Genomic DNA, 140,322 nt, shown 5'->3' with positions numbered 1-140,322 from the left:
ACCAGTCTTCCAGAGTGTAGCCTCAGGTTTTTATAGAACTCAAGGGCATTAAAGCCTCCCGCCAGCAAGAAGCTTTATGGTAGGAAAATAGAAAAGGGATAGAAGTTTTGGATCCCGCGAAGGGCATGAAGGAGCCAAGCTTTTGAGATGTCAATAATGAGTCAGTAATCAAATATTATTAATATTTGGGAGCCGCAGCCATGCTCCGATCAATGGACATCACTGAAAGGCTATTTTCCGCCCAGAGATCCCGTTTAACACTATACTGGTCAGAGGATGATATAGCTCAGCTGGGAGAATAAATAGAGACTGATAGAATTAGAGAATGCTAGGTATTAGCATTGGAAAAGAAAGAGAGAGACACCTGGCCGAAGGCTAGGCCTCAGGTGAAGATAGAGAGACGAGAGAAGAAGAGGAGGAGCTGTCCACAGCTTTCCAATTTATTGTCTTTGATATGCAAATGAACTCAATACATATTGATAAGTTACATGATGCCTCAATACATATAGATGAATTACATAGTGTATTGCCATTGGATTGCCATTGGATATTGTATTGCAAATCGCGACAAGGTGAAGGGTGGAGTTTTTATCCTCAGGTGAGTGAGACAAAAGGAAGCAGGGTTTCGCGCCCTAAGTTCAGCCCCGCTTGGAATCTAGTTCATTGCCATGCGCAGAATGACCATGTGCCCATTCACAAACCTTGTCTCTTTATAACACCTATGGGCTGGACTGCTACAGGCATAGCTCGTAAATGAATACAATGCTCATAAGTGTGGTTTTTTGAGTACCTCTATAACATTTTCAAGATCTATACATTCCTGGACTACTACAATATTCCAGAAGGTAAAGGAGCTAGCACTTCAAGAATCACTCAATAAAAGTGAGCATATCCTTATAGGGGAAAATGGGCATTCAGTGAAATAGAGGACCTTCAAACATTCCTGATGAAAAGACCAGGGCTGAATGGAAAATTTGACTCAAACACAAGACTCAAGGGAAGCATAAAAAGGTAAACAGGAAAGAAAAATCAAAAGATATTCAATATGGTTAAAACCATACTCATCCCTACATAGGAAGATAATTCGTGTAATCCTAAGAACTGTATCATTATTAGAGCAATTAGAAGTAGTATACATAGTGTGACAAGGAAATCACTTTAAAAGACTGATATATATTAATTTAAGGTCACCAAGGAATTCAGCTATGTAATTCCTAAATGAAAACTCAAGTCAGCAGTCAATCTTTTATGGAGTTTAATTACAAACAGGAGGAAGAAAGGAATTAGAGATAGAGAGAGAGGGGGGGAGAGAAAGGGGAGAGAAGGGAATAGGGCTTAAATACCCCTTCTGTTTAGGCTGGGCCAAAAGGCCCAAGCCCTTAGATAGCTGGGGCAAAGAAAAGAGATCAGTCCCTATTACTCACGTGACCAAAATGGAGAAACAGTCTCAGAGGCCCCCACCTTCAGCTTCCTTCAGAGCAAGCTTCTCAGAGCACACTCCAACCACCCAAACAAACTCCTCAACCACCACCCCTGAGTCTTCAGACCCCTCTCTCTTTAAGGAAACCATCCAAGTTCCCTCCCCTCAGTTCTCATATCTACCAATCACTGTCCATCAATTTCCCTGTGCCAATGGAGGCCGCCCAGAGGTCTCTGGCTTTGCACATGTCTGTTGAAGGTCATAATTTCAAATAATTAAATCTTTGATCCTTTGCTACAGCCCTTCCTAAATCCTGTTAACCTGAGTAGGGTAGAGATTGGAATAATTAAATTTTGATCTATGCTGCAGCCCTTCCTCAATCCTGTTAGGACTGAGTAGGGTGGAGATTGATTCCAAGTATCTCCATTGTATCAATTCTAAAATCAATCATGACTCAAAGAAATTCTTGTTCTATGCTTAAGCATAGGTCAAAGTCCTTTCCATTGTTCAGCAAAAGGTTTCTGTCCTAAAGTAATCTTAAGAAGGGAGGAGGAGGAAACTCTCATGCCAATGGGGTTCACATTCCAATAGCCAAGACCCACTATCAATAGGAAATTTTTCAAGTATGAAATTTCCCAATGGTGAAATTTCCAACATTTATAAGTCTAAGAAATTTTGAGGTTTACAATAGATAGAAGGCAAGCCTGTGAGTTGAATATAATGGGATGATTTTTTTTTTTTAATTGAAGCATGAGAAAGAAAAATGCATCAGGAAAGGGGGAAAGGGAAAATAGAATGGGGTAATTTATCTCACATAAAAGAGATGTGAAAGAACTTTTACAGTTTAGGGGAAGATGAGGAGAACATGTGAACCTGGCTCTCATCGGAATTGACTCAATAAAGGAAGAACTTACACAATCACTTGGATATGGGGGTCTATCTTATCCTTCAGGAAAGTAGGAAGGGAAGGGGATAAGAAAATAGGTGACGCAGCTAATAGAAAATAGGGCAAATTGGGGAAGGTAGGGGTCAGAAACTAAAAAGAGGGAAATAGGATGGAGAGTAATATATAGTAATCATAATGGTGCAAAACTTTTTACAATAGTAGTAGTCTCTCGGAAGCTGAGAATGACGATTGACTTTGTGCATTATCATCTATTGATGTACCCTCATGTGGCTTTGAAGTCCAAAGGCTGAGGCGCAAAGTTTGTGGCACATGGGGCATGCAAGGCCAGTTGTTACGGTAGGTGCAGTTGTGGCCTGGTGTTGGCATTCATGCACAGCGGCAAGACGTCGATGTCATTCATCTTCAAAGGTGGTGGCGGCATGGTTAATATGGATTCGCCAGCTCCTTCTGTCAGAGGCAGCGAGTTCTAGTTGCTTTGGTGTAATGCCAGCCCACTTCAAGTTAGACTTTAGCTGATCCTTGTATCTTTTCTTTGTTCGGCCTTGTTTCCTGAGTCCAGCTGACAGTTCACTATAGAATACCTGTCTTGGTATTCGCTGAGGGTCCAAACTTTTTACAATAAATCTCTAATAAAGACCTCATTTCTCAAATACATAGAGAAATGAGTCAAATGTATAATACAAGTCACTCCCTAAATGATAAATAGTCAAAGGATGTGAACAGGCAGTTCTCAAAGTAATTAAAGTTCTATAGTTGTGAAAAAAAAATGCTCTAAATCACTTAATTAGAGAAATTCAAATTTAAACTACTCTGAAGTACCACCCTACATCTATCAGATTGGCTAGATAGGAAAGAAAAATGACAAAACTTTGAAGGGATATGAGGAAATTGAGATACTGGTGTACAGTTTGGGGAGTTGTGAACTGATTCAGCCATTCTGGAGAGCAATTTGGACCTATGCCCAAAGGGCTATAAAATAGTACATACCCTTTGTCCCAGCAATATCATTACCAGGTTTGTATCCCAAAGAGTAAAAAAACAAAAAGTGGAAGGACCTATATGTACAAAAATATTTTAAGTAGCTCTTTTTGTGGGGGCAAAGAATTGGAAAGTGAGGGGATGCCCATCATCATTTGGGGAATGGCTAAGTGACTGTAATGGAATACCATTGTGCTATAAGAAACAATGAGCAGAAAGCTCAGAGAAACCTGGAAAGATAGACTAAAGCAGAGTGAAGTAAACAGAACCAGGAGAATATTGTGCACAGTGACAGGAATACTGTAAGATGAACAACTATGAATAAATTAGCTATTTTCAGCAATACAATGATCTAAAACAATTCCAAAAGACTCATGATAAAAAGTACCATCTGCTTCCAGAGAAATATTCTGATGGGGTCCAAACTTTTTTCACTTTTCTTTTTGTTCAAGTTTCCTTCCACAAAAGGAAAAATTTAGGGAAAATCTTTTACATGATTGCACATGTCAAATCTATATCCAGACTGCTTACCATTTGCAGGGCAGGGTGGAGAATTTAAGACTCAAAATTCTTTTTAAAATGTGAGAAACTTTTTACATTTAACTGGGGAAAATATTTTATTCAATTTTTAAAAAATGTTAAGAGTATTATTTCTTTAGGTTTTGAGCAATAATACATGTATAACCCACTGAAATTGCTTGTCAGCTCCGGGAAGGGGGAGGGAAGAGGGGTGGGAAAAATCATGAATCACGTAACCATTGAAAAATATTCTAAATAAATAATTTTTTTTAAATGAAAGAAGCAGAGCCAAGGGAAAGATGTTTTTTTTAAGTATTATTTCTTGAAATGCCCCTAAGATTTGTTTTGGTTTATTGATGCCTTTTGTTTTTCCACCGCTTTCATTTCAAAATATGTCTGGTATCCCTTCCTAGTGTGTCTGTGCTTGTAACAGAGAAAAAGAAAAAATTTATCAAAACCAACAGATATATTGACCTCATCTGATGGCTTATGCAACATATCACACCCAAATTCCCCACTTCTGCAAAGAAAGGAGGAAGCTTCATTTTCTCCACTGTCATCCAGTGCCAACTTTGGTCATTGTAACGACACGGCATTTTATTACATTTTGTTGTAGTTATTGTTTATATTGTTTTCTGGCTCTGCTTAGTTTTCTCTGCCATCCAACTGTCTCTTTTCTAGAGAGAGAGTTCATGAGGGACTCCTTCCACTGCCAGTCAAATTCCCAACTTTTTCCTTGTAAGGAAAGGATGGCTGTAAGAGTGTAAGACTTGGAGTGGCCCTTTTTTATCTTATAATGTGGTTAGACAATGAAGGATCTATTTGCATATGAAAGTCATGAAACTAGGCTGAGGTTTAAGAAAGACAATGGATTTACCTGGGAGTGTCTTCTGAACTGGAGAGGAGAGGAGAAAGAAAAGGAGAAGGAAGGGATTCTTAAATTTGCTCCTCTTTTCCCTTGAATAACTCAAATAGGCCATCTAAATTCTGATGCCCTTACAAAGTACAAATGAGCCACTCAAGATATCAAGCCCTTATATTTGCCTTTTTGTACTCAATTGATGAAGGATGCTGCATATATATAATTTCTTATGCCACAGTAATATTCCTAGTGTCATAATTTGCTAGCTAGTCCTTTGTTTCCAGTTTTTTGTGATCATAATGCCTCTTAATTCCAAAGCCTTCCATATTTATTGGATATATAGCTATTTTGTATATATTTGTTTGCATGTTATCTCCCCACTAGATTTTAAGCTCCTCCAGAGTATGGATTGTCTTTTGCTTCTTTTTGTATTCTTTGACTAGTGAGAGATGAAATAACTGAGGAAACAAAGGTTCAAGCTTCTGAACATTTCAATTTATTAAGCAATGATTGCTCAGGACTAGGACTCTTCCTCAGTTTAGGGATGGACTCATTACAAGGGGAGATAGACTTTTATACATTAAGAGCAATTAAATAAGACCAACTAATTAAAAGAAAACAATAAAATATTAGGTAATCTGATTTCTAATCCAAGTTGGGAGGGCAAGAATGAGCAAATGCAATTCCCTGAAATCAGAAAAAGAGCGGTTCCACTCCCTGCCCAAGTTTCTATACTGTAAAGATTAAAATTAGGGAATACTGGGGAGACTGAGGCAGGTAGAAATTTGTTTCTCTCTGCAAGGAGTATTATATTTTTTAGAGGCTTATTAAAGGTTAAAGAATATACAAGTAAGAAACATGTGCCTAGGCCAGAAGCCTAGACAAAATAAACTCACATGACGGAAGAGACGCGGTCTGCTCCAAAACGGAAGTCCAAAAGAGAGCTAAAAGCTTTTGCAATCAGGTTAAATACCTTCTCAATCTCGGCCCAGGTGAGATTACAAAGCATTCTGGGGAAGTGGAGCAAGAAATTGTGGGGATTGAAGTCCAGAGTTCAAGTCCAATTTTACAATACACAATCAAAGGAACATGAAAACAATAACTGATTGATCAGTATGGGACTGATATGGGGGTACAGGCTTCCCCTAGATACTTCAAAGGTGTCCCAGATCAGAGAGTACCTAAAGAATGCATTTACCCTTGCATTCCTGTAGTGCAGAGGGAAGGTGACTTTGAGGTGAGAGGAACATTCCCTCTGGCCTCTCCCCTCATTTTTGATGAGCACAAATAGTCACCTCCCAGCTTGCTTCTGATAAGCATCTGTTTTGAACTCAGATATATAATCATCCCTTGAACAGGACAATTCACCCCCTTTTGACTTTGAGGCATAGGATGTAACCAAATTGTGGGGTTTTCCTTAATGGACTTCCCTGACCAGCAGGGTCCCACCATGGAAGGGGCTCACCTTTGTGATGGGACTGAGGAGAGATAGGAAGCGAGAACCAGGGTGGAAATGAAAGACAAGGACAAGTCAATGGTTGGATAGGGCAGGCAATCCCTATGATACTCCCTTTGATAGGAGAGTATGAGTACAAAGGAACACAAGGTGGATGAGGAGATTAAGATAGGAAATGCAGGCTGAGATGGTTACAGCCTCGGGGAAGGAGAAGGTCAAGAGGAGAGAGAGATAGTCATTGAGGAGCCCAGTGGAGCTCCATGGAAGGGAGAAAGGCCAAGAGGAAGTTCATGGTTTGCCTCTGAATTTATTCCTGTCCTGCCTGGGCAGTACTCCCAAGCACGTAGTATCCACATCACAAAGTATAGACAATCAAGATTGGGTGGCAAGGTAGAGGGAACACCTTTGGGCGTGTAGATTGCAAACCTTGGTGCTTTCCAGGGGAATTGAGTCCAAGCATGTTAATGAGTTTGTCTTAGCCAAGGGCCGAATGGCCAGTTCAAGGTTACATTCACAAGCCTCATTGGTATAACCTTATGGTTGGAGACAGGGTAACCATACAGTCATTTATATTTCATAGATGTGAATATGCTTGGGATGCTACATATCCCCCCCCTTTTTTTTTTATAAAATGAAAGGTGGTTGATATAGAAATGTGACTAAAATTAAAAATATAAAAATCATGTAGCATCACCAATTGATGCTTCAAGTGATTAAAAATAGACATTCAATATATATTGTCAAAGCCTTGGCTGAAAAAAGTAAGTGTGATTATCAACAATAATAAAATCTTCCTCTTTGCTCATAAAGATTATTGCAAAGATAAAATGTGTTCTTAATACTAAACAATCAAAGATGAAAATTTTCATAAATGATTAAAAATAATGACAAAAGTAATGAGAAAATAGTTTTCACTCTGATTATCCTGAATTATTGAGGTAGTAGTCCCATAGAACATTGGATGGGTGCATTAGATTATTACCCACACACAGTTAGGATTACAAGAAGTTGCCAGTGCTTTTGTAGCAAGATAAAAGATGACTGTATCTGGATATGAATGGGGAATTTCCTTTTTCTCCCTTGTACTGATTATGCATTTTAGGGATATACCCGCCTAGATGCCTGCCACATGGCAATATGGTTGGACTTTGATACCCGAGCCACCTGTGAATGAGGGTGTCAAGCACCGTGTCCCAGGACCTCCAACCTCAGCAGCCCACATATATCCATCTCTTATGGAATATATGCCTATGTGTGTGGCTTTGGCTATCTGGCCCATTGAGGTGTCCTCTGCATTCCCTTTTTATGCAATCAGTGATGGTTTCCCAGGATAGTCACCTGCAACTTTAACAATTGCTGTCACGTTCTTGTAATCTGATGCTGTTGGGTACATATTAAGAGAAACATTTGCACCTTCATTGCTCAGGATTAGAGTGTTAAAAGTACTTGAAATATTTTTTCAAAATATAAGAGAAAAATGAAAACAACATAGTATAATCAAAATATTTAGGGAAAATAGTGAGAGCATCAAATCAAAATTGCTCAATAGGATTAAAATGATATAAAAATGGTATAAAAATGTTCTTATAAATATTTCTGTCTTATCCCCCTTTTTTTTGAATAGCATACCAAAGATATTAGCATCTTTTACATTTTTCAAACAGTAGTGCAAACATTAATACAAATATCAATTTTGCCATAAATATAACATTTTGATTTGTTGAAGACATAACAAAAATGAAGCTAATGAAATGACTTTGTACATTCTGGCTGCATATTTCTTATATGAGCCTTATTTAAATCTCTGCTATAAATGAATTAATCAATATAATAACCAAGAATATAATATAACCGTTGTTTGCAAAATTCATTCCACCAAACCAATGTTTGGACTGATAGAAGCTTGAGTTGCTTTCTATGTAGAAGCAATTTCTACAGTTACTTGATCATACAGAGTTTGATGTAACTTACTTTTCCTAGTTGTAAATGAATAATATTCAATGTGCTTTTTCTACAATCTTATTAGTGCCAAAATTTTTCTTATTTTCAATACATACTCCAAAAAAGAGAAACTTAGTGTATACTTTGCCCTTGCTCCATGTCCATCTAGGAAGTTCAACAACTGCGCGTCCACAGAGATTGTCCAACCTAGTCTTTACTTTCATGTACCAGAACGTCTTCCAGTACTTGAAGTGGAAGTTAATAGACCCCGAATCCAGCGGCCGTCTGAATTCTGGGACTGGTGTTAGAGAGCAAGAGTTTCCATAAAGATGGGGTTTCAGGAGTAGTGATCAACAATGATGTTATCATTTAACTATAGCAATGGCAGTTGGCACATAATGTCTACATAGTCATTGTCAGGAATATGATCTACACATGGATGTAGATGATCAATTTTCAATAACATTGGTTCCTAATTAAAAATTTCTAAAGTGCATTTTGCCTGATATCACATCCTTTTTTTTTAAGAGTGATATCGGTACCATCTGTGCATTGAACATTCCTGTTCAGCATCTCCTGCACTGAACATAATTTTTGTAGTCAGGGTTGCTAGGTTTATGTTATAAATGAAAAATTTCTATCTCCTTTCCTTTGGAGAGTCATACCAATGTCTATTTCCTTGTCAATAGGCCAATTTTTCACAATACAAGGAGTTTTACAATGCATACAAAATAAATTTCCTTTTGACATATATAACAGATATCCAAAATGAAAGGTATACATTAGTGTTTGAACAATTATAGCTGTTTCGATTTTGATCCCATAATAAAGTCTTTGGAGTGTGGGATCCATCTGGTGTCATATATACGAGTGGGGTTTAGTCCGTACAAGTTGACATGCTTGATATTGGTTTAGGTATAAAAGACCAATGGATGTCAGCATGACAATTGTCCATCAGTGGAATAGTAAATGTCATTAAAAGTAGTGTAATGTCAGTGTTTGGTTTTTATAGTCACCAATAATGGTTTCTTCCTGCGTGCTTGTTATGCAATCAGCTGGCATCATAGATGGTACTCGTCTGCTTCTCTTCCTGGTCCTGTGCCACATGGCATGACGTGCTTGGTGGGTGACCAGGTGTTTTCATTCTCTGTAAACATACAAACAAAACCTCGACCCAAAATTATCATCCTGTTGGGTCCCTGACAGTCTTAATCTCCTGGCAATATTCAGCCCAATCCATGTACAACATACAATGCAACGTTTATCATTACATGGGAATTGTGATTTAATAATATTAGCTTATATTCCTTCTGGGGTGTAGGAGAGATAGATGGTTAGTAATACCATTTCCACCCCGTTTTTCTTTTTAAAAGCTTCAATGCTTTTCCAAAAACTTATTGAATAAGATTGATTCTAATGAAGATCTATTTCGTTCTTACAAATTTAAAATGAACCCTATAATATAAATATTATACATACATTTTGGATGACAGCAACAATTTGTGTTACAATTGGACAGTATTCACTGTATTGTTATAACATTTCAATAGTATGATGTTCATTTGATCAAATTTGGGTAACATGGAACAATTCCACTAAAATAATTGCAGGTTACATATTGTACAAATACCCTTTGAAGTTTTCAGGTACATGATGAACTTAGATCTTACAACAAACACCCATATACTGGCATAATAGAATGCTAGTGAGTAACAATGATATTTTTCTCTAGGTATTGTCTTTCATACAAGTACATTTGTGTGGATATTGCATTAGACCTGCCTATAGGGCAGTGATGGTTTTTCCCGCTCATTGGCTGCTTTTCCTGTTGTCTGGCATCGGTGCCATGTTGTGGATGGTGCCAGGCACATCTGCATTGACTTTCTGGGCAGACTGTCTTTCAGCTGGATCATTTCAGTTTTCTTCCATGGACTTCTGGTATCTGAGAAAATAAACAGAAATCTCGACCCCAAAAGAAAGCCTTATTGGGTCTTGTTAAATTAGAAAGTGGCTAAAAATATCTCCTTCTTGTGTTTGGAGTTTGGGGCCTATCAATTCCTTTGAGCCCTTTTGAAATTGCTTGCATTTAGGCCATGGGTTATCCCATTCAGCCCATGTATTGCTGTTAAAAGCACTGTTACTTCACAATTGTTTTGGAATAGTTAGATATGCCCAATTATTTAAAAGATCTGTAATAACTTTGCATACTTTATCATTTTGAGCTTAATCCTATACATCAGTGTGGGGTTTTCCTTAATGGACTTCCCTGACCAGCAGGGTCCCACAAGGGAAGGGGCTCACCTTTGTGATGGGACTGAGAAGAGATAGGTAGCGAGAACCAGGGTGGAGAATGAAAGACACGGACAAGTCAGTGGTTGGATAGGGCAGGCAATCCCTATGATACTCCCTTTGATAGGAAAGTATGAGTACAAAGGAACACGAGGAGGAGGAGGAGGAGATTAAGGTAGGAAATGCAGGCTGAGATGGTTACAGCCTCGGGGAAGGAGAAGGTCAAGAGGAGAGAGAGACAGAGTCATTGAGGAGCCCAGTGGAGCTCCATGAAGGGGAGAAAGGCCAAGAGGAAGTTCATGGGTTTGCCTCTGAATTTATTCCTGTCCTGCCTGGGCAGTACTCCCAAGCACGTAGTATCCACATCACAAAGTATAGACAATCAAGATTGGGTGGCAAGGTAGAGGGAACACCTTTGGGCGTGTAGATTGCAAACCTTGGTGCTTTCCAGGGGAATTGAGTCCAAGCATGTTAATGAGTTTGTCTTAGCCAAGGGCCAAATGGCCAGTTCAAGGTTATATTCACAAGCCTCATTGGTATAACCTTATGGTTGGAGACAGGGTAACCATACAGTCATTTATATTTCATAGATGTGAATATGCTTGGGATGCTACACAAATGAGTCCCAAAAAACATCACACGATAGCCCCTCCCCTCTGTCTCATAACACATCATCCCACCTAGGCATGTAGGCCCTATTGTCAAGAGGGTATAAGTATCCCAAACTCCATCTCCTTGAGGAGTCTCCCGGCCACTCAATAATTCAACTTGCATTAAACTTAATACATTTTTCTATTTTTAAGCTAATTACTGGAGCTTTCTCAACCCAGATTTCCTGATCAGTTCTCCCACAACAGGATTAGTTATATAGATTGCTTGTGTTTTGTGTGAAAACTCCTTGCATCAATCTTTGGATCTGACTGGTTTTCTGATCAATATAATTTTGGTCCTTAATAGTTAAGGGTCTCTGAACAGCAGGTAGAGGTGATCCAGTTTCCCAGCTATGTGGGGCTAGGTTCAAACAACGCAATAAAATTTTCTCTCAGGTTTCACAATTGACAAAATTTTCCCATAGTACAGAAGTTGGACTAGATTTGTACTTGAATAGAAACTGAGCTAGCTCAGAACTGAGTCATAAGATGGAGTCAGTATGGTTCACTCAATTCCAACTACCAGTGTCTGTTCTAATCCCCACGATTCCCTCTATATCCTCAATCCCCTAGGTTTAGTATAATATATAGTAGGTGCTTAATAAATGTTCATTAATTGATTAATTATTACAAAGATGACCCTCCTATATAAGGGAACTTTTTTTTGTATGACTTTTGAGATATTATGTCTAAGCAATGGTATCTCTGAATAAAAAGCTAAACGGTTTTAATCTCTTAAAATATAAGTCCAAATGACTTTCCAGAATGATTTCATCAGGAGCAGCTAGGATAGAGAGCTGGATGTGGAGTTGGAAGCACCCAGATTCCAATCTGTTCTCAGATACATCCTAGCTGTGTGACCCTGGGCAAGTCATTTTACCCTGGTTGCCTAGTCCTTACTGCCAATACTTAATATTTAGTATCGATTCTAAGACAGAAGATAAGGATTAAAAAAATATTCCATCAAATACTCAAAGACTTGTGAACACTAGGATTGCTTTTCTCTGGCTATGTGGGTCAAATATGAGTATGGGCTCTTATAGCTTCACCAGCAAATAATTTACAATTACAGATTGCTTTAAGGTTAGTAAAACACTTTCTTCACAATCATCCTCAGAAGTAGATAGTATAAATATCATCTCTATTTCATAGATGAGGAAATTGAATTTGTGAGACTTGGGTTTTCAAAGTCTCTGCCAGCAAAATACTAGTTTTGCCAAGTCTTACCAGGCTGGAAAGTATAATTATCCATTGCTGTGATCTAAGGACAAACTGAGAGGTCCATTGACAATTTGTCCACACAGTGATAAAATTTCCAACTAACCACTCTCAAAGACCACCTACCAAGTCACAGAGGAGTTGTAAGTTGCATGTGTGTGAAATTGAATCTCAGATTATTGAAATATTGAAGGTGTTCAAAACAGCTCCAAAGGATAGTTTCCATCTTAGATTTAAATTCTTTCCTTAAAAGCAAAAATAAAGGGGGCATCCCCAATTGACAAATGGTCAAGGGACACAAATAGGCAGTTTTCACATGAAGAAATCAAAACTATTGATAAGCACATAAAGTATTCTAATTCCCTCCTGATTAAAAAAAATGCAAAGTAAAACAAGTCTAAGGTACCACCTTACACCTAGCAGACTGGCCAATATGGCAGCAAAGGAAAGTGATAAATGTTGGAGGGGATGTGGCAAAATTGGGACAATAATGCATTGCTGGTGGAGTTGTGAATTGATCCAACCATTCTGGAAAGCATTTTGGAACTATGTTCAAAGGGCTTAAAAGACTGGCTGCCCTTTGATTCAGCCATACCACTGCTGAGTTTGTATCCCAAAGACATAATAGGGAAAAATACTTGTACAAACATATTTATAGCCATGCTCTTTATGGTGGCAAAAAATTGGAAAATGAAGGAATGCCCTTCAATTGGGGAATGGCTGAACAAATTGTGGTATCTGATGGGGATGGAATACTATTGTGCTCAAAGGAATGATGAACTGGAGGAATTCCACATGAACTGGAAAGACCTCCAGGAACTGATGCAGATTGAAAGGAGCAGAACCAGGAAAACTACACAGAAAGTGAAATATTATGGCACAATTGAATGTAATGGATTTCTCTACTAGTAGCAATGCAACGACCCGGGACAATTCTGAAGGACTTATGAGAAGGAATGCTATCCACATCCAGAGAAAGAACTGTGGGAATAGAAACCCAGAAGAAAAACATGATTGATCACATGGTTCAATGGGGATATGATTAGGGTTTTGATGTTAAACAATCACTCTATTGCAAATGAGAATAATATGGAAATAGGTTTTGAACAATGATACATGTAAAACCCAGTGGAATTGCTTGTCAGCTCTGGGAGCAGGGAGGGAAGAAGGGTCAGAAAAATCATGAATCATGTAACCCTGGAAAATATTCTAAATTAAAAAAACAACAACAACAATAAAGGGGACAGGTAGATGGCTCAATCAATTGATAGCCAAGCCTAGATACAGTAGGTTCTGGGTTTAAATGTGACCTCAGACACTTCCTAGCTAGGTGACCTTGGGAAAGTCACTTAACCCCCATTGCCTAGCCCTTACTCCTCTTTTGTCTTAGAACCAGTACACAGTATTGATTCTAAGATGAAAGGTAAGAGTTTAATTTTTTTTAAAAGGTAAAATCAAATGAACCAAACAATCCACAGTATCATCATTAGTAATTACTTCTAACACATTACTATTACCTTTGAAACTAGAGAAAGTTATTTATATTCATTGCCTGTGCTTCTCTCACCCTTCAACCCTTTGCAATCACTCCACTAAACAGACTCAGCAGAATTAACAGTGATCTCTTAATTGCCAAATCTGAATGTCTTTTCTTTGTCCTCATTCTTCGTGACCCATCTACTGCATTTGACACTGTTGACAATGTCAGCATTTGATTCTTCACTTGCTGGATATTCTTTCCTCTCTGGGTTTTCATGACATTATTCCAGGGGTTTGCTAGAGCTACATGAAGGATACAGCCAATTGTTATGTTGTCAGTGTGAGCATTTACACCTCAGATCTTGGCAAATGCTACAAAGCAGGCCTTGTTTTGTTGGTTGTCTAGACTTAAGAAAGTGATGGAGAAAATGTTAATGATGCAGATTAAATTTAAAAGTGCATCTGAGCCTTTTCAGAGAGTTAAACATTTACCAACATAATTCTGCCTACTGGTTCTCTTCCTATCTATTCCCTCCATGTATCCTTTGCCAGCTCATCATCCGTGACAAGCCCCCTAACTGTAGCTAATGGACAGTTTCAGGAGAAATTGGGAAGACTTCTATAAACTGATATTAAAATGAGAAGAATTAGTAGGACAATAAGTACAATTACAATATTATTATAGAAAAAAACATATTTGAAAGTCTTCCAAATTCAGATCAGTGCAATGATAAATCCAAAATCCATAGGACTGAAGATAAAGGAAGAATGCGACATATCTACTACTTTAGAGGTGATGCATTTAAGCAGAATGAGATGTGCATTTTTAGACATGGCCAATGTGACCATGTTTTTCTGAACTATAAATATTTGTTATATGGGTTTGTGTGTGTGTGTGTGTGTGTGTGTGTCTGTGTGTGTGTGTGTGTGTGTTAAATATAGATTTAAGGGAAGCTAGGTAGCACAGAGTGCCAGTCCTAGAATTGGAAGAGACTTGGGTTCAAATCTAGTCTTAGATATTCACTAGCTATGTGACCCTGGATAAGTCACTTAACTTCAATTGCCTATTCCTTGCCATTCTTCTGTCTTAGAATTTGATACTAAGGCAGAAAGTAAGGGCTTAAAATTATATGTGTGTGTATGAATATGAATATATGTGAATGTGAATACATGAATATATATATATATATATATATATATATATATACTACATACACATATTCAATTGGGGAGAGATTGGGAAGGTGAAAAAATAAGTGCTTATAAAAACTTTTTTAATGTCTATAAAAGGAACAGCTAAGTGAGTCAGTAGATTGAAAGCCAGGTCTAAAGATGGGAGGTCTTCAGTTCAAATTTGGTCTTATATACTTCCTAGTTGTGTGACCTTGGACAAGTCACTTAACCCTTTATTGCCTAGCCCTTACCACTTTTCTGCCTTGGAACCAAAACACAGAATTGATTCAAAGGCAGAAGGGAAGGGTTTGTTTGTCTTTTCTAAAAATTTAATGTGTTCAAAAATGAAAAGGAAATGAAAAAAATTAACTTCTACAAGGAGTCACTCAGCCATCTCCCCCAATTGCTTCTTATTTGACCTCCCTTTTCTTCAGGTTGGATGGATTCTCAAATCACATACATCCAGAGATCCAAGAAAGAGAATAGAGGATAATATTGCATCTAAGATTTCAGTGCTGGATCATGGATGGTACTTGGGGGAATCAGGAGAAGCAATAAGCAAAGACATCTTCCCTTCAGTTTATTGGCCCTGCTGCTGGAGTAACCAAAGCTGTCAGTCTCAGGACTGATCTGATAGCCTCTTAGCACATGGCTCTGTCTTAATCCTATTGAATTATGGAACCTCTACAGGCTCAATTCATTGGCAAAAGCTGTTCCCTCCCCATAGGAAACTATGATCCCAGTCAGCTATTGCACCTGCCTGATCAACAGATGACTCTGAATTTCCAGGGAAGTAGAAGGAAAAGAAAGGCAGCCAATCCTGGACTCCAGCATCCAATTTCTGTGTCTTCTTCCCTGTCACACATTTTCCTGTCCACATACTTACCAGACTTCTAATGAAGCAAGGAGGAGATAGGTACCTGAGAGCCCTGTTACTGCTGAGCAGAAAGCAATCTGGAGTGCATTCACTTATCAGCCTCCCCTCCATCCTGCTGTAGTGATTAAAATAATGGGAGTTATAAAATGTGGCAGATAAAAGAGTGGTTTGGCTTAAAATGTGACCGCAAAAATATGTTTTAAAACAGTGTCTTGTTTTAAATCAAAATATAAGGTGGTCACCAGGGAAAAATTCCCAAATATGAAATATACCCAAGTCTACTGGGTTTTAATAGAGAGTTTAATTAATACAAATGAGGAATTTAAAGAAAGAGAGAGAGAGAGAGAGAGAGAGAGAGAGAGAGAAAGGGAATAATGAGGAAAAAGGCTATGCCAGCTGTGAATTTTAAAAGTCTCCATCTTGGTCTAGCACCCAAAAATTGTGCACACCCACACTACACGGGCATGTGCTAGTCAATGACAAATCAGAAATAACTAACTGCCCACCTGGGCTGTCCTAAGCTAAGCTAGAGCCAACCATTGGCACTTGTGAGACACAGGAAGTGAGGTAAGGAACAGCCTCTGGATTTCGCTCACTTCCTGTGGAGAGAGCTAGATGCCAGTTGGTGTTAGGAGCTTGGACAGGGAGGACGCCCGCAGACAGCTTTCCTTCAGATCACTCACGTGAGTTAAGGACTGATTCTTTCCACCTTGGCCCTTTGGGCCTAAAACTCCCTCTGCCTTGGTCAGAGGTTGAGTAGCCCTCTTCCCTTTTCTCTTCTCTCCTTCTCTCCCTCTCCTTTCCCTACTCCCAGTGTGATTAAACCTCCATAAACTCCATTCTGACTTGAGTGTTGCATTTTAGGAATTTCATAAGTAAATTCCTTGGCGGCCATTGTTCAATATTACAACAATCCATAAAGCTAAAATTTCCACCATAACACAGCTTAGGTCAGCCTTAAGAGAGAGAGATCAGTCAATCTTCAATCCACTCACCACAAGATTTGTCCTAAGCAAGATTCTAGTGTTCAGAGAGACACCAGTTCGGCCAGCTCCATCTCCAGAGAGAGAGAGATTCTTCTGACAGTCCTTTCTCTCAGCTTTTCATATCCTTTTAAAGGGAATTTTCTCCTATGTCACCTCCCCTAAGTTCTCACATCTACCAATCACAGTAGACGTTTTCCAAAGGACAGACCATTCTTAATTCACACCTAAGTAGGCTTAAACTTTTGATTAAGTTCACACCTGAAAAAACCTCTGAGTAAGTTCTCACCTCTTTGTTCCTTGCAAATTCACAAGTTGATTGACCTTTATAGGTACTTAGCACCCTTTTGTATTAGATCTAAAAATAGGCACAGCTTAAGAACTTTTGCCTTACTATAAGTATGGGTTTAAGTATTTTTCATTGTTCAGCAAGGAGTTTCTTCCCCTAAAGCATGCTTAAGTAGAGGTGGAGTAGAGGTCTCACATTCCTGATCTAAGTTCCTTCATTGTTTAAAATGGGGAATGGTCTTAACCAAATCTTATGAAGTAGGGTCTGAGAATTTTTAAGATTCACACTCCCTAGGATTTCCCCTTCCACCTAATCTTCCTGATCATGTTCCTTATTCCTTTCTACTTCCAGGTAGAAGTTTACCCCAAAGCACCTGCTCTATTCCTACTTTTGGGCCAACTTTCCATTCCAAAGGGGTCTATTTCACATCATCTAACCCTGCAGCTGCAGGACAGATATGACTGCTCACCCCATTTGGATGAGTAGGGAGGCACCAATTATAGTAAAATGGAGGACTATCAGACCTTTCCATCAGTCTTTTCACTCTACTTCCCAATGCACCTGAGCCTTGCTATCCATTCTCCTGATTCACAGGCATTAGCTTGAAGAATATAGCAGCCTTTTTTGTCCATTTTATTTTGTTTTGTTTTTACTCATTGGTTGGTTTTATGGATTTTTAAAAAATTCTTTTATCTTCTTGATTATAATGGGTGGAAGAAAGAAATATAGGTGATATAAAATAGAAGATAATAAAAATTTATTAAATAAAAATAACATATACTATTTCCCTCATCATGTTGTGAAAAAAGCACAGGGTCGGCAGCTCTCTCTAAGAGATCTTTATACTGAAGATCTTTATACCTTAGAAGAAAAAAGTTTCCTAAAGCACACAGCAATTAAAGTGAGTTGCCAGGACCACATAGCAAAATGTCTAGTCACAAAATTACACTGCTCCTTCTACCCCCAAGGGACAAAAATGTGAGTTGTTATTGTCTAGAGATAGCAGCTTGACTTCTATGAGTGTTTGGCTAAACTATTAAAGTTATTCAAGGGAAATAGTATGGAACCAATGGACATAACTTATACATGAGTAAATCAACGGAAATTATTTAGATCTTCAAAAGTTCCCACCAAAGGTCTTGTCATAAACAGGGAACAGGTTTATTGACCAAAAAAAAAAAATAGAGATGAGTCAGCCTGGAAAGAAGGCTAGATTTGGAGTCAGGAAAAACCTGGGTTTGAATCCTGCCTTCAATGTTTCCTATTTGTGCATCCTTGGGCAAGTCACCAAATAATATTCCTGAAATGTCAGATCCCTCATCTGTGAAGCAGCAGTAGTAATGTAGTATTCACACACACACCCGAATTGTGTGAGGATCAAATAAAGTAATAGATATAAAGCCCTTCATGAAGTACTGCATAAATGGAAGCTAAGAATAGATGGGTACCTCTGTCAGATGGCATTGAACTTTGAGGGGGCAGCAAATGTTTTTGTGGCATTTATTGTGTGTGTGTGTGTGTGTGTGTGTGCACTTTTTGAGTTGGGGTTTTGTTATAATGGCATTCTAGATTGCAATGACATTAGCACAGTGCCTGGCACAAATGTTCTGTATGCAAACACTCCCAAATCAGGTCCTGCTCTGCCCTACTTAATTTTATAGAAAGGTAGTGTCATTATGCTAATTATCCAGCAAGGGATGCAATACTTGAATTATCCAACTGCTGAAAGTTTCCTTAAAGCACCAGTTCAGTAGCCATCATAATTCCATTCTAGCACATCCAAGGTAAAGCCGCCCCAATAGCTACAGTATGATCACTCACTACTGGAAGATAATCAGCCTACTGCAAGATGACTAGGTTTGGAACTTAAACTAGGGAATGATATGAAAAAATTCATGTCAGGACACCTATAGTTATTACCCCAACCACCTATGAAGTATCTCCCTATCAAAAACCTCCTCTCCCTTCTGGAATAGTATGGCGTATTTGATAGAACCAAGATTGAAATGAGGAAAATCTGATTTCAAAAGCTACCTCAGACACTAGCTATGTGACCCTGAGCATGCTAGTTAACCGTTGTCTATAAAATGAGACGGTAGAAGCAATGACCTCCAAGGTCCCTTCCACCTCTCAACTTATGATCATATGAACCATGATATACACAAGTACAAATTCAATATACTGTGGCATCATAGTTTATTGGACACAATTAAAATGAAAGGAAAATATTAAACACTCCTATTTAGCACCCTCCTACACTCACAATCTCCCAAAACACCTGCTTATCCTCTCAGATCTTTGGAGGATGCTCAAGAAACAAACCTGAAACACTCCCTCAGATTAAAGAAAGGGTAGGAAAGGGAACCTTCTTGGGAAGCATGGTGGCAGTGCTCTTTCCCACCATTTCACAAACCAATGGGATTTTCAAGATCTGCTAGTCCCTGTTCCAGACTTGTCTCTGCTAGACTGATGCCTGCTGTCTCCAAGTCTTTGGGTGCTGTGGATTTGGGGAAAGCTGGTCCTACTCTTAGTTTTCTCCTCCAGTCCTAATCACCTGCAGTTTCAGGCTGAAGCAGTTTATTGCCACCTTCAAACCAGAACCAATACCAAAGTTAGTGGCTTCTTGCCCACAAGGTTATCAGTAGCCCTGGCTCCATCAGCAACTGCTGGGCACTTCAATTCTCCCCATGGTGAGAAAAGTCCTAAATCTTAAGAGCAAATGTACAAAAATAGTTTCAAACCTGTATGCCCATGTCTAGATCTCCTGCCCTTTCTTCTTTGTCTTTGAACACTGTGGAGTGATTTTATTTCCAAGGCACGGATGTCTCTCAAATTCTATTCTGCATGCCTCCTACATGGGAAACTTCCAGGACTCCTCAAATCTCCATGTTGAAATTCTGGGGAAAAGACTGACTATATCTTAAAAGTGTATTGGTATCTTCTCTTGGTAGAGCAGGGGAAAACATTATATACATTGTCACTGTGATGTTTGGTTTTGCTTTACTTTCTTTGCGATAGTGGGTTGGGGGTGGTGAAGAGGGAATGTTTAGAAATAGCTTTTAAAAAGCCCCATCAATACAATGCTCTCAAGTATGCATGTAGTTAAATACAGAAATGAAGACTGATTTCATAACCTTACCATGGATAATGCTTTCTTGCCAAGTTCTGGGTACATTTAGTGTCTCTCTCACACCTTCCTCTCAAGCACAAATTATACCTTGGCCCATATGGCAACTGGGACTACTTCTCTGGGCTAGTTCTCCCATCTATAAAATGGTAGGGATGCTTATTTCTCCTACTTTGTGGGACCTTTGGGAGAATCCCTGTAAACCTTACACTATAGACATGAATCATTACTCTCCTTGGTTATATGTGCAGTTACTGTTCCTAACTGGAGTATAGGTTCCTTATGGGCAAGAATGCTTTATCCTCTGTAGTGTCTTATAAGATATTGAATACCAGTGAACGAGTTAACACCTATCAGTTACAACTAGATCGGGGAAGGTATTTCACTCTACAGCATTAACCAAAAGTATCTGCAATTGGGTGCCAAACAAGAAATCAGTCATCTTCAAGAAGGTATATCAATGGCAAAATAGAAAGCTTCCTACTCTGACACAAAATTATTCATCTACATTTATAAGACCGTTTTGGTCTTGTCATAATTCAAAGCAAACAAGATGAAGCCAGGAAAGGCCTATGGGCCAGCTGAAGTACCAAGAAGTCACAAAGGTTTTCATAAAGTCTGAAAAGATTAGGCTCTTGCTGGAAAGTTAAAGACAGGGGCCAATCTCTTCACTGTGACAGGTGTGGCTAGGATAGATTTTTTTTTTAATCAAACCACTGAACCTTTAAAGTTTTTTAACTCCTGCAAGTATGAAAATTTTTAAGAGTAAAAACAAGAGTCACAGTCATAATGAGAAATATTTGCACCTGAGAAAACTACCATAAACCCTACCAGTGAAACTACACATGGTAAAACCTCAGTTGAGTTGCTTCACATAGGAAGTGGAAGGGAGAAAGGGAACCATTGGAGGAAATTGACCCCAACTTCCCTTGGCTAGTATTAAGCTCCGTGATTTCTATGTTGTTGAAGGTCAAGTGCCTCCTAAATTTGGCACCATGGGACAAAACTTCAGCTGCTCTGGCCCAGTTATGGCACCCTCCTTAATGATGGTAAAGGCTAAAAATGTAAATATAATCAAGAAAGGCTAATATGAGTGCATGGATAATAGATCCACTGCAAGATGTGGCTAGATTAAATATAGATATTAGGATGACATTCCTTTTTGTGGAAAATTGCCTTCCCACACATAGCATGTCTGATACAAAATGCTAGACTGGCCAGAATGCTGATTGGACCCAGTATGGCATTTCTTAAATCCTCTTATTTCTCCATTCAACTCCTCTTCTTTCTTCAGTGTAATGAGAAAGGGGCTAATAGTGACACATAAGACTTTGGTAAGGCGGGATGTTTGGACAGTGTAACTGTAAAGTGCTTTATAAAATCTAAGCTCTGTGATAACACAAAAGTACAAGTAGTTCTCAAAAGGTGTGCTGTAGCATTTGCATGGAGTTTCTGCTAAGTGTGCTATGAAATCCCCTGCCCTCAATCCCACTGTAGGACACTATTCTTGGCTTAGAATCATGAAGTTCACAATAGTAACTCTATCCAGAGGTACAGAGTCACCTCCTCCTCTTCTTCCATTAAGTCTTAAGGAGGTAAAGAAAGTGAAATATTTGAGGGGGAAAGTGGAAGGATCCCAAGGCCCAGCTAATGGGTGTGGAGGGGCCACTGCCAGGGAACACATCTTTGTTGCCAACTTATATGTTCAATGTGTTTGTGACTCATCATAGCAGATACTATGCTATGAGTAAAATAATTTTGAGAACCCCTGGCTGGGCTACATGCTTTAAGAGGAAGGGAAAGGCATGACCAAAGCAGTAATGGAAGGATAAAATACTTTTGTATTTCCTCCATAGAAGCCTTGCAATCTCCCAAGAACAAATGGGCAGGGAACAGGTCATTAAAATGTCCCTTTCCATCTACCCCACCACCATTACCCACACCCCCCCCCCAAAAACAAGCCAAACATCTTAGGTGTGTTCAGCCTGGGTCCAGAGATGGACAATACACACTCAAGACAAACTCTTCAGCAGGACCTTGTGGATTCTTAAGTCTTCTGTCCCTCCCATTCTCTTCCTCAGCCTGTTCCACAGCTCTTGCCTTGTGCCTCCCACATACACCATCACACCACCAATAATGAGCCACAGATCTCCCTGTTTGCTTCCTTTAATGCTTTTAATCCCACCATGCTGTGGGACCTCAACCAAACCTGGCATGCCCCTGACAATATATAGCAGAAGGCCTGCAGTAGGAGGGCAATCTTAGGACAGCCCCTTCCCCCTAACAAGGGAAACCCACCACAGACACTCTTTTGGGGAGGGAGTTTCATAATCCTCTCTTAGTGTCATTATACCTGCCCCACTGAAAGACAAAAACAAACACACACAACTGGCTACACAGCACCCCACTCTTAGCAGCATTTGGGGGGAGGCACAGCCTCGGGGCAACCTATCCCCCTTTCCTTCCCTTCCCTTTGGTTTACTCCTAGCAACCCTGCACTGTGCATTCTACTACTTTCTCCAACTCCTGGCCCAACCTGCTCAAGTCCCCCATCACCTACTCTACTGCTCTCATCTCTGTCCCTGCCTGTGCCAATAATCCTACATGTGGGGGAGCATCATCCCACATCTCTCCTCTCAGCAAGGGGTCCCATCAGGCCCTTCCTCACACTGCGGCCCCCTTTTCCTTGAGGTCAGGGGCTGAGCGCTGTCGTCTCATTCGAGGAGGTGTGGTATAGGGAGGATATCGGGGACCAGAGGGCCGTTGAGCTGGGTAAGGCTGAAGCTGCTGGGGATAATAATTGTGCTTCTTGGGTTGAAACTGTTGGGATTCTGATTGGCTAGGACCCCCACCCCGGGGACGACCCCCTCCATCCAAGGAGTTCCTCCGAGGCCTATGTGGCCGTCGAGGACTAGGGAGCCTTCTAGACACAGGGGCTGATACAAGAGTACCCTCCTCAGGGGGTTGGGGTATGGCCAAAGCCTCCCCACCTTCACCAACCCCAGGCCATGACTCCCGGTGCTGGGGGTTGCTCTTGAAAGGGAATCGCAACTTGCAATCATGGGGTGGAACAAATCGGGCAGGAGGCCTTCGAAGACCCCCACCTCGGCCTCCAGGAAGACTCTGTAGCCCCTGCAGGCGCTGCTGCTCCTGCTTGAGCCATCTAAGACGGCCACGGCGGAAAGCAGGATCCTCTTCCATCAACCTGGACACCCGCTCCCAGCTTGAAGGGGGAGGAGATGGGGGCTGGACAGTGGGGGTAATAGCTCCAGGGGTTGCCTCCTGTAGGCCTTCTATTCCTTCTGAGGCTGCCCAGGTCACCTCAGCATCATCTTCATCCTCATTATCCTGTGAAAAGCAGAGAAAAGTGAGAGGAAAAGGGACAGATGGGTGGGAAATGGGGATATTGGAGCCTTGGAAGACAGAGGAGTTAGTAGAAAAAAGTCCAGGGAAAGAATGGCCCATTCATTCATCTCTCACTTAGTGCCAACAGTTACTTGCTGTGCCTCTAACTTCCTCATATGGAAGGCAAGAACACTAATACTAAAGCTATCCAACACTTTTTTTCATTTTTAAATCTAACAAAACAAAACATGAAATCCCCTTACCTTCCATCTTAGAATTAATACTATGTATTGATTCCAAGACAGAAGAGTGGTAAGGATTGGGCAATGGGAGTGAAGTGGCTTGCCCAGGGTCACATAGCTAGGAAATGTCTGAGGGCAGAGTTGAACCCAGGACCAGGTCTCTAGGCCTGGCTCTCTATCTACTGTCCTATACCTATCACTTTAAAGAGTTATCATTCCTACCAAAGATTTAGAACTGGAAGGGATTGGTAGCCCAACCTCTTACAGAAGAAATTGAACCTTAGAATGATTAAGTGACTTGGCCAATGTCACAAAAGTGAATTAAGTAGAATTTCAGCATTCGATCCCAGGTCCCAGGCTCTAAATCCTTAACCCTACCCTGATATTGTAAAAATGGCATTTGGTAAACTGTAAGGAGACATATAAATATTAAGCTATGATTCTCAATGAAATAGTTCTTTTCAATTGATTCTAACTACACAGTACAGACTACATCACGGGCCTTACAACGAACAAATATAAAAAGAATAAGAGCTAAGGGCCATGTACCAAAGAGAGGAAGAACCCAGTGATGGATTGGATAACTAGGTGGAGATGGGCAATAGAGAAATTTTAGGAGGAAAGGTTCCTCAACGGAGAGGAAGAGGATGGGAAAGTAAGCAAAAGCTGGGCACAAGCCCAGTCTCGGGGTGCTTGCCAGGGTCTGGAGCAGCAAGGCCTGCTCACCTGGGCGAGTGGGATGACCCTTTCCATCCTCAGCATTCGGTCCCTCAGTGCCCGGAGCTCCCGGTCCTTGGTGCTGTTTTGCAGCTTCACCTCTTGCAGGATTCCAGTCAGCTTGTCAATATGTGCTCGGAGATCCTCCACCTCAGCCCCTCGGGCCCCATCCTCAGTAGACCCTCCTCCTCCACTTCCTTCTTCTTCCCCTACTGTATCCCAAACATCTCTAGCCACAGCCCTCCAGGCATCCCCAGGCCCTTCGGTCTTGCCATAGGTACGGCACAGCTCCTTCATCTTGACGGCAGCCAGGGCCTCGATCTCTGCCCTCCCATGTCGAAAGTCAGCCAGTGCCACCTCATAACAGATCTCTTTCACCGCCTGCATCTTCAGGTCTGCCATGGTGGCCCATCGGGGGTCCTTGCCCTGCAGCCGCCGCCTCTGGGGAATCTGGTAGACGCGCCGCGGGGCCCGGCGCTTGCCGCTACTTGGCAAACCACAGCGCTTGACGATGGACTGAACAGTGGTGGGTGGAAGCTGCTCCCGCAGAGATGAGATCAGCCGCCAGCTCTCTTCACAGGAGCGTTTGTCTGAGTCATCCCCGCTGTCTGAGTCTGCGTACTGGGGTCAGAGAGGCCTGGGGGTTAGGGTCACACTCCCAGGGCTAGCAGCCCCGTATGTCCGAGGAGAGCTAACACGAGGATGGCGCAGCGAGCGACAGTGACTGTTCCCTTAGTGTGGCATGAGGGAGAGAACACCAGGCAAGAAGGGAGAAGCCATGGGCTCTTCCCCTAACTCTGTGCACGACCCTGCGGTCACTTCCCTTTCCTGACCCTCCCCTTCCTCCATAAAAGGAGGGGGCAGGGCCAGCTCTCAGGAGTCCTTGACTGCTAACAAAGAGGTCTTGTGACAAAACCCACTGTCCCCACTGTTCCCCTCTAACATATCCCCCTGCCCCATTAAGTCTATTTACTGATATTATATCCCCAAAACTCTCTCTCTCTCTCTCTCTCTCTCTCTCTCTCTCTCTCTCTCTCTCTCACACACACACATACCTTCCCCATTCCACTCACCAAACGGTGCTGCTCCAACAGAAGGTCAGCCTCTTCCTTCTCCTTCCGGTACTGATTCTCCAGATCTTGCAGCCTGAGGGGAGGCAGACAGAGCTCAGAATGGCAGGACAGCTGGCTGACTCAGTGGATGGAGAGTCAGGTTCAGAAATGGAGCTCTTGGGTTCAGATCTGATCTCAGACACTTCCTAGCTGTGTGACCCTGGGCAAGTCACTTAACCCCCATTGCCTAGCCCTTACCTCTTTTCTGCTTTGGAACTGATACTTAGCAGTGATTCTAAGACAGAAGGTAAGGGTTAAAAAAAAAATCCAAGGCCAGGATCCCCTAAAAAAAGGAATGGGAGCAGATGAGGGAAGCAGGGAGGGCCTCCTCCAAGTATTCCTCCCCACCCACCCACTTTGCTCTACAGGAACCTTTTCTCCATCTCCAGCTTGATGTCAATGCCCTGCTGCTCTAGGAGCTCCTTTTGAGCAAAGTTCCAATCCACAGGTTCAGCAGGTGGCCCTGGAGGAGGGGGGACCCCTCGATCTCGTTCCAGTCGAGCCTGCTCAGGGTGATTAAAGCGGAAGACATGGTTCTTGCCCAGGACAATCCGGTTTCCTGGAGATGAAGGGGAAGGGAGAGAATGTAGATAATCTTCTGATGAATAATTCTCTACTCATGCCCAAAGTATCCTAGAGTCTTCCCAAAAGACACTGAGAGGCCATACCACCCTCTTTTCCCTCCATCCCAAGTTGGATGGTGCTTCCAGGTGGCAAAAAAACCCTTGCAGGCATCCATCCTTTCCTGTATGATCTTGCCTTTTTTAGGAGCCCCTGATAGCAAAGCAAGAGAAAGTTCATAGTACCTGACTTCCCTTTCCTGTTCTCTTGGATGAGTGAGCAAGATTTGACCCTGATGATCTAAGCCTTACTCCTTCATCCCTCGATGCCTGTCAGTCAATCCCTCTCATCTTAAGGTCCTTTCCTTCCACTACTTATTTTTGGCCAAGCATGTGTTTCTCAAGCTTGTGGATAAGCGCAAGAGAGAGAAAATAGTCAATAAACATTTATTAAACATCTACTATGTACCAGACACTGTGATAAGCAATGGGGGTACAAAGATAGTCCCTGCCCTCAAGGAGCTCCCAGTCTAATGGAGGAAAATATGTAAACGAACATGTATAAATAGGCTATCTAAATGATCAACAGAAAATAATTAACAAAAGGAAGACACCAGAATTTAAGAGGAATTGGGGGAAAGGCTTCCTATAGAAAACAAGATTTTAGTTGGGACTTAAAGGAAGCTGAAAAGCCAGGAGGCAGAGATGAGGGGAGAGCATTCTAGAACTAGGGAACAGCCAGAGAAAATGCCCAAGCTGAGAAATGACGTTTTTGTTCATGGAGCAGTGAGGAGGTCGGTGCCAGTGGAGGGAGGGAGGGAGGGAGGGAGAGAGAGAGATAGAGAGAGAGATAGAGAGAGAGAGAGAGAGAGAGAGAGAGAGAGAGAGAGAGAGAGAGAGAGAGAGAGAGAGAGAGAGAGAGAGAGAGATAGTGTGTGTGTAAAACACACAATGTGTGTTTTAAAAGTAAGATATGTGATGCCTGGAAAGGTATGGGAGAGGGAAGAAGAAGGGCTAAGTTAGGAAGGATTTTGAATATCAAACAGAGGATTGGGCATTTGATTTTAGAGGTGATATAAAGAGGCATCAGGATTTATTAAGTAGGTCAGGCTAGCACTTTACTGGCTGAATGGAGGAGGGAGTGGGGAGGTAAATATGGCATGTAAAGCCTCTAGCAGACTATTACAACAGTCTAAGTTTGAGGTGATGAGAAACCGTACCAGGAGGTGGCACTAACCAAGGAGAGAAAGCAGCTGCATTCAAGAGACATTAAAGGTTTTGGCACCAAATTAGATATATGGGGCGGGGGGGGGGGGGGGGTAGAGACAGTAAGGAGTATCAGATGACACCTACGCTGTGAGGCTGGGACATGGGGAGGTAGGAGGGACAGATAATATTTTGTGTTGTGTTTGGGGTATGTTCAGTATAAGATGTCTTACTGAACATCCACTCTGAGATTTCTGACAGGCAATTGAAGATTCGAGATGAGATCAACAAAGAGATTAGGGCTGGGTAAGTAGATGTGAGAACCACCAAGCATGGGAACTGATCTGCCAAGTGAAACAGTAGAGATGAGAGAAGAAGGCTAGGACAGAACTCTGGGAGACCCACAGCTAAGGAGTGACTTGAAAGAAGGAGCAATCAGATATGGAGGAGGAAAACCAGGAGAAAGTGATGCCCCAAGAGACTAGAGAGGGGAGCCTCAAAGAGAAGAAGGTGATTGACAGTCAAAGGCTTAAGAGGGTAAAGAAGGGTGAACACTGAGGAAAGACTAAAAGTATTGGCAACTAAGAGATCACTGGTAATTTTGGAGAGTGCACTCTCACTTAAACAATATGGTTAGAAGCCAGGTTGTAGGGAGTTAAGAAAAGACTGAGAATGGGGCAGCTGGGTGGCTCAGTGGATAGAGAATCAGGTCTAGACAAGAGGTCTGCCTTGGAACTGATACACAACATTGACCCTAAGACAGAAGGTAAGAGTTAAAAAAGAAAGAAGACAAAGAGGTAGGCAACTTTTTTAAGGAGTTTAGTCACAAAGGGAAGAAGAGATACTTAGCAGGAATGTAAGAATTAGGTGAGATTTTTTGGGGACAGAGGAAATATGGACATGTTTGTAGATGATAGGAGAGAAGCCAATGGAATAGGAGCTTTTCAGCTTTTGCTAAATTGTAATACTACCTTAGAATCCAGTCTAAAAGCAATTTAAGGGGGCAGTTAGGTGGCTCAGTGGATTGAGAGCCAAGCCCACAGATAGAGATCCTGGGTTCAAATTTGACCTCAGACACTTCCTAGCTATGAGACCCTGGGCAAGCCACTTCACTCCCATTGCCCAAATCCTTACCACTCTTCTGTCTTGGAATCAATACATAGTATTGTAAAATGGAGATTTGAACCCTGGACTTCAATCCCCAGAAGTCCTTGGTATTTCCCAGAATTCCCTATAATCTCACCTGAGTCCTCACCTGAGGGCGAGAACACAATTTAGTATTTAAAGGGCTCTCTGCCTCCCAAGACTCTCTTCTTCCGCTTCTAAGCACACACATCTCTCTACTCAGCATGCAAGATGTAGTAAGTGAATTGTGAATGGGCTAGTGCCCTAGGTATGTGCTGTTCTTATTTTGTATTTTCTTATTTCCTTGATTTCTAATAATCTTTAATAAACCTCATAAATTATAAAACTTTTAGTACAAGAGACTAATTTAACTGTTACAGTATTAATTCTAAGATGGAAAGTAAGGGTTAAAAAAAAAGGCAATTCAAGTGGGGCAGCCACACGTGGCACAGACTGTTCCCTTAAGAAACCACACAGACTAGGGACCAGGGCACATGGATTTCCCTACTGAATCTCCTTGATAGGTTTCTGTGTAAAAAATAGACTCGAACTCTGGACTTCAATCCCCAGAAGTCCTTGCTCCACTTCCCCAGAATGCTTTGAATTCTCACGTGGGCCGAGATCGAGAAGGTATTTAACCTGATTGCAAAGGTTTTTGAGCTCTTTTGGACTTCCGTTTTGGGGCAGATGTGGCTATTTCCATAATGTAGGTGAGGTCTTGTCTAGGCCTCTCTGGCTTAGGCACGTTTTCCTTATCCTGTATTTTCTTTAATCCTTAATCTTCAATAAACCTCTAAAAATATAATACTCCTTGCAGAGAGAAAATAATTTCTAACTGCCTCAGATGCCTCAGTCTCCCCTAAATTTTAACTGTTACAGTTTTTGGCGACCACGAAGGGATGAGAACTTCTCAAATTTTTTTAGCCTAGATAATGATTTTAAGCCACGCTTCCCCAAGATGCTTTTTTAGAAAACCATCTTGATCAGCTCCTGCCTGCAGCCCCCGATCCTGACCTGCTCCTGACCTCTCACCTGGTGCCCGATCTCCTGGCCCTGCCTGCCTGTTTCTGCACCCCAGACCCATGAGCGCGACCCCAGCCGGCTCATCACCCAGATCCTTGGAGCAGATTGCACAGGAACAGCTGGTAACTATTGGCCACGTGGGTGGATGGTAGCAGGGGAGAGAGAAAAAAGGGAGAGGAGAAGAAACAGATTTTTCAAGCAGGAACCTAAAAAGCAATGGGCTATTTAAAAGGATACCTTTTGACTGTTCTGGTGATTTCATTGATTTCACCTGTGTGCAACTTTAACTTTGAAGGGGCAAATGGGTGGCTCAGCAAACTGAGAGCCAGACCTAAAGACATGAGGTCCTGGGTTAAAATCTGCCCTCAGATACTCCCCAGCTGTGGGGTCCTTAACCCCCATTGCCTAGCCCTTACCACTCTGCCTTCGGACAATAGACATTTAAATGGATAATTAAAAACAAACAAACAAAAAAAAAACCCCAAGGAACTTTAAAGACTGGAGGTTATAAATTTTAAGGCATTTTAGACTCCAATGGTTTATAAAAATCTCTGTATTCTATTGCATTTTTTGTTTAAGGTTTAACTTTGTAATTTTAAGTTCATATATTACTGGATTCAATATATTCTGTTATACTGTTCATTTAATGTACTGAGTTTTAAAAATTCTGTTGTTTTTCCCCTATAACTGTGCTGAACAAATATTGTAATTAAGCCCATATGAAAAAAAAAAAAACCACCTTTCTATTTTGACTTTGTAAATTATCACATAGATGATAGATGGACATCAGGACTGGTTATAATTGTATAACAACCTTTGGAAAATTTAATGTGCTAAATATCTCAAATGATTTTAAGAGTTTTTTAAATATGATTTTTTGGAATTTTTTTAACAATCTCTGGTTATTTTGCCTGCCCCTACCACGAGGTAAGGCCCATTCTAGTAGCTGAAGTGAAATACATTTTATAACCCCCAACCTTCCCGCATTTCTAAATATGTGAATGGAAGTTGGGGCAGTTAATCTCAGGGCATTTGTACCCCTAAAAAGCCTCCAAAAAAGGAGCACCCCTTTATTTATACTCTTCAGCTCACTACTTTACTTGCACCAGAATGATATATAGATTTCTTGATTATGTTCTTAACCCAAGATGAGTTTTACTTTGTTTAAAAATATATGTTTAAATACCAAGGTTGAAAGATTGCTACATTTGTAAAAATTGTTACAAATATCCATCAATTCATAGGCTTTTAAATGCCATACAGCAATTTATGTGAAATATGATAGTGTGTTTGTTTGCTATTGTAATTAATTAGGCTATTGAGAATTTTGGGGATATTGATAACCACATATTTGTAATACTGTTCAATTCATTTGTCATACTCACAGTAGAGCATGGCCAGATATTAAGAGGAAATGGATCTCATTTTTGGTGAGAAAGCCTTGTATTCTATATTTTCTTAGCTGACACAGTGTGTCAATGATTATAAGCTACATTTTTGAATTTTTTAAAGACTTTTATTATATTTTTCTTGCATGTGCAATATACTATTTGTTTTTTGTTTTTAATTTTTTTCTCTCCTTTTATATTTGAAGCACATGTCACCAGCATTAAGATTTTCTTTAACTTTTTGATTTTTCAGTACTACAAGTTTAAGATACATTTGCTAATACATGCCCTAAAAAGCTTGTGACTATAAAAATGATGCCACTAATTATTTAAAAAATTATGGAACTTTGCTTAATGATTCTGTCTGATTCCAGGACAAGATATACACACAAGAGCCATTGCACAGAGCCAAAGAAAAGCCAATCCAGGATGGATTGATGCACTTCTAGGCCAATACAAAGGTCTTGAACCTAGTGTGAAGTATCGAGGTTACTGTGTTTAACATTGTTAGACATAGGCTTTCCTTGTGTCCACACTCAACTCTGAAAATACTCACAGACGAGTATCCCCAAAACCTTGGCTCCTATAATCTGGTCCCCTTTTCTGCCTTTCATAGTGCAGTAACTTTCTGTAGTCCTGGCCACTGACTGGGTAAATGCATCATTGCTTTGATCATTTTAATTGGGCCCTGATTCAAGGACCTATTATAGATTTATTTTCTTTTTACTTGGAATTGTACACATAAGACTTTGATAGTCTATATTTTCATCCAGAAATCTTTCTTTTTTTGGATTTTTCTGATATTCTTTTAATATCTCTTGCCAATTGATTCATATACCTCATACCTCAGCCATGCATCCCTAAGTGATCCTTTTTTTTCAATCACCCTCTTAACGGGGGGAATGTAAAAATATCATTATTTAAATTGCAAAGTTTAAATTCCTTTTGAGAAGAATTTTAGGTAAAGAAGATGCTACCTCTCTGAATCCAGAACTGAACTGTTGGAGAAGATACCATGAAGAAGCCTCCAAACCAGACAGCTGCACAAAAAATTGAACTTTGGGTGTAGTTGATTGAACATTTATTTGTATGTATACTTTTATGCCAAAGGGGACTGCCCCCTAACTGGCTTTTTGTCAATGCGTTCAGCAATTATTGCTTTTATTCTTTTTTTCTCTTATTCTCAAATTATTGTAATCTTTAAATTGATTATGTTTTCATGATCCTTTGGGGAAAAAAATTATTTTTTTCAAATGATCAAACGGGGAAGAATGTAAAAAATAGACTCGAACTCTGGACTTCAATCCCCAGAAGTCCTTGCTCCACTTCCCCAGAATGCTTTGAATTCTCACGTGGGCCGAGATCGAGAAGGTATTTAACCTGATTGCAAAGGTTTTTGAGCTCTTTTGGACTTCCGTTTTGGGGCAGATGTGGCTATTTCCATAATGTAGGTGAGGTCTTGTCTAAGCCTCTCTGGCCTAGACACGTTTTCCTTATCCTGTATTTTCTTTAATCCTTAATCTTCAATAAACCTCTAAAAATATAATACTCCTTGCAGAGAGAAACTCATTTCTACCTGCCTCAGATGCCTCAGTCTCCCCTAAATTTTAACTGTTACATCTGTAAGTATACCCACTCTTCCCTGTGGACATTGTATTAGTAGGAGAGTGAGACCCAGACTTATGAGTTTATATTCTGGTTATTCTTGTTTTACATTCTGTTTAGTGAATGACTCATTATTAAGAGTTAAAATGTCATCTTGGTGGATTGGTTTAAATGGGAAGTACACCTGTGAGGGTTCAGGAGGATGACCCCTAGGATCTTGAAAGTGAATTGTAGCCTGGCTGCCCACCTCAGGGAACTCCTGACCTGGTAGCATGAATGGAGACTTGGTAAGAGAGACATTCTGGAGAGAGAGAAGGGCATGAGGTGCCACTCCCATAGGACACACTGTACTACACAATGATTTGTTGTGGAGAAAAAGAAAATGTACAAGGGCCATGCCAACTCTTTTCAAGTAGTTTATGGAAGTGAAGGGTGGCTTAGATGTCCTCTAATGGACTCCAGGGAGTAGAAGGAGAAGTCACAGGGTAGACTGGCAATGCAGGACAGGCATTAAAACAAGTAATTCTAACTGCCCCAAAATGAAATTTGCTCCAGAAGTTATGGGTTCCTCTCACTAGAGGTTCTCAAGGTCCTTCCTAAGGTTCAGTTTCTGTGACTTTATATCCACACCCCAACCCCATCCAATACCAGAAGCCCACCTCTGAGACCCTCTACCTGATCTCAGCACCACAGGCTGCATCACAGGGTTCCCATTGACGTATGTCTCAGCTCCCTCACAGGGCTCCAAAGTTACCACAACTGGGAAGAAAAAGGAGAGTTAAATTCTGGGGAAAGCTCAAGGTGGCTGTGACCTGGGCTTGGATGTCCTAACTGCCCTGTTTACAACGACCCACCCTCCTCCCAGCTTGCCTGGAACTCCCAAACCATTGGCTCAAGTGCACACACACACACACACACACACACACACACACACACACACACACACACTCCTCACATGCTTAGACATGCTCACTCACACACACATGCTCACACACACCCTCACATGCTCAGACACGCTCATACTCACATGCAACACTCACACACTCTCTCTCACTCTCAATCTCTAGCTCACGATGTCCCTCCCCCTACCTGTGAGGGATGGCCTGGCCGGGCTGGTGGCAGCACAAGGAGGGAAGAGTAAAGGAGTGGTTAGTCCTAATTCAATTGCCAGTAGCCTTTGCTATGGACCTGCTCACCCATCACTAGTGGTGCCTGAAGCCTAGAAGGCCCAGGAGACAGATCTAGGAGTCATTCCTCCCTCCCCATTCCCACTGCCATCACAAACACAGTCCTGCCTAGATGACAACAGGCTCCTCGCTTTCTCCATCTAGGGCCTCTATCAGATTCCCTGACCAACAGCCTCCATCAGACTTGACTCTCCTTAGAACAAAGTCCAAAGCCTCTGGCCGGCTCACTTATCTTGATCTCCCCTGCTCTTCCTCATGGGCTTGGTTGTGCCCAGCTCTTCCCTGTTCCCTACATCATGCTCAGTTCTTCTCAGGGTCAGTTGTCTCTGGTTTCTCCCACTCCCACTCCCTCCTGAAATGCTTTTTTCCCCTGTTCTCTGCCCTTTGATGTTAAGGTAGTTTCACCTTTTCCATGAGTCCTTCCTGGTACTACTAAGTGCTGGAGTTCTGGGTATGTAGTGGAGGCTGAGGCTCTGGAATGCTGATAGTGAACAGGTACTGAGAAGGTAACCCCTCAGTAGGGGTAGGACACTGGGGGATGGGGGGGTCTAGAAAAAGCTAGACTGAGCAAAGATCTCAGGAAGTGTTACTGCTGGGGAGGGGGGGAAGGAGGGGAGAAATCCCTGATGTATAAGTAGGGGGCTCTTTAGACACCCCAGAGACAGGGTTCCCTCCTAGAGACATGGCCTGCACTGAAGGCTTATCTGACAACATAGGGGAAGAATTGGAATCACTTGATCCCATATTCCAAGATGAAGGACATCTATGCAGGGCTATTAGGGTCCCAGGTACCTCCAGGGCATGGGGTTGGTTTAGAAGATGCCCAGTGTTTTGGCTACAGTGTGGGGTAGTGAAAAGAGCATACATTAGATTTGAAGAAATCAGAAGGACCTGAGTTTGAATCTTGGCACTAACTGTGTCCCATCTATAAAATGCAGAGGTTGCCTAGATAGGAAGTGTCAAATTTTCCTGGGCCATAAGAACTCAGATTCCTGGGCCTCAGAACTCCAGATTGAGGTTTGAATTGGATTAAAATGAAATTGAGGAATGTTTAGCAAAAATAAAACATACAATTCAATATAGGTGATGTGAATTTGTGGTTCTCCACATCAGATCTGTTTCTATTTGAGTTGAACACCACCTGCCAAGATGACACTGTGAAATCCTGTGATCCATGCTGATTCCTTTTTCTGAATTCCCCTACTACCTAACCACACCACTCAATTCACTACTTAGATATAACTTTGCACTCTTGCTTGCCCGTCTTTCATGTATTCATATGCTGCCCCTGGGCCACACTTGTATCCTAGTCTCCTGACCCAGCATCTCAGTGCTATGCTGGGTAAACAGAACTCAGCAAGTGATCTGTTAAATTCCAGCTCCGGAACAAACCACTTTAACTTGCTGGAGTGACCAAGATGACTCCCTGAGGCTGGCCATGAAGTGACCCAAAATGCAGGGAGAGGCACATGCTTTTCAGATTCTGACATTGTGGGGGTCTGCTTGGTTCCACTGTACTTATTAAAGGGGATGGGCAGGGCAGGAAAATCACTAGAAAGAGACAATGAGTTATAGAAAAGAAAAACAAGCACTAAGAAAATAGTAAAAAGAAATGTATCAAGCTACTGAACCCAAGCATGAATTTTATATAATGAACTATGGTCCAAATCAATTCCAGAAAAAAAAAAAAACGGAAACCTGGGTGACCATGTGTGTCCATCTCCCTTTAGCCCAAGGGCAGGGACAGGTGTCCTAAGGTCTGTATAGTTCTGGCACCCTCTCTGCTCTACTTTTCAAATTCATAGAACCTTTCTTAACTGGGCCTAACTGCATGTGGACCCATTTTCCCCAAAATCTATGACTGGTACTAGATACAAAACAACATCTGAACCAAAATAACCTTTTCCTTGATTCGAGGGCCTGGATGCTACAGCAACTCCCCAGAGCCTGTTTCTACAGAGAACAGGCCGATAGGCCTTTCTGAAGACTCAGGAATCACTCATGTTCGTGCTCTTCAGGTCTACAATTCCCCAAAGTCCTCACTGCTTACAGCTGCTCCTGAAGACTAAAATTCCCAGAAGTCTTTGCTGAAAAAGCAGAGAAGCAGATACTTCTGCTAAAACAAATGCATATTCCCAGAATAAACTCTATTACAGCTCTAGCCTGCAGAGGAGACTGAGGAAGTGACGATGGCTGGATGGCCATTTGCTCAGTCTGCTCCCTTACACCATTATTATTCAGACTCAGAGGATGTCAGAGAAACTGAAGAGACCACCTCGTCTAGCCTGATAATTTTACAGGTGCTCAAAGTAATCCACAGGTTAGTTGCAGACCTTGTACCATCTGCCAGTGGTCTTACCAGCAATGACCTTTGTACTGTAATACACTGATGTGTATCTCCCAAAGCATGTATCTGTGTCTCCTTCCTCAAGCCACCTGAAGCCTATGTCTTCTCCATTAAACATTTACGCCCACAGCACTGGCAAAGCCTCTGTATTCCCCGGTGCTCAGTATTCAATCACTCAGCTCTCCACCCCAGTTACCTTCTCCATCAGGTTGAGTGAGGCTCCGAAACACACAGTGCTTCTCTAAGATGAACTGCCCTGTCAGTTTTATGTCCACATCAACCTGGCCCACTCTGGGGAGAGGAAGAGGGGAAAATAGTAGGCATGTTATAGTGACAGATGAGAATCTTTGTAAATCCCAGAATCCCAGCTAGGGGAAAGTGGGACTTTAAGAGAAGATGAAATCCCTAGGTTGGTATTGGGACCTAGAGTCATCTCAAGTGGTGAGGTCTATTATACTCTCTCCCTTTCCCTTCTCTCCCACCCCAAAATTCTGACCATCTGTTCTCCATTTCAAGTGAACCAGATGAAAATTAGACTGGTTCCATCCCTTTGTTCTAATAATCGCTAGAATTTGGGTTAATTTTATGTGCATAAGTCTCAGCTGGTAGAACCTTTCTCACACATTTTTGGGACTCCCAAATCAACTAACCATGAAGGCATTTTGCTCAGGGACATTCAGTGAAGGGGTAGACCTCCAGCCTTATGTTCAATTGGATTTCTTCCAAAAGCCCTGAATAACAATGGTCACAGCCCCACAAACAGTGTAGGGAAGCAAAGTAAGCGGTTTTCTAGAGTACTTATAAGAGTGTGTGACCAGTAAGGGTCTCACTTTCCAAAGACAGGTGGTGTCTAAAATGGATCGCTTCTCAGGAAGTGGGGACAAAGGAAAACATCAAAATCTCATTTCTGCCAACCCAAAAGGTAGTTATCCCTGGAAACTAAGAATGGGTAGGATGGCTACCTGGTAATACCGTCTTTAATGTGATAGAGCAGACACTCTGACATCAGGGGATCTTCATTTAAGTTCACTAGATGAGGGGTCTGTAGGAAGGAAAGACAGAGTTATCAGGAAGAGAAAGGAGCCAGTCAGAGACTAACAAGGGATAAAAGGAAGGGAAAGCAGAACAAGATAATGAATAAAGGTCTCAAAAGTCACAAGAGCAATTAGAAAAGGCAATGAGATGAGTGCAAAGGGATGAGATAAAGAAGGTCAGAGATGGAAAGGGAGACTAGAATCAGAGCCTAGAAGAGAAGATAGCCACAAAGCACACACAATGTGAGCCCAGCCAATAACCAAACTGGAAGCCAGAGGGAAAGACTGAAGCTGTCTCCCTTGCCTGGTGAAGTCGGGGGACCCCAGCTCCTTTTGTGGAGGCTGGCCCTCCTCTTCCTCATGTCACCATACCAAAATCTCAACCTTGTATTACTGCCAGGTAAATGCCCAGAAAGGTGGGTGTCACCACTGATATCAAGACTTCTACCTTAGCAACTTTTCCTTTCTCCATCACTGGATCTAAGAAGGGGGTGGGGGGGGGGAGCTCTAGCTCTGGTCCCTCCCTCTTAGGAACTAGATTTGAAGGCCTCCCTCTCTGGAATTAATAGAGAGGTACCACCTACTCTGCCCTGAATCAAACCCTGTGAAAAAACCCTGTGCCTTCTATAACCTCTGAATATCTAAATGCCTGGTCTCTTGCTGCCAGATCCAAGGCATCAGCCACCAATCCTAGAGAGGAGTCAATTGCAATTTATACCCTCTATTGCCTGCCCCTTATAGGATAAAGCAAAGTGAGAATCTGGGAAGACCCTGGGGCTCTGATCACCAGAGATTTAAGTAAACATTAGACCTGCCTCAACTCTCTACCCCTTGATGTTTGACACAGAAAAGACTAACATTCTCCATCATTTCAGTACTGTGTAAGGTAGGAGGTCTACTTTACCATTCAGTATATAGCTATTAAATTTGTATTTCCTTCACTCCTAATCCCTCTGATTCAGTCATCTGCCACTGGGAAAATCTGATGTCCTTCAGGACATCACCTTGGTTCAATCTCTAATAAATTTTCCCTCATCTAAGACTTCTTTCTTTCACATTCTTCTCATCTTCTTACACTCTCAGAAATTTGGTTCCCTCCAAAAGACAAAGCATCCCAGCAGTGCTAGATCTTCCTATTCTGATGTATCGCTAACCCCAGTGGACAAGGAGTTAGCATCTTTTCATCTCAAAGCCACTTCTGGGTGCTCCCTCTACTGTCACTACTAAGCAGTCTCTCTTTTTTTGAGTCAACCTATACTACTATTATATTCCTATCTTCATCTGACACAGACATCCCTTCTATTAGCCCTCACCCTATAGTTAGAATTAAAAATTACACACTGCCTTTCAATCTCTTCTTTAATGTCTTACAAAATCCCAAACCCAGATTACATTCATGGTCTACCCCTAGCATCACATATGTAGAGCTGGAAGGGACTTTAACCTTACAGACCATTATGAGAAAGTGAGGTCCAGAGGTTAAGTGGCATGTCCAAAGTCACCCAGCAAGTACGGGGCAGAGGCAGGGAAGTCTGAAATCAGGTTCTCAGACTCCAAAACCAGGATTCTTGCCCCTGTGCCACAGACCAAATCCATTACCAAGTTAAACAGATACAGAACAATACATAATGTGTTTTATGATGATTATGTGGAAGAACACTAGCCCTCACTTTTACAAATATCAGGAAAGCCATTTTCTCAGCATGCCAGACCAAAGCTAGGAATGAGAAACTCTTATCAACTGTGCTATCAATTCTTAAAAGACATCTAAAATTGTCTTACGGATCATTCTTTCTGAAGGCCCAGTCAGCCTGGAGAGGACTCTTCTCTGCTTTGATTACTTTGGTTAGAAATCCCTTAAGATCTCTGGAGCTCATGTCTGACCAGAAGACTACTTATAGGGGAAACAAATGGTTTTATCAAAATAATTCTCCAGGGTATGCTAAAAGTTAAGGAACTATTGTTCTGTTTGAAGAATCAAAACTGGTCAGTGAACTTTCATCATAGTAACTGTAACTATGTTTTAATCTTATCATGGAATTGTGTCTTTGGGCAGATTACAAATTGCAACTCAAAGATAACTTCTATTATAAAGGGATTTACGAAAACCTGGAAAAAGTTGGCTTCTTTAGATTCCTTTTTCTTTAAGCAGATACTTAATAATAAGAATAATTAAATGAATTTACCTGTCTCTGGCAGCTTTTGTGCCTCAAATGAAGACTAGTGAATTTGTTTCTCCACAACTACAGTAAGTAAATTAAAACAACACTAAAAAAGAGATGAACTTGGGGGGCAGCATGGTGGACAGAGCACTGAGCTTAGAATCAGAAGAATCATCTTCATGAGTTCAAAACCTGCCTCAGATACTTATTAGCTATGTGATTCTAGGCAAGTTATTTAACCCTGTTATTTAACCTCAGTTCCTCATCTATGAACTGGAAAACGAAATGGCAAACCACTCCTCTATTTAAAAAAAAAAGGCAAATGGGAGAAAAAAAGACAAACTATCTGCAGTAACTAAGCTTGGCCCAAGAGAACAGCTGATAAAACACATTTCACTCTTCTCAAAAAAAAAGAGCAGGAAGAACCACTAGTACAGAATGTTACATTCTCTCATAAGCAGTTGTTTTTGTAGGTCTGTTTTATTTAGTTGTTTAGGAGTAAGAGTAGTCTATCAAAAACACAGTGTAAAAAACAAAAGGCATCAATAAATCTTTCAAAAGAGGAGAGAAAACCCTCCTTCTACCTGAATTTGTCATAACACAAACTTGCTTTTTTTAAAATCTCTTTTCTCTTTCACCATGGAAGTCTTAAAAGGGTCAACTAGACCTCTCCCCTTCTTCCTGCTTCTGGTTTCTGACCCCATTCTGGAACTGAAACACATTCCCTTGAGGGCTAAATCTCTTCGAGTCTACTTTTCTGTAACTTCTGACACCGATAACCACCTTCTCTCCTCTAATTCGTTTTCCACCACCTTTCAACCACTGCTGCCCTGCTTTCTAAACCTAAACTCTAGGGACCATGATCAGGAGAAACTAAGTGGCTCAGTTGCTGAAATCCCTGGAATCATGCTTCTTCAGAATAGCCACCAATCTTTCACTCTGTCATTTCCAAGGACCTCCCTCTTTGCTCACAATCTAGCACACAAAATATGCAAAGAGTATGCACATATAAGCAACATGCAGGATAAAAGGAAATAATAAAGAGAAGGCTATATAAAGAGAAGTAAAAGGGATCAGGAAAGGTTTCCTGTAGAAGGAAGGCTTTTAGTTGGGACTTAAAAAGGATGTCAGATGGATTGAGAACCAGGCCTAGAGACGGGAGGTCCTAGGTTCAAATCTGGCCTCAGTCACTTCCTAGCTGTGTGACCCTGGGCAAGTCACTTGATCCCATTGCCTAGCCCTTACCACTTTTCTGCCTTGGAGCCAATACACAGTATTGACTCTAAGACGGAAGGTAAGGGTTTAAAAAAAAAAAGGATGTCAGAATGCAGAGATGAGAGAGAGCATGGGAGGGCAGTCAAAATGCCCTAACTCAAGAAATACAGCATCTTGTTGAGGTTCAATCCAACCTTTTCCTTATATTAACATAGCAGCAATCTTAAATTAGGCTTTCATTGCCTCCTGTCTAGATGAATTTGTGGTTGTTTTTCAGTTGTCTTTGTGACCCCAATTGGAATTTTCTTGGCAAAGATGCCGGAGTGGTTTGCCATTTACTTTTCCAGATCATTTTACAGATGAGAAAACTGAGGCAAACACTGAGGTTAGGTGATTTGCTCAGGGTCACATGGCTTGTGTCTGAAGCCACATTTGAAGTCAGAAAGATGAACAGAAAACCAGACACTGTGCCACCTAGCTCTCCCATCTAGATGACTGCAATAATATAATTGGTCTCCTTGTTTCTAATCTCTCCTCTCTTCAACATATGAAACTTTCCCCTAATCTTTTTTTTTTTAACTATTACTTTCTATCTTAATACTAATTCTAAAAGAGAAAAGCAAGAAGGGATTGGCAAATGGGAATGAGTGACTTGCCCAGGATCACACAGCTAGGAAGTGTCTAAGGCCAGCTTTGAACCCAGGTCCTCTCTATTCCAGGCCTAGCACTTCATCTACCTACCTGTCCCACCTTCCCTGAATCCTCCCAGTTGTTAGCGATCACGATTTCCTCATACTCTCTCCTCATACCATCTGTGTATGTGATATATTCACCACTCCCCCTGTCCCCCAAGCTTGCTGAGGGCCAGGGTTGTCATTTTTCTCTTTGAATTATTATTTAATGTATATCATTTTTGTCTTAGCATTTAGGACAGACCCTGGCACATGGCAGAAGTTTAATATTTCTTAAACTGAATAATGAAATCTTACTTCATAATAGATTGAGATTATCAGTATGAACCACTTCATATAACATTTTCACTTTAAAATATCTATGTCTTATCTTATTCTTCCTTCCATTTTAAAAAGGAAACAATTTTCCTTTGCATCTCATTTCCAACCATTTGCATCACATTTCCATAATGCTTTAAGGTTTAGAAAGTGCTTTCCTCAATAGCCCTGTGAGGCACATATCATAAGTACTTATCCTCATTTCACAGAGGAACTCATAGGAGGGACTCATACTAGGAGGCTACTTGTTGTGTCCATAGTCATATGCTAGGAACCGAAGGTCATGCATGAATCATAGATTCTGAGCTTCAGAGGCTGTCCAATCCATCTCTCTCATTTTATGAGGAAATTGAGGTCTAGGGAAGCTAAGTGACTTGCCTAAGATCACAAAAGGAATAATTATAAGGGGTAGGACTTGAATCCAGGGTTCTTCCCACTACCCTATGCTACCCTCCTTTAATCTAGGTTGTAAGATCCAGTATTCCAACAGCTCTTCAGATTCTGGTTACTGCATGTACTAGACTGGCCCCTACTTCTCCTGGCCTTCATTCCTCAATTGAGCACTCACCCTAGTATATCACTCTCTCTTTAATAATCAAAAGAGGGGTAAGCAAATGTTTCTATCTTACCTCTTACAGAGGACTTCATCTGACTCCTTTCCCCCTTCCCCATCTAATTAGAATTCATCTAATTCTTCCGCCTATCATTCTTCTTTCATGTTTACTATCTTGACTACTGGTCTCCCATTCCCTTCCCATCTGCCTTAAGCCTCACTGCTGCCCTTCCATTTCTGCTATTGGAACAGCTCATTCAGAAATTAACAACTTCCTTTCTGCCAGTCCATGGCCATCTCTCAGGCCTTTTGCTCCTTGACCTCCATGGCACACTACGTTGTCGGCCACCCCATATTAAGAATGCCCCCTCCCTTGGGAAGGTTCTGGACTTGGTTCTTGTAGCTCTTTAAATCACTCTATTACTGAATAGATGGAGTGGCCACACTGTGACTGGAGTGCTGCACTTGAAATCAGGAAAGTCTGGATTCAAATCTCACTTTGGATACTAAGAAGCAGTGTGACCATAGGCAAACTGCCTAACTTCATTGAGTCATGATTTCCTCAAATGCCAAATAGGATAATGCCAGTACTACCTACCTCAGAAGGGTTGTTGTGAGGTTCAAATAAGATAATGTGTGTGAAGCACTTTGCAAACCTTTGAGTCAGTCAGTCAATATATATTTATTAAGAGCCTACTATGTGCCAGGCACTGTGCTAAGCACTGGGAATACAAAAAAAAAAAAAAAGGTAGTCCCTGCCCTCGAGGAGCTCACAATCTAATGGGGAGCCAATAAGCAAAAAGATCAATAGGAAATAATTTAAAAAGGGAAGGTACTAGAATGAAGAGGGGCTGGGAAATGTAGAGAAGGTAGGATTAGGACTTAAAAGAAACCAGTAGGTGTAGATTAAGAGGGTGAGTATTCCAAGCAGAGGGGCAGTCAGAGAAAATGCCAGGAGCCAAGATGGAGTGTCTAACTCTTTACAGAATAACCAGAAGGCCAGCATTACTGAAGAGTATGTTTCAGAAAGTGTTAGCTATTATCATTTCTGGTTTGCCTCAATCCTCCCTCCAGGTGATCTCTAATCCTATTTCTCTTGGCCTTTCATTCTTCTCCAGTTACTAACTTTGGAGAGTTCATTTATTACCATGAACCCAGTTACCACCTTAAATTTCTCTGTCTCTAGACCTAATTTTACCCTTAGCTGGGTTCCCTTTTCCAACTGCCTAAAGGATATCTCCACTCAAAAAGTTCCATTCTCATACCAAACCAAAGTTACCATCTTACTGCTCGATTTCCCAATACCCCAATTTCAGTAACACCACTCTGTCTCTCTGGTTACAAAATTTTGGAGTCATCTTTAAGTCTTCCTCTTATACAATCTGTCACCAAATTCTATTACATCGATGAAATTTCTCTTTTTTCAAAAATGTTTCCCCCTATTGATTTCTATTTTTTTAAACCCTTACCTACTGCCTGAGAATCAATACTAAATATCAATTCCAAGGAAGAAAAATGGTAAAAGCTAGCAATTGGGGTTAAGTGACTTGCCCAAGGTCACACAGCTAGGAAATATCTGAAGTCACATTTGCATCCAGGAACTCCCCTTTCCAGGTGGGGTTCTCTATCCACTGAGCCACCTAGTGGCTCCTACCTATCAAAATTTCCATTGCCATTACTTAAATCCAGGATCTTAGCACCTTATGCCTAGACCAATACAACAGACCCAAACACAGGCTTATTTTGAGTCTTGTTGCCATTCTTTATTCTTTCTACTCTCTCCTGCTAGGCTCATCTTCCTAAAACACAACTTAAAAAGTCTCAGAATTTCAAATTTGAAAGGGTCCCCTGTGGCCATCTAAATCCAACCCAAACTCAAAAGGAGTAGATACCAACAAATGGTCCTCTAGCCTCTATAGGAAGATCACCAGAGAAGGGTGCACCCTTTCCCTCTGAATGCAGCTAATTCCATTATGGGATAGTGATAATGTTAGTGCTATGCTGATATTCAGCATCAATTTGCTTCTTTGCAGTTTTTATGAATTGCTCCTGCCCCACTCATCCAGGGAACAGAACAAGTCTCATCCCATCCCATTTCAATTTCCTTCATGTCTTCATCATGTTCCTCACTCTCCTTAGAATCTACTTCTTATCCCTTATAACATAGAGCATGTGACCCATCAAGTTTAAACTGCTTAGCCTAGAATTCAAAGCCTTCTACTTCTACATGCACAACCTCAAACCCTCCAGTATGAAGCATGTTCCAAATTAGTTTATTCAAGGTTCCACACATAAACCAATTTCCATTCCAGTTTTAACATATGCTATTTCCCCAAGCTGGAATACTTTCAATTCAATCAAATGTACTTAATCAGTACCTACTAGAAGTATCTAATGTAAAGCCCCCTCCCCCCATTTTACAAACTATACAAATAGTGAAGCCTTACCTGACTATTCTGGTGTCAAGTAATCTTACCTTTCTCTGACTCCTATTACCCTCAGAATCAAGGCTCTATAATTTAGCACTTAAGTTTTAATGTTCATTAACCTTGTTTCCCCAAGAAGATTATAAATTCTTAAGGGCTGATTCCTTCACTATTGCCTTCAAAAACATAATCAAGTCTCCTTCATCTTTAAAAAACCTTCACTACACCGTACCATCCCCACAAACTATCATGTTCTATCTTTCCTCCTTTTCTCAGGCAAACTCTTAGAAAAAAGTTGCTTATAGTTGTTGCTTCCAAATTGTCTCCTTTCACATTCTCCTCAGTCTTCGCCCTTCACTTTTAGCCTGAATTTGACACTGCTGGTCTATTATTATACTTCTTCCTATACTTTCTTTTCTTTGGGTTTTTGTAACCTTGATTTCTCCTGATCCTCTACTTGTCTGACAGCTTCTTCTCAGTTTCTTTAGCCATCTCATCATTCCATAGCATGCACTCTGTGAATGTTCCCCAAAGTTCTCTTCTATTTTCTCTTTTCTTCTCACTCTATACCAAAAGACCTTAAACTGGGTCCTAGGAAACTTGGTTGTTTTTTTTTTTATATTTTGAAAAAAACTGTTAACTATATATGATTAGTTTTCTATGAATTTGATTTAATGCAATTAAAATGTTATTCATAGGGGCAGCTAGATGGCACAATGGATAGAGCACTAGGCTTAGAGTCAGGAGGACCTGGGTTCAAATCTAGCCTTAGACACTTCCTAGCCAACTCTGAGCAAGTCATTTAACCCCATTTGCCTAGCTCTTATCTTTCTGTCTTAAAATTGTCACTAAGACAGGAGGTAAAGGTTTTAAAATAATAAGAATAAAAACTATTCTGGGAGTCCATAGGCTTCACCAGACTAGCAAAGTTGTCTGTTCATGACTCAAAGAAGGGACTAAAGAACACCTTCTCTACAAGACTCCTCCTCTTAATAACCTCAACAATTCCCATGTATTTAATTATCATCTTTTTGTAGATGACTCACAGATACATCCAACCCCTGTCTCTCCTCTAAGGTTTGGTTCCACATCACAAACTGTCTATTAGACATTTGAAACTAGATGTCCCAAAGGCATCTTAAATTTGAGATGTCTAAAATTAGACTTTCTTACTTCTACTAAAGGCACCACTATCCCATATTCATAATTTCAATTTGCTCTCCCTCATCCCATATATCCCATCAGTTGTCATCCCACTATTTCTACTTCTACATCTCCCATCAAACACCTTCTCTTCACTCTGCGCTACCATCTTTAGTTCAGGCCTTCATTCTCATTCCCCTAGAGCTGTGTTGGCAAACCTATGGTGCCAGAGGAGGCTTCTCCCTTCCTCCTCTTCACAAACGCCTGAGGGCATTTCTCTCATCACTCACCTCTGCCCAGCAGCCCAATGGGAGCACTTCCTCCCTCCCTTGTCTGTGATTGGGGGGGTGGGGGGAAACCGACTCACATATGACATGAGGGTTGCAGTTTGGGCACTCAGACTCTAAAAGGTTTGCCATCACAGTCCTAGATTATTTCAAGTCTCCTAAGTGGACATCCCTCCCACAAGTCTCCAAGCAACATTCTACAGGCTGCTGCCTAACTTAATCCCAGTTCTGGCCATATGACTCCAATACTCATTCAATTCTGAGGGCTTCCTATTGCCTTGAGAATTAAAAACAAAAACAGTAGCATCAAAAAACCCACCTTGCTGTTAGCCTTTAAAACCCTACCTGACCTAGTTCAATCCCATCTCTCCAGTCTCACTGGACATTATATCTGTGCCTCTGCATTGCCTGCAATGTACTCCTTCATTACATTGGTTTCATACAGTCTCTTTCTTCCTTTAGGATGTAGCTCAAACACTATCTTCTTCAAAAAATAAAGGTCCTGATCACTGCACCTGTGCCACTTTACCCCTCCAACTCCCCACACCATAATTTGGGAGGAAAAACACTAGTAACTAGAGGGGGAGGGTGTCAGGCGATTATATAAATGTTTCTATGTGTAAATATACATATACATAAATAACTTGTCTTCTCCATTAGAATTGAATTCCTAGGAAGAGGTTTCTATCTTTGTCCTTGAAATCTCAGTTTCTTACACATAGTAGGTACTTTATAAATGTTTGCTGATTACTTGATTTAGAGCAGGGACTTCTGCATGCCTCTACAGAGCAGGGCACATAGGCAATACAAATCACCAAGGAGGGAAGTAAAAGATAGAGTTGGAAACCAAGAAAAACAGGAAGAAAAATTAGTGAGCTTGGAGGACAGATCACATGGGGAGACAACAGAATCAAATATAAAGATTCTCTCTGCTCACCATCCCTACCACCACTCCCCTCATTAGTTTACAGAGACTTCCCCTTGGACTCTTCACCTGGCCTCCTCACCTTCTTGGGGGAGAAGACACCCACAGTTCCCCCATCCTCTCGGACGGCCACACCCATCTCTGCCAGCAATGCTTCTCTGTGGGGAAGGAAAAGAGATGCTCAGGCTGCTTCCCCTTTGCTCCCCATGCTCATTCTCGATAGGGATAAATAACCCAACCCCTAGTTCTTCCCTTTCTGGACACCTAGATATCCACAAACCTCTTAAGCCCATACCTCTCCATTCTCAGAGCTTCCGTCTTTCGTAGCTTCTCCTCCCATGTTTCATTCAGTTCTGCAATGATCTTTTCTGTCTCCTGGGATCACAGACACAATGTGTTAGCATATTCCCTGACAAACACCTCCCACAGAGATCTCTTAAGCACACAAAACCCTGGCTCCCTCCCATTCCACAAAACCTTGGTACCCTCACCTCCTTCAACCAGTGGACTCCCAGGTTTCTCACCTGTAGTCTCTCCATGGCTTCCTCAGGCCCAATATGAGGCTCAGTATTGGAAGAGAATGATGACTCCAGCTCCCCATTATGAACTTGGGGACCCAAAGGTGAGTCTGGGCCAGGTGGGGATGAAAGAGCAGGCAAGCCAGTCCCAGAGCTTTCCTCCTCCAGTTTTGCAACTGGAACAGAGAAAGAAGCAAAAGAGGATGAGTCTGAAAAGACAGAAATATTTTGAAACACAAAGAAAATGATGTTTAGAACCAGAGAGTCTTAAGAGCTAGAAGAAAGTTTAGAAATCACCTAGTCCAGAGAAAGAATCCTTTATACAGCTGTTCATTAACACTTTCTAAATGCTACACAGCAGGGTTCAGATAAAAGAGATAGTCCCTGCCCTCCAAGAGCATTTAATTTACTGGAAATATACATGTACACAGATAAGTAAATACAAGAAAATTTGAGGAAAGAAAAAACACAAATTAGAAGAATGAGGCAACGTTTCAGGGTCAATGGAATCTGACTGGGTCTTGAAGGACAATAAAGATTCTGACAAAGAGGAGAATGGTTCACCTTCCAGGAATAGAGATGGTTCATGAAAATTCTTAGACATAAGAAATGGTATATTAAATTCAGGGAATAGTTAGTGGGCAAGTTTGGCTGCAATTAGAGAATATTAAGGAGTAATATGAAATATCAGGTCTAGAATAGATTGGCACCAGGTTATGGGAAGCTTTAAATGCCAGGCAGATGTATATATTACAACCTAAAAACCATAGGGAAACATTTAAAATTGTTTTTAACAGGAGAGTAACACAGTCAGACCTATGGTCAAATGGGGATGAAGAGGCAAGAGAGTGAAAGCAGAAAAACCAATTGGGGGTTATTTTAATAGTTTGGGCAAGTGGCGATAAGGGTCTAAAGTAGGGTAATAGCTATGCTGAGAGAGGAAAGGGGATGGAATAAAGGGAATATCACTAACACTTGTCAGCTTAATAAATATGAGTGAAGAATCACATCAAATGAGAAAAATTCTGATGTCCTCAATAAAACAGAAAATAGAAAAATCTGGAGTATGGGAAAGTTGGGAGTTGTGGGGTAAGGAAGAGAAATGATGTTCCTCCAACCCCACTTCAAGGACAGGAAATTCACTCTCATTTACATAGTTCAATCCATTCATGTTGGAATTAGCTCTATTATAAAAATTTTTTAATATAAGCCTAAATCTTCCTCCTTGTTAATATTCACCCATTGTGTTCTGCCCTCTGAAATAACAGGGAATAAAACCATTCTCACTGATACAAAGTCACCTTTCATGTTCTCAAAGGATAGATATGGGATTGATTATGGCAACAAGGTGGCATAATGGACAGGGTACTGAATCCATAAGTTGGGAAGACCCAGAGTTCAAATCTTATTTCTGACACTTAGCTGTGTGACTCAGATCATGTCACGTAACCACTGCCTGCCTCAGTTTTCCCACCTATAAAATGGGGGTGGTTGTGAGGATTAAATGAGATAATAATTATATGGCACTCTGCAAACCTTAAAGATGAACACTGGCTATTATTATTATTGTTAGTAACGTGGCTTGTGTAAAGGGCAAAACAATTCTGTATTCTCCTTAGTCTATTCTTTTAAACACATTCTAATTCATCAGCATCCTTTTAAAAATTATTCCCAAGGCTTGATCAATGACACATGTAAAATCCAGAGGAATTGAGTCAGCTACGGGAAGGTGATTGGGGAGGGCAGGGAAAGAACATGAATCTTGTAACCATGCAAAAATATACTAAATTAATTAAATAAAATTTTCCTAACATAAAATAAAAATAATTCCCAAAATAGAATGTGTTATTAGAGATGTGATCTGACCAGTACAGAGCATTTTAGGATTATAACCTTCCCATGATCTGAACTGTACACACTTCTGAAAATTCCCAGCTCTTTTTCTTAACAATTATTGCCAAGTCAAGTCTGCATTCTTATAAAAGTGATTTTTTAAAACTTATCTATAAGGGGCAGCTAAGTGGCCCAGTGGATAGAGAGCCTGAGCTGGAGATAGGTAGTCCTGAGTTTCCTAGCTGCATGAAACAGGCAAGTCATTTAACCCCAATTGCCTAGCCCTTATTGCTTTTCTGCCCTGGCACCAATACTAACATTGAAGGTAAGGGCTTTTAAAAAACCTCAAACTTAACTATTGAAATTCTATTTATCTTCATATTCTCTTTTTTTAAACCCTCACTTTCCATCTTAGTAATAACTCTAAGACAGAGGGCACCTGGTGCCAGCTTTATGAAGCCTTCTCCTAGGTCTTCATTATGGATATTGCATATAGTAAATATTACATACTCATTGAATTAAAATCATCCAAATACGTTTGCCAACATCAAGGAACAACCTAAACATACAGAGGTGAGGACTCTGGTGACATAAAGGATGGAACCCCAGTTCCCAACCACCTGTTCCCCTCTACCTCCCAGAGCAGACGCCGAGAGCCCCTGGGCCAGCAGCAAGTCACGGAGTCGGGCGACCTCCTCCTGTAGCTCTCTGATCAGTCGAGCATTGGGGTCCTCATTGATAACTGCATTACAGCGGATCTGCTTGGTGCGGTCTGCATATCTGGGGCAGGGAGGGAGGGTCAGGGTGGACTAGACTTCAGCCAGCTCCTATTTATTGGTCTGTTTGTCTCCATCTCTTCCAATCAATCAATACATTTAAAGGTGTAACAGGGGCACTACAGAGCCCTTAAATCAAGAATCTAAGAACTATCCCCCAAGTCTCTGGCTTCCCCTGCCTGTCCATCTGATGCCTTCAGTGTCCCCGAGTCCCAACCTGAGGGTGCTGAGTGTCTCTTCATAGTTGATATCTGCAGGGCTTAAAGCTGCAATCATTGCTGTGCGTGAATTTCCTCCTGGGAATAAAGGAGAGGAACCATTGAGACTTCAATAGGGGGGCATGCTGGCTGAAGGTACAGAGAGTTGCCTAGAGTTGAGGATCATGCAGTAAACCTAAGACCCACAGTGGGGCATGGAGAGTGGGAATTAAATAAAGAATTATGAGGTTAATATGAGGTCTTAGTTTCATGAGAGAATTGGGAAGTCCCAGGGAAGGTCATAGAGTAGTAAGGCAGGGAAAATGAATAAGTGGTTATAGGGACAGCAAAGAACCTAGTAGAGGGAATAATCGGGGGCATAATAAGCTCAACTATAGGGAGGAAGGAAGGGTAACAAAAAAAGATGAGGTGTAGGAGCTCTCACCTAAATTCTCCTTTAGCAGCCAGGTAAGTACAGAGTCCCTATAAGGAATGAAATCTGATTTCCTTTTCTTTGATTGCTAGGAACAAAAGGAAAGGGCAAGGCAAGATGAGATGAGAACCCTTCCTTGTCTTTCCTCCACTACATTTCCTCCTTCCCCCCAATACTGGTCCAGGTCTCACCATCTCTGCTAGAGCTGAGATCACTTTTCCTAATGTGGTCAGGGACTTATTTATATTGGCACCTTCCTGGAAGGGGAAGAGAAGAGTATGGGCAGTAAGATGACCCCTGAGTCACTCCTCCTCCCCCATCTTCTTCCTAGATCACCTCACACCACCCTGTCAGAAACCATTCTCTTCCCATGGACGTGCCCTACATCTCTAGGTGTCTTCTCACCTTCAGCCGCATGCCCCGGGCACCTGAAGAATCAGCACGTTCACTCCCAGCCAGATCAACCAAACTAATTTTACTGACCTGGAAATCAGAAGTTTTAAAAAGAGACGAGTGATGAATTAGGCTGGAGAAAAGAAAGGAGAGAAAAGCAAAGAGGATACATGATGGAACTGCCCAGCACAGAGGAAAGGGGTCTACAGGAATATTAATTTTGAAAGGAATGGTCAATACCAGAGGAAAGACATTAAGGTGATATTCTTTCTAATGAAATAGGTAAGGGAATTGTGGTATATGTTGGTGATGGAATACTATTGTGCTAAAAGGAATAATAAAGTGGAGGAATTCCATGGAGACTGGAACAACCTCCAGGAAGTGATGCAGAGCGGAAGGAGCAGAACCAGGAGAACATTGTACACAGAGGCTGATACACTGTGGTATAATGGAACATAATGGAATTCTCCATTAGTGGCAGTGTAATGTCCCTGAACAATCTGCAGGGATCTAGGAGAAAAACACTATCCATAAGCAGAGGACAAACTGTGGGAGTAGAAACACTGAGGAAAAGCAACTGCCTGACTACAGCGGTTGAGGGGACATGTCAGAGGAGACTCTAAACGAACACTGTAATACAAATACTAACAACATGGCAATGGGTTCGAATCAAGAACACATGTGATACCCAGTGGAATCACTTGTCGGCTATGGGGGGGGAGGAAAAGAAAATGATCTTTGTCTCTAATGAATAATGCTTGGAAATGATCAAATAAAATATTATTAAAAAAGAAATAGGTAAGGGAATTTCCCTGCCCTGAGAGAGAAAAGCAATGGGTCCTAGGTTCAAGGACAACAAATGATAGGAGACCCAAAGAGGAGACAGACAGTCCCACCTTCTCTGTGTCCAGTCCTGAGAACTGGTCATGGCAACGCTGGGTAAAGACAATGGTGAACACAGCGTGGGAACGGCTACTGGTCTCATTCATGTTGGTGGCTGCCACTGTCCTAGAGAAGGGGACAAGGGGGTATTGAGACCCAGGAATCCAGCCTAATCAGCCCTGGCCCTCTTCCTGGAATTCAAGTATTTAGAGCTTCAGGCCCAGACTTCCTCCCCTCCAGTGATATTCCCTTCAGGCACCCAGCCCTCCCACCCCTCACCGGGCCTTGTTGCCACAGTCCATTAGGTCAGCGATGTCAGCATAGGAGGTAACTGCCAGCTTGGACAGGTCCTGAACATAGGGGCCCAAGATGGGGTGCTCTCGCACCCGCAGTCCCCCCCTGCTCTTGGGGTTCAGAAGGTCCCGTACACGCTCACAATAGATCTCCATGTAGCTCACCTGGGACGGAGGGCACAGTGATCCATGTGTGTGGTTAGTTTCAACTTGCTTCTCTGTCCCACCTAACCCAGTTCTGAATCCCCCTAGGGACTCAGGCATTTAACTCCTCCAAGTCCCTTTCTCACCTCCACAGAGTAGGATAGCTGGGCATTCTGGTTTTCATTAACCCGGGAGAAAAGGTCCTCACAAAGCTGGAGAGGAAAAAGAGGAAATAAACAAAAAGCAAGGGTCAGACCTCCCCACCCCATTCTTATCACCACAAACTCCAACAAGAAAAAAATGGATGGTTTCCTCTCTCACCTAGCTGGTTCATGCTCTCCCTCCATGCTAAGCCCAAGTGCTTTCTAAACTCTCAGGAGACCCTTGAGACACAGCTCTACAATCCTCTAATCTTTACTCTCTTCCTTGACCCTGAAGCCTCTTCTTCCCTCCCCAACCCAGGTACCAGTGTCCTTTGCTATAGGCTTCCCTCAGGCACTCAGAGATCTCCCACCTAAGTTCCTGTTGGGCCTATGAGGGATGTACCTGGGGCACAATGCCCTGCTGCCCAGGCTCCTGCCGCCCCATCATGGTATAGGATTTTCCAGCGCCTGTCTGCCCATAAGCAAAGATGCAGACATTGTAGCCCTCGAAGGCATGAAGCAGCATCTCTTCTCCGATATCTTGATATACTTGAAGCTGAGATGCAAACTGAGGGTCCTCTGCCTGAAAGAATTAAGAATGAAGAAATAAGGTAGCAAGACAAGGAAGAGTTGAGAACCAGCTGTTTTGGTCTTCAGTTTTCAGGACTCAAGGTTCTTGGCACTCAATCCCTACTCCCCATCCAGGACCCCAAGAACCTACCCATGCGCAACTCCCCACCCTTCAGATCCTCAGCTTGTCCCTCCCCTGCAAGGTATCCTGTAAGCTACCCTCCCCTGCCAAAAAAGTAATCTCACCGAGGTGTGGGACCAATAGGAGTAGTCAAAGGTGAAGCTTTTGGGGGCATCCTTGCTCTGCTTGGGGTTGATGATGGCTAACAAAAGGAAACCAGGTAAGGACAGGACTGGGCTCCAAGCTCCCAGCCCCAGAACTACTCCCCATATAACCTCAGCCCAGATCAGGGAACCAGGAACCCTCTGCCCCAGTTCACAGCTCCCATTTAAGACTCCCCAACCCCCTCTAGTCACTAGAGCTAATTTTGGCTCCCTAAGACTTGCCTTCCCACTGAGCTGCCTCCCTGATTGGGCAATGAGGGCTTCAGGCCAACATTCCTCTCCCTCACCCCCCCCCATGGCTCAGAGAACACACAAGAATAAGGACTGTTCCCACCCCCACCCTGTGCTCACCTAAAACCCTCCCAGTGCCTCTAGTGAGCATGTCCAGTGTCCTCCAGCCTTCCCCCAATCCCAGAAATCCCTGTCAATGCCCCTGGGACTCACTCACAGGTGGTGTTGCCCTGCATGCTGACCACACACTTGGCATCATGGCTGCTCTCTCGGGCGTTAAAGGGTCGTACCCTCACAGCAACCTTCACTGAGGCACCTGCCATGGTCCTAGAGACTCCCACCCCACTCAGCTAGAAAAAGAGGGGGGGAGAAGACAGGTAGATGGCCAAGAAGAGAAGAAGTGAAAGAAGACTTCCATTCCACTAGCTCACTCCCAAGATCCCAGCTCTCTCCCATTCGAGTAGTATCTCCTAACTTTTCTAACCTCCCAGCCATACATAAAGAAGCCACCCCCTCCATCTCCCAACCCTGGCCCTTGCCCCTGCCCGGTTTCTCCTTCCCTCTTTCTTTTCCCCTTCCAACTTCCAAACTCTCAAGCCCATTACCTGGTGTCTTGGCCCCAGGCTGGGGGTACTATATTGCTTCTGGCTGCCACTGGCCCTTGTAAGGGAGACCCCATTCTATGCTTTGAGCCTGGCGGTTCCTGAGCTGTGAGGACAAAGGGATAACACTAGGCAATAGGGAAATAACGGAAGAGGTCCTCTGATATCCCATGGGGACATGGCTAAGATGGTAGAAGAAGACAACTAAATGCCTAACAATCCAGGTGAATTTTGTCCAAAGTGAAACCAACAACTTGGAGGACTGTGATACCTCATCACTTCCAAATATCCTAGGCCTGCCAATAAGGCCCAGGACACAGAGACCTCACATAAAGGGGAAGTGAGAGACACAGTTTAGGAGTGGGGTTAGGTGGAAAGAAGATGAAATTAAAAATACAGGAAAATCTAAAGGAGTCAGTGAATTATTAGGATGTGACACAAACATTAAAAGGGAAGAGTTCTGAGGTAAATAGAAAATGGGAGAGAAGAGAAAGAAAAACAGAGAACTCTATAACTAACTTTCTACTCTGAAGGATGCTAAACCTATCTGCCTAGTCAGTTGATATTTATTCATCAATTTCCATGTGCCAGGCACTGTGCTAACCCCTGAGGATACAAAGAAAGGAAAAAATAGTCTCTACCACCAAGGAGCTCACATTCTAATTATGGAAACAACATGTAAACAATTAGGTACAAACAAGATATATACAGGGTAAAATGTAGGCAATTGCAGAGGGAAAGCACTAGCATTAAACTAATGTGAAAACTACATACAAATGCACATATAAATAATATACATACAACAGCCCACCTGCCCATCTATATAAAGAGAAAAAGGTGAGGTTAGAGAAGTCCTCAGGCTTTGAGGTTCAACATCTAGAACCTGAAATAATCACCTATTTATTGCTTTGAGACCCTTCAAACCCACCTGCTCCCAGCAGCCCAGCTCTTCCTCCCCACGACAATAAGATTGGGAGGGTGGGGCCATCCTGTTTCCCTACAATCCTCTAGGGAAAGGGGGATGGTGTTCTAACTAAGAATGAGTAAAGGGGATACTAGGTTCCTCACAGGGAGAAGGAGGAGGAGGAAGAGCCAATAAGGTGAGCATGGATGTCCTCAAAAGGGAAACAGCCTTACTCAACCTGGGGCCTCAAAAGAGAAAACAGCTTTCTTTACTCAACTCTCCAGGACTCAAGCATCCAGCATCCTCCTGTATAGAAGGTGTCAGGCAGGAGCCCAGGAATGTGGGTAAGCTGGTGCCTACACCCTGGGAGGAGAGAGGCTGAGCCAGCCTACGCCCAAAGAGGACAAGGACAGGAAGGGCAAGAGGAGTTACTGATCTTTAGGTTTTCCTCTTTACACCCATTTACTCTCTTCCTCATATTGGGCCTTACCTTAGGTTCTGGGGGCTGGGGAAGTAGAGGAAAAGAAATTGGGAGCTGAGGCTGCCTGGACAATGAGTGACAGCACAAGATCCCAAACTGAAATCTCAGCAATTAGCTCCAGAAGTACAGCCCTGACCTGTAACTCCCCACTGGGGAAGAAAAAAGAAGGGACAGTAGATAGAGATCCAGGGGTTGGGGAGGCCAGAGAGGGCTGACGGTGGGAGTTCACACTGTTCGGACACAAAAGGGTAGAGTGGCCTCTTGGCAGGGCAGAGGGCAGAAGGTGGGGCATGAATGAAGAGCCAAGGTGGTGCACAAAGCAACCAGTCAGAAGGCCTAGGGAAGGAAGAAGGTAGGCAGAGTTGGACAAAAGAGACAGATAAAAGGAGCCCCGGAGGATGGAGACCAAGGGAGGAGCACAGACTGCGGGCGGGGCTGGGGCCAGATCCCCTGGAGGGGGGGGGGGGGGCGCCAATGAAACCAAGAGGGAAATGCCAGGGTATCCAGCCCCGCCCTCCCCAAAGTCAACACCAAGTCCCCCACCTCCTCCCCTAGCCACTGGGGGCATCCCTCGGTGGGGTCGAGGCCGGAGTCAGGGCGGAGGGACACGGCGGCGCCCCGGAGGTGAGTGCCCAGGCCGGCCGGGCCACCCTCTCGGCGCACCTCGCCGCCTGCCCCGCGCTGAGTAATGCGCCTGGAATTCTGCTGGGGGACCCCGGCAAGGCCCGCCCGATCTGGGCCTGCTCCTCTGGAGACACCCGCCTCTCAGACAGACGCCGGGGGTCTTCCCCGCCACGCCCGGACCCCGGGCCCAGCGTTCCTTTGGGGCCGCGAGCGCTTACCTCGGCTCCCCTCCTTCTTGTCCGTTCCCCTCGTCCGACTGCCCAGCTTGAAGCAAAGGGGTTCCCGGGGCGATTTCTCTCCCAGGCCCCTTGCACAGGGGCCAAGGGAGGAGGCAGCAAAAGACGGCGGGGACAGAGAGCTGAGCGGCAGCGCGGCTGCGCCCGGCCGCGGCGGCTGCAGCGAGCAAGCAAGCTAGCGAGCGCCCGGGGGAAGGCGGGGGGGGGGGGGGGGGGGGCGGAGGACGGGGGGGGGGGGGGGGACGGGCTCCGCGCGCGCGCGTACACTCGCGATCACGCCGGGGCGGGGGGAGAAGGCCGACTACTCCTCTTGTTAAAAGGGCAATGCTCCCCGCGGCGGGGAGCCAACCTGTGGAAAGCTGCGAGAGTCTGGGCAGGGCGCCCGGACTCCATCTGGGAGGAAGGGAGATGCCCACTCCCCATCCTCGAGGGCGCCACCTGGCGGGACCTTCTCTGCCGGCCCATGACGATTTTGCGGCTTCCCCCTCCCCCAGTGCCTCTACGACTGCTTCAGGTGTTGTTGGCGCTTCCACCTGCCAACCTCAGCCTTGTTTACTGTTGTCCCCAAAATGCTCCCGGCTACCCCTAGCTAACCTCTCTGTCCATCGCCGCTTAGCCTCCTCCGTCCATGATTATAACTCGCATTTTTAGAAAAGTTTAAGGTTTACAGAATGCTTTCCTCACTACAACCCCGTGAGGCAGGTAGGGGGCACACACTGTGAGTGAGATTATTCTTAGTTCTCCACTCCTCCCATGCTCCTTTGTTAACCTTAATGGTTCCCAACCCATCCCATGGTTCACACTTAGTTATCTACAATTATTCCTCTGTCCATCTTTACACATCTGAATTGTCCTCTGTACTCCTACTTGTCCCCATATACCCCTGTCCATTCCTGTCTCCAATTAGTCCTTCTGTTCACCCTTAACTTTCTCTAATTGCCTCCAACACAGCTCAGCAGCAAAAACTAGAAAGAGAAATCCCATTCAAAATCACCTTAGACAAAATAAAATACCTAGGAATCTACCTCCCGAGACAAACACAGAAACTACAATGAACATAACTACAAAACACTCACCACACAAATAAAACTAGACATTAACTGCTCATGGGTAGGACGAGCCAATATAATAAAAATGACCATCCTACCCAAACTTATTTATCTATTTAGTGCCATACCCATGGAACTCCCAAAAAATGTCTTTACTGATTTGGAAAAAACCATAACAAAGTTCATTTGGAATAACAAAAGATCAAGGATATCCAGGGAAATAATGAAAAAAAAAACCACAAATGAGGGGGGCCTTGCCGTCCCAGACCTCAAACTATATTACAAAGCAGCAGTCATCAAAACAATTTGGTACTGGCTAAGAGACAGAAAGGAGGATCAGTGGAATAGACTGGGGGCAAGGGACCTCAGCCAAACAGTATACGATAAACCCAAAGATCCTAGCTTTTGGGACAAAAATCCACTATTCGATAAAAACTGCTGGGAAAATTGGAAGACAGTGTGGGAGAGATTAGGAATTGATCAACATCTGACCCCTACACCAAGATAAATTCAAAATGGGTGAAAGACTTAAACATAAAGAAGGAAACCATAAGTAAATTGGGTAAACACAGAATAGTATACATGTCAGACCTTTGGGAGGGGAAAGACTTTAAAACCAAGCAAGACATAGAAAGAATCACAAAATGTAAAATAAATAATTTCGACTACATCAAATTAAAAGGCTTTTGTACAAACAAAACCAATGTAACTAAAATCAGAAGGAAAACAACAAATTGGGAAAAAATCTTCATAAAAACCTCTGACAAAGGTTTAATTACTCAAATTTATAAAGAGCTAAATCAATTGTACAAAAAATCAAGCCATTCCCCAATTGATAAATGGGCAAGGGACATGGATAGGCAGTTTTCAGATAAAGAAATCAAAACTATTAATAAGCACATGAAGAAGTGTTCTGAATCTCTTATAATAAGAGAAATGCAAATCAAAACAACTCTGAGGTATCACCTCACACCTAGCAGATTGGCTAACATGACAGTTATGGAAAGTAATGAATGCTGGAGGGGATGTGGCAAAGTAGGGACATTAATTCATTGCTGGTGGAATTGTGAATTGATCCAGCCATTCTGGAGGGCAATTTGGAACTATGCACAAAGGGCGACAAAAGAATGTCTACCCTTTGATCCAGCCATAGCACTGCTGGGTCTGTACCCCAAAGAGATAATGGATAAAAAGACTTGTACAAAAATATTCATAGCTGCGCTCTTTGTGGTGGCCAAAAATTGGAAAACGAGGGGATGCCCATCAATTGGGGAATGGCTGAACAAATTGTGGTATATGTTGGTGATGGAATATTATTGTGCAAAAAGGAATAATAAAGTGGAGGAGTTCCATGGAGACTGGAATGACCTCCAGGAAGTGATGCAGAGCGAGAGGAGCAGAACCAGGAGAACATTGTACACAGAGACAAACACACTGTGGTATAATCGAATGTAATGGACTTCTCCATTAGTGGCAGTGTAATGTCCCTGAACAATCTGCAGGGATCTAGGAGAAAAAAACACTATCCATAAGCAGAGGACAAACTGTGGGAGTAGAAACACCGAGGAAAAGCAACTGCCTGACTACAGCGGTTGAGGGGACATGATAGAGGAGAGACCCTAAAGGAACACTCTAATGCAAATATTAACAACATGGCAATGGGTTCGAATCAAGAACACATGTGATACCCAGTGGAATCACGCCTCAGCTAAGGGGGGGTTGGGGGGAGGAAAAGAAAATGATCTTTGTCTTTAATGAATAATGCATGGAAATGATCAAATAAAATACTATAAAATTAAAAAAAAAAAAACTTTCTCTAATTGCCCCTTAACCATTCTCCCAGTACCTTTATCAAATGTCTTTTCTTTATCTCTGACTTTAGGTAGTACTTTTGTTTACTAACAGGTCCCAAATACAAATTATCTACCAGTGTCTGTATCCCAAATGCTTGGTTTCATGTTGTTGTTTTTTTAAACCCTTACCTTTTGTCTTAGAGTCAATATTATGTATTGGTTCCAAAGCAGAAGAGCAGTAAGGGCTAAGCAATGGGGGTGGGGGTGGGGGTTTAGTGATTTACCCAGGATTACACAACTAGAAAGTGTCTGAAGCCAGATTTGAACATAGGACCTCCAATCTCTAAACCTGACTCTCAATCCACTGAGTCACCCAGCTGCCCCCTCAAACGATTGGTTTTTGACTCTCTTTTCAGCTCCAACTCTTACCAGGCTTCCTTCTGTTCCCATTTGCCAATTTAGTGCTAACTGCAGTCATTTTGTCACTTTCTCCCCTTGTACCAGTAACTCCAACTATTCCCTTCACTTATCCCCTAATCCTTGTCCTACCCACCTAACCACTGCTGACCCCACGGAACATTTAGATTCAGCTATTCCATAGCCCAGCCCTGCATGCAACCAGCCATCCTCTCCTCTTAGGTAGATGGGAGACCTTCCTTGGACCAGGTGCTTCCAGGACCATCTAGTGCTTCACATGTCCCCCAGGGCAACAAGAGGCCTGGTTAGGACATTCTGCCTCAAAGTGACTTCCTCCTGCCTAATCTACATACCGGTTTAGGTGAGAAGAGAAGCTAGAACTTCCTTTGACTTTGTCCCCTGAGGGAAAGTGTCTGGACTAGACCAACAAAGCCACTATTGTCATTTGCCAGCCTGATCTCCCAGAGATGTGGAGAATCTGTGCTTTGACCTCAGGCCTTCCATCTCCTGCGGTGCCTTTTCCTTGATTGAAGAGGAAAAAGAAGATCTGTTAGAGAGAGACTTGCCTCTCCTACTGAGCAGTTTCCTACCTAATCTCCAGTTTTAGGAGGGAAGAGGGGTAGAGAAACAGGGTCAAACCTGTAAGGCAGATAGAGTAATTATCTGCCTTCCATCTCATGATCCATTTGTCCTCTAGCCTGATTTCCCTCATCCTCTGAAAAGGAGTCTTGTATTTTACACTTAATGATGAATATTCTCATACCTAGTCATACCCTCCTGGTCCCAGGGATTCTAAACCCCTGTTAGTCATTCTCCAAGCTTCATTTCCTATCCCCTCAATCTTTTCACTCCAAAGTTCCAAGGAAATGCCACCTGCCCCTTCCACTGTGTCCTCTGGAATGATTTTTCCATACTCAATAAGCTTCTCCTTATCCTAAATCCTTTGCTCTACCTTCCAGTCTTCTAGATCTTGTTGAAATCTGGCTGCCCTCTGAAGGCCAAGCCTCCCTGGCCACTCAGGACTGGATGCACCTTCACTCAGCTCACTGGTTGATCAGGTGGGGTATATTGGCATGCCCTTGCTTTGCATTGCCACCTCTAGGTACCCCCCTAATGCCAGCACTCAATAACCTCTCCTCTTTTTTAAAAAAGATATATAACCCATACCTTCTGCCTTAAAATCAGTATGTATTGGTTCCAAGGCAGAAGAGTATAAGGGCTAGGCAATGGGGATTAAGTGATTTGTCCAGGGTCATATAGCTAGGAAGGTTCTGAGGTCAAATTTGAACCTAGGAACTCCCATCAATCCACTGAACCACCCAGTTTCCCACCCCTCTTCTTTTGAGATTCAGATCTACCACCCAAACAAAATCCTGGTTGCTATTGTCTATAGTACTCCAGATCACTTCCCTTCCTTCCTTAATGAGTTTGGTACCAGGTTCACAGTTTTTTTCTCCTCCCCAAATCCTGTCCTCATACTTAGAGACTTCAACATGTATACTGACTCTCCCTCTAACACCTTGAGCACTCATTTTCTCAACCTACTCACTTCAACCATATATAAAGATGGTCATATTCTTGATCTTGCCATCACTTATAAATTCACTATCTCAGGGGCAGCTGGGTGACTCAGTGGATTGATAGCCAGGCCCAGAGACAAGAGGTTCTGGGTTCAAATTTGACCCCAACTACTTCCTAGCTGTGTGACCCTGGGCAAGTCATTTAACCCCCATTACCTAGCCCTTATCACTCTTCTGCCTTGGAACCAATACACTTTATTAATTCTAAGACAGAAGGTAAGGGTTAAAAAAATACAAAAATTCTTTTATCTGATTATAATTTGTTTTCCAACTCTTTCCTACTGTCAACATGAAATCTAGACACCTCAATTTTACTCCTGCCCTTTGAGAAACCCCAGTACCAGGCATACCTGTTTGGGGGTTGAACTATAGACCTAAACTGTTTGGGGACCCTATTGTGGGTAGGAGCTATGGACATAGTCAAAATGTTGAGTGCCTTTATTTGTTTTAGAAGCTTCTCCCATTATATTAAAGTCCTCTCAGGAAGCCCAGCTCTTAGATCAACCTTTTCTTTTGTAAGTGTTATAGCTGACCCTCTCCCTGATACCCCTGAGGCTGGCTGCAGACCTCTTTGCAGCCTGCTTGCTATTTATCTATGCAGACTTGCTGTACCAAGTTCTCCAGAAGGTATAAAAGACCCCCAGGTTTTGTCCCTCTGGCATCTAGCGCAGTATCTTCTCCCAGGGATACATCCCCAGAGTCCTCACTATGTAGGCCCTGTGTAGATCTTGGCACTGAGCCCTGTGTGGCAACTGAATATTGGACCAATCCCTATCCTGATTAAAGCCTTGGTTTTTATGACAATCTAATAGTTCTGTGTTTTTTCCAAGTTAACATTACCTTCCCTTTCCAGACCCAGTTCTTTGTCCATGCCATGACCTCCATCCCTCTACTTTTCAGTTCTCTCAAAGACCATCACCTTTGCACTGGCTTCTCTCCTCTCCCCTGAGACCATTTTGACCCCTTGGTGCTCTCTTTTCTTGAGTCTGTATGTCTCTTATAATATCACTGATTGCACCCTGCCAAGCCTCAGCCTTGGATGACTCATCATCTGTTGACTTTATTCTTATACGTGTGATGCTAAAAGAAAGTGGGGGGAAAATCATACAACCATTCTGAATGAGTACACTATAAATTATGTTACACAACTTCAAGGGGGGGATGCTCACTGCTGCTGTGATACCTCCCTTATCAACTCTCTATCTGGATCTCCATGGTGATCTTCTAATCCTTTCCATCTCTCCTAAAACCTCCCATGGCTCCTCCTCTCCCCACCATCTCAGCTAAGAACCTCTCCTCATATGTTCCAGAAAACATTTGAATTTATGAGCTCCCTCTTCTCCCTGCTTCCTCATCTGATATCATTCAGAAGCTTTCTGACACCCTCTCCTCCTTCACCCCTACCTCACAAGAAGAAAAAAACCTTACTCCTTACCAAAGGTAATCCCTCTACCGATCCTCTACAAGTGATCCTATTACATCCCATTTCCTTCAACATATTGTTTCCTCAGTAATTCCCACTTTAATTTATTTTATTTTAACCCTTACCTTCCATCTTAGAATTGATACAAGTATCAGTTCCAAGGCAAAAGAGCTAAAAGGGCTATACAAATGGGATCAAGTGACTTTCTCAGGATCACCCAGCTAGGAAGTGTCTGAGGTCATATTTGAACCCAAGACCTCCCATCTCCGGGTCTGGCTGTCTATCCACTGGCCACCTACCTGACCCTCTCAGTTATTTTCATTTTTTTCTTCTAAAACCCTTACCTTATATTTTAGAATCAATACTAACTATTGGTTCCAAGGAAGAAGAGTGGTAAGGGCTAGGCATAATGAAGGTTAATTGAGTGGCCCAAGGTTACACAGCTAGGAAGTATCTGAGGTCATATTTGAACCCAGGACCTCCCATCTCCAGGTCTGGCTCTCAATCTACTGAGCCACCTAACTGCCCACTAGCCCCGATTTATTTTCAATCTCTCCTTCTCTGTGGGCTCCTTCCCTACTACCTACAAACATGCCCATGTCTCCTTCATCTTAAAAAAACCCTCACTTGATCTTTTCATCCCCAGTTACTATCTTCCTATATATCTCTTTTGCCCTTTGTGCCTAAACTGGAAAATGTTTTCTGTTCGGCTTTTTCTCCTCTCACTTTCTACTTAACTTCTTCCAATCTGACTTCTAATATCATCATTCCAACAAAACTGATGCCTCCAAAGTTACCAATGATCTCTTAACTGCCAAATCCAATGGCATGTTCTTAATCCTCATTCTTCTTTATCTCTTTTTATCTTCTCCTTGATCCTCTCTTTTCTCTTGGTTTTGGGGACCCCACTCTTCTGTTTCTCTTCCTACCTATCAGGCCACTCCTCAATTTCTTTGCTACATCTTCATCTAGCTCATTCCCTGGAACCAGTGGTTTCCCATGAGATTCTGTCCTGTATCTCTTCTCTTCTCTCTTTCTACTACTTCACTTGGTGATCTCATAAGCTCCCATGGATTTAATTATTATCTCTTTGCTGACACCTCTCAAATCTACCTATCTTGCCCTAAAATCTCTAGTGACCTCCAATCTCACAACTCCAGTGCCTTTCAGCTGGAAATTCAGTAGAGATCTTAAACTTAAAACTTCTCGTATAAAATAGAACTCATTATCTTTCCCCCTAAACCCTCCTCCCCTTCTAACTTCCCTATTACTTTAGGTAATACCATCTTGTTGGCTCACAACCTAGCTGTCATTCTCAACTCCCCCGTTGACTTGACTTCTGCAGCTTTTCTAGAATAGTCCCATTTCTCACTTCTGACACTATTATCCACTCTGGTGCAGACCATCATCACCTCAGCCTAGCCTATTATAAAAGTCTACTGGTGGGTTTACCTGCCTTGAGTTTTTCCTCACTCCAATTCATTCTCCATTCATCCACCCAAGTGATTTTCCTAAAATAGAGGTCTGACTATGTCACCCCCTTAAACTCCAGCAGCTCCCTATCACCTCCAAGGCCAAATACAAAATCCTCTAACAGTCAAAGCCTTTCATAATCTATATCCTCCTACTTTTCCAATCTTTCTTCATCTCTGCCTACTGGCTTCCTTTAAGTCTTAACTAAAATAACATCTTCTATAGGAAACCTTTCCGAACCCCCCCCCTCAAGTCTAGTGTCTTCCTTTTTTAATTATTCGTTTTTATCCTTTATATAACTTGTACATATCTGTTTGCTTGTTATCTTTCTCATTAGATCGTGAGCTTGTAGGTACTCTCTTTTAAAAAAAAAAAAAAAACCTTTACCTTCCATCCTAGAATTGATATTATATATTTGTTCCAGGGTAGAAAAGTGGTAAGGGCTAGACAGGGAAAGTTGAGTAACTTGCCCAGGGTCATACAGCTAGGCAGGATCTGAGGTCAAATTGATCTCCTGAGGCCAAGATCAAGTCCAAGGAACAAGGCTCAAACCATTGAGCCATCTAGCTGCCCCCTACTAATTGTCTTTTCTTCTTTTTGCATCTCCAGTGCTTGGCCCTTAATAAATATGTAACTGACCACTATTCCATTCTAGGAAATCAGATATTAGGTATTTAGATGAAGGTACTTTCTTATGTGATTAATTTGGTAATTGAAAGGAGAAGAAAAAAAAACTTCTGAGTGTGAAAATTTTATAAAATGCACTATGAATGTATATGTTGCATTGCTTCTCAGTGTATAAATAGTTTGTTGCTGACTTGGAGGGAAAGCTAAACCAACACACAGTTAGCAATACTGGAGCAGAAAAGGAGTGGGCACCTTTTAAAGATTTGGTGTACAGTACATTTATTCATCTGGGTCAGAATACTTGCAAACATCAGGGTTGGTTTGATGAAAATGATGGGGGAAGTCAGAAGCTGCTAAATGAAAATATAAGTTTTACCAGCAGGTGAAAAGCCAGCTTCCAAACCCCTTCTTTCCCCTCCCTGATCCCTAACCCCAGGAGTCCCTGTCCCTTCCCCTCCTGACATATGCTAGGAACTAATAAGACCCCAGCCCCAGGAGTTCCTGTTCACTCCCTCCACCCCAGGAATTCCTCTGCACTCCCCCTACCACAAAAGTGTATAAAAAGCCTGCAAGCCCCAGACTGGGGGCCAGCCATTTTTAGGGCTGTGCCAAAACTACAATTTGTATAATAAATTCCCTCTTGTGTGTTACATTGTTGGTCTGGTTTCATACTTGGGATCATAACCAGGCACTTTACAGGATAGTTTGTCTGACTCTAAAAAAGCAGCATTTAACTCTATCAAAAGTAACATGCAAGGGGGGCAGCTAGGTAGCTCAATGGACAGAGCTCTAGACCTGGAATTGGGAGGACTCCAAATCTGGCCTCAGACACTTCCTAGCTGAATGATCCTAAGTAAGTCACTTAACCCTAATTGCCTACCCCTTGCCACTCTCTTCTGTCTTAGAATTGATACTAAAACCGAAGGTAAGGATTAAAAAAAAAAAAAAAACATGCTTAGAGAGATGCAGAATTCTCAGCTCAGTAAGAAGGCAGATGAAATTCATTTTATACTGATAATAACAACCCAAAATGCTTCTTTGATGCCCCAAAGGCTAGTTAGGGGCCAAAGACCTATGGTATATTTCAGTTATTCAGTCTTAAAAGAGCCACACAGATCAATGATAAGGACATGACTCAGGAGAGATGGACTGACCATTTCCATAGTGTTCTCAACAGACCATCATCAATCAATGCTGAAGCTACTGACTATATGCCTCAGGTGGATGTCAACTTCTGTCTAGCAGAACTTCCAAATGAAGAAGTTTTGAATGTCATTAGGCTCCTCCTCTTGTGTGGTAAAGTGCATAATGCTTATTTCAGCAGAGATTTTCAAGACAGAGAATACACTGCTCATACAAGAAATCTCCCAGGTTATGTGGCAAGAGGAGATTATCACACAGGAGATCAGTGATGCCTCCATTGTCCACCCCTATAAAGGAAAAAGAAATAAGTTGTCTTGTGACAATAATGGGCAGGGCATGGAGTCTCTCTCTTGGTCATTGCCAGCAAGATAATTTTTTTAAAAAGATTTCATTTTCCCAATTACCCTGTAATAATAATTTTCAACATATATTTTCTGAAGTTATAAGATCCAAATTATCTCCCTCCCTTCCTTTCCTTCCCCCCTCCCAAGATGGTAAGCAATTTGATTTGGGTTATACATGTGTATTATCATGTAAAACATACTTCCATATTGGTCACTGTTGTAAGAGAATACTCATATAAAACCAAATTTCCTAAATAAAAAACCCAGTAAACTAAAGGGAAAAACAATATGCTTTGATATGCATTCTAACTCCCAACCGTTCTTCCTTTGGAAGTGGATAGCATTCTTTGTCCCAAGTCTTTCAGACTTGTCCTGGATCATTGTATTGCTGAGAGTAGCTAAGCATTTCAGTTAATCATCCCACAGTGTTGTTCTTACTGTGTAATATTCTCCTGGTTCTACTTATTTCACTCTGCATCAATTCATGTAGGCATTTCCAGCTTTTTCTGAAATCATCCTGTTCATCATTTCTTACAGCACAATAGTATTCAATAACCATCATAATATCTCAGTTTGTTCAGCCATTCCCCAATTAATGGACATCCCCTCAATTTCCAATTCTTTGCCACCACAAAAAGAGCTGCTTTAAATATTTGTACAAGTAGGTCCTTTCTCCCTCTTTTTAAAATCTCTTTGGGATACAGATTTAGTGGTGGTATTACTGGATCAAAGGATATGCACAGTTTTATAGCCCTTTGGCAATAGTCCCAAATTTCTCTTTAGAATGATTGGATCAGTTCACAATTCCATCAACAATTCATTAATGTCCCAATTTGAAGACAAGATTCTTACCAGAGTCTTCTTTAATAGGCTGATCTTCACCTGGAAGACAGTCACCTACCCAAAAGCCAGTGTGGCTTCAGAAAAACTCAATATAGTGTTTGCTACCTGAGAACTCCAGGAGAAATGCTAACAGCAGAAAAGAGGTTCATACACAAAGTTCATCAATCTGAGCAAGACCTTTGATACTCTCAGTTATAAGGGCTTGTGGAAGATCATGGCAAAATCTGGTTGCCAGAAAAGTTCATCAATATATTGTATAAGGCTACATGACAGCATGCTTGCAGGTGTTCTAGATAATAGACAATGCTCTACTGCTTTCTCAGTCCCCAGTGGAGTGAAGCAGGGCTGTGTGCTTGGCATTTGCTCCCATGCTTTTTAGCCTGATGTTTTCATAGATATTGTCAGATCTGGTAAATTATTTAACTTGAAAAGGCTTCAAGCAAAGACTAAAGTAGAAAGACAGTTGGTACATGACTTTCTGTTTCTAGATGATTCTACACTCAATAAAGCCTCTGAAGCTGAGATGTAGCAGAGACAGATTGATTCTCTCCCACTTGTGCTAATTTTGGTTTGACAATTGTCTCTACCATTCTCTACCAGCCAGCACTGTATTACCCATACTATCCAATTGATTCATTGTGCTGATCTCATTGTTGTATGCCTATGAAACCTGGACAATAATGAAACCTGGACAACAATACCAGCACCATGCCAGGAAATGGAATCACTTCCATTTGAATTGTCTTGGGAAGATTTTGAAGATCACGTGGCAAGATAAGGTACCAGACACTGAGGTCCTTCTCCAGCTGATCTGCCATGCATTCAGACTCTACTGCAGTGAACACAACTCTAATGAGCTGGCCATGCTGTTAGAACACCAAATGTATATTTGCCCATTTGCCTAAAATACTATTTTACAGAGAAGAGACTATTTGCAGAAAAGGCTATTTTATACAAGGCAAGCACTCACATAGAGGTCAGAAGAAGCAATACAAGGATACTCTCAAGGTCTCTCTGAGGAACTTTAGTATCACTGGGAGACACTGGCACAGGATTATCCTGCATGGTGTGTCCACATCAAAAAAGGTGCTAAAGCAAAGGTGTATGCACAAAGCAGAATTTCAGTAGCTCAAAAGAGATATGAGATCTGCATATTTAGAGACATCTCTATTCCAAATGTTCAAACAGGCTATTTGTGACCTGTGGTAGAGTCTTCCAAGCTTGTACTGGTCAGATTAGCCACGGTTGGATACATTGATCCCAACATAGTTATATCATTTTGGTCCTCTTTGAATACGAATGACAACATATTGTCGAATGTGGTTACATTAGGAAATACATTTTCTTGGATAAAATGTGGAAGAGCAATGCATTACTGGAAAAATTCGATTAAAAAATTTGTCTCTCGGATGAATGTAATTAGAGAATCTGAGAAATATGATAGAGATTGCAGGTCATTGCAGTCTATTTGCATATGGCTTTTTTAGAGCTAGGGAAACTATAATTGACATGATAAGAAATTGAATAACTAGAGCCTGGGAAGATTAAATAAGAACTGGAAAGAGAAGTGGATTTTATGAGGATTTAAGCCCCCTTCAGTTTTGGGTTCATATTCATGGATCCATGGAGTTTTGGAAAAACTTCTCTAAAGAGAGGGACCAGACTTTTATTTTCTTTAGATCTTTATTCCCCACTCCAGGATCCCTGGGGGAAATCACTTGAAATTTAGGTTTGGATAATGTCTAGAGCCTCCTCAGAAAGTAGTAGAAAAGATTTAGTTTGTTTTTTCAGCAGCATCCTATTCATTGTGGCTCCATTTGGGGTTTTCCTGGAAAAGATACTAAAGTGGTTTGCCATTTCTTTCTCTACTTCATTTTGCAGATGAGGAAACGGAGGCAAACAGGGTTAACTGACTTGAAGAAGGATCACACAACTAGTAAGTGTCTAAGGCCAGATTTGAACTTAGGAAGAGGAGTCTTCCTGACTTCAGATTTGGTACTCTATCCACTGTGCCACCTATAGTATAGGATAGCTATGCAAAAAACACAAAGCATGTAAAATTGTACCTTGACAAACACCTAAACATGACTCAGTAATTTGTATATATTTTATATATAACTATTTAACATGGGATTTGCTGCTTAAAGCATTAAACCATGAGGCATTTAATGGAAAAGGTGAATGAACTTTTGTTTGCTTTTCCCTCCTTCCCTCCCTTTTTTTCTTTCCTTTCTTTTTCTCCTTTTGAAACTGGCTTTCCCTATCTTGATTAGACTCAGGTGCTCAACCTCACTGCCAATCAGCATGGAAACCTGTTTGAAAAGGCTTTTCACCTTTAACAACATCTCTGGACTTTCCGTATCCATGACTTTTGATAAGTCAGACTAGGGCTTAAGGATCTTGTCCTTTTGTAAGCTTCTTCTCTTTGAAACACTAGTAGCCATAGGAAGTATATTCTATAGAGCAGCTAGCAACAAGTGAGAGACACAGGAGGAGCTCATGACTCTTGGATTCCTAAGGTCTGGATCAATGTTCTTTCTTTGTTTCTTCAAGTCTTAGTATCAGTTCTAAGACAGCAGAATGGCAGAGGTAGGCAATCAGGGTTAAGCCCAGGATTACACAGCTAGGAAGTACTCCTGAGGTAAAATTTGAACTCAGATCTTTTCTTTGTTGGTTTTTAAAAAATATTTTAATTTATTTTAATTTGGTCAATTTCAAACATTATTCCTCGGTTACAAAAATCATATTCTATTCCTTCCTCCCCCCCTTCCCCCACCCCCTTCCTGTAGTCAACACACAATTCTACTGGGTATTACATGTGACCTTGATCTATTTCCATGTTGTTGATGTTTGCACTAGGATGGGGTCTATATCCCCAATCATATCCCCCTCAACCCATGTAATTAAGCAGTTGTTTTACTTTGGTATTTCTACTCCCACAGTTTTTCCTCTGAATGTGTTAGTGTTCTTTCTAGTAGATCCCTCTGGGTTGTTCAGGATCACTGCATTGCCACTAATGGAGAAATCCATTACATTCAATTGTACCACAGTGTATCAGTCTCTGTGTACAATGTTCTCCTGGTTCTGCTCCTTTCGCTCTGTATCACTTCCTGGAGGTTGTTCCATGAATCCAGATCTTTTCAATTCTTGGACTGGCTCTCCATTCACTATGCTACCTAGATACTCTGCCAATGTCCTTTGAAAGACACCTCTAGCCACTTTCATTCGACAAAGAAAGAGCTATCATCCCAAAACACCAGCCCATTCAGCACTGTGCTTCCTGTGTAGCCCACTAGAAGTGGGTTCCAAAGATGGGAGTGGAATGGGAATAAAGGCTAGTTGATTATCCTCATTATATAACTGAAGTAGTCTATTTTGACATTCTCTGTGTTACAGTTGGTTACAAATTCATTTTCCACTTCCCTACTTCTAAGAGAGAACTTCCCATTATCTTGTTTATAAATAATGTGCCTCTTTAAAGTCAGCCCAATTATCTAGTTGGAATTTATTTATTTAGTGTAAGATATTAGTCTAAATATATTTTTCCTAGACTTTGATTCCCACAGTTCTTGCAGCATAGAATTTTTCCACCAATACTTTGTGTTCATAGATTTATCACACTGTACTACTAGTTGTATGTTTCCTCCCAAGTCTTGATTACCTCATCTATTCCATTGATCAACTTCATTTTTTTTAAATACAGCATCAGATAATGTTGATAACAGCTTTAAAATCTGAGATATGTCAATTCCCACTCCTCTTCATTCCTACTATTTTTCACTATTTCCCTAGATATTTTTGACTTTTAAATTCTTATATGTGAAGAATTGTTACTATTTTTCTCTAATTCTTTAAAATATTCTCTTGGTAATTTGATTGGCATAGAATTAGATCTGTAAACTAACTTCGGTAATATCACTATTTTTTCTATATTACTTAATTAAATCTTTTATTTCTGCAAAACTGTCATATAATAATGGTGGCAATATGCATCCTTGTTTTATCCCTGTATTAGGATTATTGGCTATTCCTATTTATTACACCTGTATTAAAAAAGCATATGTGTTTCTATATTACTTATAATTCTAGCTTTAGCTTTTGATCATATTAAGGAAAAATTCATTTATTCCTATGATTTCTAATGTTAGCATAAATTAGTGCTATATTTTATTCTTTAGTATTTTAGAAAGAAAATGCTATAGTTCTAGACTTTGAGTCAGCACTTTGTTTATATTATACCTCTGAATGACGATTACAAGTCAGTTAACCTTTTTTATCTTCTGTCTTAGGAACCATATTAAGTATCAGTTACAAGGCAGAAGAGTGGTAAAGGCTAGGCAATTGGGGTTAAGTGACTTTAGAACTCAGCATCAGGGAAGATGGTAAGACTTGGTGGACCTCATCTGAATGGTTGGTTACTGTCCCCAGGTCTGGGAAGGGAGAAGGACAAGTGAAAAGGAAAGAATGGTCATAGTATTCACATCAATATAGCTGTGAAGCTTAAATGAGATCTTTTAAAAAAATTCATTCATTTTTTCAGTTACACAAAGAAACAATTTTTGACAATTGTTTTCTGACATTTTAGGATTTAGATTTTTTCCATCCCTCTCTTCTCTCTAGGTGGTAAATAATCTGATAGGTTATATCAGTACTTTCATGTGATTGCTCATGTAGTGATAGAAGACATATATCACACATACAATAAAAATCTCATGAAGGAAATCAACTTGAAAATGGCATGCTTTGATCTGCCTTGGATTCTAAAAGTTCCTTCTTTGCCTGTGGATATAATTTTCAATTTGAGTTGTGTTTATTTTGGAAACTTGCTTTGCTGATGATGACTTAGTTCTTCACAGTTGATCATGATTCTGCTTACTTCACTTTGCATTAGTTCATATAAGTCTTTCCAGGTTTTGCTGAACTCATCCTGTTAGTTGTTTCGTATGGAACAAAAATATAACATTACAACCATATACCACAGCTTGTTCATCTATTCTCCAAGTGACAGACAACCACTTAAGTGTGATCTTTTAAAGTGTTTTACAAATTTTAAAAGTAAAATTTCAGTTATCTTAAGACTTTTTTTCTATTTCTATTGCTATAATTGTGTTTTCTGTTATTGGTATATTATCTTACTTGTTTCTCTAATGTAGAACTATTCTTGCATTTCAGGTTTAAAGTATTAATGATGAATAATTTTTTTGATATATTGCTCCAATATCTTTGTCAGTATTTATTTTTCACCCATGTTCATTAATAATATTAACTCCCTCTCTGCTTTATCCTTTCCTGCCTTGGAAATAATAATCATGTTTGTCTTATGGAATTTGAATATAAAGTTTATGAAGAATTTCTTCTTTTTTGAAAAGTTTATGTAATACAGGTATTTTTCTTAACTCATTGTTCTTGATTAATTGTTTTAATAGGGAGGCAGAGTTCAGTTTTGGGCATTTAAATTTTTGTGATGTAATAAGTCATCAATTGTATATATAAAATGCAACTAAATCTGCCTGAATCTAGAGTTTTATTTCTTTTCAAATTTCTTTTATAGCTTACTCAATTTGAGATTGAGTTATTTGTGTGAGTTATTTCCTGTTTGGTTAGCTTTAGTATCTTATTATTTTTAGATTTAAAAATGGAAAAATTAACTGTTGAAAAGGATATGGGAAACTAGAAATACAGCTGATGGAGCTATAAATTGATCTAACCATTAGAAAATTGGAATTATGCAAGAAAAACTACCCATTTATCTGCACTTATTCATATCCATTCATGCCCAGCAATCGGACTCTTTGGTTTATACCTGCTTCCCCTGGCTGTTACTAACATGAAAAAACTCAACTGTATAAAATGTCATAGCAACACTATTCATAATAGCAAAAAATAAAATGTTAACTGCCCAACATTTGTGATGGCTGAATAAATTGTATATGAATGTAATGGAACATGAGTATGTTGAAAAGAATGATGAGTATGAAGAATAGAAAGGGGAAGATTCCTATGAAATGATGCAGAGTAAACAAAGGAAAGCCAAAAGAATTATAAGTCTGTAAAATAAATGTAAATGTAAATGAAAACAACAAAACTGATGTGAAAGACCACTGAACAATGTTGGTACTAACTTAATAGTGCACACATCCTTCTAGAAAACAGAAAACAATATTTTTCAGGATAAGTTTATATGTGCTCTCAATCGGCAAGCAGCTAAGTGGCTACAAGTGTCAAGAGTTGTGGAAACAAAAATACAAGCTTCAAGATCTAACTGGAGGGTGGGGATGAGGGGCAATATACACATATTCTGGGCCTTCCAAAAGTTGTTGCAGTTGTACCAAGATTTTTGGGACATCTTGTATAGAAAGCACATCAATAAACTGGTAAGGTGGAGTGGGGGCAAAAGACCAGGAAAAGTCTCAAACATAAGGTGATATTAGCTTTCAGATTGGACATTTTGGGGAAATCAAATAGGTGTACAGTGGAAGTTTGTATATATGTCTTCATTTTTAAAAAATAGTTAAGTCAAGTAGAATTGGATCTCGGTTTTTCATTTGTTTGAGGGTGAGCAGGAAACAGGAGTCTGACAGGGGAATTCCTTTCTTAAGGCTGGAGAAGAACTTTCTTCTCTAGCCTCATCCTTATCCTTTTCAGGGACTTAAGGATTCAGTCCCCCTGAACTGGCTGAGCTTTCCCCATTCCCTTCCCCCTAGTCTCCTCAACCCTAACCCCATTCAAGAAGAAACACGTGCAGCAAAACCCTACAGCGAAAGATCTAGGAAAGGGCGCCCGCCCTTAAATGGAGTTCCTCCGCCCCGTGCGTGGTGACGTCAGACGCAGCTGTCACGACCGGCGCTGGGGGGGGGGGTTGGTGTTGGGGAGAATGGCCGCCGTCGCCGCCAGCGGGACCCCGGGAGGTAAGAGCCTCGGCCTCATGCCGGCCTCCCCACCCCGCGCCAGGGGGCGCAGGTTCGCCCGTGCCGGCCCCTGCGGCTGAGCCCCGCAGCGTCCCACCCCTAGTCCCCTACACTTCCTTCCTCCTCCTCTTCTTCCACCCCCTCCCCCGCAGCAGGGGGCGCAGCTTCTCAAGGCCCCAGCGGCTCCCTCTCCCCGCCTCTTGGCGCCTCTGCTGAGGGACCTGCGGCCCAAAATCTCCTTTCCCATGGCCGTTCCCCCCCCCCCCGCCCTACTGCTCCTGGGCTCCCTTAGAGGTGGCGCGAACCCCCGTGACCCCGAGCTTTGGCCCCATCCCTGCCGAAGATCTGCTCCAGCTCTCACCTGGCGGGCACCTTGCGTTTAAGTCCCTTGATAGCAACTCATGGCGCGCAAACACATACACACTCACTTTGCTATGCTATCCTCGGGGCTTGTCATCCCCCTCCAACCCTATCTGACTTGGAGACCTCTGCCCCCTCCCTCTTCACTCTGATACCCCAGCTCAGCTCCATGCTGAGGTACCACAGCTAGCCCCCTCCCATCTGTTTCCAGGAAAGTGGGGCTCCGGCCCTGGGGTTGAGAAAGTCTGGTGGGTGAGGGGGAAAAAGTGGTAATTTGCAAGGGGAGTGCCTTATGGGGTGGCACAAATTAGCCAGGGAGTATGATTATCACGGAGCTCTTGGGGTCTGGGTGTTGTGTGGGGAAGGTTGAATTAGTCCCAGCATCTGACCTGGGCCTCAGACACAGTTGAGAAAAAGGGGAGGAGGCAAAAATGAGCATCAGTGAGGTCCTTCACTAGGAATCTCAGAAGAGAGAAACAAGACTGATCAGGAAGAATCCCAGGGCCTGGACTTTGTGACAACTTCTATGGATCCAAGTGTTCTACCTTCCCTTTCCCCCAACTCTCCCCTCCCTGGTACCTGTTCTGCTAAAACCCCCAAATATCTAGTTCCCCAGCATGTTCTTTGGGGCATTTCCTGCCTCAGAGCCATATAGGCTCTTAGGCCTCTCTTGTGAAAGACTTAGTTCTGGCTTATTATTTCACCCTTCATTCTCAGCAATGGAAAGTGGGGTGGGTTTTCAGCCGACTCTGCCACTAATATGACAAGCCTCTCCAGGTATCAGTAAACATCTAGAAAATGAGGAGTTGGTCTAGATGTTTACTAAGGTCCTTTCCAGCTCTAAATTGTTTTTTTTTCCTCCTATTACTTTGTTTCCTTGCCCTTATCCTCCAGTTTTTTCCCTTTTCTAATACATTTTGGTTTTCTTTCCAAATCTTTCTGTTTTTCTAATCCCCTCTGTCTTCCTTCCCAGACATGATATTCTTCAGATCTCTTCACCCCAACCCTTTCCCCCTTAGGAATCACAACCTCTGGAGGGGCTATGTTCTCTTTCTAGATGGATGTGGGAGGGGGGAAGATGCTGAACATAAGTCTGCCTTATCTTCTTTCAGGACATATATCCCCTCCCCCCGGGCCATCAGGCAGAGGGTGACCTTGACAATTAGAGCTACCTTCACCATGAATAACAAGGACACCACTGAGGTTGCTGGTGAGTTCTGTGCATGGGCCATCTCCACCCCATTTCCCTCATTCTCTGGAAAGAGAACCTTGATTCCCTGATTCCCAATTTTTCTCAGAGAACAGCCATCACCTGAAGATCTTTCTCCCTAAGAAGTTACTGGAGTGTCTTCCCCGATGCCCACTGTTGCCTCCTGAACGCCTAAGATGGAACACAAATGAGGTTCTCTAGGGATGCTAAATGGAAAAGGGTGGGAGGAAAGGCTTTTGTTCTGATCTAGGAGGCCCTGATGAGCAGGAAAAGGGGAAGTACTTTGTTTTGTTTTTGGCAGATGTGGGAATCTCAATGTTCATATATCAATCAACATATAAGTGATTGAGTACTTACCACAAGTGAAGCACCACACCAAGTATAGTCTTAAAAGTTTCTTCAAGAATCTTATAGTTAGTTAGGGAAACAAGATGCCTTTATATAACTAGATTTTAAACTTGTTAAGGGCAGGAATCCTGAACTCTAGTATAACACTTTGTAGGAAGACAAACTTAATGACTCTTTGTTGGTTTGATGGGCTGATTTGGTAATAAAATATAATGTAGCTAGACAAATCCACAGATGATTAGTGCCAAATAAAAATAATACAGATAGTAGGTGATATAATAGGACAGAAAGATGGTTGTGATCTGGGCTGGTAAGAGAGAGGCAGGCAACATGGTATAAAAGAACATTGTTTTTATGTATTTTTTTAAAACCCTTACCTTCAGTCTTAGAATCAATACTGTGTAATGGTTCCAAAGCAGAAAAGTAGTAAGGACTAGGCAGTGGAGGGTTAAGTGACTTGCTTAGGGTCATTCAGCTAGGAAAGAAGTATCTGAGGTCATATTTGAACCCAGGACCTCCTCATTCTCAATCCACTGAGCCACTTACCCACCTCTAGAACATTGTATTTATAGACAGAAGCTCTGAGTTTATAAGCCTCAGTTTCTTTATCTGGAAAATTATATTGTTGTTATGAGTTATTATAATATCATTATTATGAACCTCTAAAGTCTCTTCTGGTATCCTCTAAGGCTTAACAGAATGTAAGCTTCTCAGGGCATGGACTGTTACATTTTTTTCCTTCATTGCCCATACATGAAATGGAGAAAATGTGAGCCTAAAGTTGGACCTTGAAGGATGTACAGAATTCATATAGGTTAGGGGTTGATTTGTTGTTGTTTTTTTCAGTGATAAGCTACATTATCAGAAAGCCATCTGTGTGATAACCACATTCTTTTTTTTTTAAACCATCATAGTTATGAATTGATTCAAGCTTAATATCATGATTCCTGGGAGTAATGAGTTACTTAGCTATAGTGGCAGGCAAGTGATTAAGCCCAAGTGGTTCAAGAGTCTGTGTGTCCTAGCTAATAGGATAAGACATTGGCTTGCTAATCTTAGGCTAGCTACATTTGGCTCAGAGACTTCATGTTGGATTTCCAGAAGATCCAAATGGGGGATCATCATGAATTGACTTGGAGTCTAGAACATTTTATGCTTGTTGGGAGATGGGGAGCAATGTGGCTAGGGTGAAGGATTGATCATGTAGAGAAACAAGGAGAGATCAGGTTGGAGAAAGAGGTTGAGGGAATATTGTACATGTGTTAGGGGGTGGGGCAGAAATTCTTGAATGCAAGGTTAAGGAGTTTGGACTTTACCCTACAGGTAGGGAAAATTTTTTAAATGAATTTGAACTAGGGGCAGCTGGGTGGCTCAGTGGATTGAGAGATAGGCCTAGAGATAGGAGGTTCAAATTTGGCCTCAGATACTTTCTAGCTGTGTGACCCTGGGCAAGTCACTTAACCTCCATTGTCTAGCTCTTATTGCTCTTCTGTCATAGAACCAATACACAGTAATGCTTCTAAGATGGAAGGTAAAGGTTTAAAAATAAATAAGTAAATGTATTTCAACAGATGGAATCACAGAGGTGTGACATGAGAGTGATATTTTAAATTATGATTATTAATCTGACAGAAAGAAAAGACTGTTGATGAAATGCCAGTGTAGGAATACAATAGTCTGAAATATGAAATATTAAAGGCCTGAGCTAAGGTGGAGGCAATGGGAGTGAAAAGAATCTAGTTGAATTGGTGGAAGAAAAAGATCAGAATTTGGGGGGGGGGTCCTACTTATGATTCAGGGAGAATACCAGCCTTTGGAAAACGTCACTTAGTCTTTAAGTGAAAGGCTCCTGGGGAAAGGGAGAGGGTCATAATTTCTTTGTGTCAAGTCAAAGAAAATAGAGCCTCCAGGCTTACTTATGGCAGTTGTAAGAAATTGTCAGGTTTTAATGGGGTCTGTTCCCAGGAACATTCCCTCCAGCATCCAGAACCTGGCAGTAAATAGGCCTTTTGAGTTTTGACATGCCAGATGGAAGAGTAATGGTGGGAGCTTAGAGAGAAAGGCTATTCAATAAGGGGATTGGGGGGTAGGAGGAGGAATTGGAGAGAATGAAGAGGAAAACAGAAAGAACATCCTTTCCCTCATAGGAGATTGCCTCATACTTGATCACCTTTGAGAAGCATGATGAATGGCTGTCCTGCTCCCCCAAGACCAGGTAAGGGGATTTGGAAGAGGGTGTTAAGGCTAAGTATACAGGACTCCAAAACCTGCTTTACCTGGTTACCTTTCTCTGTACTTTCCCAGGCCTCAGAATGGCTCTATTATCCTCTATAATCGCAAGAAGGTAAAGTACCGGAAGGATGGCTACTGCTGGAAGAAGCGGAAGGATGGAAAGACCACTCGAGAGGACCACATGAAACTGAAGGTGCAGGGCATGGAGGTAGGGGAAGGCTCCTAAAGTTTGGTGTCCAGTTCATCTGTCTCTAGTTTTTAATCATTCATGCTCTGACTCATTTTCTAGAATCCAAATGTTACTCTATTCACCTCTCCCAACTACAGTCTTAGGTCAACCAGGCCACCTCTTGGGCAGTAGACTGGTTCCCTATTTCCTTTAGTAACCCATTTATCTGACCCCTAACTTGGTTTCTCATGGGCACTCAACTGTCCAATCTCCTGGCTTCTCTGATGCTTGCCTTAGAAATCCTTGTATATGGCCTGAGTCCCAACTCTAGCTTTTTATCACCCCTCCTATTCTGTGTCCCAATATTTACCTCAAGGACATTCCTAGCAGGTTCCACTTTGAAGTTTTGAATACTTTACCACCTTAACTTTTTTTCCCATTCCCTTGACTGTGTTATTTATAATTAGGGGGCACCTAGTTACTGGGGTAGGGAGACTCATGGGCAAGATGATTCATTTAAAAGGGACTAAAGAGAAAAGGAACTGGACCACAGCCCTCGTTCTCCAACTATCTCTTGGCAGTGTCTCTATGGCTGCTATGTTCACTCCTCCATTGTTCCCACATTCCATCGTCGATGTTACTGGCTGCTACAGGTATTTAGGGGACTGGGAGCTAGATTCTTGGGGAGTTAGGAGTGAGTGAAGAGAAAAGACTGAACTCTGAGAGAGGAAAGTTGAGTTAGAGGAAAGAGGGTTATGGACTAAGAAGACCAAACTCTTGGTTATCTGGGAGGAATAGGAGTTTGTGAAGGAGGTGTAAGAAAGAGCTGGAGAGGCTGTTGGGTGGGTGGTGGAGAACAGAATTCTGGGAAGGGAACCAAGTACTATGGGGCGGAACATCTAGGTCCCAGGGTCCACTGGCACCCTGTGTCTACCATTGCTGCCCTCAGAACCCCGACATCGTCCTTGTACACTACCTGAACGTCCCTGCCCTGGAAGATTGTGGGAAGGGCTGTGGTCCCATCCTTTGTTCCATCAGCAGCGATCGAAGGGAATGGCTCAAGTGGTCCAGGGAGGAGCTGGTGGGGCAACTGAAGCCCATGTGTAAGAACCCTAGAGTAAAAGTGGGTCTAAGGGTGCCCTCACAGAAGTCTGGATGACCCTCAGGTGCTTCTGGGATGACCAGCTCTCCCTAACTAGGGAGGAGCTTTGATCCCAGGTGTTACAAGGGAGCTGAAGTGCTGGTGGAGTCTCAAGCCCTCGAAATGCAGAAATGGTGGGAATAAGGGAAAGATATGGACTACATATCCCAGGAATGCCCAGGGCAACTACCTTTTCCCAGGCTACTAGTCCCATGGCATCATGAGAGTTATGGTCCAGTGTGGGCAAGAGGGATAGCAAGGGGAGTTTAGGGGCTGGATTTTCTTAGGTTCACACAACAGGCCCTCCCTCCTCCCCTTTTCAGTTCATGGCATCAAGTGGAGCTGTGGGAATGGGGCAGGTGAGTTCTCAGTGGAACAGCTGGTGCAGCAGATTCTGGATACCCACCAGGCAAAGCCCCTGCCCCGTACCCATGCCTGCCTCTGCAGCGGAGGGCTCGGTTAGTGATGGGACCCAAGTGCTTCTTCTGACTCTTGAGTTCTATTCCCCATGAAGGACAGAAAAGCCCTTTATGTTTGTTTGCATGCTAATTTGCATATGTTTTGCACACTGTATCACAACAGTCCAGTGGGTCTGAGGACTTCCTTCTCTAGGCCCATTTCTTCTGTAAATGCCTTTCCCAGGCTTTGGCCCAATTTATCACTGTATGACATATCTTTGTGACTCCCAGTCTGTGCATTATTTATGCAGAGGCATCAGCTCGCTGCCTTTTTCTTTTTCTCAGCCAGCTTGTTTCTTTTCCCCTAGCAATCCTCCAATTCCCCTGTGCTCTTCTCCCTGCAGTGCCTGTCCAGCCAGACTTCGTGGCATCTCTGCTGCCCCCAATGGCTACAGTCATTATTATACATCTATCCATAATGAGGTGCCAATCAATAGAAAATCTCCACTGGAGAGAAATTGGAAAGTTTTCTTACTTCTCCTTTTCTTTCTTCCCTACCTCATTCTTCACCACAGGTTCCACAGGGAGCCTGCCCCACAAATGCAGCAATACCAAGCACCGAATCATCTCCCCCAAAATTGAGCCTCGGACCTTGGCTATACCCCCAGCCCCACCTCCAAGACCCCCTGAACCCCTTCCACGGGTTGCCCCACTCCGTACTGAACCCCCTGAGCCTCCCAAGGTGGATACCTCACCCTCTTCCTCTTCCTCCTCCTCTTCTGGCTTTGCTGAACCCCCTGAGATCAGCTCTAGACATCCAGTAGCTCCAGGAGGGCTGCCCCGGGCAGCTCCTGCTCTTCTCCTCCTGACAGGTTTGGAGCAGCTCACTGGAGGTTTAACCCCCAGTAGGCACTTGGCTCCTCAGCCTGAGTTTGGGCCTTCCCTGGGCCTGGCCCTGGTCCTAGGGCCTCAGCCTCCTGCCCCACCCTGTCCTCCTAGTCCTGCTTTTGATCCTGATCGATTTTTCAACAATCCCAGTCAAGGCCAGACTTATGGGGGTGGGCTCGGGGTAAGTCCCAATTTCCCTGAGGCAGAGGCAGCCAGAACACCTTGCCCAGCCCTGGAGCCTGCTGCTGCTTTGGAGCCTGTGGCATCAGATCAAGGGACTACTTCTAAGCCTGGAGAAAGAAGAGAAGGGAACCGTTTCTTTATCCAAGATGATGCCAGTGGAGAGGGAACAGGGCCTGCCACAGTCTCCTCGTCACCATCCATGGAGCCAGCAGCTCGGCCTGGACGAGGTGAAGGGCTATTTGGAGCACCAGGGGGGACCAGTGAACTAGAGACTTTCAGCTTGTCTTCCTTCCCAGACCTCATGGGAGACCTGATCAGTGAGGAGGCTCCAGGGGCTCCAGGCCCTCCAGCCCTTAGTGTCATCACTGACTTCTCTCCTGAGTGGTCTTATCCAGAGGTGAATATGATGTTCACTCATCATCCCTCCTCCTTACTCACATTATTATTCTCATCCTGAGCCTAGTCCCTGGGTCATCCAAACCTAAGTTTCTGCAGTAACCACTACCCTACTTCCCCTATGGTTTATGACATAGATGCTATAACTTCCCCCAAAGTTTTATGGCAGTGGTCTATTCTGTTTTCCATATTCTTTCTCCCCTAATTACCTTAATATATGCAGTGTACCAAAAGTCTTGGTGCAGTTTTGAATTTAAATAGACTAAAGCTGCACTAGGGCTTTGGGTCATCCTCTGTATTATCCAGAGGTATGATTCCCCCCCCCCCCCCCCCTTCTCTAGGTGATCTGGTGTTCAGATGGAAATATTTTCTTGTTCACAGGGTGGAGTCAAAGTGCTGATCACAGGTCCTTGGACAGAGGTCTCAGAGCGTTATTCCTGTGTCTTCGACCACATCCTTGTGCCAGCCTCACTTGTCCAGTCTGGTGTCCTTCGATGCTACTGTCCTGGTATGGAGAAGTGGGAAGCACTGATCAGACAGATTAGGGTGGAATAGAGTCTGTAAATGCCTTATCAGGAGCTTTACCATTAAATATCAGAGGCTGGAGACTTAATGACTTTGCCTGCAGTTATTGTCTGTCCTTTTCCCCAAAGTAGTCAGGACTGAGGCAGCATGGAACAATGGAAGGAACCCTGTACTTGGACTCAGAAGGCTTGGCTTCCTTTCTCAGTGCTTCTTATTCACTGTGTACCATGACCAGTCATTTAACTTATATGAGCTTCATTTTGGATTGCCTAGTCTCTAAGACTGTTTCTACCTTTGTAAATCTATAGAGCAAAGGGGACTAACAACTCAAATTCAAGGTAGAGAATGACAGAAAAGGTCTGTGGGGCTCTGAGAAGCAGCTGGGAGTAGTAGAAAAGACTCAAAAACCTGAATTCAAGAGACAAATAATTTCTTCTTACATAAAATGCGAATGATTTTTTAAAATAACTCTTACTTGCTATCTTAGTGTGTGTTGTAGGGCAGAAGAGTGGTAAGGGCTAGGCAATTGGAATTAAGTGACTTGCCTGGGGTCACACACCTAGGAAGTGTCTAAAGTGTCTGAAACCACATTTGGACCCAGGTCCTCCTCACTCTGGGCCTGGATCTCTAGCCACTGTGCTCTCTTGCTGTCCCTATAATACAAATTGATTTTGACCTCACATGATTGTTGTGTTTTGTAATCTATAAAGCACTATATAAATGTGAGCTACTATTGATAATTCCCAAGGTGCTAAAATGAACCCTATCTTCACAGCCTAGACCCTCTTTCCAAGAGATATCACTATTCTAGCCCAACTGGCCTATCAACCAGGATCAGAGAAAACCCTCAAAGATAGTCCCTATCATTTTTCCAGCAGAAAGATGAGGTCTATTAAACAATTGAGGAATCCTAGGAATGATCTTCCTCAATAGGCTTTGTTGTCTCTGGATGTTCTACACCTGCTAATACCACCATCTTGTGATCTTAGAAGCTCAAAGATGAAGAGAGCAGAGCCTGACTCTCTTAGCTTCCAGTCTAGATCAGGATCTTAAGTTTTACATTCAAAGGGCCAAGATGATGGCCAGGTGACAGGCCATATTAGACCCCATTTTTTTCCATTTTTACTTAATAGTGAAGTTGAATAAGAGTAGAAGGAGGGATCTACCAGTCAAGGTGTCTCAGAGAATTCATGCAATTATCTGGATGGCCATTGCCAAGACACACATTTCCTCTTTAACCTCCCCAGGTTTGCTGGGTCCTTTGTGAGATGCAAAGGAAAGAGAAGAGGATAGGTAGGATAAGGCCCCAAGACTTTGACCTAGGTCTCCTGGTTGCTGGCAGGAGTTATCTCAATAAGAGAAACTGATGTTCCCCTTCCTCCTGCTTTGTCTTCCCTAGCTCATGAGGCAGGATTGGTGTCTCTTCAGGTGGCAGGAGAAGAGGGCCCACTCTCTGCCTCTGTGCTCTTTGAGTACCGTGCCCGACGATTTCTAGCTCTTCCCAGCACCCAACTTGACTGGCTATCCTTAGATGGTGAGTACTTAATCCCCTGGGGATTCAGACATACTCTCCTGTAATCCCTCTACTTCACTTCTCTCCCCTTACCCTTTGTTCCCATTTCTTTCAGGGATTTGATGGGATATCTAGTCAGCCAGTCAGTAAGCACCTGCTATATACCAGGCACTGTGCTTAAGTAAGCACTGGGATGAGAAAGAAAGGCACTCAAGGAGCTTACAATCTAATGGGAGAGATAACATGTAAACAACTATAAACAAACAAGATATATACAGAAAAAATAGAAAATAATACAGCAGAGGGAAGACACTAGAATTAAGGTTTGGGAAAGGCTTCCTGTAGAAGGTGGAATTTTAGTTGGGATTTGAAAGAAGTCAGGAGGAAGAGATAAGGAGGAAGAGGACTCCAAGCATAAGAGATAGTCTGGGAAAGGGCTAAAAGACAGTGGTTTATTCCTGGAACAGGAAGGAGGGCCCATGTCACTGGATTGAAGAGTACATGGAGGGGTAAGATGTAAGAAGAGCAGGTTGGGCAGAGGGCTTGGTTATGAACAGCTTTGAATACCAATCCTGGAGGTGATAGGGAACTACTGGAATTAGCATGGTATGGCTTATCCATATTCAGCCTCCCTCCCCAGCCCAGCCCCACAGACAGAAGGGTATGGTAGTCTCAAATGACAGAAGCATAAAGAAGGCCAATCTGTTTTGAACAAAGTGGGAGAGATTTCTTTCTTTCTTTTTTTTTTTTAAAAGAGAAGAGGATAGGTAGGATAAGGCCTCAAGACTTTGACCTAGGTCTCCTGGTTGCTGGCAGGAGTTATCTCAATAAGAGAAACTGATGTTCCCCTTCCTCCTGCTTTGTCTTCCCTAGCTCATGAGGCAGGATTGGTGTCTCTTCAGGTGGCAGGAGAAGAGGGCCCACTCTCTGCCTCTGTGCATTACCTTCCATCTTGGAGTCAATACTGTGTATTTGAACCCAGGTTCTCTTGACTCCAGGCCTCAGGAGAGATTTCTTAAACCCATCCCCAGCTCTTTGCTACTCTCTCTTTATTATCATGTAAACCATCTGGGCTCCAGATATTTAAGCTGTATTCTGGCAGACATTCAGGGACCCTGGTTCAGATTTGAAGAAGAGATCAAGTATCTTTGTTCTCCCAGATCTTGGGATACCTCTTGTTCCTGGTATTCAGAAGGTTTCTTTTCCCAACTCTCCTGTCCTTTTCTCCCACAAGACAACCAGTTCCGAATGTCCATATTGGAACGACTAGAGCAGATGGAGAATCGGATGGCAGAAATTGCAGCAGCTGGACAGGTTCCTCCCCCAGGCTCTGACCAATCCCCAGTGCAGGTATTTGGAGAGTGGGAAGGTGGAATATTTGTTCCACCTTCCTAAGCAAACAGTTGTAGTGTTTGACCCATCTTACTCCCCCTACTCTGCTTTCTCTGATTTCTTTAGCCCCTTTCTTCCTGGTATACTACATCTCCTAACACTCCCCACCACTCTTTCAGGGCAAGTGTGGCTATTCTGGATGCCATCTTGGCATGTCTATTCCTCAAATTATTTCTGGTCTAGAAAGGAGGAGAAACTGGGAAAGGCAATGGGGGGATCTTCAATGATCTGGGAGTCCTGATTTATCCCCATGCACTGGCAGCTATGTGGCACTGTCTTGGGGACAAGGCCACCTAGATGCTTGATCAGAATGATCTGAAGAGAGCTAAGAGACATGAAGCCTGGCTACCAGAGAGAAGTGGAGATTGAGGATAGAATTAGAAAATGGAAATAGGGGAAGGATATCTGGGTCTCATTAAGTGACTGAGACTAACCGTTTAGATCAGAGCTGTTTGAAGATTATGGGAAAGGATGTTTGGGTATGAGGCTAGCAGAAGACAGGGTTTTCGAGCACTAAGATTGATAGTTGGTAGGTGGAAGATCAGACACCTTGGCAGAAGCCAAGAGACCAAAACCTAGGCCCTTGGATGAGGGTGTGTGTATTGCAGGGAGGTGTCCCAGGGCCTGGGTTTGAGGCCCGTGTGGTGGTCCTAGTAGAACGTATGATCCCTCGTTATGGCTGGCGGGGCCCTGATCACCTGGTTCACGGGGGACCCTTCCGGGGTATGAGTCTCCTTCACCTGGCAGCAGCCCAGGGCTATGCCCGTCTCATTGAGACCCTGAGCCAGTGGAGGTGAGTACAGGTTGGGAAGGGAATGGGTTGGGAATGGGTTGGAAGGTGGAGAGCCAGAGTAGTAGTCCTAGAGTCAGAGAGTCAACAAAGTGGTGGTGGTGGGGGGGGGGGGGGGGCGCAGGGTCACTATAGCTGAATACGATGGGATTGAGGAGAGATTAGAAATTGGGATCCAAGAGAATGTGGATGCCCTTAGCCCTAAATCTCCTAGACTTAGGTACTCCAAAACCTTTACTCTCTTAAAATTTCTTGACCCCACTCCTACCCCTTGCCCACTGACTTGCCCTTCTAAATGTCTTGAACTCTAGTCCCTCATCTCCTTGATGTCTGCCCCTTTTAGTCCAGCCTCAACCTTTGCCTACCCTCCTGTGACCTGATTGCCTTCCCTTATCTCCACCCTTCTCTTGCCACCTCTCCAGGACTATGGAGGCAGAAAGCCTGGACCTGGAGCAAGAGGTAGATCCACTCAATGTGGATCATTTCTCCTGTACTCCATTGGTAAGGAGGCCAGATCGTGATTACTCAGTGGCTATTGGAAATGGAGTAGGCAGCTGGGAAGAGGGGAAAGAGAAGGGCTCTGGGGTTCATAAGGCCCTATTTCTTTGAGGAGAATAGGGAGGGAGACATGTAGATGGATTGAATGGTTGAGTTCCTAGGGAGAGGATAAATAAATGTATTTGTGACTGTCCCTTACTGTCTATTCTTCCATCCCAATTCTCCCTTCCCCAGATGTGGGCCTGTGCTCTAGGACACTTAGAAGCTGCTGTACTCCTTTTTCGATGGAACCACCAGGCACTGCACATCCCTGATTCTCTTGGTCGACTACCCCTGACTGTGGCACATTCCAGGGGGCATGTGCAACTTGCCCGATGCCTAGAAGAGCTGCAGAGACAGGAGGCTTCAGTTAAGCCCTTGCCTACTCCTTCACCATCCTCCGCCAGCCCTGACACTGGTGAGGAGGTCTTGCCAGGGAACAGGAGAGAAAGAAGTAGTGGGAATCAAGGAATGGAAATGTGAGAGAGTAGGTAAGCATTGGGGCAAGGAACAGCTGAGAGTAAAAGAAAGAGGATGGATGGAAGAAATAAAGATGCAGTCAAAAGGCTAGAAAATGAAAGAAGGTAGGAGATAAGTGGTATCATAGAAACATGGAGGAGGAGGAGGAGGATGTGGCCCTGAGGAGATAAAGGGGTAAAAAGATGGAAGAGGGAACCTTGGACAGCATCTACCTTTATCATAAATACTTTTTGAATTGCTGAATCCTTTCTGTCTTCCCACCCTTCTAGGTCTGAGCAGTGTCTCCTCACCTTCAGAGCTGTCAGATGGCACGTTTTCTGTCACTTCGGCCTACTCTAATGCCCCAGACAGTAGTCCCCCCTCTGCTCCTCTGCCTATTTCTGAGGGAGCTGTTGAAGTGACCCAGTCTAGCCAATCTTCTCACGGTCTCCCTGAGCTTCCCAGTGTATTCATGGACTATAAGGACAGTAGCCCCAAGGGGCTTCCCTTACCCCCTTCTCCTCACTCCACAGTAGAGACTCCAATCCAAGGTTATGGGGCCAGTTCAAAGGGAATCGATTGCCATCAAGCTGTGGATGTATTACAGGTATCAAAATGCATCTGGGGAGTAGGGATTTAGGGGTATGCATGAATGAAGGTTGTAAAGATTAAAATTTAGGGGAGAGGGGGAGACTGAGGCAGGTAGAAATTAGTTTCTCTCTGCAAGGAATATATATTTTTTAGAGGTTTATTAAAGTTAAAGATTAAGAATATACAAGTAAGAAACATGTGCCTAGGCCAGAGGCCTAGACAAAATAACCTCACATCATGGAAGAGACACCTCTGCTCCAAAAACGGAAGTCCAAAAAAAGGGCCGAGCCCTTCAAAAGCCTTTGCTTAAATATCTTCTCGATCTCGGCCCAGGTGAGATTACAAGGCATTCTGGGGAAGTGGAGCAAAGGCTCATGGGGATTGTAGTCCTGTATTCGAGTCTATTTTTTACATCGTAGAGGAGAGGAGGTTAGACAAAGCAGGGACAAGGGAGAGGATCTATGTAAACAAACCAGTAGCTTCTTTTCTGGAGCTGTTTGAACTTGAACAAAATTGACCCATGACTTTTTCAATCTCTTGAGCTTTGCCTAGCAGCAAGTAACAGTGGTAGGCACAGTGAAAGCTTATAAGCTCTTGATAATGAAAGAATTAATTTTTCATTTGTCACCCTCATCATTGTTGACAGACATTTATTTAGCATCATAGATAATATGCTATGTTCTGATATAAGATACAGTTTTTTCCTTGAGGTGCTTACAGTCTGATTGAGGAGGACATGGACATAAAAAGTTAAATAAAAAGAAGTTAATATATGCTTAGTGTTCAATGTCATAAATTGATAGTGAATTCACAGGACAGTGCAGTCATGACAGAAGGCTAGGAAGAAAAACTTGTGTCTACTTCAAGAACTGATAAATAGAAACACAAAAAAACAGTTTATATATACATTTATTTTTGTCAGCTGATGCCTTCTTTGGTTCAGAGAAGGGAGGGAAAGATACCTAGGAATTTTGATGTAGCCAACAAATAAAAATACCTTAAATTCAACACAATTTTTAAAAAAAAGATTTCCTAGAGGACATGGTAGAACCAGAGCTGAATCTTTAAAGGATTAGCCTTAAAGGGATGAGGAGGAGAAAAAAGATCTAAGAAAGGAAAAATAGTATTAGCAAAGGCATCAACAAACATGGAATAGTGAATAGATTAATTTGGCTGGAGTAGAGGGTCTTTGTAGGGAAATGGGGCGTGGGGAGACAGTTTATAGAGAGTATTACTAAGCTAAGGAATTTAGATTTCATTTTTAGAATGTATTTTTAGGAAGATTATAAATCCCTCAGGGACAGGAAACTTTCTCTTTTTGTCTTCCATATTGTGCCTGTTTTTGTTGTCATGTTCAACTCTTTATGACCCCATAGACTATAGCACACCAAAACTGTCCATGGAGTTTTATTGGCAAAAGATTCTACTTCATTCTACAGTAGATTAAGGCAAACGGAGATGAAGTGACTTGCCCAGGGTCACATAGCTAGTAAAAATCTGAGGCTGGATTTGAACACAGGCCTTCCTGACTCTATGCCAGTGCTCTATCCACTGAGCTACCTAGCATTATGCTATGTAAGAGGGAAAAGGGGTTAATTTTTAAAGGGTTGGACTTGATTATTTAAGCATGTGGTCACCAGGAATTTAATTAATTCCAAAGAGATTGTATTTACAATTTATTTACAAAATGTAGAGTGAAGCAAGCAACCAGAGAGAGGATAAGGTAAGATATCTAGCCTGAGCACTAAGTAAGCCTGAGCACTCCCGGCCCTCTTGGCAGGGAGAATTAATTTCAGCCAGCCTTGGAACCCAAGGACCTGGGAAGTGTCTCTCCAGAGGATAGTTGTTTTTTTTTTCCCCAGAAAAAATCTAGCAATTAAGAGTCAGCCTTTCACTCACCTTGTGCCAGTCCAGTCAGCCGATTCTTCTGCCCCTCTTCATCAGCCTCAACTCAAAAGCATGAAGACTTGAATTCTCACAGGAAGTAACAGCTCCTTTTAAAGACATTTTCTCTTATGTCACTTCCTGTGTCTTCCCCTAAGTTTACATCTACCAATCACAATTGAAGTCCTGTTCTAGGACTGCCCAGAAGGCATTCATTACCCATTGTCACACACATGGGTCATAGACCTCCCACTTCATAATTAAGTGGAATATTTGCACTTTTGATGATTAGATCTAAATGGGCAGACCTTCATACCTAACTTTTAAGTACTATGTTTACACTTACAGGGATTAAATCTAAAAGTAGACAAGAGTTACAATTTAATCTTCACAATCAGGGAGAGTTACATATTTTCACTGTTATAATCAGGGGAGTGTTAAATTTAATCTTCACAGCTATAATGGTAACTCAGTAAATATTTTAGCACAATTAGAGAAATAAGAGAATTATTAGAAGGAAAGGCCTAATAGGGCCTCAGCCAATGGGAGTAAAAGAGGAAAGTTTTGGAAATAGGATCAGGGCTCAGTCATTTATAAGGCAGAGTATGGAACTGATGGGTAGAACCTTTCATATATTTTCTCCTAGGTGGACATGATCTCTCTGGCCAAACAGATTGTTGAAGCAACACCAGAACGGATTAAACAGGAAGACTTTGGAAGTGTTCCTATGGCTGGAGGATCTCTTCAAGAGCAAGTTGGAGCCATGGGGCTCAATGAGACTATGTCCTGGCTGGCTAGTTACCTGGAGAATGTGGATCACCTCCCTAACCTCCCTCAGCACAGGTGACCACACTCAAGGTGGACTCCTGATACTTTTCCCTAAAACTGGACAAGGAGAAAGCAGGGCCCCACCTAGGCTGTGTCTTGTGGGTTTGGGGGTAGACCCAATTTACTTAATCTTTGATGTCCAGTTGAGAAAAGGATCTAAGTAAAACCCGGCCTTCACAATTCTGGACTCCTAAAAAAGGAATAATACCCTTTGAGTGTTCAGGCAGCATTTCTCTGTAGAAACCCCCTGAGATGGGAAGGAAAAAGAGATGAGCTTGAGAGTCTCAGTCTGATACTCTTCTTCCCACCCTGCCCCCCCTTCCTGAAGCAGAAAGCTGCCCCTTGAGCAGGGTCACCTGGCTGTTCCCCCTGCCCCATCTTGGGCAGAGTTTCTTGGAGCCTCAGCCAATGGGAAGATGGAAAGTGACTTTGCACTACTGACACTATCTGATCATGAGCAACGGGAGCTATATGAAGCAGGCCGTGTCATCCAGACTCCCTTCCGCAAGTACAAGGTGGGGGGGATGGGGGCAGTGGGGCCAGAAAGGGTATACAGGTTACAGTGTTAAGAGTTGGAAGACAGGGGAAAGGCAGCACTTCATCATTAATTTTCCCTTGGGCTGTAAAGAGTGCTGGGTAATGTTTGACGTGGTGAGGTGGGGTGGGGTGGGGTTCGGTAAGATATGACTTCTGGGAGTGTGTGACTAAGGTAGTTGAACGAGGAAAGGGGAAAAATAGGTGCCCAAGAGAGAGCTGAGTGTGGATCAGTTACTGAGTATATGGAGCAGGAGGAAGTATAAGAGAGGAATAGTATTTCAAGTATGACTCCTGAGAGTCTGTTCCAGATGCAGATCTGGCCTTAGGACTGACACTTATAGGGAGATTTCATTATTCTGAAAGGTTGGATGACAATGCCTGAGATTTGTGAATAGCACAGTTCTTTCACAGGAAAAATATAGTACTCAAGAAAAAGCTAATGAATTAGAGGTAGCACAGAGAGCCAGGTCTGCAAGTGGACCTAGGTTCAAATCTGGCTATAGCCCTCCTAGTTGTGTGACTAGCCCTTCTGCTTATCTGTCTTAGAATTGAGACTGACAGAATTTAAGGGTTTAAAAGAACCAAAAAGTAGCAAATGAAAGTTCATAGTGATCATAATTATTGGCAGGTGGTAAGAGTGCATATTTGGGAGTCTGTGTCAAGTCTGTAGGCCATGAAAGTGGTCTCAGATGGAGTCTAGAGTCAGAATTTGAGACAGTCACATTGGAACCCCGTTATGGTAGAATAATTAAGTTCCAGGCACAGGTCCTGCTAAGGAGCTGTCACTGAGGAGCACAGGACAGATCAGTGAGGGTCAAGTGATCTCAGGAATACCATAACCCTGTCCCAGTGGGGAAATGTTAGGGATAGAGGGTGTTCAAGTTTCCCCTGCTCCCCCACCCCAAAGGGTCGCCGACTGAAGGAGCAGCAGGAGATGGCAGCAGCTGTGATCCAGCGCTGTTACCGAAAGTACAAGCAGGTAGGATACACTTTCCCTGCCCAGAAACACCTTCCCCCATCTCGAATCCCTCTCTGACCTAATTTGGTTTTGACCCCACTTCTCTTCCCACAAGCTAACATGGATTGCACTTAAGGTAACTAAGGGAATATTTGGGAGTAAAAGGCATATGTGTTAATGGAAGAATGGGCTTTTCTCATGGAGAGGCCTGCATCCATCCTGATTTGAGAACAGGTCTCTAGATTCTCTGCCTTTCTGGATAGCACTCACTTAGAGCAGAAGGAATAGCTATGGAGGAAAATGTATTTGAATACTACCTCAAATACTTAGTAGTTGTATATTTACAACTTTGGGACCTCAGTTTCCTCTTGCTATGAAATGGGGTACTAGCTATACTAAACACTAAAAGGTGGGAAGAAAGGGGTTCAATTCTGGCCTTAGATACTTCCTATCTGTCACTTAATTCCTATTCTAGCTCTTACCACTCTTCTGCCTTGGAACCAGTCTGCAGTATTGATTCCAAGATGGAAGGTTAAGGTTTAAAAAAAATACCTCAGGAAAGTTTTAAGGAAAGTGCTTTTCAAACTTTTATAACATTTAAATGTTAAATGTTTTCCTCCATGTCTCTTTTGGTCATGTTTGGTCTCCACCTACTGAATTCTGTCCTCCAGTTTGCACTCTATAAGAAGATGACCCAAGCAGCCATCCTGATCCAGAGCAAGTTCCGAAGCTATTATGAACAGAAGCGATTTCAGCAGAGTCGCCGGGCAGCTGTATTGATCCAACAGCACTACCGTTCTTACAGATGCCGGCCTGGGCCCTGCCACCGGCCTTCTGGGCCTTCAGGACCTCTGCCTCCCCGAAGCAAGTAGGTTCCTTACTCCTTCAGTCATGACTCCCTAGATAAATGCTGCCAACTTTCCTTTTTCCCCCAATGTAGTTTTCAGAAACCTTAGCTTTCTTATACCTGAAATTACCCTTTTCCTGGGCTGCCTATAGTTTCAATGTCTTGACCTCCCCCCCTTTCTTATCCACTATTCTCTGGGAGGTGGGATTGAAGAGGAACCTGTAAATTGTCCTTTATCCTGTTAACTTTTCCTCCTCTCTCCTTCCAGAGGCTCCTTCCTAACCAAGAAGCAGGACCAGGCAGCTCGGAAAATCATGCGTTTCCTGAGGCGTTGTCAGCACAGGTATCTGACTCCTCCTCAACTACCTTATTTTTCACATTGTTTCCTTTCTCTTTCCATTGATCACCCCCCAAATATTTCCTTCTAAGACCTTCATTTTACTACTTAGTTTCTTTTTATCTTTCCCCCTTAGGATGAAGGAACTGAAGCAGAACCAGGAGCTAGAGAGCCTTCCCCAACCTGAATTGGCTACTTGACTCCTCTCCCCAACACCACCTAGTGGAGAGGGGGTGGTCATGACAGAGATAGGATCCCTAGTTGGAACTGGAGATAGCTGCCCTCCAAGACTCCCTGGAGCCTCTTCTCTCTCTGTAGGACCCTCCTCCTACCCAACTCCTCCTTCAAAGATTTCTGGCTCTCTTGCCTTCTCTTTCCCCTATTTTTACTGGCTTTGGCCTCTCTAGTCTGACCTACAGCTTTATCTTCAGCTGTGATCTGTCCAGCCCCCCCCCCCCAAGGGTTCCCTTCTTCCTTTGCCTGCCTGCCTTACATGTTTCTTTGAACAGTTAGCTTCTGAAAGTCTCTTCCACTTTACCTTTTCCATATCGGCTTCTTCCTCTATCTGTCTGTGTCCCGAATCTCAGCCCAGCCACCCACATCCCTGATCCCTGGAGATGTCTTGGCATGACTGTCTCGGCGCCTGCCCTGTCATTTCTATAGCCTGACTCGTCCTCTTTCCCCCTCCCCTACTAGAGGGGTAGAAAGGGAGAATGGGTGGAGTGGGGTATAAAAAACAACCGTGTCCCTGGGGGATGGCGTGCTATTGTATGGAACTGTGAGGGATATCGGAGTGCGTGGGCCAATTGTTCCCCCACCTCAGAGTCAAAATGGGTGAGGGGGATGTCTCCTTACCTTCACCCCATTGCCCAGATGGTCACTGTTTCTAAGTGTGCATGGGCTTGGTTTGTACAAGTTGCCATTAAAACATCGCTGCAATCGTCCCGAGTCCTGTTTTGTCTGGGGGGGATGAAGGGGATGCAAATCTGTGTAACTTGGAAAAGAGGGGTGTGATTGCTGTCCCCCGGGAGAAGTCAGCTTCAGAAACCAGGAGAAGGGGGAAGGAGTGCCGACCAAGAAGGCAGAAGGAAGGATGCCAGCGCGGACGTTCACATCGCGCATTCCCAAGCTTCTCCGAGTAATTAAGAAGCCCCGGCAACCTTTGCTTCGGACCCTCCTTCTCCTTTAATAGGCAGAGCAATTCAACTGGGAGGAGGACGAGAGGGGAGGAGGGATGTTTTTCTGCCTCCGGCAGTCTTAAAGGCATCTCGTCCTTCCCTTTAAGGCGGCAGTGCCGCCCCCACATAGTCGCTTTCAAGATGGCGGACCTACTGGGCTCTATCTTGAGCTCGATGGAGAAGCCGCCCAGCGTCGGTGACCAGGAGACCCGCCGCAAGGCCCGAGGTAAGGAGCCACTCTGGGTACCCTGCTCCGGGCTCACGGGAGTCCACTCCCTGCTCCCAGCTAGGCGCCCCTTAACTCTAAAAATCCCCCTCTTGGGCCCACCGGCGCCCCCTTGAACCCTCCATTGGACTGCAGCTTTGCCCGTCAGCGGAAGGAGGACGGCAATTGGCCCCCTGCTTGTTCCTAGGCCCAGCTCCTTTCCCTTAGCCTTCCCCTCGACTGTCCTTGATTCCCATTAGTAGAAACACCCGCTTTTCTCTGCCCCCGCTCAAATGGAGCGCTTCGATTGGTTATCCTGATTTAGGCCACACCCATACCCTTTATCCCTGCCCCAAGCTCCAATTGGTGGATGGACCCATTCTTCCGCTCTTTGCCTCAGTCAGTCAGTTTGTTTCAATTAAACTAGCTTTAATTGAGTGCTTCCTGTGTTCTACTTAAAGTGCTAGGCCCCGGGAATACAAAGACAGAAAGAAACAAACGCCACCTTCTAGGAGCTTCCATTCTAAAGCGGAAGCGAGAGCATATGTAAATTATATGGAATTGAGTCTGTAAAGTAGCCCTTCTTGGAGGGAGGAAACTCCTGGGTAGAAATCCATTCTCTGACTCATACTGGAAGTGTGCCCCTGGGCAAGGGACTCACCAAGAGCCCAAGATGACTCAGTCTTAGTTTCCTTAGCCTCAGTTTCCTCATCTGTAAATAATAATTTACCACTAAAAATAACATTGTATCCTAGCTTTGTGATCCTGGGCAAGTCACTTAACCCCCATTGCCTAGCCCTTACCATTCTTCTGCCTTGGTACAAATATAATAGATTCTAAGGCGGAAGGTAAGGGTTTAAAAAAATAACAATTTTATAATATAAGCAATATAATAACTTACTACGTATAACTATATATAATAACTTAAGTAATCCTAATATTATCAATTTATATTCATATCATCTACCTCACTGGCTTTTCATGAGGTTCAAATGAGACAACATACATAAAGTGCTACACAAACCTTAAAACACTTAAAACAATGCTGGTTAGTTGCAGAAAAGATATGGACCAAATGGGTAAAGGGAACCTGGAAGTCAGTCCCTTACCATAGGAATAAGCTCCAGTCTATTCCAAATATTCCAAAATACAAAATTGTTAAGATTGGCTTTAGCAATTGAAAATGAGGAAGTCATGTAGAAAGTGGTGGCTTCTTTCCTCAAAGAAGAGGGATTCTTTGAGGCCCAGTTTGAAGAGAGAATGAACTTCAGAGGTGGGTGTCAGTTTTAGTGCAAATGCAGAGCCTCTAGCTGAGAGAAGGCCAATCCAACTGGACTAGAAAGTACATTATTTTTCTTCCTTAAACCCATCCCTCTTCCAAAAATTTCTGTTACTTATCAGGGTACCGATGTTCTCAAAGTCCCAACCTAGGCCCCTAACCTAGGTATCATCTTCTAATCTTTGCCTCTGCTCCTCCCTCTCCTATATCTCATCTGTTGCCCAAGGCAACATCTTTTCAAATATGACCCCTTTCTCTCTTCTGACACTACCACCACTCACCCCTTAGCTACTCCAATAGCTTGCTAATTGGATCTGCCTATGAAAAATCTCTCCCAATGCTTGTCTATTCTCCATTCAGCCTCCAAAGTGACTTTACTTTAGTGATAATCCAGCTGTGTCACTTTCCTATTCAATAAACTAAAGTGGCTCTCTGTCAACTCCTAGATCAAATACAGAATCTTCCATTTGATGATCAAAGACCTTCAAAACCACCCCCCCCTTCCCTAACTTTTTTCCAACCCCACCATGTGTTCTTCAGTACTCTCCACTTCTCAGCTCTGGGCATTTTCTCCAGTGGTCCCCAATGCCTGAAATGTGTTTCTTCCTAATCTCCTCCTTGAGGCTTCTCAGATTTCTTTTAATTCACAACTAAAATCCCATCATCTATAGGAAGCCTTTCCCAACCCCTCTTTAATTATAGTGCCTTCTTTCAACTATTTCCTATTTATCCTATAAGTAATTTGTACATTTTTTCTATTTGCTTTGTCTCCCTCTGTAGATTGTGAGCTCCCTGAGGGCAAGGACTGTCTTTGCCTCTTTTTTTTTTATCTCTAGCACTTAGCATTGTGCCTGGAATGTAATATTAACTGTCTAACTTGACTAGAAGAAAAAGAATAACATACAGTGCAGCTGGAAAGAAAGACTGGGGCCAGGGCTTTAAAAGCTAAACAAAACTTATTTTATCTTAGGGAGTCCATGGGAATTTGAGTCAGGAGAGTGAAATGATCAAATCTAGGCTTAAGAAAAATCCCTGTGGCAGCTGTGTCTAATAGGGAAACCTCGAGGCAAGGATTCTAGTTAGGAAGTTATTGAGGTAGTAGCAATGTAAATGGAAAGGTTTCAGTTTAAAAAATTGCAGATATAGAAATGGCAAGATTTGGCAATAGATTGAATATGGTGTATGAGAGAAAGTAAGGGGTCAAGGATGAACCCAAGAGAAAGACTAGAAGATTGGTTCCTGTCCAAAAACAGATGAAGAGTTGTGTTTTGAACATGCTAAGTTTGAAAATTCTCTAGGACATCCATTATGCAATGTCCAGTAGGCAAAATTGGTCGTGTGGGACAGAAGCTCAAGGTTGGGGCAGAGGTTAGATATACCAAAAGGGAGCGCTCAGTTAGAAGTGATCATAAGGATCATAGATTTTAGAGATGGAAGGAACTTTGAGGACCCAGAATCTTACCCCTTTGTTTTACAGTTAAGGAAAGGTCAAGTGACTTGTTAAGGGTAACAAGCTAGTAAGTGACATTTGAAATCAGGTCCTCCTGACCCCAAGTCTTTGGCAGCAAAGGGAGGGGACAAGAAGATGATAAGAAAATGTCACTAAATTTGTCAGTTAAAAAAAAATCATTTGAATGAGGAGGTCAGAACCCAGACTGAAAAAGATTGAGGAGTGAGGGCAGAGTAAGCAAAAGCAATTAATGGAGAGAACTTTTTCTCTGAGTTTGGCTGAGAAAGGGTAGACGGATAGATAAAAGGCTGAGGAGAGGGAACACGCATCCCGGAAAAGGTGAAAAATCCTAAGGCTTGAAGGTTAGACTGATTGAGGGGGATTTGGAGGGGAGGGGATTGAGAGGGGCTAGTGAAGGCTCACCACTACCAAGCCCGGGTGGGGGGCAGCTGAGCAGGGCGTAGGAGGAGACCGTAAAGAGTTTAGGAGGGAAGATCAAGAAAGAAGAGGTGGTTCTTGGCCAATGGATTCAGACTTCCTGCCAGTTCAAGTAAGAGGGCAGGTCCTCCGCCCTAGAGGGGGAGGAAACGGGGAGGGGCGTGTGGGCGCCCTGGAAACGAGGGAAGGTTAGGACTTTGTGGCTAATTAGGGAGAACCTTCGGCCCGTTCTTCTTCTTTTCCTTTTTAGGATCTGCCTGTCCAGAAATGGAGCAATCTTATTGGCTCTCTCCTGCGGTCCATCCATTTGAATCGAGTTCTTCTTTCCCCGCCCTTTGCTCCCCATGGCTCCTATTGGCCGGCGCCTCTGCTCGATGGCCTATCAGTAACAGCCTCGCCCTTCGCCCTTCCCCCTCCGTTCCCTGACTTCTAGTGCTGCTCAGTTCTCCTGGTGCTGGGCTGTGGCCTTTTGAGACCTTTCACCCCGAAGGTGTACATACTGTCTATTTGTGGTGAGCTTTCCTTTACCCCTGGAGCATGCTAGTTCTTACTGACTATAGTCTGGAGTAGAAGTATTGGACTGGACATTCCCAAGTCTTCCCAGCTGTTGAGCTGCGCTGGACTGGGCTGGCCAATCCTCATCCATGGTGCACCTTCTGAACTCTCCATACCTTCCAACTTACTATATTGGTCTCCCCCCCAGGGTGCTCCTTTTATTCTTCTGTTTTTCTTATAAACTCCCTTTCTCTCCTCTATGTCATCCCTTGGCCAGAGAAAATAGAAACTCCCTGAATCGACCTGTATGATGCCTCCTTTCTCTCCTTTGCTGGCTCCAGTCTTGGAAGAAGAGGTGGCCCTTCCCTTTCCAAAGCCAACTATTCTCTGTCCTTTACTCCAATCCCTCCTATTTTCTCTAGTAGCTTCTCCATCAATAATTTTTGCTCTTTTATCTTGTCCTCACTTACTGGCTCCTTTTCTGCTGTCTGCAAACATGTGTAAGTGCTTTCTGGCCTCTTTACAGAAATCCTCCTTTTGATACTGCCTTTCATTCAAGCTATTGTGTTTAACACCCCCTGCATTCTCCCTGAAGGCTCTACCTCACCTGACTTTTCTCAGGATAACCTCTATATCTCCGTTCTTGACTTCCCTTTGACTTTTGTGGCATTGTTGATTTTTCTTCCCTAAGCCTTCCCTCAAACTTTCCTTTTTGACTTAAGGGAAACACCATCCTCCTAGGATTGAAACCAACCTATGGTTGAAAACTTGTAATAACTGACTCTTCCTTTGACTTCAGGTTGCATATTCAAACATTTATTATCTCCACAAAGTCTCATGCATTCACCCTATGACTCTACTCACGTTGTTACTGCCTTAAGTTAAGAACCTCATCATCTCTCACCTGAACTTTTGGAATAGCCACCAGATTTAATTGGTACCACCATCTAGTCAATGAGTTTCAGCTTCTTGGCTTTATTCTTATTCTCTTTTTCAACATCCTTGTCCAAGTTTTGTTGCTTGTACTTTCAGAACATACTTCAAGTCCATCCTCTTATCTCTACCCTTCTTACCACAACTCTTGTTTGGATCCTCCTCATTTCTTATCTGGAACTAATTATAATAGTCTCCTAATTGAACTCCTGGCATCCATATACATCTTCTGTACTACTGCTAAAGTGTTTTCTGCAACTTCTTCTTACCTCTAGGATAAAATACAACTTTCCTTAACTAGACATTAGAAGCTCTCTTCTCAATCTTGCACAGTGCCTAGTACATAGTAGACTCTTAACAAATACTTGTTAGTTTCAGCCACACTGACCCAATTACTGTTCTCTAAACTTGACAGTTGGTTACTTCTCTTCCTCTCTTCTCCCTCCCCTTCCCCAAACTTCAGTGCACTCCCTACCTCGTCTTTCTTTATTAGAAACCTTAGTTTCCTTCTAGGCTCAATTCTTCGTGCCACATGCTCCAGGTGCCCTTTCTCCCTAATTTATTAAGTTTTCTACTGTTTCTCTTATTTTGTTCTCTCTGTAATATAGTTATACATACCTATGTCTGTATTTCCTCAGGAGAATATATGCTCCTTGATGGCACTGACTTTTTCCTATTTTTCCCAACCTAGTGTAATATCCTCCACATAATTGTTGTTTAAGTCATGTCTGACTCTTTACCACTACATTTGGAGCTTTTTTGGCAAAGATAATAAAGAGGTTTGTCATTTCCTTCTCCAGCTCATCTTTACAGATAAAGAAACTGAGGCAAACAGTTAAATGACTTGCCCAAGGTCAAACAGTAAGTTTGGGTCTGTGGTCTGGTAAGGTCTGAGGTCACATTTGAACTTAGGTGTTCCTGATTCCAGACCCTATGCTGTATTCACTATGCCATCTAGCTGCCTGCACAATAGGCACCTAATAAATGCTCTTACAATTAGATTAGTTTCTCTCACTCCAGTCTCTCCAACCTTTCTTTCATTGGTATGGGTACATTCTTTGCACAGTTACCAAAATAATCTTCCTAAGACATGTGTTTGAGTCCATGTCTTCCTTATTCATTAAAATCCTTTAGTGGCATCCTACTGCTTATAGGGTAAAATACAAACTTTTCAGGCTGAGATTTAAGGCCTCTTACAAATTGGCCTTTCCATCCTTATTTAATATTATTCCGTTGTATACACTGTCTGTACCAGTCAAACTAAATTTGAAATGCCCTCTTCTACCCCTGTTCATTCACAAAAGCTATGATTTTGGAAATTGAGATAGAAAGTTGCCCTAACCAGTGTTGTTTTACCACCCTCTGTGCTAAAATCGCTTAACCTAAACCCACAGTAAAGTCAAAGAAGTCCATTATGGGGCCATATAAAACTGGTAGTACACCACTTACAACATTATTCGTATAGAACTAACTGTACCACAGAATACTAAAGTTTCCCCTAAAGTCATGTTTTCCTGGAACTGATTAATTCTGGTCACTGAAAATATGAGACTACAGAGCTAGAGGAGACTTTATCTTTTAGACCAACCTCTTTGTTTTGCAGAGAAAAAAGAAGAGGCTTGGTTCAGAGTGGTAAGAAAACTTGTATCTTTCAAGCTGGATAGCCTAATGGCATCTCAAACTCAACCTGACCAAAAGAGAATTCATTATTTTTGCCACCAAATCTCTCTTCTAAACTTCTTTTTCTGTCAAAGGCACCAGCATTCAATCTTAGTGTTTTGCTCAATTTCCCATTTTACCTCAACGCAGTTTGCCAAACTTTGGTAGTTTCTAGCCTCATAACCTCTCAAATTTGGATCCTTCTGTCTACTCACAGCTGCCACCTTAGGTCAGGATTTCATTGTCTCTTGCTCCCCAACCCCAGTGACTCCCTGTTGTCTTTTGGATTAAATATAAGCTCCTCTGTTTAGTTTTTAAAGCCCTTCACAATGTGGCTCTAATATGTCTTTCCAGCCTCATTGTACTTCTCTTTCTGTTCTGTGTGATCTACCCAAACTGTTCTTGTCCATGTTTTTGCACAGATCTTCCCTTGTGCCTAGAATGTACTCCTACATGTACTATCCTTCACTACTACCTCATGAAACTCTTTTCATCCTTTAAGATGAAGCTAAAGTATCACTTTCTACATGAAGTCTTTTGAGATTTCCCATTCCCTTTCTCCCTAACTATTTTGCATTTATTCTATATATGCTTTTATATGTGTGTGTATATATACATGTGTGTATATTCACACATACAAACATATATACCCAATCACACATTGTTCACAGTAGAATATGTCAGGGGCTCAGTGGATAGAGAGCCAGGCCTAGAGTTGGGAGGATCTGGCTATACTTCCTAGCTGTGTGACACTGGGCAAGTCACTTAACCCTAGTTGTCTAGCCCTTGCCCCTCTGATGTCTTAAAATTGATACTAAGATAGAAGGTAAAGGTTTTTAAAAAAAATAGAATATAAAAAAACTTACATATGAGTTTTTATATTTAATCCTGGCATACAAAATCTCTTATTAAATGCTTATTGGTTAATTGTTTCTCCAAAATTACACATCTAGTTAGTGACAGAGCCAGGAGTAGAACCTAAGACTCCTGACTCCTGGATTTGGACTCTTTTTCTGGAATGAAAGTTGAAATGTATGCACGAAAAAAGCAGAGAGAAACAGAGCCCTGTGGAACACATTTAGGATGCTAGAGAAGAAAGAATAGGTAGGGGAGCCAGGTATCTAGTAATTCCTTCTTTTGTCCTGTTTATCACAAAAGGATGGTAATAATTTCCTTCTTAGACCTCTGTACTCAGGATTCTTCTAAAAAAAAAAAAAAGATAAGATGCCAAGCTGACTTCTTAGAGGTCACAGGGGACACTTTCTCCCAAAAAACTTATCCAAATAGATTGTGAGATCTTTGAGAACAGGAACTGTGTATTATAATAATATAACAACAAAATTTATTTAGCACTTGCATAGCTCTCTACAAATATTATCTCATTTTGTTCTTATAACAAGCCTGGAAGGGGAATACTATTTCTATACTGATATTATAGATCAGAACACTGAAACAGATAAAAGTTATTACCTTGTCTATGGCAACACAGCTACTAAATATCTGAGGCAAGATTTGAACTCAGGCCTTCTAGATTTGCAAGTCCTGTGCTCTATCCACTGTGCCAGTTAGCTACCTTCAATTTCCCTGCTTTCTATCACAAGTTTATAACACAGTGCCTTACATGTAGTGAAGTTCAACTATGAAATTGTTATATACCTTTCACTTATCTGATGTAATTCTTATGCCCAGAAAACCCTTAGGGATTCTCTTTTACCCAGTGAGGATCACTGACCCTAGCATTCAGAGCCCCAGATTTTCCTTACCATAACTTTAACCAAATGGGACTACTTACTGGGCCCTATATATACACCTCATACTTTCCTACTCTTGGGTTCTTCTCAAGCTGATTTCCTAAACTCAGAAAGCTTGTTTCTCTACACATACACATACTTCTCCCTATTGAATTCCTACCCAACTGGCTCAAATGTCATCTCCTCAGTGGAAATTTTCCTAATCCTCAGAGTTCACACAATCATGGATTTAGAATTGTTAAGGGCCCTGAAAGATTATCTTGTCCAATCCTGGCATTTTACAAATGAGAAAACAGAGACTCAAAAGGCTGAGTGATTTGCCCAAAGTTGGTAATGGCATTTTTGTTTTTACTTCTCTAACATACTTAGCATGTAATATTGTGGATTGTAGGTGCTTCCTATATGATATTATAATAATGAGGAGTGGAGAGGTGGCCCTGGGGTCAGTCCCCTCTTGGCTATAGGAGGTCCTGAACCTCTCAGTGCCTCAGGCAACTCTTTTAAGGCTTTAAATTGCAGGGATAGCTAGGTGGTACAGTGACTCCAGACCAGGAGTCAGAAGGACTTGGGTTCAAATCTGGCCTCAGACACTTAGGTGTATAACCCTGGTCAAGTCACTAAACCCTAATTGCCTAGCCTTTATCACTCTTTTGTCTTAGAACTGATACTAAAGAAGAAGGTAAGGGTTAAAAAAAAAGACTTTAAATTGCAGGGCAGGTGCCAGTTGGCATTGATGAATTGTTTCCTCTTTGGGAGGTCCTTATATACCAATGGAATCACAGATCCAGGCCCAAAGTAATAATAAGAATAATAATAATAGCACTTTATGTACAAACAATTTTGTGTATTAAGTGTAGTATTCTCTTCATTTTATAGATAAGAAAACTGAAGTGACTTAAAGTCATAAGAACATAGCCTTAAAGTTGGAAGGGACTTTAGATACTTTCTAATTGAATCTCTTCATTTTATAGTTAAAGAAACTGAGACCTGGAGATGGAAAGGAACTTGATTGAGATCCAGTGTTCTTGGTGCATAGAGGTGGTATTTGAACTCAGATCTCTAAAGTGTTTATATCTCCATCCTCCTAGTCTTATTTATATTGGGCTTCTTCATCCATTATATACAGCCAGACTGGATTCTCTCTTAGATGTGCTTTTGCATAAGCTGTTTAATGGACCCTTTCCTTGTCTTGACCTCTCAGAAGCCTTATTTCCTTCCAGGCTTAATGGAGCTGCCACCTCCTCCAGACCTCCTTTCCTTTTTCTTCTTAAATTAGCTTGTATTTACTTAATAGTATATATGCTGTATCCTCCCTAGTAGAATGTAAGGGGATGTTACTTTACCTTCCTCACACATAGCTTCTCTAGTACAGAGTAGGTATTTAATAAATATTTGTTGACTCTCTAGTGATGGATGAGCATGAATCATATTTTTGTCAGATGGATAACCTTTCCCTAAAATAGAGATTCTTAGCTATTTTTGGTGTCATGGACCCCTTTGGCAGACTGGTGAAGCCTATGGACTTCTCAAAATAATGTCTGTCACCTATATTCATAATTGAATGAAATGCTACCTTTCAGTTAGTGAAGACAAAAATGTCATTTTTTCTTCATCCAATTCTTGAAATCTATCCATGATCCTTAACTAACCCCTGCCCTAAAATATAGAATCAGAGTCTTCGCCCTGAAAGTCCCAAAACACAAGATAACAGGGGCTGTGGATTTAATCCCTTACCAGAACAAGAATCTCTAAAATATAACAGATTGTTACTCAGCCCTTGCTTGAAGACCTCTGTGAGAGGGAGCCCACACTACCCTTTTGGACAACTTTAATAATTATGAAATTTTTCCTGTCATCAAGTCTGAATCTGTTTTTTTGCAGCTTTTACCCTCTTTGGGCCTTTCTGGGTCAAGTGGAACAAGCCTACTCCTTATTTATTTGTTTAATTTTTTTTTTAGGTAAACCCTTACCTTCCATCCTGGAATTAATACTGTTACTGGTTCCAAGGCAGAAGAGTGGTAAGGGCTAGGCAATGGGGGCCAAGTGACTTGCCCAGGGTCACACAGCTAGGAAGTAGTTGGGGTCAGATTTGAACCTAGGACCTCTCATCTCTGGGCCTCGCTCTCAATCCACTGAGCCACCCAGTTTCCCCTTAGTCCTTCTTATTCTTAAAGACAGCTCTGGTGTTCCTTGATAAGTTTCTCTTCTCTAGACTTCTCCAGTTTCTTCAGATTATCCTCATTCAGCATGATCTGACTGCCCTTCTCTAGATACTATTGATTTTCTTTTCCCTTTTCCCCCCAAAGGGGACATCCCCTTGAGCCTTGGTGACCCTTTCTGGCAATCAGAGCTTTTTACAATCTACTTTTCTTATCTCATTATATAACATTCCCTTCCATGAATGTTATAGTCCAGCCACACTGGCCTTCCTGTGCTTCCTACACTATATGCCATTTCCATCCCTGGAGCACACCAAACCCTTCTTTATCTGTCTCTCAGAATACTGATAGATGCCTATAGATTGGAGAATTGTTCAACAAGTTATATGAATATATTAATATAATGGAATATTACAGTGCTATGAGAAAGGACAAATGTGACAAATATAGAGAAACATAGAAAGATTTACCTGAACTGATGCAGAGTGAAGCAAGCTTGGCAAGCCAAAAAAAATTTTATGAATGCAATGTAAATGCAAAGAGCAACCACAAACATACAGATACACACTCTCTTTGCCCCTGTCTCTCTATTTCTTTCTCTCCAATTAGAAGTAAATATTGGGGCAACTAAGTGGCTTAGTAGATAGAGTATCTACTACTGTCACTACTGGAGGTAGCAGGTTCTGGGTTCAAATCTGGTCTTAGACTCTTCCTAGATGTATAAACCTGGGCAAGTCACTTAACTCTAATTGCCTAGCCCTTATTGCTCTTTCCCCTAGAACTAATTCTTAGTATCAATTCTAAGATAGAAAGTAGGGGCTAAAAATAATTAAATAAATAAATAGAAAGGACAAGTATAGCCCCAAAAAAAGACAGAAAACACTTTTTCTCATTTGTTTACAGAGGTGGAGAACAGGGCAGGGGGAGGAAGCATTGCATTATCTGTTTTGTTTTTAAATGTATTTGTTGATTCTGCTTACTTTTTTCCTTTTCCTTTTTTTTTTCTTTAAAAAAATATTCATTATATGGGATAACCTGGGAGAGGGTTGAAACAGGGATGTAGAGGGAAATTTAGTTGGTATAAAAACAAACCAAAAAAATTTATTTTTACAAAGAGTACTATTTCTCTTGAAATAGTTAATGCTTAGCTCAAGCACCCACTGTCTACATGAAGCCTTTCCTCCAAATCATCTTGTATCTATTTTGCATATATCTATACATTGTACATGTTGTCACTCCCAATAGAATGTTAGTTCCTTTGGGCAGGGATTATTTTACTTTTATCTTTGAAACCCTAGCACCTAACACAGGTCCTGGCACATGGTAGGTGGTTGGTAAATGCTTGTTGATTGATTGCCCACGGCTTCCTTTCTCACTTCTAGAACAGGCTGCTTGCCTGAAGAAACTGCAAGAGCAGGAGAAGCGTCAGAAAGTAGAATTTCGAAAGCGAGTAAGTGTGGCAAGAAGGAGAGAAAGTACATTTGGGGGGCACTCCTTGAGGTGCAAAATTGGGAGGTTGGGTGGATTTTCTAGGAGAGGAGGAAGCAAAGAACATTGGATATGAAGAAAGCTAGGAGACATGAAAGTGTAGCTTGTTCCATCTGAGTACAGTAGGATGGGAGTGGAGAGGAGCACCCCCATCTTATGGCTTCTCTCTTTCTACTTCTTCCCAAGATGGAGAAAGAGGTGTCAGATTTCATCCAGGACAGTGGTCAGACCAAGAGAAAATTCCAGCCAATGAACAAGATTGAGAGGAGTATATTGTGAGTGAAGGGAGATTAGGGGTGGAGGTGGAGAAGGGGGGGGCAGGACACTTGGGGAAGTAGTCATGATCAGAGGATTAGGTTCAGAGTCAGAATGCCTGGTTCAAGTCACTTACCTTTGTGACCAAGGACTTGTCCTTGCCTTTAATTTTCTGACTTTCAGTTTCTTCATTGGAAAAATTATCAGTTGTAAGCATCAAATGAGAGGTGTATGAGATGGATGTAAACAGTAAAATTGTAAATGTAAGATTTTTGTTGTGATTATTATTAAAGATTAGGGTAAGGGTGGGAAGAAGTAGCAGAGGGTTAGAGAGTCCTTTATGAGGGGTTCACAAACCCTCCTGGGCCCTCTGCTCCTTTTACCTTTCCATACACACTCACTCTTCCTCTATTCCTCACCCCAGACATGATGTTGTAGAGGTGGCTGGCCTGACATCTTTTTCCTTTGGGGAGGATGATGAATGTCGATATGTCATGATCTTTAAGAAGGTGAGAGACATCCTCCTTTTCCCTTTTCCAAGGGGGTCAGGGAACAGACCCATTTGGATCAAGGTGGAACCAGTAGGACCTTGATTATGTAATTTTCTTCATTGCCAAGGAGTTCGCCCCCTCTGATGAAGAGCTTGATTCATACCGTCGTGGGGAGGAGTGGGATCCACAGCAGGCAGAGGAAAAACGGAGACTGAAGGTAAAATACACACCTCTGCTGATTCTGGGCTCTCCTACCCTCTATTTTAATAGAGGACAGGTATCTAAGCCTTTAACCCCAAATTCTACTTCCTCCCATTCTTCCTTTTAGGAGCTAGCCCAATGGCAAGAGGAAGAGGCTGCCCAGCAGGGCCCTGCTGTTGTGAGCCCTGTGAGTGACTACAAAGACAAATATAGTCACCTCATTGGAAAAGGGGCAGCCAAAGATGCTGCCCACATGCTACAGGCCAACAAGACCTATGGCTGTGGTAAGGAGATGGGAGCACTGCCATAGGCAGACAGAGGTAGAGGGGGTGAAGTGAGGGAAAAATAAGGGGGAAAGGAAGGAAATTTGGACTTAAGGGAGAAATGGAGCTCTAGATGCCTTGGTCTTTAAGGGTGATGGTGGTAGGATGGAAAGCTGAGGACTAAGAAAATTCCTAGGCCCCTCACATCCCTCCTTTGCTCCTATTCCTAGTTCCAGTAGCCAATAAGAGGGACACACGCTCCATTGAGGAGGCCATGAATGAGATCCGTGCCAAGAAACGCCTTCGTCAGAGTGGAGAGGAGGGGACTCCCAGCTCCTAGGCCCTTTGTCTTTCCATCTCCTCCCCTTACAACCCAACCCCCTGTGGCTTTGAAAAGGGGAAATGGGGACATGGATGAAGTTACAGGCACTACAACAACTTGTCTTGACTTCTGATGACTATGTCAGGGGTTGACCTCTGACCCCAATAGAGCCATTAGGATGGAGAGATGGGTATGGAGGCTCTCCTAGGGTGGTATGGTCTGAGTGGTTTTAGATTTTTTTTAATGTTGGGGAAATGGGGTAGCTGAGTGAACCGCCTTCCAATTTTCCCTAAAAGATGTGTGACAGAATATGAGTGGGTATTTAATCTATATTATCCTTCCTTCTTCTGGGGGGTGTTTCTCCTCCCTCAAAGCTAGGAGTAACTTTATGCTCAATAAACAACGGTTTGACCCCATGTGCTTGTTTGTGCATGGGGCAAACTAGATATCTGAATCCTTGCTGGAAATGACTTGAATGGGAAGAAACACATGGACCCTGGAACAAGGATATTTGCTTTGAGGGCATGGTCAGACCCTAGAATTAGAATATTTAGAGCTGAGAAAAACCCTTGTATTCCCTTATTTAACATGAAAAAACTTGAGTCCCAGAGATGTAAAGTTGACTTATCCATGGTCAACTGGGGGTGGGTGGGTGGGGGTGGGAAGGTGGGTGTGGTTAGTGGCAAGAGCTGGAACTAGAACTTTCAGATCTTTCTTTGCTGCTGTACCCTATGTGCCTCTCAAAGTTAGTTTGTTTTGTTTTAGTCAGATTTGATCCAAATTTTCTTCCCCACACAGCCATATAAAATACAGCTGCTCCCCACAACCTTCACTTTACCCTTACTGGGACTCTTTACTTCTTTGGCCTTTTCCTACAACTTCTGTTCTCAGGGACTTGTCTCCTTCCCAGACACACCCAGCCCACCCTTCGTTTTTATATCATATTCTCCTTCCTACAAACCAGATCGAAACTTCCTCTCTGACCAACTTTAGTTTTCTCTTTCTTACCCTAATGGTCATTTACTTGATATTTATACAGGGCTTTGATTTACAAAATGATTTTACATCTACCGTTTTGTTTGGTCCCCACATCAGCCCGAGGAGGTAGATGGTAGATATTATTACTTCCATTTTATAAATGAGGAAACAGACTGAGAAAGGGGAAGGTCATACTGACTTTCTCTCAAGTCTGTTGCCTTCAAGTCTGCGATCTTTTCATTCCACAGTGCTGCGCCTCCCTTTCCAACATGGATGTTCCTTTCTCTTGTGTCCTTTTATAATCTCAAATCATGACACCCTAGCCATTTTTGCTGTCCAAGGGCTTTATTGAGAGAAGTGGTGGAGAGATGGTGCTGAACTCAGATGCCTCTGTCAGTCTAGGAAAGGGCTCCTTCCATTTACTTGGCCTTGGGGTTACGGAACTTCCGCCCAGCAAAGACAGCCTTGTCTCCAAGTGCCTCCTCAATCCTTGGCAGAGAATGAAAGAGCAGTAAGAACGGCTGCTTCCTGTTCTACCTCTGCCAAAATTTTCCCTTAGGCACCCTTCCCCTCCAACCATGGTACCTCATGAGCTGGTTGTATTTGGCCAGACGCTCAGAACGACAGGGTGCCCCAGTCTTGATCTAATGAGGAAAGTCACAGGGTCAAATGGAGAAAAGCCATAATCTAGACATTAGAAAAGAGGAACCCTCAAGTATGGGTGAGGGGACTCAGGAGTTCTGCCCAGCTGGGTTAGGATCTCCAGAGAACTTGGGTAAATGGGCTCTGAGAAGGATCTGGTGGGCACAAGGAGATCAGGGGAACTCTTTAGAAATAGAAGCTGTTTCCTACCTGGCCAGTGCAGAGTCCCACCACTAGATCAGCTATGAAGGTATCTTCAGTTTCCCCAGATCGGTGGCTGACCATCACTCCCCAGCCATTAGTCTGTGCCAATTTGCAGCTATAGAGAGATGGACCTAGCCTCATTACAGTGAAAAGATCATCTGCTCTAGAGTCAGAGGACTTTGGTTAAAACTCTGTCTCTGACATCTACTATCCAGAGGACCATGAGCAAGATTTGACCTCCCTTGGTTTAAAGATGAATTTCCTTATCTGTTAAAATGGGAACCTGGACAGATGGCTTGAAGTCCCTTCGAACTCTTAGTCTGTGATGCCATGATCCATTTGGTTTGAACCCAATTCATCCAACAACCATTTTTAAAGTACATACAATGTGAATAAAGAACTTGGTTGGGAGAGGGAGGTGATGGAGAAAGGATTATGTATATATACAACATATATCTGGGATTCTTGACATGGTGATGGTGATGGCCTTTTGGGGGAGAGGAGAAAGGAAAGATTTTATTACCTGGAGTTTTCCTGGTGAGGTTTCTGGATAGAAGGAGATTGATTGGTGGAACAGGGGTATTTTTGAAGAAAAATGACTCATTCGTGGATGAATTTCTAGAGCATAGGGTGATGCCCCCCTCCCTCCAGCTCACCCATTGGGGACTCACGCTTGGATGGATTCGGTGACAGAACCAATCTGGTTGACTTTCAGTAGGAGGCAGTTACAGGCTCGCTTTTCCACAGCCTGGGCAATTCGCTTGGGGTTGGTGACAGTGAGGTCATCACCCACAATCTGGATGTCAACTCCCGAAAGGAATGAAGTCCAGGTTGCCCAGTCATCTTGGTCAAAGGGGTCCTCAATGGAAACCACTGTATGTGGAATGAAGGAGATCACGTGGACAGGGTTAGAATAAGACCAGAGAAAGGTTCCTTTAAATGAAAAGAGCAATTGTCAAGGGTCCAACTCATGGATCTAAACCTGGGCAAGAACACTGGATTCAGAGGACCAGTATTGGTAACTACAGCTCTGCTTCTCAGTACTGGAGCGACCCTGGGAAAACCATTTGACCTGACTAAGCATATTTCCTTTTCTATAAGTTGAGGATGTTGAACTAGTTGAGATCTCCTCTAACTCCCAATTGAATGATTTCTAAGCCTGAGTTTCCTCATTTGAAAATGAAAAAAAAAAGCTCCTTTTAAGCCTTTAATCACCAAATAACAAGCTATTATTAGATGTAGTATAAAGAGAGACCATTAGGATCAAAGAAAAGACAGTAAACAATATAAATTGGGGAGGAAGAGATAAGAGCCCCAGAGTTCTGGAAAGGGAAGGGAAAAATGGGGTCTAGTCTCTCACCAGGGTAATTCTTGATGAAGCTCTTATATAGCTCCCCCAGCTTCTCCCCAGAGATGTGCCGGGCAGGATCATCAGGAGATTTGAAGTCAAGATCATATTTCCCATTTCTGTAGAACTCGGAGGCAGCAACATCCATGCCAATCACCACCTTGTCTGGGTAACCAGCTGCCTGGATGGCTGTTTTCAGCAATTCAAGGGCTGAGGGCAAAGGGGAAATTAAAGGAGTAAGAGTAAAACTCCCATTTTTTTCTCTGACCCTATTCCATACCTTTTTCTTCCCACCCCACTAACTAACCTTCATTATTCTCCAAAATGTTGGGAGCAAATCCACCCTCATCACCTACATTCGTGGCATCCTTCCCATACTTGGCCTTGATGACACCCTTCAGGTGGTGGTAGACCTCAGCCCCAATTCGCATTGCCTCTTTGAATGATGCTGCCCCCACTGGCAGGATCATGAACTCCTGCATAGCCAACTTGTTTCCAGCATGGGATCCCCCATTGATTACATTGAAAGCCTGGGGGGAATTAAGTGGAGAGAGGTTATGATTCTGATCACTGCAGGAGAGAGGGAGTGTGGTTAAGACTAAGACTATAACATGAGGACAGACCTAAATTATAGAGGGAAGGCTGGAGATTAGATTCAAAAGACTCCCTAAAGGAGGAAGTTAGTTCAAAGATTCTGGAAGAAACTCAAGACATGGTCCCTAGTCTCAAATGGCAAATAATCCCTTGGCACAGAGACTCTGGTACTAGTTGATTCTACACCCACCACATTTCTTATATCCATCCCTGTCATGCCATTCTCATTTTATCAGCCCACCTGTTTACCTGTCTCTAAGCCCCAAATCTTTCCTCCCTGTTCCCATCATTCCTTCCCCCCCCCCCCCACTTCAGATTCAATGGCCTTCAATTTTCTTGGTGCAGGTTCATTCTTCACACAACTTCTATACTTGTCTGAAGCAAAAATATGCTTTACTGGATCACAAACCCTACTTTATCATAGCATAAAATACAAACTTCTTACCTATCACTTAAGGCTATCTATACCATTAGATTCAACATATGTCTAGACTTATATTAATATAACAAAATGTGATGACCAAATGTCCCATGAAATAATATTTCTTGTAGTTTGGGGCATATACTAGATAACCCACTCTCCAATTTCTTTGTTTAATCTGTGTTGCAAACATCCTGGTCCCCTGTTTGCGCCCCACTCCCACCTTGTAATACATTCCCTCCCACATTTTTGCCTGTTGAAATCAGGATTACAAATTTAGAACTGGAAGTTCCTCTACCTAGCTCAGGTATTATCTCCTCCAAGAATGGATATGTACCAGGTGACACAACTACTACCCCCTGTTGGAAGGAATAGTTTTTCTGCCTTTATTAAAATTCTATCTTGCAATATGCCTATTTGTAGTTTATATAGGTTCCTCCCTATTAACCTGTAAAATTACTGAGGACAGGGCAGTGTCCCCTTTCTTTTTTATGTCCCCAGTGCCTGGCACCATGCCTTATAAATAGTAAGAACTTAGTAAATGTTTGTTTTTGTTAGGTTAAACTCCATTTGAGATATGAGTGATCCAAAGTACCCAAAGGACTACAGGGAATAGGATGAGTCTTAAGGAAAGACACTCCTATCCCCTTAACTTAGAGAAGAGAATGGGCTGAGCTACAAAGCATCACAGAAGGAAGCTATATTATAGGAAGAGTTCCCCAGGGGTGTTGAACTAGGCTTCTGAAAGAGTGTTTATCCTTGAAAAGGGAGAGAACTCCATCTTTCTTTGGGTCAAATTGAAAAGGGCCCAGTGTCAAGAAAAGCTAACCGGCACTGGCAGCACAAGTTCTGGGTTCCCAGCGAGGTCCGCGATATGTCTGTAGAGAGGGACACCCTTCTCTGCTGCTCCTGCCTTACACACAGCCAGAGACACACCCAGGATGGCATTGGCCCCAAACTTGGCTGCAAAGAAACCAGTACTGGGTGTGAGATAGTTCTTCAATTTGGAGTAAGAACCTTTCCTACCCAGCCCCCCTCTCCCATTAGACATGGGTTTATTCACCCTCTCCCTTAAAACCCTATCACTTACATTTGTTCTCTGTCCCATCAAGTTCAATCATGAATTTATCTATTTTTTCTTGATCCACAACACTCAATTTCTGAACGAGAGAAGGATATATGAGACACAAAATAAAAATATATGAGAGGGAAGGATGTGGTTGAGTCATCTCACAAAGTCTTAGGCAAAGACCTAAGAGGCTCAGGTCATTGGCAGTGGAGGGTGAGGCAGGAGAAAGTATGAAGAAAAGGGGTGTAGGTAGATTTGGGGAATTTCCAGAAAACCCCTTAACTATTACCTTCTCCAATAAAGCAGGGGCCAAAGTCTTATTGATGTGTTCCACAGCCTTCAGCACCCCTAGGGAAGAGAACAGAAGATGGGGATAAATAGTTCTGACTTTCTAAGCTAAGTAAACCCCAGGTTCACAAACACTCTCCATCTGGGATACCCACTCTCCTCCCCAAAGAAATACATTTTCTTTAGAGTGATATTTGACCTTTCCCCAGGTATCTGCTTTTGTCTCCATCTCTCAATTCCAAAGCTTCATAAATCCCAGTGGAGGCCCCGCTGGGGACAGCAGCTCTGAACCGGCCTGAGGAATCAAGGGTAGAAATGAGTTAACTACTCTGCTCTTAGAGCCTAAGTGCAAGGACCCTTGTGTTCCTGGGACCTCACTTCTGAGTCTTGGAGAGTTGGAGAAGTGATGAGGTAGGATTAGCTGAGAAGCAGTCTGAGAGGAATTAGAGTTTGGGTGATTTAAGGGACTCAAATCTTGTGTGGGCCTGGAATTTGCCAAGAAGGGGTAATGGGGAATTGTGGGTCATAGAATCCAAGATGGGTTGTGGAGAAAGTGAGAAGTCAGGAAGGAGTGTGTTTGGAGATACATTTGGGGACAGGCATGCTCCCTTCTCACCTTTGGCTGTGTATAGATCTACTTCCACTGTGGGGTTCCCCCTAGAATCTAGAATTTCTCTTGCAAAGATCTTCTGCATTGCCATGGCTGTGGACTTTATCAGTGAGGAAGCTTTTAAAGGACCAAAAGGGAAAAAAAAAAGAAAATCCCATGCCCTTTAAGTCTTTCCCCAAGCCAGGGAGGCAGGTGCTGGTTCTAAAAATAGCCTTAAGAAAGGTCAGACCAGAGGCTCAGCTCCCTTTCCTTATTCAGAACTCCTCCCATCCCCCCCACCAATTTATAGTAGAAAATCTTTTCCCTTTTAATTGCCCCCAAATCTTTTTCATCTCCCCCCACTTTTCCACACTCTCATCTTTTCCTTCATTTCATCCCTGTTATCCTGCCATCCTATCCATGTCCCCACCTCCAGAATACCAGTACCATACCTCTTCTCTTAATCTACAACACCACTTCTAATTCCTAGTTCTCCCATCTCCTTATTCTTCCTCTGCTCCCCCAGCCTTGTTCTGTTTCTCTCTATTGTACCCCTCCTTCCACTCCCATCCTACTTACCCACATTCTTCCCCATCATTCTCACTTCTTGTCGTACCCCATCTCCCTCTCCCCTTTGTTCCATTTCCCCCAAATCCTCTTGCCTTTTAGGCTCTCCTCCATCCTCTTTCCCACTCAACCATCTCCAGCCTTCTCATTTTCCTATGTTAGCATTAGAGGGGTGGAGGAAAGAAGGTAAAGAAAAACCACACACACACACACAGAGAAAGTAAAGAACCCCCCCTACATCCCCCCTTCTTTTAGAATGGGCCCCAGGAGGTCTCACCACAGCTGGCGGTCCTTAGACAAGGTCTGGGGGTATGGACTGCTGCTGGGACAGTGTGGGGATATCACTCCTAAGCCTGGCATTTATTGCTGACCCCGCCCTCTGCCCAGCCCCTCCCCTGCCTACCCTTCCCCAGCACCGGACTGGCGACCAGCAATTGCCCACCAAAGGCAAATCCATCGTTCCTTATGCACTTCCCCAACCACCCCCACTGATGCTGTCCCTCCCCTTGATTTCACCACTCACAAAAAGGGCTTATTTGGGGTTGGGGGGGGGGGTGCTATTAAGCCTTCCTCTCACGCATTGCCTGGGTTGAATTTCCAACAGCAAAGGTTAAAGGTGGACCTTTTGGAAAGGGCAGATGGGTAACTTGAGCCTCTACCCTTCCATGCATGGTCTGCTGAGGGGTCTTGGGGGAGGGGAGGCTACACTCATCCACATACTTCATCCTAAGGAGGCACGGTCAGCTGTGGGTCTTTGGGTCTTCAGTAGAAATTGGGAGACATCAGGGTGTCTAACACCACTGTGGTAGAAACTTAAGTTTCTTAAAGCTGCTGCTCTCTTCCCTCAGGATTCCCCGTTCAAGAATCAGTTCCTAAGAGAGGATCCCTGTTCCTCCCAGATAATGGGTAAACTGAAACAGAACTTTCTTGGTCTCAGTCTTTCTTTGTCTCTTTCTTGATCCTTCTCTGTCTCCCTCTCAGTTCTCATTTTTCTATCTGTCTCCTTGTATTTCATTAGAATCTCTCAGACTCGCTGTTTCTCTAGCCTTTGTGTCTCTATATTAATTAGTCTTTCTGCCCTATATTTGTTTTTCTATCAATTTCTTTGTAGTTGAGTCTATCTGTTTCTTCACTTCTGTTCCTCTATGCCTCCCTCAATCTTTCTCTTGATGTTTATCTTCATCTGAATTTCCCCCAGTGTCTTTCTATTTGTGTCTACCTCTCAATGTTTAGTTCAAATATAGGCTTACTGAACACCTGTTGGTGATGTTGAGGAGACTCCTACATTGGGAAGTTAGGCTTAGATGACCTCTGAAGTTCTTTCTAACTGAAAGTATAATTTGGACACTGCTTGTTTTACTGTGTCTCACCAAATGTCTCCAGTTTCTTTAGATCCTGGTACATTCAAGAGTTCTGGTTTTGGTGTCAGAGAACTCAAATTTGATCTCTGTTTCTCTCATTTACTGTCCCTGTGATTGACCTTGAGTATTGGAGGCCTCAGTTTTCTCATCTCCTCTGCCTCTAGTCCTATGACATACATATGTCTATTTTTTGTCAGTGTTTATCTTTGATTATCCAAGTATTGTAATTTCTAAGTTTGTTTCCCTTTATCCGTTTCCAAGTCTGCCTCTATTCTTGAGTTTCTGAGTCTTGTTTCCTCATTTTTATTTCCCAGTCTTTATTTCTGCTTTCCTGTGTCAATGTCTTTTCTGTTTTAGTACCCACTACCCCTGGATAAATGATTCCAGCTCTTGGTCTTGAAATTAATCTCTGCCTCCCTCTATCTCTTAAGTCTGTATCTTTCTTTGGGTCTGTCTCTCCCTTTATCTTCAAGTCTGTCTTTATGTGACATTATTTGTATTCCTAAGTCTATTTTCATGTCTTCTTTTATCTTCAAGTCGTCGACCTTTCTTTGCGTGTTTCCCTGTGCTTAAGTCTATCTTCGAACTTCTCAGTTTTCTCTGTTTCTTTCTGCTTCTGAATTCTTTAAATCTTTCCCTCAGTTAATTTCTCTAGTAAATCTGAAGCCCTCCGCCTCCTCTGGTTCCTCTAAATAAGACTGCCTCAGGCAGAGAGTGAAGCGCTTTTGAAGAGGGAGATAAGCAAAGGGCCCCGGCAGGGAGTTCATAGCGCCTTCTCCCAGACTAGGGTTCTCTTCCCCCAGGCGCCAGAGACTCACACTCCGTGACTCACCACCCTCCTAACCCCCAGTCTGCGCCACCAATCAGTAGGTCTGAGTCACTGGGTCTCGGGCTTCTCCCTCTCCACAATCCCATTTCCATCTAAGCCCAGGGCCGACTTCATTAATCTCGCCCAGGCCCCTCCTTCCCCAAAGCTTATCCAGAATCAGGGCCCGCCCCCCTCCGACTATTTTCCACCCCGCCCTCCGGTGAGTGTAAAGGAGTGGGGTGGGGGGCCGAGATCAGGCGATCCCGGTAGGCGAGTGCCTGCCACGAGCCCTAGAATTCGGCACCGCCCAGGGAAGGACTTAGGGCGGCTGCCGAGAGTGGGGATGGACATCTGGGTCCACCTGGGAGGCAGTGACCCCAGTGGGCTTCTGGAAAAGAAGTGGAAGCAAACCGACCGGAAGCGGCCAAGCCCCTGATTGGGGGGAGGGGAAGAAGCTAGCTTAGTCTGCCCCTGAAGCCTAGATCGCTTCGGCCCCGCCCCGTACCCAGCGCGCCAGGAAGCTGGCAAACCACTGGGCGTCCCAGCAAAAGTTTAGAGAAAAAACTACCCCGGCCTTCGTTCCCTCAACGTGTCCCTGTCTGTCCCTCTCTTCCCTTACACATGAAGGTAACCAGTTCCTCCCTGCCAGGAGCTTCCATGGGCCCCGGCTAGTCCAGTCAGCCTCTAGCCCTGCAGCAGCAGGAGGCGAACGGTGCGCGACCGGTGAGGACCCGCACTCTGGGTGGGGCTCCCGTGCAGCCGAAAGCGGAGGGATATTTCCCCTGCTGGGCTAAAGGTTGCAGAGAGCAAAGTGAGATGGGGGAGTGGCACGTGTAGGACCCTAGAGGGGCGATGGTGAAAACTCGCTAAAACTTCTTCCCTCTGCTTTCTCCCGGCCATAAGAGAAAATAAAAGGCTGCACTAGCGGGAGGAGGTGAACCCCCCCCATCCTGCTGCTATCCCGGGGTGAGACACGTCTCCTTCCCCTCTCCGTAAAAAAATTCCGGGCATGCGTATCCCCGCGCAGGCGCAGCTGCGGACCCTGATTTCCACTTCCACAATCCCCACCCCTCTACTGCACGGTGGGGAGGAGACTTTTCCTTCCATCCCAGCTTGCCTCGCCCATCCTTCCCCAAGTTCCGGCTCCTCCTGGTCTTTTCGAGCGCATGCGGCTGAGTAAGCCATCCCAGAGCTCCGAACTGGGGGCTGGGGGCGAAAAAGAGTGTTAAAAATTTAACCCGGATTATGCCAGACTTTCCTACGGTTTGCATTATTTGGGGTTTACATAGTCTCGCTTTTCTCTGTTTTTATTCCCTACCGGAGTTTGATTCCCTAAAATGAGACACACATCCCAACCTTACATTCCCCTCCCCAGCCGCCCGCGCAGAGGTCATTTTATTGCACTCGGCAAATTTGACAACGGAGAAGGGAGGGGAGGGGGATTTTGAAAATTTGTTTTTTGCAAAGTTTTTGGTCTCAGGGTAGGGGGAGGGGAAAAGAAGAGGCTGCCCCGCCTCCACTGTCGTTTGCAAAAAAAAAAAAAAGGAGGGGGGAGGGGGGAAGGAGGAGCAGCAGGACGAGCAGGAAGCAGAGCTGAAGGCAGCAGAGAGAACGGAGCTGCGAGCCCGGACAGCAGCGCGTGTCCCTAGCTCCGCCACCCCCTTCCCGCAGTAGCAGCAGAGCCAGACCGCCAGCGCTATGGCCGGTTGGAACGCCTACATCGACAACCTCATGGCGGACGGGACCTGTCAGGACGCGGCCATAGTCGGCTATAAGGACTCGCCCTCGGTCTGGGCCGCCGTACCCGGGAAAAGCTTCGCCAATATTACGGTATATAGAGAAGGGAGCAAGCTAGGGCCTGGAGATTGAGTTTGGGGGATGGGGGTAAAGTTCATTTTGGGGTGCATTGAAAAACGAGAGATGCATTTGGAGGTTTGGTTGAGTTTTTTTGTTGTTTTTGTTGTTTTATTTCATGGCTGTTGGGGGGAGGGGGGACACAGAGCAATAGTTAGGGGCAGAACATCCGGGGAGATTGGGGGCCGTGAGGGTCGGTTTGGCCGAGAAATATCGGCTAGCCCGGGTGCTAACAGGACATAAGTGGATTTGGGTTGTTGTGGGGACACTTGGGCCCTGCGGGGAAGACGCCAGGGCTGGGGTAACGGGACAAGGGGCAAAGAAGTGGTTTCCCATCCTTCCCTCTTCTTCAAGGCCCGGCTTCTCTCCTCATCGCCACATTTTTCTTTAAAAGACTTTTTGCGCTTAGGCCTTTAAATTGATTCTCAGGTTGCATTGCAAACCCGCCCTCCCCCCATGACCGTTTTTTCCCCAAATTCCTGGGACTCCCGCTCCGTAGTCGTTCCAGCACCACCACGGTTCTGAGGGAGGGCGTTACATCCGGGGCACAGGGCGGGGAGGGGCGCCAGCCGCCCGGTTCATCGGCCACTTCCGCCTCCCCCAGGGCGGGGCGGGGTGGATGGGAGATTTCCCCCCATAACCTTTCTTTTTTTTCTTTAAGGGGATGGCGGGGCGCCCCTCCACTTCCGGTTGCATGCATACGCGCCCCCACTCGTTCCACCATTGTTCGTGCTCATGGTGGTTGTGGGGGGGAGCCAAGGCTTCTTGGTGTCTGAGGGTTACTCCCGGCGTGGCCTGGCCCTCTTAGTTCAAGGCATTTCCATCCCCACCACCTCCTTTAAACTTCTCCGCAGCCCCCATCCCTATTTCCTTATGGCCTTACTCATTTGGGGACCTGCTGGTGCACCCTTCCTCGATGGTACATTTGAGAAAGGAATAAATCCCTTTCTCCGCCTTCCCCCATTCTGTTTTAATGCCGGGAGTGGGATCAGTAAAGGAAGTTTGAGGGAGGGATTTGGGATCCATAAAGGTCAGAGGGCTCTCTCCCCAGTTTAGCCAGCCCGGAAGTGGGGAGGGGGAGCGGAAGTTCGAAGTGGGGATTTCCGGGAGCTCAGTGGCCGGATGTGGGGTTGGTGGGCTGTGTGGAGTGTGAGGGAAGAGAGGCTGCTTGAAGTTCTTTCAGATGTGAGATACCAGCTTTCTGGAATTGGCACCACTACTACAAAAAAAAAGTTTTCTGATTGCAAGTTTGCAGAATCCATTAGATTCCCACTTCTAGTTGTGATCTGGGCCCCAAACCACCAACTAATGTTCTCAGACCCAGGAATCCAGGGCCCCCACTCTGAGCTTGGCTGAGTCTTTGCCCAAATAAGGGCATAGCAGCTTTGTTCTAACCCCGGCCCCTCCTCCTCTGCTTCTGCTTTCCTGAGGGAAAAAGCCATGTGCTTTGATATACCCCTCATCTTTCCAGATTGTTGGCCCACATTGCTTTACATCTTAAGTTTCCTTTTGAATTTTGGACTGACTCTTCAAATTCTCTAGCCTTTAAGGGGAGAAAAAGGGAGAATTTAAGTGAGTTCTTTTGAACCCTAAGTACTTGTGTAATGATACATTTGTTTAAATTCAGACCCAAACTTCCTTGGAAGAATTATCTCCACAAAAGTGGGGTGGGAGAGAACCACTCAAATTCTTGGGTTTTTAACTTCACCCATATATATGTATCTTTCCCTCCCTCTATACTATAGGCAGCTGAAGTAGGTGTATTGGTTGGCAAAGATCGTTCAAGTTTTTTCGTAAATGGGCTGACACTTGGGGGCCAGAAATGTTCAGTGATCAGGGATTCGCTGCTGGTAGATGGAGAGTACACCATGGACCTTCGTACAAAGAGCACTGGAGGTGCTCCCACCTACAACATCACTGTCACCATGACTGCCAAGAGTAAGTTGTGACTTTGTATAGATACTCTATATTGAAGGCAAAATGTTAAATGGCAAAGCCTTTTTAAGTGTTTGTGTTATTGGATAGAATTTTCACTTTCCAATAAGGGTGTGTTTACTTCCTTAGCTTTTTAATATCCTGTTTTTCTACCAAGAACAGTGTATATAAGGTATTAGGGAATGGGATTGGTTACCAACAGGTGATGGAACAGTGCTAGAAATGAGCACTGAAAAAAATCTTCCTTTTCTTCCTTTAGCGCTAGTCCTGCTGATGGGGAAGGAAGGTATCCATGGGGGAATGATCAACAAGAAGTGTTATGAAATGGCTACCCACCTTCGACGCTCTCAATACTGACCCTCCCTGCCCCCCTCCTTCCCCAACGCTTCAGCACCATTTCCCTCATTTGTTTTTTGGGCCATTCCCCCACCCACTTGTTGCTGCCAAAACTACACCTGGGGGGGGGGCAGGCTGGATGGACAGGCGAGCCCCACCCCCCCCTCCTTTTGAACCTCCTTCCTGTGTGTAGTTGGGAAGTTTTTTGTTTTGTTTTTGTTTTTTTTTGTTTGTTTTTTTTTTGTTTTTGAAAAAAAAAATTTTCTGGAAACTTATATTGGAATATGAATAAAAGATTCTACTAATAAAGGTGTGTGTGATGAGGACTGGGAAGATGACTTACCATCTCTGGGTTCCTAGGAAATGGTATAACTGTTCTGGAAGGGGCCTAGGAGACTTTGCTGTTATAAAACTCCTCAAAACTCCTAAGGTGGGGGAGGGGTACCTTTTCCCTTTCTTAGAGGATTGGAGCCTCCTAATAAGTCCTAGGAAAGTAAAGTTGATTATTATTTCAGCTATACATGGGACATTTTATTTCAGGACATAGCTACCAGCCCCCCACTACCCAAGAAAAACAACCAGCCTATAGGTATTTGTGGAGGAAGGGGTCCTGAGGAAGACCCCTCCCCTGGTCCAAATACAAGGCAACTTTATTAACAGTGAAAATCTAGCCTAGGAAATACTTGAGGGGGGAAAAGTGCAAGCTCAAATCAGACCAGGAGAGCTGAGGGAGACACAGAAGTAGAAGGTTCTTCAGGAAGGGTAGGAGACAGGGCACCAAAGGAGGGTGGGGATGTGGTAGATGGACCTAGAAGGGGAGTCCGTTCTGAGACTGGGTTTCCACTATCCCCACCCTCCTCTGCTTCTTGCTCTTCCTCCTCTTCCCCTGGTTCTTGATGAACTGGCTGCTTGCAGATTGGGCAAGTCTTCCGGGTTTGAGTAAGCCAGGGATCCACACAGTGGCTGTGATAGGCTAAGATAAAAATGGGTCATATAAAAAGTATCAAAAGGAGATAGGGCAACAATGACACCTGTGGGGGCAAAGTATTCCTCACCATGGGCACAGGGTAATACCCTCAGCTTGTCCCCATCTTCATATTCTTCCAGGCAGATGGCACAGACATCATATTCATCTCCTAGTTGGGTAAAGAAAGACAAAGCCTCCTTACTAAGCCTATCACAGATAAGAAACTGATGATGGTGAAACATCAAAACATATTTTTAATTCACACACGGGGATAGGGAGGTGGCTCAGTGAAAAAAAAAAAGGTAGGCCTAGAGATGGGAGGTCCTATCAAATCTGGCCTTGGACATTTCCCAGCTGTGTGACCCTGGGCAAATCACTTGACTCCCACTGTATAACCCTTACTCCCCTCTTCTGCCTTGGAACCAATGTACAGTATTGATTCTAAGATGGAAGGTAAGGGCCTGAAATTAAATTCTTATTCCAACTTAATCCAGCTCAAACCACCTCCCTGTTCTCCAATGCATATCACTTTTTTTTTTTAACAAAGAAGGAAACTTAGAGGCCAGGAAGGAGAAAAAGACTTGACCAAGGTCAATGGTACAGCTCAATTCAGAAAATGGGGAGTGATAAGAGCAGAGAGATCAAGCCAGCAATGGGTAGAGGTGAAGGGAAGTGGTTTGGAGGAGGGAAGATGAGCAGAAATGGGGAAGGAAGGGCCAAGCCTCAGCTCTGGCCTTATATGGATAATTTTGGTTCTTGCCTTTACCCCCTTTTTCTATTTTACCTCCTATTTCTATTTCTACTGCTCCTGGTACCTCTGGGGCTATTCCTTCCATCTCTTATTTACAGATTCTTGGTAGTGTTTGGGGTCCTGCCTTTTGCCTTTATGGATGGTCATCCCACAACCCTGTCTCACCCTTTTGATAGTCATGTGTGGGAATCTGTTTCAGTTGTTCTTTGCTCAGTCGGTTTCTTTGGAGCCTCTTCCGGTGCTGTATACATCGAACTACCTGGCAGGGGGAGAGAAAAGAAACACTACCTGGCAGAAGATAGGAGAGGAACCCACCCTGGGAGCAACAAAAAGGCCTGGCCAGTTAAATCCAATATCCCTACTTGGTCTGACTTCCCCAGATGTCTTTTGCAAAACCCTGGCCTTTTTCCCCAAACCCCATGAAAAGGAAACCTTACCCAAAAGTTAACTCACCAGCACAGCCCCCATGGCCAAAACCAGCAGCCCCACAATCCCAGTGAAAGGGATGAGGTAATAGCCTAAGGGGAAGGTGTTATCTGGGACCAGCAAGACCCGAGCCCTAGGAATGGATAATGGGAGGGAGGGGTCAGAGGGCATAGCAATGGGAGGCATTCTAGGACTGAAGACATGGGATAAGGAAGGGAAGTAGAAACTCAAAACAAAAGGTCAAGTTTCTCTAACACTATGGTTTACAAAATTTCCTCACAACAAACCTGTGGCATAGGCAATACAAGTTGCTTATTCATATTTTTCAAATGAGGAAACAGGCTCAGAGAGTCCTGCTAAAGTCATAAAACTTAGGAAATGGAAGAGCCAAAACACTAACATGAGTCCTCCCGACAGAGCTTCAAGACTCTGGGATATGTTATGTCAGACTGAGATAAAAGAATAATGATGTGGGAGTGGGATAAGGGGGAAGACAAGGTAGAGAGGAAAATAGTGAATGAAAAGATTCAGGGTGGGAAAGGGGGAGGAGGAACACATCAGATATAAATTGAGGGTGAGGACAGGGAAGACACATCATACCCCTTGTCGTAGACAAAGAGGGAGCGCAGGTACTCTGAACTTGTCTCTCCCACAAACACTGATGGGATCCAGATCTGCTGCTGAATTTCCTCTGCAGGAATGGGACTGTCATACCAGGGACCCAAGCATTCCCACCTCCTCTCACCTCCCCCACATTCCTTAAAGATTCAGGTTTTCCAGTTCCCCCAACTCTTACCACTATTCCACACCATGTTCAAAAGTTCATTGGAATTCACATTGTAGACCACAGCTGCCCTGTACCCAGCCCTCTGAGCATTTAGAACCTGAAAGGATGAAGCAAGAGTTAGAGGAACCTCTCTCCTTAGGTCTTTTCCACCATCCCCAATCCTATTACCCACCTTGAGATCAAAATTGCAGTCAAATCTCCGAAGCAGGGCAATAAAGACAGACCCATTGGCAGGAGCAAGAGGTGGAGGGTTGATAGGACTACAGGCATTGGCAGGATGAGCTTCCACTAGGAACCCCTGGGGAAGGGAGTACAATTAGGTATTCTCCCTGACCACACAGATTCAAATATCCCTACCCTCCCTCTATTTCCTCCAAGCAATCAGAGACCCAACTTAAGTAGAAACATCCAGTTCCAATCAAAAGTTCCTTAGGAATAACTTTGGTAAGATTCCCCACACTCAAGTACCCTCCCCCCTAGTAAGTACTCTCAGCTCCCACTTCTGTCTAGTCAAATTGTTGGGGCAGCTAAGTAGTTCAGTGAATAGAGTGAAAGGGCTGGAAGTCTTGGGTTCAAATGTGGCCTCAGCTACTTCCTAGGTGTGTGACCTTGAACAAGTCAATTAACCCCAATTGTCTAGCTCTTACTTCTGCCTTGGAACAGATACTTTATTGATTCTAAGAGAAGGTTAAGTATTTTTTAAAAAATTCTGGTAAAATTGCATTCACAATCATCTGACTCCAAGCTTTCTGCAGGATAAACTTTTGCTTAGAAACACTTTCCTCTATCCATTTATTTAAAGCTCTCCCCAATCCCAACCCTACTTTACTATTCAACCTCCTAGGAAATAATAATTTGATTATAAATTTTCTTCCCCTTTCCAAATACCATCAATCTCCAATGTATATAGTAATATGTCATGGACCTCTTTGAAAATCTGGTGAAGTCTCTTCAGAATTATGTTTTTAAATGCATAAAATTAAATGCATAGAAATACAAAAGAATTCAGTTGTATTTAAAACCATCAAATGTTAAAAAGAAACAAGTTCATGAACCCCAGGTTAAGAACTCCTGACCTAGTCTATCCCTTTTGCTTTTCAGATGTGGCTATTGAGACAGAGAAGGAAAGTGATTTGCCCAAGGTCACAAAGATAGAAAGTAACAGATTCAGGTTTCTTAACATTGTATTCTAACTACAATTGCAGTCCTTTCCATTATATCACTAAACTTACTGTTTACCTAGCCCTTCTTGCCTCTTGATTCCAACTTCTAGAGAATAAGTAACTTACCTGGAGCCCTTCTTGGCTCAGAGAAGCCCCAAAAAGGGCAGGAAGATCTGCAAAGTCCATGCTGGCGTTGTGGTCAGAGGTCTGGGAACAGAAGACTCACTGCTCCCCTTCATCCCGGATGAAAACCTGCTCCCTCCCTTCCTGTCCCTGTCCCAATTCTAATAGGGGATTCATAAATTTAGAACTGGAAAGTATATTAGTCCAAACCCCTTATTTAACAAATGAAGAAACTGAGGTACAAAAAAAGGGAAGTAATTAACTCAAGGTCACAAGAATAGTAATTGCTGGAGAACTCCATGTCCTTTGGCTCCAAATCTAGTATTTTTCTAACGCTAATGGAGTTAAGAAAATGTTGGGGATCCACTTCGTATAGGGAGCCTTGTCCTAAGCTCAGCTCACCCTGGGCCCCAAGTCCCCAGACTCACGGCTCGGATAAGCCCCCAAGTTGGGGTGATCCCCCATAGTAAGGTGGCCATTAGCACAGGAAACGGGAAGGCCTCAGGACGCATGGTAGCAGCAGCAGCCGCAGCCGCAGGTTGGGGAGGACGGAGTCCTGTAGCCAAAAAGAGAACGGAGTTCTGTTCCAGTGGTTGCGGCCCACTCCCCACAACCCAAGCACATCCCTCCCCAGCCTGGTAGTCTCGTCCACCTCCCAGCCAGAACTATCCGTGGTGCTGGTGGGAGGGGGGGGGGAGCGCTAGGTGGGAGGAGAGTTCTGAACTAAGTGGGACAATAAGGGCCTCTAAATCCACTGATATTTTGTGGTTTTAGGATTATAGGAGGAAAACCCAGATGATAAATTGAACTTCCGGTAAAGGAAAGAAGCGATAAGGAGCACTTCCGGACCTGCGGGACCCCCACTCATCCCTTAAAAGGGACTTCCGGCCCCCGACACCTGGGCCCAAGGGACATCAAAAGAGGGCCAGCCGGTAAAGACAGGGAATGAGGGCGACAGAGATAATTACAGATGTGTAGTTAGCCTAAGTGCCCAAAGAATCCTCCTGCAAAGTCCCTCCATTCTGCTAGGAGGTTCCCGCTCCCGCTCCCCCATTGGGGATTCCCAGTTTACAAACCTCTCCTCCCTCCCAGGGCTGCTGGCACCGCCGCCGCTACCTCAGGTTCATTCAAGTCTCGCGAGAGCTTCCTCACTTTCCCTGTCCTCCAAACTCTAAAACCAATTGTCGCGAGAATCTTTCCCGTCACTCCCTGGCTTCCTCGATCTCACGAGATTTGTCCGCGTTCCCTGATTCCCAGGGGCCTCTTTGCTAATACCCATGCGTTATTGGTCCTGTCTTTTTTCTCTCATTTACGCTCTTCTCCACGCATCTCCGTCTCCCCTCCCTCCATCTTCCTAACAGCGTTCTCCAAGCCCCGCCTCCGCACCTATGCCTCACTCCTTAGGCTCCGTCTGCTTCCTGGCCGCCTCTGTGCGCCTGCGTGCTGGCTTCCAGCTGAAGTGGTGGGGGGGTTGGGGGTGGGGGTAGCGTGTGCTGTCTGAGCTTGAGAAGAGAGCGAGCGAGGAGTGTGTGAGCAAGGGTGCGCGCGCGCGCGCGGTGTCACCTTGAGCGAGTGGGGACGCGCGCGCACCAGTCCCGGGTGCAGCCGGGCATTAGTGGAGATGGCGGCGGCGGCGGCGAGTCCTGGGGGCGGTGGGGTAGCTTTAAAGCCCCGCACGTCCCCCAAGTCGGTCAAATTCTTGTTCGGGGGCCTGGCTGGGTAAGCGTTCTTCTCTCCACACTTCCCCTGCCGCGGGCTGGAAGCCGAGTGCTTTTCCGGGAACTGACGGGGAAAAGGCTTCAGTTCGGCCCCGGGGTCAACGCGTACGTGGCATGTGTCCCATTGACCCCTAGCTGCACAGCTAGCTCCCTTTGCACAGTCTCCCCGACTGCAAAATCTATGGCCCTCCTTCACGGAGCATTCACTGTACCTCCAACCCCTGTCTGGCCCTCGGGCCTGCCGATCCCCGGGTCATTGTAACCCGAGAAACCGGCCCCGTGCGCAGCATGGACCCTCATCCTTGCACAGCTAGTTGATGGAAAGTTGCACATATCTTTGGCCCAAATTCAAATCCCAGTGGGCTTTCCTAGCCCACCCACTTTTACAGGGACTCATCTGTCTCAGTACTTGTGTTTTGAGCAACTGGTGATCCTGAAGGCCTGTTTCTGAGTCCCCTTCTTCCCCCAACCTAGGATGGGGGCCACTGTTTTTGTGCAGCCTCTAGACTTGGTGAAGAACCGAATGCAGCTGAGTGGGGAAGGGGCCAAGACCCGGGAATACAAGACTAGCTTCCATGCCCTCACCAGTATCCTGAGGACTGAAGGGCTTCGAGGCATCTACACAGGGTAATTCTAGGACTGGGGACCTGTTTGCCATAGGCCTGGGTCTTTGGGGAAATGAAGGGGACAAGAGCTCTAGGTATGGAATGGGAACTGGGAATCACCCCAGCAGCTGTGTGGCACCTTGCCCAGCTCTTCTTGTTGGAGCATTAGAACGAAGGGTTGAGGAAGAGTGCTTCCCTCTCCCATTGGGCCTTGATGCCCAGGTCCCTGACCTGCTTTCTCCTTCTATTAGGCTCTCTGCTGGGCTCTTACGCCAGGCAACATATACAACCACTCGCCTTGGCATTTACACTGTTCTTTTTGAGCGCCTGACTGGGGCAGATGGGACACCCCCTAGCTTCTTGCTGAAAGCCCTGATTGGCATGACAGCAGGTGCCACAGGAGCCTTCGTGGGAACACCTGCTGAGGTTGCCCTGATTCGTATGACAGCTGATGGTCGGTGAGTCATGCCTAAATCCTATCTAAGGACCCAAGACCCTCGTTTCTCTAGAGACTAGTGGCTTAGGAACTGGCAGGCAGGAAACTACTTCCACTCTAATTTGTTTTAGGCAAGTCAGTATTTCTCTGGACCCAGTGTCCTCCACTATAAAAATAAGGAGATTGATCATCTGATTCAGAAATCATGGTTCTTTGAAATGCAAAGGAGGTAGAATTACCATGCTACTATTTGTTCTTTTCCTTCATGACCTGGATTCTTTTCAGATCCTTTCTCTTTTCCTCCTTTCCCATTCTCAATCTCATTCACTCAATGCAGGATGCCACCAGATCAGCGTAGAGGCTACAAAAATGTTTTTGATGCACTCTTGAGGATTGCCCGGGAAGAAGGCATCCCCACCCTTTGGAGGGTAAGTGGTGGAGGTTTGATGACCAAGGGAGAGAATAAGGGGAAGAGATAACCAAAAGGAGGTGGGGGCTAACACTTGTTTTTTCTCTCAATGCCAGGGCTGTATCCCCACAATGGCTAGGGCAGTTGTTGTCAATGCTGCCCAGCTTGCTTCCTATTCACAGTCTAAACAGTTTCTCTTGGACTCAGGTAAGCCTCAGGTTTGTATATCTGCCTCCATCACTAACCCAAGCAACCAGTCCTTCCTATTCCAGTCTTTTCAAGGACTTAGACTGACACGTCTTTTTCTTCTGCCACTATAGGTCACTTTTCTGACAACATCTTTTGTCATTTCTGTGCCAGCATGATTAGTGGACTGGTCACCACAGCAGCTTCTATGCCTGTGGACATTGTTAAAACCAGGTGGGTCCAGAGTTCCTAATGAGAAGTGGGAGGATTGTCTTAAGTTTTTACATATGCGCTTATCATTGTTCGGATAGAGATTAATCAGCAAACTAGATGGAGAATTTTTTGAGTTCTGGACTTGGAGTCAGCAAGACTTGGTCTCTGTTCTTTATTTTTCCTCACCTGTAAAGTAATTAAATCTCTTTGTAAACCTTGGTCCCAGTCCAGCTCACCCAGACTCCAGTTCTCCTTACAGTTCTAACCTCTCTTCTTCCTCCTATCCCAGGATCCAGAATATGCGGATGATTGATGGAAAGCCAGAGTATAAGAATGGACTGGTGAGAATTTGGAGGATTGAGGGAAGTTCTCTTCATTCAACATATATTAAGAAAATATTATGCAAAACATTTGGCTTTGTTCATTCATGAACCAAAGCATAGGATTCTGGGAACTTGGGTTCCTTGGTTGATGGGAACAATGTGGGGAGGAGAGGGGGAGTTGATATTCCTCTCATCCCCTAAGTCCACCCTCTGTTGTTTGACAGGATGTGCTGGTGAAGGTTGTTCGATATGAAGGATTCTTCAGCCTTTGGAAAGGATTCACCCCTTACTATGCCCGGCTTGGCCCCCACACTGTCCTCACCTTTATTTTCCTGGAGCAAATGAACAAGGCCTACAAGAAGCTCTTTCTCAGTGGTTGAGAAACCCCAAAGGTGTCTGAGGACCAGGAGGATAGGGCTTCCAGGAATGGAGATATGTTGGGCCTACCACCCCACATCCCCCATGAGCTATGTCTCTATCCTCCCAGCCCTTACCATATGCTCATCTTCAAAAGGGGGTACCTGGATTCTGCCCCCCTGGCCCCCCTTTTATTTATTTCCCCAATTTCTTCACTCGTTCCTTCTACCCCCACTATGTGGTCTCTCCTTATATAAAAGACTTTGGTCTATCCCCTGCTCAGACTTGGACTCTACTTCCCCTTCCCTCAAAGACCCTGGGAATTGTCTCCATAACTCCTGGTACCTCCAGTCATCCCAGAAACATCCTGTAGAGGAGAAGAGAGGGATAGGAGGATCTGTCAGAATGGCTTGGATAGTTTTAAGTTCCCCAGTCTATGCTGAGGGATGATGTGCCCTGACTCATAGAATATTTCTGCTTCCTTCCCAAGTAAGGAAACTAAGTAAGAGGGAGAAAAGGAGGAAGCAGAGGAGCTAGAATGGGGAAGAGTGCCTATATAGTAGACAAGGAGGCCTCATGGGAAAGTTGATTACTTCTTTCATTTCCAAACCCCAACAGAGAGCCTCAGAAATGCCTAGTTAGAGGCAGGGTTGGAATTTGGACTCTGTTCTACTTCTTTCCCAGCCTCTAGCTTCCACATTTGATAAGACTGGGGTCTTTTCACACTCCAAATGCCCCCGTACTCATTTCTGACATTAGAAATTATAGTCATAAGGAGACAAGAGAAAGGAAAAAAGAGGTATTTATCCCTACTGTGTGAGCTTGGGCACTCTCCTTTTTCATCCTGAGAGATGGGTTGCTTTGTGTATTGGGGAACAGGTTGTCTTTGTCTTTCTTTTTATCCTAAAAAATATAGGATGATGTTATGCAAATAATATATATAATTATGGTAAGTATATTATTATTTCAGCTGTGTTTCTGGAATTATGGAAACATTCTGCAGTTTCTACCCATATTGAGGGTCTAGAGCCCAAATGCTCTCAGGTAGAATGTGGGAGACAAACTGACCTTTCCAGGCTGAAGGGAGTGTGAATGGGTCAAGTAAGCAGTATTAGTGGGGTCAGTGAATAGAGACAAGTCTCTTCTAGTGAGAATTGGGTGAATCCCTATGTCTTCGGAGACTGAGACAAACTGCTGCCTTGGGGGATAGGCCTTGATAGTAGATAATACACAGTATGGGGGAGGGAGCAAGGACTTAAATTCAGCTCTGTAAATTGATTAAGATTTAGAAAGATGGAAGAAATGAGAGATGGGCTGTGTCTTGGAAACACAAGCAGCTAACTTGTTGAGGGGAAGGTAAGAGTGAAGTACAACAGAAAGATCTCTGGCTTTAGGGTATTAGGAACAGGTAGCTGCTTACTATGTATAATGACCCTGGGGCCTTCAGTGTTTCTTCAGTGGTGGCAAGTCTTTTTCAGACATGTCCAACTCTTTATGGTCATGTTTGGAGTTTTTCTTGGCAAAGATACTGGAGTGGTTTGCCATTTCCTTCTCCAGCTCATTTTATAGATGAAAACAGGATTATGTGACTTGCCCAGGGTCATACAGTGTCTGAGATGACATTTGAACTCCAGCCTTCCTAACTTCTAAGCCCAGCATTTTATCCACTGGACCACCTAGCATCCCATAAATGGTGGTACTAGACAGCATATGTTGGAAAGTTTGAAGTGAAGTCAAGTTGCCCACGTTTACATCTAGACTCCCTCTCTTTTCTCCTAGCTGATGATTATCACTGTTTTAATGGACATCTGTACTAGAAAGTACCTTGGAGTTTAAAACATTTTTAAGTGGAAGGGAAAGCAATTTACAGTCACAGTCAGTGGCAAAGCAGAAACTAGAACCCAATTCTCTTGATTCTAGGCCAGGGCTTTTGATACCTTTGCACTATTTGTAGTCATTCAGGCACTTTCATGTAACCTGAACCACTCCAAGGTGGTGATATGGAGCATTAGGCTCCCCATAGACCAGGAAGGCATAGAAGCTTAGGGGGCAGTAAGTGGACAATTTCAACATAAGCCAGGGTGACTGTTTAACAAGTTTCACTGGCATTGGAGAAGAGTCAATATTCCACCTGCCTGTTTTCTGAGTTTTAAAAAGAAAGCATGAGATTAAAACTAGTTGTGTGATTTAAGCACATTACTTAATCTTAGGGTGTCAATTTTCACATCTGTGAAATAAGGAGATTTGTGGTCACATACACAGGCCCTTGTTAGTTCTGATGTTTGGTGATTGTTAATAACAATAACAAAGAAGGCATTCTATGCTATATATAACCAGTTGGGGAAAAAATAAGCCTCTAAGATAAACTGGGGGCTAACATCTTTGGGACTTTTAAATTATATCTGTAAAAGGTAAACAGTTGTCCTGTTTTTGTGACCAGAGGCACAAATGTGAATATGATTGTTCGATTCTTAACCCATATGCAAACTAAAGTTAAGGAAGGTGATCATTGAAGGATGTTGAGAATGAACTGGGAGATGCCTGATTTTTTCTTTTTTACATGGATCTCCTTAAAATCTCCACCATCACTGGGTAAAAGAAGTCAAGACCAGAGCCTGGTACAAAATTCCATGGCAAAAGGAATTAGATATTTTGAACTTGGTTAACAATGGATTTTTATTGCTTTTGGTATTAAATAGTAAGAAAAAAGTTTAGGGAGGTTATGATTTGCCTGGATTTTGAAATTTTGTGTGACATCCAAGAAGAGGTACCCTGAAGGTAGTTGGAGAGATGGGGCTGGATTTCAGGAGACAGTTTTGGGCTGTGCTGGGTGTTGGGAGGAAAAGTTAAGTGGCTGAGGATGTCTTATTAAAGAAGGGAGAATGGTCTCTGTTGGGGCTTGTTTAGGAAGATAATTGGAGGAGAAAGTCTTCCCAGGACATAAAATGTTTAAGATTTTAAGGGAATAGAATGTTAGCATGGTGATAATCTTAATTATCTCTCCCCTATAAAATTCTGCTGTAGAGGAAAGAGCATCAAGAGGGTGCTATGGGATGTAGCTAGGTAGCTCAGTGTTTAGAAAGCTAGGCATGGAGTTGGGAGAGACTGGGTTCAAATTTGCCTCAGACACTTTCTAGCTGTGTGACCCTGGGCAAGTCACTTAATCCCAATTGTGTAACCCTCAACATTCTGCCCTGGAACTGATATTTGTATTGGTTCTAAGACAAAAGATAAGGTTTTAAAAAACAAGAAGTACTAATACATATGGCTTTGAAGTTCAATCTTTTCCCTCCTAATTCTAGAATGATCTGTTCCCCTTGGATCCATCCCCATCTCCAATTACTTTCAGGCATATCTTTTTTTAAAAAAACACCTTTTGTCTTAGAATCTTAGCAGATTCTAAGACAGAATCCAAGAATTCCAAGGCAGAAGAGCTGTAAGGGCTAAGCAACTGAGGTTAAGTGACTTGCCCAGAGTCACATAGCTAGGAAGTAGTTTCAATCAGATTTTAACTTGGGCCCTCCCATCTCTAGGCCTGGCTCTCTATCTACTGAGCCACCTAGCTTCCCCAAGGAAAATCTTTCTTGAAAGTCTCACCACCACTGTGATAATGGGGAGAAGGAAAGGGTCAAAGATCCTTCTACCCCACCAGTATATCTCCCATCATTCCAAAGACCCAACATCTTCACACCCTGCCCCTTGCCCAACACACACAATAAGAACTGATTATTTGGAGAAATTTTTATTATGGGTTCAGATCTTGCCCCTGGATTTCAGAAGAACATGTCACATCCCAAGTCACTTAGGGTACTAGATTAATTTACCTGGAGCATGACTTGGTTTATTTGAGGTTGGTCCTTTCAGAGGCTGTGGCCTGAATACCTAATGCTGACTTTCCCTAGCAGATCCTCCCCTCGCCCCAGGCTCAAGGCAGATGGTTTCCTCTTTAGAGTCAGAGGTCTCACTCGGCCATCAGAACGCACCCACAGAAAGAGTCTAGTGCGGAAGGAAGGTACTAATCCCTCAAGAAAAAGGAGCCAACTTCTATGAACTATCACCTCCTTCCCCTTAAGGAGTTCAAGGTGAACAGTGGTCTGTGGGTTGGGGTTGTCTTCTATAAAAGGATAGTTTCTTAGCAGATGAGGTGGGGGCTGGGCTAGAGCTAAAAAGAGAATGAGAACAATGGAAGAGACCAGAACCCAAGCTATTCCAAAGATGTAGAACACCAGAGAGAGAAGGCAGCAGGAGATGGAAGTGGGAGGAGAAGAGTCTCTGGGATAACCTAAGCTTCCTAGGGCCACGAATTCATTCGGTGGGAGAATATTGGACTTCATGAGAGTTAAAGTTGAAGAGAGGCTGGTAGAAGTAACAGGTATAGAAGAAGTATGTAGAGTTGAATGTGTGCTTGGAAATGTAACAAGTTTTGGAGTGGTTTCTGAGGGTGTTGGGAATATGGTAGGTTCTGGAGAAGTTGAAAATCTAGTTGTTTTCAGATTTTCTGAGAATTGGGAGGCCTCTGCGGTGATCTGAAATATGTTAGCTTCTGAAGAAATTGGGAACCTAGTGAGTTCTGGCATAGTTGAGAACATAGTTGTTTCTGGGTTGTTAAGGAATGTGGTAGACCCTTGGGTAGTTGGGGATGTGGTAGTTTCTGGGGCGATTTGAAATGTGGTCTCTGAGATTAGGAACCTAGTGAACTTTGGCTTAGATGGGAAGACAGTTATTTGGGAGCTTTTAAGGAATGTAGTAGACCCTTGGGTAGTTGGGGTAGTTTCTGGGGTGATTGAGAATGTGGTAGGTTCCATTGTGGTAATTTTTGAGCTACTAAGGAATATGGAATGCTCCTGGTTAGTGGTGATTGGAATAGTGGTAGTTTTAGATTCTGGGACTTCTGTCACAGTTAGCTCATCATACCCATCATAGCTGTCATAGCTGTCATAGTCGTTATCCCCAGTGATGGGACAGTTCATAGAGAAATAGTAGACAGCTGTCTTGGAGGGAACCTTACACTCTACAGTGTTCACATTTGGAGTCATGGCCTTGACATCCACACCTTCCTTCCAGAGGTAGACACTACCTGGATTTTCCCGTAGCCAGCGATGTAGGTATCGGAGATCACAGTTGCAGTTCCATGGATTGGAATGGAGAAAGACGTAAGCCAGCCTAGGGCTATGGAAGAAGAAGCCAACTGGAAGGACAGAGAGCAGGTTATTCTGTAGGAAGAGGGTGTTTAGATTACTGAGATTTGCCAAGAGGTCTGCTGACAGATGTTCCAGGTAATTGTTTGCCAGATCCAGCTTCTCAAGTTTGCGTGTTGCTTGTAGAAAGTTTTGGGGCAGGCTTCTCAGCTTGTTGTCTCTAAGATAGAGGTTCTCCAGAGAACTCAGACCATCCAGGGCTCCTGGAGACAAGGATTCTAGGGCATTTCTGGACAGGTCAAGGAAGGTGAGAGAGGGAAGGGAGTGCCCTAGTTGGGGCAGTACCTTTAGGGCATTGTCAGAGAGGTCCAGGACAGAGAGGAGTGGCAGCTTCCCATCTGCCACCAAAACACTTATATTGTTTCTAGCTAAGTAGAGCTCAGTGAGTTGGGTGAGAAGACTGAAGGAAGAAGTGGAGAAGGATTTCAAGCCATTATTCTGAAGGTGGAGTATGGCAGTGTCTGGGGACAGCTTTGATGGCACAGCCTTCAACCCAAGGGATTCACAGTTGGTTTCCAGCTTGCTAGCCACTTTATGGATCTCACAGGGAGGTTGGGAATGGGAGATGCCCAAGAGGAGTGGAAAGAGGACTAAGAATAGCCTGGGGTCCTGTGGAAGGGGAAAAGAGTATGTGGTCATTCCTATCCTTCCACATTCCAGATTCCTGAAGAACCCATGACAAAACCCACCCAGTCTCTCCAGACTTCACCCATCCCTACCCCCTGGTCTTCCACTTCTCATCCCCCTGGTTTCAATCCTCCCTCAACTCAACTGTCCAGCCCCTCTCCAAGACCCAAGTATCTGTTCCTAAGTCTATTATCTCCTCAGACCCCCTTTTCTCACCTCCCTACCCAACCCCACCAGCCATCTTGATTCCCCCCAGATCTCAAATATCCATCTATTTAATTAACTGGCACTTTGCTATCACATAACCCTCAATCTACTGGACTGACAAACTCATCCCTCCTCACCCCCAGCTCCTTTCCCATCCTCAGGTTTTACCTTTCTCTCCCCTCTACTCACCATTTCCCATGAGCTCCTCAAAATCATAGTTTCTGCCTCTATATATGCAATATGCTTATATGCCTCTATTGGTTCACCCTACAAGGAGGCAAGATGCTGGGTTTGGGGCAAGAGCAGGAAGGGGGTGGGGGAAAGAAATGCTGGCCTGATAGGAGCCCATGGTTTTCCAAAGGAGGGGGGAACCGTACAGAACCCCTTATCATCTACTCTCACAGCTTCCCTCCCCATATCCTCTATCCTCCAACCCTTTCCTGAGTTCTCAAGCCATGAGACCAATGTCTGGGGAGTGAAGAGTAGGAGGTGGAGACAGTGAACACATTATTGCAAGGGTAGCAAGGTAGCCCGTTTTCTTATGCACATTTGCACAAGACTTTTCTTCTCCCATTTTTTAATGGTAGGGGATACTTCATTTACCACTTATGGTTTGGAACCTCAATATTCTTCTACAGGGGGTTATTTTTAAAAGATACACACAAACATTCACATGGTGTTGGTAATAGATAAGGGAAGATACTGAGGTAGAGTTCTCATACTCCCTCTATAAAGTTGAAAGATCATCCTATGGAACTCAGAAGAGCTGGAGACACCTAAAGTCCAGGCAAGTGGTATAGGTACCCTTTTGGGTAAATCCTTTCCCATAGGTAAATTAGAATGTAATGGGAGTTATCCTCTCATGTCTTGCTGCCTGCCTTAGAAACAGGGAAATATGAGTTAGCTACATTTGAAAACAGAATTCTCATGTAAGTACCAATAGAGAATTTTAAAAAGAGGTCCACATAGTATACTCATTGATGCACCCTGTCCTTCCATTCCCAGATTGGAGATTACAAAACTTAATTCTAATACATCTACTGACTCTCAAATCTAGTGACTGATCTCTCTGGTTATCAGCTCCCCTAGGAATTTGCTTGAGCTGACTAAGGAATAATACCATTCTAATCTTTGCTTTCAAAGAGGAAACCAGGGGGTGTTGGCTTGACTGGAACATGAGTTGGGTTTAAGTGAGGCCCAGTTGCACAAAGTCATAAGCCTCACTCTCTTCCAGAGTTATTAAAGCCCAGTGGCAGGACAAAAGTCAGAAGGACTGGAGATGGCTCCAGATACAGTGGATGACCTTGGCATCTTCAATGTTTGACCAAGCTCTAGGAGCTAATAATCTGTTTTAGAATCAATACTGTGTTCTAAGGCAGAAGAGAGGTAAGGGCTAAGCAATGGGAGTTAAGTGACTTGCCCAGGGTCACATAGCTAGGAAGTGTCTGAGGTCATATTTGAACCCAGGACCTCCTGTTTTCAGGCCTGGTTCTCTTTGTTAAGACACTTATACTGAATTATCTGTTACTGACAAAATGGAATGAAGACCAGTGGAATTGATTGGGGAAGGAATTGAGAGAACCAATTAAGTTCTATCTCATGATAGTAACTCCATCTTGTGCTGACACATGTATTATTCTCCATCTCTCTACTTTGCTGAAAATAATCCATGCAAAACTAGATGGTACAAGTCATCTATTGTATCATAAATGTAGATAGTTGAAATTAATCAGCATCTCAATTCGGGGGAAAGAAAGGCTGAAACCTACTCTATTCCTAACTTAGAAAGCCCCTAATCTTTCCTCCAATTAGACATCAAATAACCTAATTTTGTATCCTGGCTTGTATTCTGTTTTCAATACATAAAAATCTGTCTCATTCTGCATTCAGGGTCTTATGATTGGCTACCCTTTATATCTTGTAATTTCTTCTTCATGGGAGTTAGAAGAACTCAGCTGATCAAGGATCCCCTGAGGAACTGCCAACTATATATGAAAATATATTCTTTATTCAGCATCTCATCCATCTTTTTTTTTTCCCCAGGAAAAAGGAAGTATGCTATATCTTTAGCTTTTTGAAGTCATTATTGTTCATTGCATTGTCCCCTGAAGTCTACATTGCTATTACCCTTATGTAAACTATTCTGCTAATACTCACTTTATTCTTCCTCCCAGATCTTTGGTGGCCCCAAAATTTAGATGATAGATAGATAGACAGACAGACAGACAGACTGGTTTTGGTGGGCGTGTTTAATTCCTTACCTTCTGTCTTAGAATGGACTCTAAGGCAGAAGATAAGGGGTAGGCCACTGGGATTAAATGACTTGTCCAGGGTCACACAGTTAAGTCTATATTGACTTTTGATTCCCTTTAGGTTATTCCTCTTTCTCTGATTGCCACCTGTCCTATGAATCTGCTTAAGCTTTGCTAAATTCATCATATAAATCTTAGATTTGCACTTCTGTCCAAGATAGCTGCCTGAATCAGTTAGTCTCTCAATTTTCATAGACCTACCCCCGCAAAACCACGAAGTTCATACCAAACCAAGTAAGGATCAGAAAGTACAATGAGAAACTACAGTAAATAACTTCTTCCATAAGATCAACCAGAAACCCAAGAAACTTGAATTCATCCCAATGTTGACAAGAGATAGAACAGATTATGTGTGTAGCATGCAAGGCTCTATATCCTGATATTGGATTATGTCTGACCAAGCTCTAGGCGTTCCACAGTGGCTGCTTCACCTGCTTTCATGGTGGTTAGAACAAATTGCTCTCATCTGCCCATTCAGATCTAGGAAGACTTCACACGCTTGGGGTAGACATCCCCCTAACTCGGTAAAGGTTTGTTGAATTGGATTATTTGCTCCAGGAAGGGTTTGAGATAACAACAGAACATTACTTTACACTAGACCTCTGGTCCTTTCTTCTCTGGCCCTCATCTGAAAAACCTTCAGACTAGTTCTACCAGGAACAAGTCATGTGACCTTGATCACGTCATTTCCCTTTCTAGGGCTCTGTTTCCTCATTTGAAGAATAGAGGTTGGATGTGATTAGCAGTTTTCAAAATGTGGTCTGATTTCAGAGGTGTGCCCAAGATCCTCTACCCTCACAGTCAAACTGATTAACATAAAGATCTGCCTATTAAAATACTTCTCCCCTAGCAAACTACATTACATGAAGCCAGCTTTTCTTCAGATACTTCAAATAAAATATATTCAACATACAGAATTCAAAAGCAGATATGAAAATCTAGCTATCTTCTATGTAGTAAGACACTAAAAGGATTTTAATGCTTCTCTTCTCACTACATTTTTTTTTTGTTTTGGAAACTATAGTTATCTTCATTAAAAAGTATATATTTGTATTAAAATGTAACATGTCCATTATTTTAAGTAAATTAATACACTTTAAAAATTTGTTTTAATTTTAATATGGTAAATATTTATAGCTATAACTCACATAAATGAAAGCTCTTTGGAGGAGTCCTCAATAGTTTTTAAGAGTATAAAGTGGTCCTGAAATCAAAGAGTTTGGAAACCTCTGGACTAAATGCTCCCAGAGGTCCCTTCCCTGCTTTGTTAATTCTTTTAATACTCTCTCTGGCCACATGGGGGCAATAGGGAGAAGCATATCCTCATTTTTTTCAATTTGCCTTTGCTTTAGTAGGTTGTATTTGGACGAGTGGGTCATAGCATCATAGGATTTAAGAATCAAAGGATTTAGGGACCAAAGGGACCTTAGAGCTCACCAATTAACTGTTTCCTTTCACTCTTGAGGAAACAGATCCAGAGAAGGACTTGCAGAAGATGGGGTGCTCTGTATTGTGGTAGGATACACTTTGTTGTGATGCACTTTTTAGTGTAGCAATGACTCTTCTTTACCTCTAACCTCAGTTTCCTTATCTGGAAAACTGAAATAGTAATACTTGAGTCTCACTTCACAAATATTTTATTCAACTCAATACATTTTTTTTTAATTGGAAGGAGGCTTGTCTAACATCCCTTGACTGCCTAAAATGGAGGCACTCTGCCTACATATGTGTGGGGATAGCCTCCTTTGATTGGTGGTGTAGACAGAAAGGCTGTATCTTTCTAAACTATCAGACTGATAGTCAATCTGTTTCTTGTGCTCTTTTTCTTGCAGACTCTTCTTTCCTGTGAGTATTTGTTTTTCATATACTATATTAATTTCTATAGAAGGGTTGTGGATTAGAGAGAATTACAGTGTATTTCTATGGGTTCTGAGTCAGAGACTGCTTTTTACATTTTCTTTGTCATTAGGAATCCTGAGGAATATCTTCCTTTTAAAGAAACTTGGTTAAGAGATAATAATGAAAAATGTTTGTACAAGAATATTCATAGCTGGACTCTGTGGTGCCAACAAAATTGGAAACTGAGGGGATGCCCTTCAATTGGAGAATGGCTGAACAAATTGTGGTATCTGTTGGTGATGGAATACTATTGTGCTCAAAGGAATAATAAACTGGAGGAATTCCAAGTGAACTGGAAGGACCTCCAAGAATTGATGCAGAGTGAAAGGAGCAGAAACAAGAGAACATTGTACACAGAGACTGTTAAGCTGGAACTATCCAATGTAATGGACTGTACTAGTAGTAGCAATGCAATAATCTAGGACATATCTGAGGGATTTATGAGAAAGAATACTATCAACATTGAGAGAAAGAACTGTGGGAGCAGAAATGCAGAAGAAAAACTTATGACTTATCACTTGTTTATATGGGTATATGATTTGGGGTTTCAGCTTTAAAAGATTGCTCTCTGGTAAAAAATGAATAATGTGAAAATGGGTATCAAATGATAACATTTGTACAACCCAGTAAAATTGCCTGTCAGCTCTGGGAGGAGGGAGAGAAGAGGGGAGGGGAAGAAAATTAATCATATAAACATGGAAAAATATTTTTAAAAATAAAATGAAAAGTTTAAATTAAAAAAAAAAAAAGATAATACCAGAGGTGGGGTGGGGGTGGGGGGATAAAGGAGCTTGGTTAATAGAAAAGTGAGACAAGGATTCTCTTCCTGTCTAGAAGACCTTCATCACCTATGGTTTGGAGTGGGGTTGGGACTTTGATGGACTAGCTCCTAATTAACTATTTGCCAATTAGTCATATCTTGGGATGTTTAAGGGAGGAGCTGAATGAGCTTCCAAGAAGTGAATGTAGGTACCTGGGTCAGGAGAGTGGGAGTCTGATTTTCTTTTTTCTTTTTTGGTTCATTTATTTAATTAATTTAGAATATTTTTCAATGGTTACATGATTCATGTCCTTTCCCTCCCCCACTCCCAAACCCCTCCTGTAGCCAATGAGCAATTCCACTGGGTTTTACATGTGTCATTGATCAAGACCTATTTCCATATTATTGATATTTGCATTAGGGTGATCATTTAGAGTCTAGATCCCCAATCATATCCCCATTGACCCATGTGATCAAGCAGTTGTTTTTCTTCTGTATTTCTACTCCCACAGTTGGGAGTCTGATTTTCAATAGAATTAATTGATAAGATTAAGATGTCTTGACCAGTTAATTAATAAAATATTTTAAAATTAGGAAATACCAAATGGGAAAGGACCAATATTTATAGCTGTTCTTTTTGTGGTGGCAAAGAATTGGAAACTAAAAGAATGTCCATCAATCAAGGAATGGCTGAACAAATTGTGGTATAGGATGGTGATGGAATACTATTGTGATATAAGGAATGAACAGAAGGATTTCAGAAAGAGCTAGAAAACTATGTGAACTAATGCAGAGTGAAATAAGCAGAACCAGGAAAACATTGTAACAGTAACAGCAATAGTGTAA

General features: G+C 43.1%; 8 protein-coding genes across 46 annotated transcripts; 4 read left to right on the top strand and 4 right to left on the bottom strand.

The window, feature by feature from the left end:
* Nucleotides 1-19,220: 19,220 nt before the first annotated feature.
* On the bottom strand, nt 19,221-56,635 carry KIF1C (kinesin family member 1C). Of its 4 annotated transcripts, none has more exons than XM_056817719.1 (23): nt 56,308-56,635; nt 54,084-54,186; nt 53,696-53,828; nt 53,209-53,285; nt 52,796-52,975; nt 52,396-52,461; nt 52,092-52,270; nt 51,827-51,938; nt 50,943-51,020; nt 50,729-50,794; nt 50,550-50,625; nt 50,125-50,203; nt 49,766-49,911; nt 47,305-47,474; nt 47,076-47,155; nt 46,863-46,938; nt 36,988-37,067; nt 36,222-36,316; nt 33,167-33,250; nt 25,957-26,143; nt 25,546-25,618; nt 24,482-25,093; nt 19,221-23,516 (listed from the first exon to the last, which is right to left on the bottom strand). In XM_056817719.1, exons 3-23 carry the CDS (start codon nt 53,799-53,801, stop codon nt 22,833-22,835), a joined length of 3,306 nt encoding a protein of 1,101 aa, XP_056673697.1. In that variant the 5' UTR covers nt 53,802-53,828; nt 54,084-54,186; nt 56,308-56,635; the 3' UTR covers nt 19,221-22,832. The 4 variants fall into 4 exon arrangements, with proteins under 4 accessions (XP_056673697.1, XP_056673696.1, XP_056673698.1 ...); XM_056817718.1 differs by having other exon boundaries at nt 47,305-47,507; nt 56,308-56,529; XM_056817720.1 differs by having other exon boundaries at nt 47,305-47,507; nt 53,692-53,828; nt 56,308-56,519.
* A 17,208-nt stretch (nt 56,636-73,843) lies between these two features.
* On the top strand, nt 73,844-93,391 carry CAMTA2 (calmodulin binding transcription activator 2). Of its 28 annotated transcripts, none has more exons than XM_056817697.1 (23): nt 73,844-73,925; nt 75,398-75,495; nt 75,584-75,687; nt 77,991-78,058; nt 78,148-78,283; nt 78,826-78,897; nt 79,194-79,347; nt 79,709-79,843; nt 80,359-81,251; nt 81,632-81,758; nt 83,175-83,309; nt 84,523-84,638; nt 85,289-85,473; nt 85,893-85,971; nt 86,203-86,425; nt 86,757-87,073; nt 89,588-89,784; nt 90,101-90,284; nt 91,214-91,285; nt 91,380-91,400; nt 91,936-92,132; nt 92,380-92,454; nt 92,585-93,391. In XM_056817697.1, the coding sequence occupies exons 2-23, from the start codon at nt 75,465-75,467 to the stop codon at nt 92,646-92,648; spliced, it is 3,585 nt and encodes a 1,194-aa protein (XP_056673675.1). In that variant the 5' UTR covers nt 73,844-73,925; nt 75,398-75,464; the 3' UTR covers nt 92,649-93,391. The 28 variants fall into 28 exon arrangements, with proteins under 28 accessions (XP_056673675.1, XP_007483319.1, XP_056673679.1 ...); XM_007483257.2 differs by having other exon boundaries at nt 90,098-90,284; XM_056817692.1 differs by having other exon boundaries at nt 73,847-73,925; nt 80,188-81,251.
* A 249-nt stretch (nt 93,392-93,640) lies between these two features.
* Nucleotides 93,641-107,469, top strand: SPAG7 (sperm associated antigen 7). The gene is made up of 7 exons (XM_001366167.5): nt 93,641-93,852; nt 105,378-105,445; nt 105,670-105,758; nt 106,163-106,247; nt 106,357-106,446; nt 106,558-106,714; nt 106,924-107,469. The coding sequence occupies exons 1-7, from the start codon at nt 93,768-93,770 to the stop codon at nt 107,031-107,033; spliced, it is 684 nt and encodes a 227-aa protein (XP_001366204.1). The 5' UTR covers nt 93,641-93,767; the 3' UTR covers nt 107,034-107,469.
* Nucleotides 107,470-108,319: 850 nt separating this feature from the next.
* ENO3 (enolase 3) lies at nt 108,320-114,137 on the bottom strand. 3 transcript variants are annotated; one of them, XM_007483255.3, is made up of 12 exons: nt 114,119-114,137; nt 113,176-113,286; nt 112,759-112,854; nt 112,561-112,619; nt 112,293-112,362; nt 112,032-112,165; nt 110,495-110,717; nt 110,200-110,397; nt 109,511-109,712; nt 108,846-108,954; nt 108,579-108,637; nt 108,320-108,482 (listed from the first exon to the last, which is right to left on the bottom strand). In XM_007483255.3, the coding sequence occupies exons 2-12, from the start codon at nt 113,258-113,260 to the stop codon at nt 108,413-108,415; spliced, it is 1,305 nt and encodes a 434-aa protein (XP_007483317.1). In that variant the 5' UTR covers nt 113,261-113,286; nt 114,119-114,137; the 3' UTR covers nt 108,320-108,412. The 3 variants fall into 3 exon arrangements, with proteins under 3 accessions (XP_007483317.1, XP_007483316.1, XP_056673692.1); XM_007483254.2 differs by having other exon boundaries at nt 113,993-114,131; XM_056817714.1 differs by lacking the exons at nt 113,176-113,286; nt 114,119-114,137 and adding an exon at nt 113,993-114,013.
* A 1,988-nt stretch (nt 114,138-116,125) lies between these two features.
* PFN1 (profilin 1) lies at nt 116,126-120,318 on the top strand. Its single transcript, XM_001366045.4, has 3 exons — nt 116,126-117,714; nt 119,484-119,676; nt 119,933-120,318. Exons 1-3 carry the CDS (start codon nt 117,583-117,585, stop codon nt 120,028-120,030), a joined length of 423 nt encoding a protein of 140 aa, XP_001366082.1. The 5' UTR covers nt 116,126-117,582; the 3' UTR covers nt 120,031-120,318.
* A 281-nt stretch (nt 120,319-120,599) lies between these two features.
* On the bottom strand, nt 120,600-125,702 carry RNF167 (ring finger protein 167). Of its 7 annotated transcripts, none has more exons than XM_007483249.2 (10): nt 125,613-125,702; nt 124,655-124,782; nt 124,230-124,310; nt 123,113-123,238; nt 122,950-123,037; nt 122,754-122,844; nt 122,181-122,286; nt 121,893-121,986; nt 121,065-121,145; nt 120,600-120,982 (listed from the first exon to the last, which is right to left on the bottom strand). In XM_007483249.2, the coding sequence occupies exons 2-10, from the start codon at nt 124,736-124,738 to the stop codon at nt 120,720-120,722; spliced, it is 1,014 nt and encodes a 337-aa protein (XP_007483311.1). In that variant the 5' UTR covers nt 124,739-124,782; nt 125,613-125,702; the 3' UTR covers nt 120,600-120,719. The 7 variants fall into 7 exon arrangements, with proteins under 7 accessions (XP_007483311.1, XP_056673695.1, XP_007483313.1 ...); XM_056817717.1 differs by having other exon boundaries at nt 124,230-124,276; nt 125,613-125,695; XM_007483251.2 differs by lacking the exon at nt 125,613-125,702 and adding an exon at nt 125,303-125,440 and having other exon boundaries at nt 124,230-124,276.
* Nucleotides 125,703-125,812: 110 nt separating this feature from the next.
* Nucleotides 125,813-129,429, top strand: SLC25A11 (solute carrier family 25 member 11). Its single transcript, XM_001370966.4, has 8 exons — nt 125,813-125,945; nt 126,419-126,571; nt 126,801-127,007; nt 127,323-127,413; nt 127,511-127,601; nt 127,715-127,814; nt 128,083-128,134; nt 128,341-129,429. The coding sequence occupies exons 1-8, from the start codon at nt 125,848-125,850 to the stop codon at nt 128,494-128,496; spliced, it is 948 nt and encodes a 315-aa protein (XP_001371003.1). The 5' UTR covers nt 125,813-125,847; the 3' UTR covers nt 128,497-129,429.
* A 1,453-nt stretch (nt 129,430-130,882) lies between these two features.
* Nucleotides 130,883-139,987, bottom strand: GP1BA (glycoprotein Ib platelet subunit alpha). Its single transcript, XM_056817713.1, has 2 exons — nt 134,695-139,987; nt 130,883-134,280 (listed from the first exon to the last, which is right to left on the bottom strand). The coding sequence occupies exons 1-2, from the start codon at nt 134,719-134,721 to the stop codon at nt 132,334-132,336; spliced, it is 1,974 nt and encodes a 657-aa protein (XP_056673691.1). The 5' UTR covers nt 134,722-139,987; the 3' UTR covers nt 130,883-132,333.
* Nucleotides 139,988-140,322: the final 335 nt, after the last annotated feature.

Source organism: Monodelphis domestica, chromosome 2, assembly GCF_027887165.1.
Source record: "Monodelphis domestica isolate mMonDom1 chromosome 2, mMonDom1.pri, whole genome shotgun sequence".
Lineage (NCBI taxonomy): Eukaryota > Metazoa > Chordata > Mammalia > Didelphimorphia > Didelphidae > Monodelphis > Monodelphis domestica.
This window is presented reverse-complemented; position numbering and strand designations above follow the sequence as displayed.

Bases quoted from the DNA above. Each gene is read 5' to 3' on its own strand.
- CAMTA2 (XM_056817691.1), top strand. From the start codon at position 75,465: ATGAATAACAAGGACACCACTGAGGTTGCTG. The intron at 81,759-83,174 runs GTATGGAGAAGT...TGTCTTCCCTAG, and splicing joins CCTTCGATGCTACTGTCCTG to CTCATGAGGCAGGATTGGTG. The intron at 92,455-92,584 runs GTATCTGACTCC...TTTCCCCCTTAG, and splicing joins CTGAGGCGTTGTCAGCACAG to GATGAAGGAACTGAAGCAGA.
- PFN1 (XM_001366045.4), top strand. From the start codon at position 117,583: ATGGCCGGTTGGAACGCCTACATCGACAACCTCATGGCGGACGGGACC. The intron at 117,715-119,483 runs GTATATAGAGAA...TCTATACTATAG, and splicing joins AAAGCTTCGCCAATATTACG to GCAGCTGAAGTAGGTGTATT. The intron at 119,677-119,932 runs GTAAGTTGTGAC...TTCTTCCTTTAG, and splicing joins TGTCACCATGACTGCCAAGA to CGCTAGTCCTGCTGATGGGG.
- KIF1C (XM_056817718.1), bottom strand. From the start codon at position 53,801: ATGGCAGGTGCCTCAGTGAAGGTTGCTGTGAGGGTACGACCCTTTAAC. The intron at 50,204-50,549 runs GTGAGAGCTCCT...CTTTATTCCCAG, and splicing joins GCTGCTAAAGGAGAATTTAG to GAGGAAATTCACGCACAGCA. The intron at 47,508-49,765 runs GTAGAGGGGAAC...CTGTCTTTTCAG, and splicing joins CTCGGCGTCTGCTCTGGGAG to ACTCATCCTCTTTTGCTTCT.
- ENO3 (XM_007483255.3), bottom strand. From the start codon at position 113,260: ATGGCAATGCAGAAGATCTTTGCAAGAGAAATTCTAGATTCTAGGGGG. The intron at 112,620-112,758 runs GTCAAATATCAC...TCTCTTCCCTAG, and splicing joins AAGCAGATACCTGGGGAAAG to GGGTGCTGAAGGCTGTGGAA. The intron at 112,363-112,560 runs GTAATAGTTAAG...TCTCTCGTTCAG, and splicing joins CCCCTGCTTTATTGGAGAAG to AAATTGAGTGTTGTGGATCA.
- GP1BA (XM_056817713.1), bottom strand. From the start codon at position 134,721: ATGATTTTGAGGAGCTCATGGGAAATG. The intron at 134,281-134,694 runs GTGAGTAGAGGG...CCCCTTCCACAG, and splicing joins TGAGGAGCTCATGGGAAATG to GACCCCAGGCTATTCTTAGT.
- SPAG7 (XM_001366167.5), top strand. From the start codon at position 93,768: ATGGCGGACCTACTGGGCTCTATCTTGAGCTCGATGGAGAAGCCGCCC. The intron at 93,853-105,377 runs GTAAGGAGCCAC...TCTCACTTCTAG, and splicing joins GACCCGCCGCAAGGCCCGAG to AACAGGCTGCTTGCCTGAAG. The intron at 106,447-106,557 runs GTAAAATACACA...TCTTCCTTTTAG, and splicing joins AGGAAAAACGGAGACTGAAG to GAGCTAGCCCAATGGCAAGA.
- SLC25A11 (XM_001370966.4), top strand. From the start codon at position 125,848: ATGGCGGCGGCGGCGGCGAGTCCTGGGGGCGGTGGGGTAGCTTTAAAG. The intron at 127,008-127,322 runs GTGAGTCATGCC...CACTCAATGCAG, and splicing joins CGTATGACAGCTGATGGTCG to GATGCCACCAGATCAGCGTA. The intron at 128,135-128,340 runs GTGAGAATTTGG...GTTGTTTGACAG, and splicing joins CAGAGTATAAGAATGGACTG to GATGTGCTGGTGAAGGTTGT.
- RNF167 (XM_007483249.2), bottom strand. From the start codon at position 124,738: ATGCGTCCTGAGGCCTTCCCGTTTCCTGTGCTAATGGCCACCTTACTA. The intron at 124,311-124,654 runs GTGAGTCTGGGG...TTCTGTTCCCAG, and splicing joins CTTGGGGGCTTATCCGAGCC to ACCTCTGACCACAACGCCAG. The intron at 121,146-121,892 runs GTGAGACAGGGT...TTACCCAACTAG, and splicing joins CACACATGACTATCAAAAGG to GAGATGAATATGATGTCTGT.